Source organism: Panthera uncia (assembly GCF_023721935.1).
Source record: "Panthera uncia isolate 11264 chromosome A1 unlocalized genomic scaffold, Puncia_PCG_1.0 HiC_scaffold_17, whole genome shotgun sequence".
Lineage (NCBI taxonomy): Eukaryota > Metazoa > Chordata > Mammalia > Carnivora > Felidae > Panthera > Panthera uncia.
In genome coordinates this window covers 100,429,098-100,561,070 of record NW_026057577.1, presented here as the reverse complement: position 1 = coordinate 100,561,070, position 131,973 = coordinate 100,429,098, and the positions used below count along the sequence as shown (strand labels likewise).

Genomic DNA, 131,973 nt, shown 5'->3' with positions numbered 1-131,973 from the left:
GGCTCTGTGCTGACAGCTCAGAGCCTGGAGCCTGCTTCAGATTCTGTGTCTCCCTCTCTTTGCCCCTCCCCTGCTCATGTTCTGTCTCTCTTTCTCTCCCCAAAATAAATAAACATTAAAAAAAGAAAAAAAAAGAGAAAAAAATAAAAATCTCCTTTTTTAAAAAATCTTTATTTATTTTTGAAAGAGAGAGAGAGCACAAGCATGGAGAGGCAGAGAGAGACGAAGACAGAAAACCCAAGCAGGCTCCATGCTGTCAGTGCAGAGCCCAATGTTGGGCTCGAAGTCACAATCCATGAGATTGTGACCTGAGCCAAAATCATGAGTCAGACACTTAACTGTCTGAGCCACACAGGCACCCCTACCAAAGGATTTAATTTTAATTTTAAGAATTAATTAATTTTAAAAATTAGAAAGTTTTAATATTAAAATTAATTTTTAAATTAAAAAATTTTAATTTGAAAATTAAAATCTTTTAAAAAATGAAATCAATCATTTAAAAGCTGGTTGACCTTTCAACTGAACAACAACAACAAAAAGAATGAAATTAAACTGATTTGAAGAATGCCATAAATTATCATTATAATTATTTGCTGTTATTTTTATTTGTCCTTATTTTCCCCTGTGGTTTAAAATCCTCTTGTATGGGGTACTTGATTCTAGAGCCAGTAACAGGGAGTTCAAACTGTATACAGCTTCAGGCCTGTCTGCCCCACCAGTCCTATCCACTAACATTGCCACACTCAATGGCACTCTTGTGACTCCAGAGTCTAAAAGAAAATCCCTGGGAGGCCCATAATTAGCAATGAGAGACATTAGCCTGGGAAAAGTCTGCTTTACTGTGTCATGATTGCCTAGAACATCTGAGAATCATTACAAGGTAATTCACAGCATTGATCAAGTGCTTACATGGTGTGCCATGGTAAGTATATGTTGAGAATGCTTGTAATTTTCAGACCATAGTTTTGGTATTAAAAAAAAAAAATCATATGCTGTGATTTTGAAAGAATGGCCAACTTGGCATTCTTAGCATTTATGCATTGTTATTACAAATGTAAATGGACTCATTTCTGGAGCATGCTTTATAAGATTCAACTTTTAGATTTTAGCAGATACTCATTGAACACATACCATGTTCCTGGTTCTCTTCTAGGTGCTGGATAAAGTGCACTGAAAATCAAGCAAGCAAATGCCCTGTTGTCATGGAGAACTGATGTTTTTATGTGATGGCAAGAGCATTCCAAGGAGATGAAGATAAAAGTGGAGATGCCCTTTGAGGCTCAGACTGCAGAACTCACACATCTGTACATTCTATTGGACAAAGCAAATTCAAGGTCAGTCCAAATTCAACTATGGGGACATAGACTCTTCCTCAGAATGTGGCTTGTCTAGTACCCTGAGCATTGAGGTACTTTGAGTTTCCCAGGAGACAGAAGGAGACTGAGATTGAGATAATAAAGCCAAACTTTTTTTTTTTTTAATGCAAGAACATAGACATCGACCCTGTGAATGTCATGCTGTAATTGAGGGAGATAAATCTATTCGGAGGAACTATAGATACTCCTTCCACGCCACTACCCTCAAAATGCTATTGGAACCATAGGTTGCTGAATGTTAGAACTGAAAAGATCCATCTATACCACACGTATCATCCTGTATTTTATTGATGAGATTGATTGATGAGAAAATAAGTCCTAGAGAAATGAAGTGAATTTCCTAACGTCACAGTTGATAGAACCAAGATTCCTGACTCTGGACTCTATGCTTTCTGTATTACAACATAATGCTTCTCAAGTTTTAGAGAAGCCCATAAAAACTGTCGCTTTTTAAACTGCCATCATGTCACTCAGAAACTGCATGCAATCGTGCTTAAGAGTTCAGTTTCTTAAATCAGATTGCCTGGGTTTAATATTTGCTCTGCCATGGACTGTATAACCAGTCTGTGTGTTATTAAAGGCAAATAATTGAACCTCCCTAAACTTTAATCTTCTGTTGTGGAACACTGCAATGGTAATAGTTCCTGCCTTGTGGTTTTTTTAGGAAGATCAACCAATGTCACACAGCACAGTTCCTGATAAAAATTATGCCTTTTGATAAGGATACTACTTATTTTATCCATAAAATTTTAAAATTAAAGTGAAATTAACATATAGTGAAATGCTTAGGTTTTAAGTGTGAATTTCATAAATTTTATCAGTAGATAAACCTGTCTACTAACCTTCCTAATCAAGATATAGAATATTTCCTTTATCCCAGAAATCTCTCCTGTGCCTCAATTAGCACTTATTATAGTCAAACTTTGTTCTGATTTTAGTCATATAGACTTATTTTGCTGACTCTGAAGATCATATAACTGGAATGTTTATTTATTTATTTATTTATTTATTTATTTATTTAGTCCTGGCTTCTTTTGCTTAACATATTTTTGAGACTCAACTATGTTACTGAATGTATATATGTATGTGTGTATATATATTTTATTTATTTATTTTTATTTTTTTGGGAAGGGAGAGAGAGAGTACAAGCAGGGGAAGGGCAAAGGGAGAAGGAGAGAGTCTTAAGCAGGCTCCATCCTTAGTGCAGAGCCTGATGCAGGGCTCAGTCTCATGACCCTGAGATCATGACCTGAGCTGAAATCAAGAGTAGGGCACTCAACCAATTGAGCCACCCAGGAGTCCCTGTGTGTATGTGTGTGTGTGTGGGTGTATGTATGTATGTATGGATAGATAGATAGATAGATAGATAGATATAGATACGTGTTTATACATATGTGCATGTGAGTAAGTGGCTTTTAACATTATTGCTAAGAAATTTTTTTTCCATTTTTTAAATATGGCATGGAATCTGATTATTCATTCTTCTGTTGATTATATTTAGATTGTTCCACATCTAATAAATCTTCAACACAATTCTTGTATAGGGCTTTTGGGGGGACATACATTTTTATTTTTATTTGATAAAATATCTTGATGTAGAATCACTTGGTCATATGGTAAGCAGAAGTTTACCATATGTAAGAAACTGCTAAAATTGTTGTACCATTTTACATTTTCACCAGAAAAAGAATGAGTTTTGGTTGCTCTCCACCTTCTAAAATTTTGGCATTGCCGGTTTTGTTAATATGAAAAAAATCATTGTGGTTTCAATTCATATTTGGTTAATGAGTACTGACAATGAGAAACTTTTCATGTCTCATTAGATACACATACAATTTTTTCATTAAATGCCTATTCAAGTATTTTGACCATTTTTATTAGGTTATTTGTATTTTCATTCATAAGATGTAGAATTTCTTTTTTTTTTTTAACGTTTTCATCTTTTGAGACAGATTGAGAGAGAGAGAGGTTGAGAGAGAAAGAGAGAGAGAGAGAGAGAGAGAGAGATTGGATGAGAGAGCAAGCAGGAGAGGGGAAAGAGATGGAAACACAGAATCTGAAACAGGCTCCAGGCTTTGGGCTAGCAGGACAGAGCTCAAAGTGGGGGGTGGGGGTGACTTGAACTCAACCCATGAGATCATGACTTCAGCTAATGTCAGCTGTTTACCAGATTGAGCCACCCAGGTGCCCCAGATTTCTTTCTTTTTTTTTTTTTTTCTAAATGTTTATTTATTTAATTTAAGAGAGACAGCACAAGCAGGGGAGTGGCAGGCAGAAAGAAAGAGAGGATCCTGAGCTTGCTCCGTGCCATCAGCACAGAGCCCCACATGGGACTGTATCTCATGAGCAGTGAGATCATGGCCTGAGCTGAAATCAGGAGTTGGACACTTAACCAACTGAGCCACCCAGGTGCCCCAAGATGTAGGATTTCTTTATGTATACTGGATACAAGCTCTTTGTTGGATATTTTCATTGGGAATATTTTCTCCCTGTATGTGACTTGACTTTTCTTTTTCTTTCTTTCTTTTTATTTTTTTCTAGTGGAATCTTTAGATAAACAGAAAATTTGATTTTTATGAAGTTCAACTTATCAATGTCATATGTTTAATAATTTTTATACCTTCTCTAAGAAATTTTTCCTACCCCAAAGTCATGAAGATAGTCTTTCTAAAGACCATAATTTTTAGCTTTTGCAAGTATGATAGAATAAAAGGCAAAGATTATTTGAAAAAAAAACTTATCCATCTGGAGGCAACCTGGCTGGCACAGTCAATAGACCATGACTCTTAATCTCAAGGTCATTAGGTTTAAGCCCTATGATGGGTGTGGAGCCCTACTTAAAAAATAATAATTATAAGATAAAATTTACCCATTTTTCCAACATTATTGGTTCAAAATATTAATCCGTCCCCTTTAAAATGGCTTATCTTTGTTGAAAGTCAAATGAATATGTATATGTAGAACTCATTAATTGATTCTTTTTGCTAGCTACTGAAGCCAGAAGCTTAGATAATTAATTTTAATTTTTCTTCTTTTCTATATATATACAATTACAAATTTTCTCCATATCCTGCTTTAGCTCCACAAAACAAATTTTGATATGTTGTATTTTCATGTGTTTTGAAGCAAATGTGGTTTCCTCTTTGCTCTATGAATTATTTAGACATATATTGTTCAATTGTCACAGTTTTTGGAACTTTTCTATTATTGTTTTCCAATTGAATTCTTTTGTTGTAAGAGAATATATGCTATAAGCTTTCAAAATTTTGAAATTTACTGAGGTTGTTTAATGAATATTTCATAGTTATGCACATTGGTTAATTTACTCTATAATTATTGAGCATACTGTTGGATAATTGTGAAGTCAGAAGACTTTTAATATTGCCAACTAGGACTGTGGGATAGATCTATTTCTCCTGTCAGTCATTGCTTCATTTTATTTTTAGCTCTATTATCAGGTGTGTAAAATTTTCTAATTTTTATGTCTTCTTTATGAATCCATCTTTTTGTCATTATAATAAATAGCACTTTATATCTTCTAATACTCCTTGTATTTATATCTATTTTCAGCCAGCATTTTGCTATTTGTATTCTCCTTATCTTGTTATTTCCTCCCCATTCTGTAATTTTCTGCCTTCTTTTGCACTCATGAATTATTTTTTAGTATTTGGTTTTAATTTCTCTAATGATTTTTAGCTATATCCTTTTGTAGTATTTCCAGGGGTGCTTTAAGGGTTGCCGTATTCATCTTTAACCTATCAGTCTATTTATAGTTGCTATTATGTCACTTCATGAAATGGAAGAAACTTGGAACAGTGTAATTTACTTAACCCCATCTCTGAGATACTTTGTGCTATTATACACATATGTGTTATTAACTCCAGAATGAACTGTTATAATATTTGCATTAAAATTCTGGTCTCTTGGGGTGCCTGGATGGCTCAGTCAGTTAAGCAACCAACTCTTGGTTTCAGCTCAGGTCATGATCTCACCATTCGTGAGTATGAGCCCTGCATTGGGCTTCACAGTCAGTGCCTGGGACTTTTTCTCCCTCTCTCTTTCTCTGCCCCTCCCCAGTGTGCACAAGTACTCTCTCTGAAAATAAATAAAAATAAACAAAAAGAAAGAAAGAAAAAGGTCTCTTTTACATGAAACACAATAAGGTATGTGTTTTTTTTTTTTTCTCACATATTAACCATTTTCAACGCTCTTCACTTGTGTAGATCTGGGTTTCTATATGGTATCACTTTCCCTCAGCCTGAAGAATTTACTTTATTAATGCTGTCGCAGCTCTGCTGGTGACAAATTCTCTCACCTTTCATTTATTTGAAAATGTCTTTTTTTTTATGGGGGGTTCACTTTTGAAGGATCCATTTACTGGATATAGAATTCTATATATACTTTTTTTTCAGCACTTTAAAGATGTCACCCACTGTTTCCTGCCCCAAACTGTTTTGATCAGTCAACCATCATTGCAGTGTTAACCTCTAGCAATTAAAGTGTTTCACTGTTCTCTGAATATTTTCAAAATATTCATTTAATCTTTAGATTTTATATGTGTGATTATAAAGTTCCCAGGGGTACTTTTCATTATGTTTACTCTGCTTGGAGTCCACTGAGCTTCTTGGATCTATAATAAATTTTTTATTACCAATTTTGGGAAATCTTTTGGCTATTACTACTTTAAATATGTTTCTGCTTTACTTTCTTCTCCTTCTACGATAGCTTATTAGGAGGCTTGAGACTGTCACACAGATTTTAGTAGCTCTTTTAAATTTTTTTCAATATTTTTTTCTGTGATTTTTATGTCAGATAATTTTTATTGATCTATTTTTAATTCTACTGATTATTGCTTCCATTCTGCAATTGTCAATCTGTTATTAAAACCCATACCTTTCAGGTATTATACATTTTGGTCTAGAATTTTCTATTTTTTAAAGTAGTTTCTATTTCTTTGCTGAGAGTCCCTCCTGTACACTCACTGACCACATAACTATCATGATAAAATTAGTTGACTGAATATCCCTTATTTGCAAATTACATCTCAGGTTTTGTTTATATTGAATGCTATTTTTAAAAAATATGTGTCCTATTATCCTGTATGTATAAGACTTAGAATGTCTTTATTTTTTTATCATGAATCAAACAATTTTACTATGTATCAATACAATTTCTATGTTATCAACATTCTGATTTTTAATAGTCCTCTGAAGAATGTTGATTTTTGTTTTATTAGGAGTTAAATTATTGACAAATGGCCTTCATCTTGGGCAGGATTAGTTCTATATTGTTTTCAGGTTAGTTTCAGTTTTGTCCTTAGGCTTAGAACAAATCCTGTTCCTACAGCAGAGAAGGGTCATGGTCCTTCTAAGGTTTTTAAGAAAAGTGTGATGTATTTATTATGATCCTCTAACTTGGTGGATTGAAATTCCAAACTCAGTCTCTCCTGCACTGAGTGGCAGCTGAAATACTGGCTTAGCTTTTTAAGTCTTTCTGTTTTTAACTTTTTTCCAGGATTTTTGGTGTCTTTCACCCCAAAACAAACATGTAAGGGAAGTTTGCTTACAGATTTTGACTCTTACTTCTCTGTGATTTTTTTTTTTCTGTGATTTCCCCCTCAGCTTGAGCAGCTCATGCATCCCCATGTCCTTCTTTGGAAACTCAAACTAATAAGATTGCTGCCTTCTGATTCTAGCCATCCTTTCTGGGGTTGAGGGTTTTCCTGGAATGTGGGACCTCCCATGCTCAAATCAGGCAAATTGGTGGCTAATAGGGACAAGTTGGTCATCCTTTAACCGCCCTCTGTGGACAAGCCACATAATTGTACATCTCATCCAATTCAGTTTCATCTTTCTGTGGTCAGATGTTCAACACTTTCTGCTTGCTTTGGTAACTTTCTAGTACTTTACACAGTTTGTTTAATATTTTGTCCACTACTTACAATTTTTAGCATGCAGGATGGCTAGCCAATTTCTACATTACCAGGACTAGAACTGCAGTAATATACTTTGATTTCCCAAGTGTTAAGAGATTTGCTATCAACAACCAAACTGGTCCAACTTTTGACCTCATAATTCACTTTTGATAATAATAATAATAATAATAATAATGTCAAGTTATTAGTAAAAATAAAACTTTATTCAGAAAAAGTTAAACTGCAAAAAGAATCTCAAACATATTGACAATGGCTTGCTTAGATGACAGAATCAGGTAGTAGTTTTTTTTTTTGTTTTATAACAATTTTAAAATTTTAATATAAATGCATATTTGCATAGGTATACATATATTATTTACAATGAAAGTATAAGCATCATAATTACCAAATAATGGTTATTTAAATATGTGTTATAAACATATTTTCTTAAAAATGGGCAAGAATAAATGTAACTAAAAGGTAATTAAAAAATAAATTAGTGGATAAGGTGTCTTCCAAATACCAGTGAATATAATATGTATTGCAAATCTTAGAAAATATATTAAAATAATTTTCTTCAGAGTACTCACCAGACAGGAAAGGTCCTGAGAGGCAAACTGAAGCCTAGCCAGGAATAGGACAGGTAAAATTGTATACAAATGCTATAAAAAATTTTAAAAAAGTAAAATTTCACAGATTCTTTTAATATGCTGAAAGGTGTTCCGTTATTAAAATAGATTAGAATTTACAGAGACTGTTATGATACTGATAAGGGATCAATATATGAATTACTACTTTGGGAATATGATAGCATTCATTCTCTCAGGTTAATATGCTTGTCACTAAACTCAGGAGAAAAAAACCTTAAGATGCAAAATTGGAAATATAGAAGACAGAATTGTCACATCAATTTTTCATGTGCTATAAACAATATTTGCAAGCTAATGGCCTACATATGTTTGGTGTGGCTTCCTTTGTGTTTTAAAAATGGGAACATTTCTCATAATTTTATTTCCATTTCCTCTGGCAACTCTAACTAGAACAGAGCAGTGGCAACTCCATTCAGAAGGGGTGTGAACACTTCAATGTGTATCATTTCCAACCCTTAAGTTATTCAGAAACACAGCCCTTTTCTTTCATTTATCTTATTGGCTTGGTTTTGGTAGGCATCTAGCCTTAGCCTACAAAGATACAGTAGGATATCTTCATTAAAAACAGAGATACAGCTGGGGCGCCTGGGTGGCTCAGTAAGTTAAGTGTCCCACTTTGGCTCAGGTCATGATCTCATAGTTCCTGGGCTCGAACCTGGTTCCCACTTTAGTCTCTGTGTTGACAGCTTAGAGCCTGGAGCCTGCTTGGGATTCTGTGTCTCCCTGTCTCTCTATACCTCCCTTGCTCATGCTCTATCTCTCTCTCTCTCTCTCTCTCAAAAACAAATAAACATCAAAAATTAAAACAAAACAAAGATACAACTATTAACAACCTAGCATCTTTTTGTAAATAAATGTAAACATAAAGAGGGCCAAAGTTCTTCACAGTATAGCAAGGAACAAGAAAATTACAAAGACAGAGATTTATAATTTTTCTCCCTCTATTTTAATAACAATAGAAAGAAGTCACTTGCCTGCTTCCTGTGACTATTGTTTTGACTGGATTCTGTTTAAATGTCATAAAATGAGGCAGATTTTTAAGGCCTTTAGGATTCCAGGTGTGTCTGTTAGACCCTTTTTGCTTCATTGTCAGAATGAATTTCCTCAACTTCTATCAATTCTCTCTGCTTTCCTTGGGCAGAGTTTAGTGTTGTGGTTGGAATATTCTATTCCTCTGCCTCCTGGACTCCTTACTCAAGTTCCCCACCTGGAAGACTTTCTGTAGAAAAGCCACTGGTTTTGAAATGACTCCCTGCTATATGGCAACAAGGCATCTTATTAGTCCTCTTCACCTGTATCTGTTCATAAACATCTTTGCTGTGGTCTGGACTCTACTGGAAACTTGAAACAATTTTCACTTTCTTCTTATGATGAGTAATGGGGTTTCCTCTGTGGCAGATGAACTAGGATGGCACAGAGGGATATCTCCCATGTATCAGTATCCATGGTAACATTCTAAGCAAGAAGGAAGCATGCTAACACGACTCATCCACCCCAGAAATTTTCAGGATTGTCACCAAGCAGAACAACAACAACAAAAAAGGCAATTCCCACACAGTGAATAGAAATCTCCTTATATTATTAAATGTCCTCTTGACCTTTCCCCTTTGACCAACTCTCTTCAAAAAGCAGCCACTATTTTGTGGTCTATATTCTTTACTTAAACAACTATCTCAGTGTAATTATTTTCATCCTTCAAGTGTTTGTGTCTTTACATTTTCACTGGGGAAGGGGAACAAAAAAGGGAGGAGTGAATCCTGGGGAGCATAGAATTTTTTCTTGTCTTTTAATTCTATCAATGTTTTCTCCCTTCATTCAAATGGAAAATTCACCAAATCTGTTTCCCTACAGGGAGATTTAGAGAGAAACGGTCATTCCTCCCCCATCCCCCACTTCTGCCCCTCCTCCTCCTCCTACAGTGTAACCGTGACTTCTAAGACTTCACGATTTTAATAAGGATTCTTGGCAGATCTGATGAGACAAACCTTCTGTCACTGGTGATATAGTTTAGGGGCTTGCTAAAGCATCTCTCGTTCCCATGAAAGTCAGTCTTTGCATGCTTGTGTGTGCAGTAAGGAGTTTAAAAGCGCTGGGAAGACACCACGCATGTGTTAATTCGTGCTGCAGCAGCGTGCATCACTTCCACTTTGACCTCATAGTTAATCTGCGTGATAGTTAATTGCGCAGAGACTCTTTGATTTTTTTTAAAATTTCTTTTAAACACACACACACACACACACACACACACACACACACACAGCCTTAGCCCTGCCTGCCCTCACTAAAAGAAAAAAATCAAAACAGCAAACAAATAATCCTAAAACGATGGACCGGGGGAGTATGTGTAAGTGTCAGGGGCAGGAGTATGTGTAGAGTGTGCGCGCATCTCTCTCCCTTATTTGTCTCGGTGTGCGTCTCTCCCTGTACCCTCCCCCTGCCTCAAATACATTATTCCCCTAGTCTTGGAAGCCGCTCCCAGAGCTGACGCTTTGATGGTATCTGCAAGCGTTTGTGTTGATCTTATTTCTGCCCCCTGAATATTAATTCCCAGAGCTGATGGCAACACAGCATCTCAGTGAAGGGACCTACTAGAGGCAGGTGGGGGGAGCCACCATCAGATCATAAGCATAATAATAATACAAAGGGGAGGGATCCTTTTGCACCCAAGAGGCTAGAGGCAGAGGAGGAAAAAAAGCGATGAGTCCGACAAATATATGGAGCACAGGAAGCTCAGACTACTCGACTCCTGTATTTTCACAGAAAATGACGGTGTGGATTCTGCTCCTGCTATCGCTCTACCCCGGGTAAGATGTGCTGTTTTCAGCGTTGTTTTGTTCCGGAGACGTGGGGGAGGGGGAGGGATGTGGAAATCGGGAGACCACCCAGATTTTAAACACTGTTCTGGGATATAGGGTTATAAATGAGGGGAATGTGAAAATAGGGGGGCAGAAAAGAGAGGGAGAAAAGAGGAAGGTCACTTTCATTTATTTCTTAATTTTTTTGATTTTATTTGTTTTGTTTTAGAGTAGAAAAGCTAACGTCATGAAGACTTTGTATTTGGGGAGTAGCATTTTGATAATATTGCAATCTGATATGGAGGTGGGCTGAACTGATACATGCCAGCAATTGAGGCCATGTTGGAGGCATTTTGGGTGGGGGGTCTAGAGCAGAAAACTGCAAATGGGATCCTGGATCACACCCAGGAGATGTATGTATGTGGCAGGGAGGGGTTCTGTTCCTGTACACCAAAGTATTGCTTGCTCCTGCACCTGGACATTCTTAAGATCAGTCAGCCAGATTTTCTATTCAGTCCCATTGACCTAGCAGCAGATTCCCTGATGGGCAGACATGGTTCAGCACCAGGGACAGCAGTCCCAGTTAGGGCCAAAAGGAAAAGAAGCTTATCTAATCCCATAGGACATCTCTAATTCTATACAGGACATCCCTATAGTGCAGACAGAAGGCCAAGGGAGCCAGAGAGCACTAAAAACCTCTGGGGGTGGTGGTGGTGGGACTATTCTGATTTCTCTACACCCTCCAGGAGGTGGGAGGAGGACTGGGGCATGGGGTGGATAATGTAGTTGATGAATTTATAGAGGATATATGGCTAGAAAAGAGGTGGTCTTGCTGCAGTGTTGAAAAATAAGCTGAACGAAGTAAATGTTAAGCCAAAATTGTGAAGTTATGCATTGATACCTTAAAGCCTTGCTGCACTAAATGGAAAATGGGTAAGGGGAAGATGAATTCCTAAAAACGCTGAGCAATTATATGCTCTGAAGTGCTTTGCACCCAAATTTTCCTGAACTTCATTGCACCAAAAGTATCAGGAGAATATTCTTCCACCTATAGATCATCATTTATCTACACACCTGAATAGCCCCTGGACCTCACGTACACATACCCTCAGGATTTCTAGCCAGAGCCAAAGTCAAGTTAGAAGTCCACTACTTACATTTCTTGCTTTCCTCTATACTGTCATTTTGAAGTAAAGCTCTGGAAGAATTACTCTTATCTTCCTCCACCTAGCACCCCACAAAAAGAAGAGAAGAAAACTGGCTATAGAAGAAATCAAGTCATTGCCCTAAGGTTTTTGTGGGAGTTGATACTCTTGTGTAGTAGTTGTGGCAAAAGAAGACAAAAGGCATGAGAGTTAAACTTTTATTTTATTTTATCAAAATTTTCTTGTTAACTTCTCTGGTCCTCCATTCTCTAGGGTAGGTATTGGCAGATAAATATTTCTGATAAAGAAGAGACACAGGGAAAACAAGGAGTGAAAGCCTTTTTTTTTTGGAGTTTTTAAGCAGAGACAGGTTCTGCTTAATTCTTTCAGCACTTTTCATACCTTTGTTCTTTACTATAAAAATAGAATGTGTTTTCATTAAGAGTATAAGATTAGGTAGCTTTCTCAGAAGTGTATACTACCTTTCACTGGAAATTGTTCTATGCAATACATTTGAGTGGAATCCTGGAAAATCATTTTTTCTATTTAAAAATTATGCATATATATTTCTGTTCAGTGTTTTGTGTAGCTCTTAATTTGTCTCAGGAATTAAAGAGATGATAGTTGCTTATGGATAGAATATCATTCTCATATTGTTACCATTTATGAAACCTGTGGATTGAAATCTAGACAGGACATAGGGAAATATGTCTTTCCTTCCTCTTCATGTCTATCTTAGTAAACAATTTTATAACTAAATCAATGAAGATATTCTTATTTATCTCCAATAGCCTTATTTTAATGAAAAATATATAATTTTATTATTTTTCATAATAGTATCATATTTAACATGCCTTTTTGTTGCCACAGCTCTGACTTTTCCAATATTATATAAAAAGTAAAACTTTAGTGATACATTTTAATTTTCAATTCTTTGCTTAGTAGATGAGCTTTTTAGATAGCTCTAAATAATGTAAATAATGTGTAATGTAAACTCTCCAATAGGAGGATTTGCATATTTTCTCAGTAATGAGAGGGAATGGAGTCATTGCAGTTTAGTGCAGAGAATGTGATCAGAGTTTTAGTTTGCTGCAATCTCATAAAAAAAAAAAAAAGCCATTTGAGTGGCTGAATAGGGCCGTATGGAAATAGAAGCTTTGATGTCTAAAGCTGATTCTAAAGGAGGACAAAAAAGCATCTGGGAAAATGTAGGATCTTAGGAGCCAATTTAAAAGACGTTTGGGGGGTAAATAGTGGCAGTAGAACCACCTAGAAAGTTGAAGGGAACTTTAAGAAACAAATATTTAATTGACTTTTTCATTTATATACATGCAAAGAATAAGTTTTTACCCCTTATTAAATTGACTAAATTTATTACGCTGTGTTTATACCAAAGGAAAACAAAGAGGATATAAAGCATTGGGATGAGGATGTTAGCACTTAATATCTCTTCTTGTGTGGGAAATATTAGTTTCTGAAACTCAGAGTTATGTAAACTGTCCTGTATCTTGTTTATAGTGCTGTCATAAGAATCACCTAAAAAACTTACCAAAATGGAGATTCCTGAACCCTACACTGAAAGATTCTCAATCTTTATTTCTGGGATGGATCTCAGGAATATTCACTTTCAATAAGTACCCTAGACCCACATTGAAAAAAAGTGGTATTTACTTTGCTGATTTCTAGAAGTTTATTTATCACCATATTTAATATTTACAAGTGCTTTGATTAATGCTATTTTATTACTCAACTGAGCATAATGAGTCAATTCATATACAGAATTTTTCATTTGTAACATTGGGCATATTATATAAACCACAAAGGATAAGGAATATCTAGAAATAATTTTAGTAAACCCAACTCATGTGTGAGTAAACATTGGCTGAAAAAATAAAATATGCATACATGTGTGAATGTGTGTGTAATTATATTCACAAACTACATACACTCCATGTACAACTTTTCATACATACAGGTTTTAAAACAAATTTTACAATTTTATAAACTCTTTCAATGTAACTACATTTCACCTCAGAGTAAAGATACCCTAACAAGAAAAAAGAAATAGAAATTTTAATGTAATAGAAACTTTTTAGAATAAATAGGAATAAGTGTTAAAAGCAAATATATTTTTATATCTATCAGAATAAAATAAGATTTTTATAACATAATTTTTTTCAAGGATAGATTGAATAGACATGAATTTGATTAACTTTTTGATATTAAATGTAACCCTTACCTTGAAGTTTGAGCACTGAATTTTATTTCATTTATTAATTTATTTTTTTATTTTTTTGAGTTTATTTTGAAAGAGATAGAACATGAACAGAGGAGGGACAGACAGAGAGAGAGAGAGAAAGAAGGAGGGAGAGAATCCCAAGCAGGCTCTACGCTGTCAGCACAGAGCCTGACTTGGGGCTTGAACCTATACAGACCTTGAGATCATGAGTTGAAACCAAGAGTTGGATGATTAACTGACTGAGCCACTCAGGTGCCCCACACTGAATTATAAAAGAAGAAAACTGAGTTCAAGACTTGTAAATATTTTCTGTTCTTAGCTGTTCCCTGAACAGAAATGCTTCAGGTGACTCTTAAGGTGAGCTGCTGAAGATTTTGACCCATAACCAATTTTTTCATAGTTTTAACTTTAACAGGCTATGATCCTGCTTGTAGAGAGGATCTTGTGATTCTTCACTATAACCCTGTTTGTTAACAGAATTCATCTCTAGCTACAACCTTATTCTTTCCTATATTTCTAAATCCTCCACTTGGTTTTATTTAGAAGAAAAATAATTTCCTCAGCATAGTTAATTGCTTAGTTGTAGGTGTAAAATTTCAAACAGTCTACCCTGGGGCAAACATGTACCTGGAAAAAAAAGAAAAAAGAAAAATATGATCACCCAGTATTTCTCAAAATCCAGCTGCCCATCACCATCTACACAAAATATTTGACTTATAGGCAGGAATTTAAGAATTGGCTTTTAATTTAAATAGTTACATAAATGTCTGTCTGATATCTTAGACTTCATTTAGAATAATCTCCTCAAAATATTTGAACTACAGAATACTTAATGATATAGGTCTCTGTTCTATACACTTGAAATTTGCTTCCATGTCAAAAAATTTTCAAGTTGGGAGTGCCTGGGTGGCTCAGTTGGTTAAACATCCGACTTTTGATTTCAGCTCAGGTCATGATCTCACAGTTCATGAGTTCAAGCCCCACATTGGTCTCAGTGCTGGTAGCATGGAGCCTGTTTGGAATTCTCTCTTTCTCTCTGTCTCTCGCTCTCAGTCTCCCTGCTCCTCCCCACTTGCACTGTCTCTGTCTCTCTGAAAATATATAGACTTAAAATTTTTTAATGTTTTTACTTATTTTTGAAGGAGAGAGAGAGACAGAGCATGAGTGGGGGAGGAGCAGAGAGAGAGGGAGACATAGAATTTTAAGCAGGCTCCAGGCTCTAAGCTGTCAGCACAGAGCCCGACTTGGGGCTTGAACTCACGAACTGTGAGATCATGACCTGAGCTGAAGTCGGACGCCCAACTGACTGAGCCACCCAGGTGCCCCTGAAAATAAACAAACTTAAAAAAAAAAAGAATTTTTCAAATTGAAGGGAAATAATGCTAACTTTGGAGACTTTATCTTTGTTGTAAATATGTTAGTAGGGCTCTGGCTCCTTGTCACTGCCACAGTTTCCTAGCCATTCCAAAACGGGCTTTTCATTGTTGAAATACAAGTAGACTTTGCTGGAATGACACATACTTGTTTTTTTAAATGTTTTTTTTTAACATTTGTTTATTTTTGAGAGACAGAGAGAGACAGAGCACAAGTGGGGAGGGGCAGAGAGAGAGGGAGACACAGAATCTGAAGCAGGCTCCAGGCTCTGAGCTGTCAGCGCAGAGCCGGATGTGGGGCTCGAACTCATGAACAGCGAGATCATGACCTGAGCCGGAGTCAGACACTCAACCAACTGAGCCACCCAGGTGCCCCTGGAATGACACATACTTGTAATTGAAGGGGAACAAGTACATATTGGTCTTACTATGTAGACTTTGGTTCTACAACCAAACTTGTGTTCATGGCAGGGTTTCAATGATTACAAAGGATCTTTGCTTAAAAGTATTCTTGTTTTCCCCACTATTATTTTATTTGCTATTCATATGGTTTTCCTTATTAATGGGTGGAGAGTGTAATGCCAGTGCTACTTATTTAGCATTTACATGGCATTTTATCTATAGAGTTATACAATGATTTTTTAATGATATAGAATTATTACCATATTTTGCAATCTTATCACAATACTATAAGGATTAATATGATTTGGAGTTAAATTTTATTTTTACTCCAAGCCACTAATGTGTAACTTAAAGAAGGGTTTTTTATTTTCTTTTAAAGGATATTTATTCTCCAGAATATGGGAGAAATGAATAGCAAACAACCCTCCCAGTAAAGTCAACTAGAGAGGCCTTTCATATCTCAAAACAATCCAAGTATTTTCTTACCATTAGAAAGCAAAAGGGTGGCTATACTTGTGTAGTTTGGATTATTGCCCTAAGAATGTGATTAGAGGAGTTTTAATCCTGCTGTACAACTAATATTCAAGAAGACTCAGACTAGTCCCTTAACTTCTCCATATCTCATTTCCTACAGCTTTCACAAAGAAAATATTATTTTCCTTATCAAACTCATGAGACCAGAGAAAAGAATGTGCATGCAAAAATTCTCAGAAAAAAAATAAAGCCCCAGTTTCTAGGTGTAAGTTCATACTCCTCTGGAAATTGAAGCTTAAGCACTTTGATATTAAGCTATCATATGCCAAAGTTAATTAAGCAGTTGCTTGTATGATTGAGGTGATTAAAATGTCAACCTTAAATATTAACATATTGAACATAGATACCCAGATATTGAAGTAGTAATATTATTTCTGCTTGAATATTTAGTTTAGTTGCTTCGATTTCGTCTTTCATTATTTTTTTCCTAAGGATTTTTGTAGATCTTTAATTTCATGTCTTCTCTTAGGAGATGATACTTAAAATTTGCCTGAACCTCCCAATAACAGATTTATTGAACTTGCTATGTACAGCCTAGAAATTGTGTTTCTCTTCAAACCTCATCTGTTGAATCTCTTTTCCTCACACCTGGACAATATCTAAGACAAATCCTATAAGTTTTCTCTTTATTTTAGAGTTTAGAATAATCTTGTTTTTAGGTATTAAACTCTCATCTAAATTGATCTTTCAACCTCCCAGTGAGTTTTGTTTTGTTTTTTCTTCTATTCTTTTGATCAGGCTTGACCTAGGATTTGGCTTGTTATGCTTGTTTTTGACTATTTTTTGTTATGCTGTTTTTGTTATGCTTGTTATGCTGTTATGTTTGTTATGCTCTTGTTATGCTGTTTTTGACTATTTTTTGAGATTGGAGTGGAAAGATAGAAGATAATTAAAGGAGGAGAAAGATCTTAATTAGTATTATCTGGGTGACAGATACCTAAATGTTCAATTATTCTTTCATGGGGAGATTGGATGGGTTCTATGAAGATACCCTCTTTCTCCTCCCCACTTTTGGGGACCTATAGCATCACATTATTCCCTGACATGAGTTATACTATATGATGGCTGATGTTGGATGACACCCCTTTAGCTCCACTCCAAAATATACCCACCCTGATTCCCTGCTAGCATCATCTCACCAGATAGACAGTTTTTAAAGACAATTCCAAGATGATTTTGTTTTGTTTTGGCATTCATTTGTTTTGGCATTCATGGGAAGGGCAGAGAGGAGAGGGAGGGAGAGAGAGAGGGAAGAAGGAAGGAGGGAAGGAGTGAGGGAGGAAGAAAATATGAACTGATAGACTTAGCAAACTCCCTGTCAGATTCTGGAAGTGAAGATCTTTCTAACTCTATTCACTATTGGGTCATTCAAACAAGCCTATTGCCTTTAGACTTCTTCAGGAAAGAATCAGGCTAGTCATTTAGACTCTTCAGATTATAGAGAATAAAGGCCAAATTTACCTAAGAGTTCTCTATCCACTCTGTTTCAGAGAGCATTAAAGCAGGTATGCAATTTTCTGTTTGGGGTAGGGATAGCAATTGCCCTCCTTAGTTTTCTCTCACAGTGGACATCTATGAGTGGATTTTGTGACTTCTTTTTTAATTGTCTTGAGATAGAAGTGGAACAAGTACCTCCATGGGAGGAGGGGATATGAAATTGCACAGCTCTTTCTACTCATAGGCCAATAACCTTCTTCTGTAAGAACACCTCTGTCATTGATTCCTTACACATCTGTTATGTGGCTCCAAACTGGGAAAAGGAAAAGGAATCCATGACCTGTTTTAGCCTTCTCTAGCAAGGTCTGCCTCTTTTTGGTGCCTAACAGATTTGTATTAAATGAGATCCTAACACTTCTTGCCATTTTTTCCTCTGTTCTCGACATTGGTCGTGACAACAGGGAAAGTATATTTAATATTCTGTTCCCAGGGCGCCTGGGTGGTTCAGTCATTAAGTGTCTGGTCTGACTTGAGATCAGGTCACTATCTCACAGTTCATGGGTTTGAGCCCTGAGTCAGACTCTGTGCTGACAGCTCAGAGCCTGGAGTCTGCTTCAGATTCTGTGTCTCCCTCTCTTTCTGCCCCTCCCCTGCCTATTCTCTCTCTCTCTCTCTCTCTCTCTCTCTCTCTCTCTCTCTCAAAAATAAACATTAAAAATTTTTTTAACTAAAAACTTGTGTTACCTTTGCAATATTTCTTCCAAGTATCCACTGGCTAGTTCACCTACTTCAAGTCTTTTCTCAAATATTACTTTCCCAATGAGGCCTACACTGATTATTCAATGTAATGTTGCAAACAACCCTCAACCTTGTACTCAAAATTCCACTTATCCTCATCTATGTTTGATCCTTCCTTATACTTCAAGCCTTAAGTAATTAAGCAGATAATTTTATTATATGTTGCTTACAGGTTTATTATTTTTTACTTTTCATTTTCTGCCTCCCTTAGCTAGAAGCCAGGATTAATGAAAGCAAGGTTGCTGATTTGTCTACTGATATAACCCAGGCTTTTAGAGAAAGGCTTTGCCTCTAATAGATCTTTAATAATTCTTTTTCAATTAAATAATTAAAAATTCATTTTCTTTTCCCTGAAATTTGTCTTTTTTTATAAAAGGAAGAAAGAAAAGCCTTTTTATTTTCCTAACAGTATCTCACTCTAAATTCAGCATATGCAGCTGCCAGTAAAAACAAAAAAGCAAATAGGTCCTGTAGTGTAATGTAGTCCTTAAAGAACATAAGCTATGGAGCCACACTTAACCAGAATTCCAATTACTATCCCTACCATCACTTGATGGCTCTCAGCCACCTTCATGTAGTCTTAGTGTCTTCAAATAAAAAAAGGAAGATAATAATTTTACATAAGATTATTTTGTGTAGTAATTGATATGATATGTGTAAAGGGCTTCACACATGTTAATCATCCCTTGTATGTTGTCATTTTTGTTATTGTTTTTGTTACTTCTATAGGGTCTATTTCCTGGGGATATTCCTAGAAGCAGAAGTGTCTTCTCCACCTCTGTTAAACTCCAAATTTTAGGAGAGTGCAGAAGAGAGTTTCTTAATAAAAATTCTCTAGTTCTTTAGTCTCCTACCTTAACTTGTATAGGAAAAGAAAATAGGGGAGAGGTCCCCGAGTTTGTAGAATGCCTATGCTAATCATTGATTTTAGATCATTATTATAAACTTAATATTTCTAACAGATGTCAATTAGATGCCAATATAATAAGAAAATATATGCTAACATATGAAACTTCTTGAAGATAGCTTCCTTAATGATATGCAAAGGAGCATCTTTTTCCAGAGATAGTGTGACACCACTGTCTTTTAGTTTCTGAGCAAAATTACTCAACCCATTTTTCAGAGCAAACTCACGTTGTTGTCCAGCAAACCCTGGAGAGTAAGGAGGAAGGAGACAATCCAAGCTGATATTTTGCTATTAAGTGTCATGACTAACTCATGTTTTTCTTTGTGCCTAATAGGTATGATCATAGAATTAAACTCAACATTATCTGTTGTGTAGGGTACTATATCTGTCACCCAAAGTATCGTTCTGATTCCAGTTTTGCTATCTTAGTAATTTACCACCCAGCAAAGAGACTTTCCTTGTATCAAATATATTATTTAAATAAAGACAATTGGGATGTAGTAAAATATTCAGAATTTAGGTGTATAGTTAGATGAATTTTTTTCAAATGTATCCACTAGTATAACCATCCCTCCTACACACACACACACACACACACACACACACACACACACAGGTTTTTAATATATATTACTTTCCATCACACCTGTAGATTTTCTTGTGCTCCTTTCCAACTAGCTACCTGTCTACTCTCCCTTTCCTCCCTTCTTCTGGTAGTCTCTCTTGTGGCTTTTCTCACCATAGACTTTTTTTTTCCTGTTCTAGAACTTGATAGTGATGAAATCAACAGGTTGTACCTAGCTGCTTTTGCTAAACATAACGTTTTTGAGACATAATAATGTTGCAGATATTATGAGTTCCTTTTTATTGTTAAGAATCCATGGTATGAATTACAGCATGTTTACTGAGTCTTTTCTTGATGTATCCAATTTGAAGCAGTTTGGGCAAAGCTGGCAAGGACATTACTGTACAAGTGTTTCTTTGGACCTGTTTCCGTTTCTCTTGGGGGGATTGATGGGACACAGAATTGATTTATTTGTATATTATAAGAAATTATTGGAACAATTTTCTAATGTGTGACAGTTCAAGTTGCTGCAAGCCCTTACAACTTTAGGTATTGTCTGCCTTTGTTTTAGTTACCTATTTCTATATAAGCAGGTATCCAAAGCATATCTTACAAGGTTTCTGAGGATCAGAAATCCAGGGGTGACTTAGTTGGATGATTCTGGTTCACGATCTCTCATGAGGTTGCAATAAAGTTCTTGAACAGGGTTCCAGATATCTGCAGGTTCTGGACAATCCATTCCCAAGTTCACTCCTATATTGATAGGAAGCTCCATTTCCTTGACTGGTGGCCTTTCCATGGTGATGGAGAAGTGGAGTGAAAAGAAAGAAGAGAGAAAGAGAGAATGCACGCTCATGCGTGCAAGAGAGAACTCAAGATAGAAGCCATAGAATTTTGTAATAAAATCTTATAATTATGTACCAATACTATTGCCATGTGGTGTTAGTAACAGAGAACAATCCTGATACACAGTGGGAAAGGTTTAGGTAAAAGTGTGAATGTGTGAATACCAGGAAGATAAGGATCACTGGGGACATGTCAGAAGCTGGTAACTAAAGACTTTGGGGTTTTAACCATTATAGTGGGAGTAAAGTTGTACCTATTCAGGTTTTTTTGTTTGTTTTGATATATTTTATTATTGATTTGTAGGAGTACCTTATGAATTATAAATAAAAGTCCTTTGTCAGATATAAGTAGTGAAAATATTTTTCCAGTCTATGGGCTTATTATTTATTGATTAGATGAACAAAATGTTCAATTTTAAAGTATAATTCATCATTGTTTCTATTCTGGTTAGTGGTTTTCTATCCTATCTAAGATATTTGCCTCCCCCAAGTTTGCAAAAATATTTTCATATTTTTTTCTAGAGGCTTTGTAATTATAGATTTCTCTTTGATCCATCTCAATTTTTTATTATTTTCATTTAATATGTTAGAGGATGAGATTCATTTCCCCTATACATTTATCCAATGGTCTTAGCCCTATTTTCTGGGAAGATTTTCCTTTTCAAATTGACATTCCTTTGAACTTTGTCAAAATGTTATTGACATGTATGTTGAGTTCTGTTTCTGAAATCTGTTTTCTATTCCATTGGTCTACTTGACTATTCTTAAGTCAGTACCATATAACTTTGATCATTGTAGCCTTGTAATAAATCTTGAAATAAGGCACTGAATATGAAATATATCCTTATGTATTTTTCTTTTGCAAGATCTGATTTATCTATTTTACATCTTTTATATCCTCACATATTTTTAGTAAATTTGTCAACTTATACAAAAACAAACAAAACAAAAATGTCCTGCTGTGTCTCTTTTGAAGTGGTACTGAATGTATAGATCAAGTTAAAAATTATTGACATTTTGACAATGTTAAGTCCTACAATCCATGGGCATGGTTTATCTTTCTTTATGTTTAGGTTTTCTTAAGTTCTTCTCACTAATTATATATTTCAGTGTAGACACTGCACATTCTCCTTAAGTTTATTAAGTATTTTGTCTCATTTTAAGTTATGTTTTTAAATTATTTTCTGTTTATTATTATTATATAGAAAAGCAATATATTTTGTATATTACTTTTATATCCTCTAGTATTTGTTCTAAAAGTTATTCCAGTAGTTCTTATAGGTCCCTTATGATTTTTTATATGCAATATTGTTATCTGCAAATAAAAATAGTTTTACTTCAGAATAACTTATTTTTTAAAAATTTTTTACATTTTATTTATTTTTGAGAGAGAGACAGAGCACAAGGGGGTGGGGACTGTCAGAGAGAGAGAGAGGGAAAGAGAGAGAGAGAGAGAATCCGAATCAGGCTCCAGGCCCTGAGATGTCAGCGCAGAGCCTGACGTGGGGCTCAAACTCACAAACCATGAATGAGATCATGACCTGAGCCGAAGTCAGAGGCTTAAGCGATTGAGCCACCCAGGGCCCCCCAGAATGACTTCTTGAAATACAAATATGGTTGTTATATTGCCACATTAAATATTTGCAGTAACTCCCCTAATACCATAAGATCCAGTTGTCTTACGTAGACTTGCAGGTAATATACCATATATTTGTTATACAAAATGGAGACATTTTTATAGTGAAAGGGTATAATTATTAATAATTCTGTCAGGATCACAGGTGCCAACTGGAACTTTCCCAGGCAAACTGGGCATGTGAATACTCAATATGGTCTTTCATGATCTGATCCCTGACAACCTCTCGAGTGTCAGCTTCTGATTTTTCATCAGATACAACTTGACTCTCCCACTATATTTTACTGTTTTCTTTCAAATGCTAGTTTAATTTTCCTATCTCCTTTACACATACTACTTTCAGAGCTCTTCCCTCTCAATTTTCTTTTGAAGATTTTGAAATTCTATAATTCAGAATTTCCATCATTGAGATGTTTTAGGATTGAAGAATATTTTTAATATAAATCTCTTCTATTTCATGGTTAAAAAGGAGAGATCATAGTAAAAGATACTTAACTGAACTAATTCTTATAGTTAAAAGGATGAAAAATATCCGGTAGTGATACCTTACCTAAATGGAAAAAGAAAACTTCTTAGTCACACCACATGTCACCTCCCCCAAATATTTATATAATACAATAAACAACAAATAAAATAAACTCAATGGACAACATAATGGCCCTGTTGGCCATTAAGTACTCCTTGAAACATGTAACTTTTCAAATACCCTTGTGGTCAACAGGCCATTTACAGAGTTTCTGAGGTCCATGATAAGAGCTCCTTTTTGTAGATATGCTACCATTCCCATATACAGCTCAATTTCTCTGATGAATAAGTATGAAAGTAGACTCTGTAGAGAATCATAATAGGGAGAGAGATATTTTCTCATTAATTTTATTATTTGGACCTCAGATTCCAAGTAATCTCCTAAGCAGAATCTTAGTCGATGTTTAGGTATAAATGAAATTTATCAGAAAAATGCACATAAAGCAGAAGTTTGGAATTAGTGGTTACATACTCTGATTTAGGTGATCTGAATAGTGCCCTTCTTAATTCCTGTTTATTTTGTGAATCGCTTTTTGTTTAATCCATAGCCACTTTGTTCCTGGCACTATGCCGGATGCTGAAAAGCATTGAATGAGACAAACCAGTCCTTGCTCTTGTGGAAGTTATTTTCTAGAATAAAGATGTGCTTTTAAAAGCAAAACACTATACTATTTATTATATATTATAATTATACTTTTATAAATTTACTTATAGAAAATATTCTATTTTATATTTATTTGTTTCACTTACTGCCTCTGATTTAAGGAAATTGTGTAACCAGGTAAACATTTCATGCTCAATCATTTTTTTCAACCCATAGGTCCATGTGATTCTGTCCACTTTCTCCTTGAAATAGGCTAACATGGGATGTCATTAGACTCTTGTTGAGCTTTAAATTGCTATGTTAAACGTGAATTTAACAAATGCAAAGCAGACCAATTTCCTCCTTCTTGTCTCCTGCTTTCCTGCCATAAATAAATATTTGTTGCATTCCCAATACTTGTTTGGCACTATACTAGGGGATGGAGATAAAACCATGAGAAAAATAGGTACCTTCTTAATTCTTTTAGACCTTACAGTTTAGGGAAAAACAGTACACAAACAAACTTCAAAGAGAGGTGAGTGTTGAAGAAATAAAAATTTGATATGATGGAGAAAAGAAAAGAATTACTTTAGGTAGAATGGTCAGGAAAGGCCATTCTGACTAATGGATAAGAAATTGAGTTTATATGAGTATTACAAAAATTATCCATGAAAAGATTGAAGTGAAGATGGTTCTTATCATAGGTAACTGCATGTGCAAGGGTCCTGAATGGAGTAAGAACTTGGTGTGATTTAGGAACTAAAAAAAAGGCCCAGATGGCTGGAGGATAGTAACTAAGAATGAAAAAGTCAGGACATAGGATTTAGGAGGCAGAAATCTACTTCCTATTACATGGAGTTGTAGCTTTAGTGAAAAAGTTGAATTATATTCCAGATAAGGGGTTTGTGTCAGGGGAAATGCCTCATATAATAACACCATCAATTTTTTTTCTTAAGGAAGAAGTGTGCTTCTATGATTTGGGGAATGGTAAGAGTTGCAATTTACCTACCAATTCTCAATTGCCTGCAATTAATGAAATTTTTTACTTTAACCTTCCTTAGAGTTATATATAGTAGCATTCTACAGTTTGTTACAGAATCTTAGTGGGATCAAGAGTTAGTTATTAATTCTGCTATTATGTCAATTATTTGAAGTGTAGTAATTATTTTGTGGCATTGTTATGAAATGATTGCACTATATTTAAATAATGTGTTTAAACAAATATATTTTATAAAGATGAATATTCTGTATCTAAGAAGTAGCAACGATAGTCTCTTATTTCCAAATTAATCAATATGACTTAAGAGCAGTTATTTGGATGACTGAATTTTAGATTTTAAGGGATTCTCCAAGAGCATTAACAAAAGTATACTTATTTCTTATCCATAAAATATGTTGCTGAACGTAATCTGTGAACAACAAAGCCATGAAAAGTAATATTCCATCTAAAAAGCTGAAAGAAATCCAAATATCATTGTACCAATTTAAAAGGAAATCACATTACCATTTCATTAATAAAATTCCTTTTTCCCCAGAAGATTTTTAAATGTTTAGACTCAATTACCTCATACTTTAGTATCTGGAAATTTCACAAATATCTCATATCAAAGAATATTTTAAAATGTTCAGTGATTTAAGTTTACAGCATAATAGCTCTTTGTTTCATTTTTAGGTTAACATCAAGCATAAATGACCTTTTTTGGTAGGGAGTTTTATGAATTGTAATACAAACATAAATTCTTGTAATTCAGTAGCAGGATACTGAATTGTTCTATTACTCCCCTTCCCAAAATAACTCCCTCCTACCACCCTTTGTAGTCAAACCATTCTCCCTCCCTTAAATCTTGACAAAAACTGGTCTTTTATTCATTAGTGTAGTTTTCTTTTGAAGAATATTATATAAGTGGCATCATCTAGTTGACTCCATATAGTGCTTTTGAGATTCATCTAAGTTATCAAGATGTCAGTAAACACACACAAAAAGAGGTTCAACTGTCATAGCCATTAAATGTAAATGTACATTACGATACCAGTATACACTTATCAGAATGGGTAGAATAAAAAAAATACTGGCAAGACTAAGGGTTGGTAAGGATGTGGAGCACCTGAAACTCTTATACATTGCTAGTGGGAATAATTGGGCAATTTTGTATAAGGTTAAACATATATACTATTACTCAGCAATCTACTATTTGTATGACAGAATTAAATATCTTACGGAATAATAACTTTAAAAATGGATTACTAGATTATTTTTTTCTGGAATGCTTACACAACATGATCATATTAAGTTTTTCCAGATGAGATGGAAGTTTCTTTTATATTGACTCGAGATTGTACTCTTGACTGAATTAATCAGGACTTTTTCATTGATAGTGATATCACCGAAATGGTAACCAGCAATTTGATCTGCTTTGACATCACTGGTGATTGTGTACCTGAGGATACTGGAAAGAATGGAAAGAATACCGTTAGGGAACACATGGAAGTATGGATTCTGTGGGAGTCTCTTTTTGTAGTTTGTGCATTAGGTTATCAGTCTCTTGAAAAAAGTAATAATACACTATCTAGAAAAGACACAAATTGACATTGTTATTCCATTAAGGCACTCTGTACATGATATGAATTCATTATCACTTAAAGCTTTTAACCTTATTTCCTGATACAGAATCTAAGTTTGTTAGTACATAAATGATGAAAACTGGACTTTCTCTGTTAAAATTTTTAATTTGCCTATGAACCAGCATGACAATTTAAAATGTGCTTAAACTGGGGCAAAGTTAGGGTGATTTCAAATTCTATTGGGATTTCTTTTTTTTTTACATTGTTTTGGAATTCTAAGAACGAAAGTAAGTATGGACTCTGTAAAATACATCTACAGAGCACTTATTCTCATTTTCAGTACAGTTTTTTGTTAACATCTACAATACTTTCATAATGATTAATACAAAGTGAATTAATGATTGAATAAAAATTTCTATGATCTGGAGTATTTATAATTCCTAGTTATGTAAATTTACATTATAATGAGATAAAAATGGATTACTTATATAACAGGGATAGGGAAATTGAGGAGGAAGAAAACTGAAAGATAAGACTTGATTAATTTTTTAACGTTTTAATTATTTTTGAGAGAGAGAGACAGAGAGAGAGAGAGAGGGAGAGAATGAGCAAAGGAGGGACAGAGAGAGAGGGAACAGAATCCATGAAGCAGGCTTCAGGCTCTGAGCTGTTAGCGCAGAGCCTGACGTGGGGCTGGATCCCATGAACCACTGGATCATGACCTGAGCTGAAGCAGACACTTAACTGACTGAGACACCCAGGTTCCACAGATTTGATTAATTTTTTAAAGTGACTAATAAAACCTTGATTTTAAGAAAATGTTTTAGGCAGCAAGAGCCAAATAATAAAACATTAAGAGTGATCTAGAAGTAACCATGGCCACAGAGAGGGTGTTGGAAATTGTATTGACTTCAACTTAAAGATACAGTACAATTTTAGAAAATAAAGAAACAAAGGAGAGAAAAAAAAATTTCCTATAATTATGCTCACTCAGATGTATGTACTCATGTTAGTAAAATTCCACATAAAAGTGAAAATTCAATCAGCCACCTGAATAAATGAGCTCCATATTTCCAAACATCTGAATATTAAAACAAAATTGGAATATTTTACTTTCTGCTCTCACAGAACAGTGTCCAAAGATAGGAATTTTCAATATATTTTGAATACATTTGAATAAACATCTGAATATATGTAGATATTGCATATAATAGAATCAGCCTTCATTTTCCTTTCTTTTCCTTTCTTTATTTTCTTTTCTTTTAAGATTTTATTTTTTAAATAATCTGTACACCCAATATGGGGCTTGAACTCATAACCCTGAAATCAAGAGTCACATGCTCTACTGACTAAGCCAACCAAGTTCCCCCATCCTTCATTTTCTTACACTAGTTTTCAGTGACCCTTAAACTAACCTAAATCTGGGACAGTTTAACCTTTGGGAGAAAGTACACAAGAGGTCCTCCTAACTACATGTGTGGCCTCCTTGCAAATATGGGAACAGTTTTTATATGTGTGACTTTTATTTTGCTGGAAGAGCAAAAGTTGTATCAGTTCTTCAAAATGTTTTATGTTCCAGAGAAAACTATCCTTCTTACTACAGAAATTAAGGTTTTGCAGCAAATGCAAAAGTACGTTCATAGAAATAACCTTAACATCAAGTTGGAGGTACTGCAGACAGAGATTAGTCATGGTCTACCATATGACAGTGTTTTTATTATTGCCTTGTGTTGTTAGTTAAGTGTTGCCTGTTTCTGACTTTTCAGGTATTTGTTTCCTCAAATAGATGACAGGTGTTTTGATATCAGCATTGAACTTTCTATTTCTTTCCATCTGCAGTTGTGCTCTGCACAAAAGAATCTCAAATACATGCTAATTAAGTGAAGGACCAAGAAATCTAAATCTATAAGGCATTATTTCCCAAATTTGGCTACCTTCATGGTTTTTGCCACATCTCAGTGACATCTGATCATTTATTTCCTTGATATCTTTCATAAAACTGGTATCTTTTTAAAGCATATTATTTTATTTAATACATTAAATAATAAAAGAAAATCTTAAAAATCATTTTTACTTTTCATAATGCAAGACAACTGCCAAGTAAATACAATGAAACCAGGGTGGTGTTAGGACATTTTAAATGTATATATTACTTTCTACTAGAAGTGCTAAGCTTGATGTTCTCCTTAGAAAGCAGATTAGTAAATTGGCAAATGTGGCTAAAGACAAATTACAAATAAACCAAGACAGTGTCCTTAATATAACTGAATATGCTAAAAGAAAATTAAAAAGGGAAAAATTTCAAATTAGGTGTTTCAGTGTCTTAATGTTATTCCTATGTGACACTTAAAGCTGCCTTGTTTACCAAGGACAGTTGTCCTAAGTTCTCGGAAATACTGATATGGGATGATCTTAATAGGACATAAATTTTGAGGATAATGCTATCCTGAATTTCCAGTGTACCCTGAAACACTATTTCTAAAAATAGAAAACTGTGTATTTCTAGAATGAAGGAGAGCAGCCCCCCTAAATTATATTGGCCGAGTTTGTCACTGCGTTGTCACAGTCCGACAATAATGCAAGTGCAATGGCTAAGTTCTGCTACCTCATAGAAAAAAAATTGTTGCATGAGATCAACATGTTATGGCCCCACTTTAGGGTACTGCCTTTTAAAGTTCCATATTAGTATATAGATTGCAAGAAGAGTTGTTTCACTTTCCCAAGATCATTCAGGTTTTGAAGCCATAGCTTTTACTCTGTGGCAAAGTTTACCCAAACAAGAATTTGAGAATATTATTATTTTTTATCACTTGGTAAAAAAAAATCACATAAAAATACTTTATAAATAAAGGGATAAATTAGGAATGTGCCAGTTTAATAATCATTATTATCTATATAAATATCAATGTTTACACCATAAGAATTCTAGTATTCATTGATATTTCTTTCTTAGCACAATTTACCATCAACACTTTATTTCTATTCTATCCAACAGCTATAGACAGTTGGTGTCTGGTTTCTAGAGTTAGCCATGGCCTTGTTTCCTTTTTAACTCTCAAAGACATCTTGAGTGTATGTTACCTGAGTTTTCACATGCAAAGAATTATAGCATTTAACAAAAAAGGTGATGGCAATTATATGATGGCATATTATATGAGCAGCTCATTTTAATATTAGCTATAATTGTTACATGTGTACATTTTTAAATAGAGTAAATTTTACCATGTGAATTTTGCCAACATTCAATTTTTAAAAATAACCCACATTCTCCTTGATTCATTCAGTATTTTGGAAACTATTCATTGTGTGTTTTGTCAAGTGGCAGGCACTTGGCAAATTTTCTGAAAATGACACTGTTGGAGACGGAAACATTTCTTGCTGTTAGGAACCTAATGTTCTACTTTTAACGCTCACACCTAAACCTAATTTTTAAATGCTTTGTTGTTGTTGTTATTGTTGTTGTGAAGCAAAAATGTATGCAGAGTACAAAAGGACTAAAGATGGCTCAATGAATCATCACAAAATCCATATAATCACCAACCACAACTGGCAATAAAATATTGTTAGCACCCTAGGAAACAGCCTCACCTCCTTCCTCATTTTCTTCTTCTTTCCCTTCCCCCAAAGAAACCATTGTTTTGACTTTGAGCTCGATATTTGAATTTTGCCTTTTATTAAATTTTTTAAAGGTTTATTTATTTTGAGAGAGAGAGAGCACTAGTAGGGGAGGGGGGAGAGAGAGAGAGGAGGCTAGAGAATCTCAAGCAGACATGGGGCTTAATCCCACGACCATGAGATCATGATCTGAGCCAAAATCAAGAGTCAGACATTTAACCAACTGAGCCACCCAGAAGTCCCTGCCTTTTATTACATTTTATATGCAGAAACAGCATGTGGGTGTGTGTATATGAGTGTATGTGTAGTATCTTTTGCTCAAATTTTGATTTTTCAGATTTCATTTTGCTGAATTTAGTAATAGTTCACCAATTTGTATTATTGTATAATATTATGTGAATATACTGTATTTTATTAATCCATTCTACTGAATTATGTTCTTATCTGTTTGGGTCATGTTTTGTTTTATGTTTATATCTATTACTAATAATGCAACTACGGATATTTCTGCACAAGTCTTTGAGTGGATATGTGCATGTGTTTCTTTTTGAAATAAATCTAGGGATGGACTTTTTGGGGGTGATTATCACTAGCAGACAATGCCAAAATGTTTTTCCACCAGTAGTGAATGAGTCCTAGTTGCTCCACAGTCTCCCACTTTTATTCAAGAACAGTTAAAACAAACCAACAAGGACGGTGAAGTGGCTAACCCAGAGAAAATGGAATTCAGGGATAATTCTAGACCTAACATTGATTTTCTTTTCTTTTCTTTTTTTTTCTGTGTACACCCCTGGACCCCAATCAATGTTGTGGTTGCCTTTTCCACATTTCCTCTCCTCACTTTATTAATTGTCCCAATTTCTCTTGGGTGTCTGTGAAGTCCTCATGCTTTTTTGTGAAGCTAATTCCATCTTGGATACTAGTGGTAGGATAGTTAGACTAAAATAATTAATATAATCCCACCCTTGGCCTTGGATCATAGTTTCATATGTGTGAATTCCTATGTATTTGGCTAGTGATGCACGAAATTAGACTTTCTGAGGACTTCCTTCTTTTTGAGAGAATTTCTGGAAGAGTTTCTCTACGTTTTCATAGATGTAAATAAAGAGGCATAGAAGTTAGGAGTTGGAGTTAGCTTCTCCTGACTGCAAAGTCAAGCTACCTTTGCGTTGAAGCTGACACCGTGGAGGATAGAAGGGTGAGATACAAAGAATCAGAGTTTTTAAATACATAGTTGTGAAGCTAACCAGGGCACCATGAAGCTTATCCTACATTAGGCTTTATGATTATATATTCCAGTGCTCCCCAATTTAGTTTGAATGTTCTGAGACTTGCCTTGAAATTTATCTTACCTAATAAAACCTCACAGACAGTTATTTGATATGGATCGTTGGTGGTTGCTAATAAAAAAAAAAACAGTTTGCATTTACACACTGGAATATATGTGTGTGATAATGGACTCAGTCAAATAAGCATATTTACCCACAGCTGTTAACCTAATTTTAAAACATTGAACCTGGTAAGAGCTAAGGAAATCATCACAAATAGGAAAATTCATTACCAGAATTGATACTTAGGGATTTGCTTCCTTGCTGTAACACTCCCCTTTTTGTATATCCGCACTTGGCTACACACACGGGCAGAGAGCATTCCCAACAGGTTATGCACAGGTTCCTTACATGTCCTTACTGGGAGGTACAGAATCACATAGGCCACTAAAGGCCCTAGGTGAAAGAGTAACTGGTGCCCCAATGCTCTTGTTTACAGAACACCACAGCATCCTGTGAGTTCCCAGTCCTCTTGGACAATACAGAGTGGAGTCCCTTCCTCCCATGATCACATTATGAGTCCCCATGTCCTTTGAGACATATATTTCACCTTCCATACCTGCTCTGACACTTTTTGCAGTGGCTGGAGGACATCATTTAAAATGAACTGGTTGATATGTATGTCTTGCTCCTGGAGTGTGCACGGCTCACCAAACTGATAAAGAGTTTGAGATGCTTGACCACATCCATGAAGTTAAATTACAAGCTCTGTTTTTTTTTTCTTTTAATGTTCATTTATTTTTGAGGGGGTGGGGAACACAATCAGGGGAGGGGGACAAAAAGAGGGAGACACAGAATTTTATTTATTTATTTTTTCAATATATGCAGTTTATTGTCAAATTGGTTTCCATAACACACAGTGCTCATCACAACAGGTGCCCTCCTCAAAACCCCTCACCCACTCTCCCCTCCCTCCCACCCCCCCATCAACTCTCAGTTAGTTCTCAGTTTTTAAGAGTCTCTTATGCTTTGGCTCTATTCCACTCTAACCTCTTTTTTTTTTCCTTCGCCTCCCCCATGGGTTTCTGTTAAGTTTCTCCGGATCCACATAAGAGTGAAACCATATGGTATCTGTCTTTCTCTGTATGGGTTATTTCACTTAGCATCACACTCTCCAGTTCCATCCACGTTGCTACAAAGGGCCATATTTCATTCTTTCTCATTGCCACGTAGTACTCCATTGTGTATATAAACCACAATTACTTTATCCATTCATCAGTTGATGGACATTTAGGCTCTTTCCATAATTTGGCTATTGTTGAGAGTGCTGCTATAAACATTGGGGTACAAGTGCCCCTATGCATCAGTACTCCTGTATCCCTTGGGTAAATTCCTAGCAGTGCTACTGCTGGGTCATAGGGTAGGTCTATTTTTAATTTTTTGAGGAACCTCCGCACTGTTTTCCAGAGTGGCTGCACCAATTTGCATTCCCACCAACAGTGCCAGAGGGTTCCCGTTTCTCCACATCCTCGCCAGCATCTATAGTCTCCTGATATGTTCATTTTGGCCACTCTGACTGGCGTGAGGTGATATCTGGGTGTGGTTTTGATTTGTATTTCCCTGATAAGGAGCGACATTGAGCATCTTTTCATGTGCCTGTTGGCCATCCGGATGTCTTCTTTAGAGAAGTGTCTATTCATGTTTTCTGCCCATTTCTTCACTGGGTTATTTGTTTTTCGGGTGTGGAGTTTGGTGAGCTCTTTATAGATTTTGGATACTAGCCCTTTGTCCGATATGTCATTTGCAAATGTCTTTTCCTATTCCATTGGTTGCCTTTTAGTTTTGTTGGTTGTTTCCTTTGCCCTGCAGAAGCTTTTTATCTTCATAAGGTCCCAGTAGTTCATTTTTGCTTTTAATTCCCCTGCCTTTGGGGATATGTCAAGTAAGAAATTGCTACGGCTGAGGTCAGAGAGGTCTTTTCCTGCTTTCTCCTCTAGGGTTTTGATGGTTTCCTGTCTCACATTCAGGTCCTTTATCCATTTTGAGTTTATTTTTGTGAATGGTGTGAGAAAGTGGTCTAGTTTAAATTTTCTGCATGTTGCTGTCCAGTTCTCCTGGCACCATTTGTTAAAGAGACTGTCTTTTTTCCATTGGATGTTCTTTCCTGCTTTGTCAAAGATGAGTTGGCCATACGTTTGTGGGTCTAGTTCTGGGGTTTCTATTCTATTCCCTTGGTCTATGTGTCTGTTTTTGTGCCAATACCATGCTGTCTTGATGATTAAAGCTTTGTAGTAGAGGCTAAAGTCTGGGATTGTGATGCCTCCTGCTTTGGTCTTCTTCTTCAAAATTACTTTGGCTATTCAGGGCCTTTTGTGGTTCCATATTAATTTTAGGATTGCTTGTTCTGGTTTCGAGAGGAATGTGGTACAATTTTGATTGGGATTGCATTGAATGTGTAGATAGCTTTGGGTAGTATTGACATTTTCACAATATTTATTCTTCCAATCCATGAGCATGGAATATTTTTCCATTTTTTATATCTTCTTCAATTTCTTTCATAAGCTTTCTATAGTTTTCAGCATACAGATCTTTTACATCTTTGGTTAGATTTTTCCCTAGGTATTTTATGCTTCTTGGTGCAATTGTGAATGGAATCAGTTTCTTTGTTTGTCTTTCTGTTGCTTCATTGTTAGTGTATAAGAATGCAACTGATTTCTGTACATTGATTTTGTATCCTGCAACTTTGCTAAGTTCATGTATCAGTTCTAGCAGACTTTTGGTGGAGTCTATCGGATTTTCCATGTATAATATCATGTCATCTGCAAAAAGTGAAAGCTTGACTTCATCTTTGCCAATTTTGATGCCTTTGATTTCCTTTTGTTGTCTGATTGCTGATGCTAGCACTTCCAACACTATGTTAAACAACAGCGGTGAGAGTGGGCATCCCTGTCGTGTTCCTGATCTCAGGGAAAAAGCTCTCAGTTTTTCCCCATTGAGGATGAGTTAGCTGTGGGCTTTTCATAAATGGCTTTTATGATGTTTAAGTATGTTCCTTCTATCCCGACTTTCTCGAGGGTTTTTATTAAGAAATGTTGATGAACTTTGTCAAAGGCCTTTTCTGCATCGATTGACAGGATCATATTGTTCTCATCTTTTCTTTTATTAATGTGATGTATCACATTGGTTGATTTGCGAATGTTGAACCAGCCCTACATCCCAGGAATGAATCCCATTTGATCATGGTGCATAATTCTTTTTATATGCTGTTGAATTCGATTTGCTAGTATCTTATTGAGAATTTTTGCATCCATATTCATCAGGGATATTGGCCTGTAGTTCTCTTTTTTTTACTGGGTCTCTGTCTGGTTTAAGAATCAAAGTAATACTGGCTTCATAGAATGAGCCTGGAAGTTTTCCTTCCCTTTCTGTTTTTTGGAATAGCTTGAGAAGGATAGGTATTATCTCTGCTTTAAACGTCTGGTAGAACTCCCCTGGGAAGCCATCTGGTCCTGGACTCTTATTTGTTGGGAGATTTTTGATGACTGATTCAATTTCTTCGCTGGTTATGGGTCTGTTCAAGCTTTCTATTTCCTCCTGATTGAAATTTGGAAGCGTTTGGGTGTTTAGGAATTTGTCCATTTCTTCCAGGTTGTCCAGTTTGTTGAGATATAATTTTTCATAGTATTCCTTGATAATTGCTTGTATCTCTGAGGGATTGGTTTTAATCATTCCATTTTCATTCATGATGTTATCTATTTGGGTCATCTCCCTTTTCTTTTTGAGAAGCCTGGCTAGAGGTTTATCAATTTTGTTTATTTTTTCAAAAAACCAGCTCTTGGTTTCGTTGATCTGCTCTACCGTTTTTTTAGATTCTATATTGTTTATTTCTGCTCTGATCTTTATTATTTCTCTTCTTCTGCTGGATTTAGGCTGCCTTTGCTGTTCTGCTTCTATTTCCTTTAGGTGTGCTGTTAGATTTTGTATTGGGGATTTTTCTTGTTTCTTGAGATCGGCCTGGATTGCAATGTATTATCCTCTCAGGACTGCCTTCGCTGCATCCCAAAGCGTTTGGATTGTTGTATTTTCATTTTCGTTTGTTTCCATATATTTTTTAATTTCTTCTCTAATTGCCTGGTTGACCCATTCATTCTTTAGTAGGGTGTTCTTTAACCTGCATGCTTTTGGAGGTTTTCCAGACTTTTTCCTGTGGTTGATTTCAAGCTTCATGGCATTGTGGTCTGAAAGTATGCATGGTATGATTTCAATTCTTGTATACTAATGACAGGCTGTTTTGTGACCCAGTATGTGATCTATCTTGGAGAATGTTCCATGTGTACTCGAGAAGAAAGTCTATTCTGTTGCTTTGGGATGCAGAGTTCTAAATATATCTGTCAAGTCCATCTGATCCAATGTATCATTCAGGGCCCTTGTTTCTTTATTGACCGTGTGTCTAGATGATCTATCCATTTCTGTAAGTGGAGTGTTAAAGTCCCCTGCAATTACCACATTCTTATCAATAAGGTTGCTTATGTTTGTGAGTAATTGTTTTATATATTTGGGGGCTCCTGTATTCGGCGCATAGACATTTATAATTGTTTGCTCTTCCTGATGGATAAACCCTGTGATTATTATATAATGCCCTTTTTCATCTCTTGTTACAGCCTGTAATTTAAAGTCTAGTTTGTCTGATATAAGTATGGCTACTCCAGCTTTCTTTTGACTTCCAGTGGCATGATAAATAGTTCTCCATCCCCTCACTCTCAATCTGAAGGTGTCCTCAGGTCTAAAATAAGTCTCTTGTAGACAGCAAATAGATGGGTCTTGTTTTTTTATCCATTCTGATACCCTATGTCTTTTGGTTGGCGCATTTAGTCCATTTACATTCAGTGTTATTATAGAAAGATATGGGTTTAGAGTCATTGTGATGTCCGTAGGTTTCATGCTTGTAGCGATGTCTCTGGTACTTTGTCTCACAGGATCCCCCTTAGGATCTCTTTTAGGGCTGGTTTAGTGGTGACGAGTTCCTTCAGGTTTTCTTTGTTTGGGAAGACCTTTATCTCTCCTTCTATTCTAAATGACAGACTTGCTGGATGAAGTATTCTTGGCTGCATATTTTTTGTGTTCATCACATTGAAGATCTCCTGCCATTCCTTTCTGGCCTGCCAAGTTTCAGTAGGGAGATTGGTCACAATTCTTATAGGTCTCCCTTTATATGTTAGAGCACGTTTATCTCTAGCTGCTTTCAGAATTTTCTCTTTATTCTTGTATTTTGCCAGTTTCACTGTGATATGTCGTGCAGAAGATCAATTCAAGTTACGTCTGAAGGGAGTTCTCTGTGCCTCTTGGATTTCAATGCCTTTTTCCTTCCCCAGATCAGCGAAGTTCTCAGCTATTATTTCTTCAAGTACACCTTCAGCAACTTTCCCTCTCTCTTCCTCCTCTGGAATACCAATTATGCGTAGATTATTTCTCTTTAGTGCATCACTTAGTTCTCTAAATTTCCCCTCATACTCCTGGATTTTTTTTCTCTCTCTTTTTCTCAGCTTCTTCTTTTTCCATAATTTTATCTTCTAGTTCACCTATTCGCTCCTCTGCCTCTTCAATCCAAGCCGTAGTTGTCTCCATTTTATTTTGCAGTTCATTGATAGCATTTTTTAGCTCCTGCTGGCTGTTCCTTAGTCCCTTGATCTCTGTAGCAAGAGATTCTCTGCTCTCCTTTATACTGTTTTCAAGCCCATTGATTAATTTTATGACTATTATTCTAAATTCACTTTCTTTTATATGGTTTAAATCATTTTTGATCAGTTCGTTAGCTGTTGTTATTTCCTGGACGTTTTTCTGAGGGGAATTCTTCTGTTTCATCATTTTGGATAGTCCCTGGAGTGGTGCGGGACTGCAGGGCACTTCCCCTGTGCTGTCTTGAAAAACTTGCATTGGTGGGCGGGGCTGCAGTGAGACCTGATGTCTGCCCCCAGCCCACTGCTGGGGCTACAGTCAGACTGGTGTGTGCCTTCTCTTCCCCTCTTCTAGGGGCGGGATTCACTGTGGGGTGGCATGGCCCATCCGGGCTACTTGCACACTGCCAGGCTTGTGGTGCTGGAGATCTGGCGTATTAACTGGGGTGGATCGGCAAGGTGCACAGGGGTGGGAGGGGCAGGCTCAGCTCACTTTTCCTTCTGTGATCTGCTTCGGGAGGGGCTCTGTGGCACGGGGAGGGAGTCAGACCCACTGGAGGGATGGATCCACAGAAGCACAGCATTGGGTGTTTGCGTGCTGCAAGCAAGTTCCCTGGCAGGAACTGGTTCCCTTTGGGATTTTGGCTGGGGGATGGGCAAGGGAGATGGCACTGGCGAGTGCCTTTGTTCCCCGCCAAGCTGAGCTCTGTCATCTGGGGCTCAACAACTCTCCCTCCCGTTGTCCTCCAGCCCTCCCGTTCTCCGAGCAGAGCTGTTAGGTTATAACCTTCCAGATGTCAAGTCCCACTTGCTGTCCGATCGCACTCTGTCTGGCCCCTCTGCTTTTTCAAGCCAGACTCGGGGGCTCTGCTTGGCCGGCGGGCCGCCCCTGCCCCGGCTCCCTCCCACCAGTCCGTGGAGCGAGTACCACCTCTCCGCCCTTCCTACCCTCTTCCGTGGGCCTCTCATCTGCGCTTGGCTCCAGAGAATCCATTCTGCTAGTCTTCTGGCGGTTTTCTGGGTTATTTAGGCAGGTGTAGGTGGAACCTAAGTGATCAGCAGGATGCGCGGTGAGCCCAGCATCCTCCTACACCACCATCTTCCCAGGATCCTCCAAGACACAGAATTTTAAACAGGCTTCAGGCTCTGAGCTGTCAGCACAGAGCCCAATGTGGGGCTTGAACTCACAAGCTGTGAGATCATGACCTGAGCCAAAGTCAGAAGTTTAACCAACTGAGCCACCCAGGTACCACCCAGGCATCTCTGCTTTTAGTCCTTGGTATGCGGAGATCAAATTGTTGGTATCTGGAATAACAAGCTTATGAAATTTGAATATTATTAACTTTGTGCTGAAGTTGCCATACTGTTATTGAGCTCAGGCATAAACGAATTTATTGTCCTAAAGGAAAATGAGTTTGAACAACTATTTATTTTGGGTGATCTTATTTTTTCATGAATGTACAGTAGCAGATTCTTTGGACCCAGTTTCTTTTTCAAAGCCTTGCAGCATAATGGTTAAATATTTTGGTTTTGGCAAACTGAAGTGACTAGTGGAAACATTGTGTTTCTTCATTGGCAAAATGGGGATAATTAAAGGAATAACACTGTTTTAAGGATTAAGTGGGAGAATGTATGTGAAGTTTTTAAAGTTATTCCTAGGACATGGTGAATATTGAAAAGTAGCTATTGTTGGTATTATTATTTACCTCAGAAAAACTGGTTAGCAAGAATATTTCTTTTCCACAAATCTTAATTAAGCATGCACTCATGGAATTTATAGTCTAGTAATGGAAACAGACAATAAGCAAATCAGAGCACAGACATTGTAACAAATGCTATGAAGCAATCATGGGACTGGCTATAGCATATGAAGGTTGGGGTGGGTGACAGTGTTAGATAAAACAATAAGGGATGACTTCTATGTAAAGGTTATTTCTGTTGAAAAGTAAGAAGGGATAAGCCATACCAAATACTGGTTTAGGAGGTGAAGAGAAGAAAAGATTGTAGGAGGAAGGAGTATATGTGTAAATGTACTGGAGATTGGCCGAGTTTCTAGAACTCATCAAACTTGGGTAACATGATGATGTAAGGAATAGCACATTTTTCTGTTCCTGATGCTTTTGGAGTGTGAGGATTCTCACTGGATTCTATGGCCTGATGAGAATGTGAGGTCGAATGGGATCTCTTTGAGAGCAGAGATTTATGTTATATAAGCGGTGGAGATTCACAAGAGGTAATGTTAACAGAGCAGAGAATACAATGCATAGGAACTTTTAATAGAAAAGATTCAAAAGGTTTTATTTTGTTGACATATATGTCTTGGGAGATTTATTTTGACATATAAAATACCCTGTATTTAACTGGTTGTACCTATAAAATAAAAATAAACCGAGATTTGTACCAACAAAATATTGAAGCTGATGTTAGGAACGAATGAAACACGAATTATTTAAAAAGAGCTCAAGCATAAAAATGAATGAGTTTTTGTATATTTTTTATTCTACTTACCTACATATGTCAGAGAAAGAAAAAATATAGATTCTGCCTTTATGATGCCAAATACCAGTGGGTTTTAAGATACCTGAATGAAATGACAGATGTTTTTATATCTCACCCAAGCGTTTGCTGTTATATTACCCTGGGAAGATACAATGACGAGATTTTTCCTCTCACAAAACTTAGATCCTTATTGAATTTCTGGAAATGTGAAATACATAGATTAAAATTTAAAATTCCATAAACTGCATGATTAATCTTTAGTGTCAAACATCTAGAATATGTACCAAAATTTGAATATTTAGCATCTTCTATATAATTGAACTTTCACTGAACATCAATCAAGTATTTGTTTTATGTTTTTCTTGAAAAAAATTTTTAATGTTTGTTTATTTTTGACAGAGAGAGAGAGAGAGACAGCATAAGTGGGGCAGGCACAGAGAGAGAGGGAGACACAGAATCCGAAGCAGGCTCTAGGCTCTGAGCTGTCAGTACAGAGCTCAACCCAGGGCTTGAACTCACAAGCCATGAGATCATGACTTGAGCTGAAGTCAGAAGCTTAACCGACTGAGTCACCCAGTTGCCCTCTTTTTTTTTTTTTTTTTTTCTAAGCCACTTTTATTTTTCTAACTAAAATCAATTTTTTTTTCTGATTATAAACATGAACTCAAAACATGTTTGTAATCATGCATAAATGCAAATAATGCATAAAACTGTAAACATGAAAATAAAAATATAATAACCTAATTTACAACATGGAGACTCAGATCTAAAGGGGGAACTGGGAATCTGTATTTTTAAGAGCCTTCCCGCCACGCTCCGCCCAGGAGTACACATCACTGGTTTAAACACAGACTGAGTTGCTCAAATTTTAATGTGCAGATGAATCGCTTGTAAATGTATTAAAGATTTTGATTCAGGAATCTCAGTGGGGCCCAAGGTTCTGCATTTGTATTAATATCTTTAGGAGATATTCATGCTGCTGGTCCAAGGTTCGTGGTCAGATGGCTTTCTCACGTTTTTTTAGAAAGCTTTTAAGGATGAGGAGCACCTGGGTCAGGTTAGGCATCTGACTTCTGTTCTGGTCATGACCTCCAGGGTTTAGGAGTTTGAGCCCCACTGTTGGGCTCTGTGCTGACAGCTCAGAGCCAGGAGCCTGTTTCGGATTCTATATCTGCCTCTCTCTGTGCCCCTCTTCTGCTTGCACGTTCTCTCTCTCCCTCTCTCTCTCTCTCTCAAAAATAAATAAACATTCAAAAAATAAAAAGCTTTCAAGGATGAAAAATTTACAACCTTTTCGGGTATTGTCTTTGACAAATTTTACTCAGATTACAAAAAATGTTTTTCAGGATGGTAAGTTCATTTAAGACTAATTTAAATATTGGTTCTCTCTCTTTATAAGATTATTTTTTAAACTAAAGTGTACAAGAACAAGTAATCGCTTCTAAACACTATTGCATTTGGATAGATGCTGTTAGCTAGAAGTTCACCTTTATGTTTGTGCTCAGTGCACTCAACGGTCAAGTGCATTTTCTTGAATCATTATCAATCTACTTCCACCCAGGCCTTCTTATGGAGTTAACAGTTCCGCAGAATGCTTTTTCTAATGATGAGACTTCATTTATTTCTAGACAGCCTACCTATAAATGAAGTCTTGACTCCTCAGAATTCTGAAGAAACAACCGATGTTGAATGAAAGAGGTGCTTTTTTCTTTTTTTAAGACAAATCTGGAAACAATCCCAGATTATGTATCAGTCCCATTAATTTAGACCTCAGCTGGGAAAACTCTAGAGAATAAAAACTTCATTTATTATAATGTAGGGGTTCATTATTTTTCTTCCTGGAAAACATCTGTTTTTAGTTCTTCTCAGCATGTGTTACATAAAAGCCTGGAAGCAGCTTCTATAGATTCAGGTTTTAGTTACATGGTTGGACCTGTGGGTATAAATCTAACAGTGGTCACTTTATAACAATAATTACAATGGACCTATTTTCAGGGCTGTGTGTCTGGTACCGTGTGAAACACTTAATAACCATTATCTTAATCTGACATAAAAATGTCAAAAAAATGCTAGAATACTAGCATTAACTCTATTTTAAAGATGATAACTTTGTGAAGTTTAGCAAGGTTAAATAACATGCCCCAGGCCATTAAATAGTAAGTGATAGAGGAAAGACATGCTAAATCTAGAAAGCAGAACTAGTACTTCCTAACTTCAAAATGTATACTCTTAACTTCTCAACTCTTTTTTTTTTTAACCTCTCTCTGGCTCAGTAGGCATCCTCAAGTATGATAAAATCTGTCACTGATACTTTTATATGAAATAATCGATTTATTTACTGTTTTGGTATCTAACAGATGATGACTCTAAATAAATTATTGGTGCAATTCTACAAAGTGGTATTCTTTCTAAGCAAGTATCCTTTGTATTTTTACTTAATGCATTTTTCCTACTTGTCTGCCAGATGATGGTAACACCAGTAACACAGCACCATCATGCTTGTGTCATTTAGTTGTTAGTATGAGGAGTTGCTATAAGTGAGCAAGCCAAATGATTTAACATTTCTTCCCTTCCCTTGAAGAAACTTGAATAGGGTGCATTTGTCTGACAGAGACAGAAAGAGACACACAGAAGGCAGGGGAAAGGAAGAGGGAGAAATTTTTTTTTAAAGACATTTTTGTATGGATGAATTAAATGGTGGTACAATTCCATAGTGATGATGTCCAATGGGCTAAGCACAGTCTTTTCTTAAAGTTGTTGAAGGGATTTGAAAATTTCTTTATCAGAGAGCTGTTATTTCTTCTTAAACTAGTAGGATTTAGGTCATAGGATTAGAGCTCTATTAGGCAGTGTTCAGCAGTGCTCTAGAGAAATGATGAATTGAGGTCCAAGAAGGATTTTCCTAGCAGAGAACTTGCCTCCGCCAGCACCAAGGCCTTTGTCTTTGAGAGCTTCTCGAAGCTTTGTCTAGCCCATCGTCCCCTATATGGGTGCTTTATGAAATTTAAATGTTGTTTAAAGTCATTATGGCAATTGAAGTGCAAGATGTAAGGCTGGCTATGTTAGGTTTTATGCAGATGTGTGGCTCAGTTTTTATAACGTTTCCTATTTATAAAGCTTTAAAGGAATGAAAGAGGAGATTACTTGCTTACTAAGTTGATCCATGCCAGTGATTACTCTTAAAACTTCATCTCCCATCCACATTCTCAAACCTGATTAATCATGCAATCAGCTTTCGTCTGCCATATGTAGTCATCTATTTACCTATACATACACACATATACATACATATATTTTATATATGTAAATTGATGAATGAGTGTAATTGAAGAAAGATGATAAATATGGTTTGTGTGTGTATGCACATATGTATGTATGTATATTCAGGGTAATGTGGCAGTGGTTTGATTTCTGATCAGATCCATTCTTTACCATATATTTACAAAAGTAAAATGAAGATAGGGATGGGACACTTTACATTTTAAGTTTGTAATTTTAAAAATTTTACCATAAACCATAGAAATAACTAACATTCACTGAATGCTGCTAAAAATGAAAATGGCAGTTGTTGCAAGGTTTACATTGGCCCTAGATCTGAAAAATGTAATTCTCTTGTGTGGGCGGCAGGGAGAGGGGAGTTGGACCTTGGGGCAAGAGGAGAAGCAAGGTCTAGGAATTCCAATATCTTTCCAAAGTCAGCCTTGACTTCTGGTCTACTTGCGGGGGGTTTCTGCCAGGTTCAGGCATTGAAATCTGAATCACAGGATATTATGTGGCTTTTTGATCACTCAAAGTAGGTAATTTCAATTATACAATTATAGTACATTAACCATTAGTATGAGTTTTCAGATCAGGAACTTTCGCTGTAATAAAGACTGGTTTAAAGTCTACAACCAACCTCCATAGTGCCAGGTTCTAAACAATCAAAGATAAATGAACCGCCCTTGCTTTCAGTGCAAGTGAGAGGAAAAAATACACATACACACACCCTGGGGGAAGAAAAAGCAGCAAGACTGAGTTCTCCTTAGTAGTTCAATTGAGAGGGGAGAGGCTTGTCTGGTGGTTTGTGGGAGTGTATCTAATTATCAGTCTCTTACTTTCATTAATAGGTTGGAGCAAGTTAACTTCGTAGAGGAGGAAGAAGTAGACATTACATCTGAATTCTTGAACTACGTTATGATCATTTAAGCATTACTTAAAATAGTTTAAGCATTCACAAAAAATTGTTTCTTCTTAATAAGTCCTTCATGAGGTTGGGCAGGTAGACAGGAAGAACATCAACTATGGAAAAGGCAAAAATATACTTACAGATGGGAAGACAGAGCATTCTGGAAAACTGGAGAGTACACTTTAATACATTTTAATTTACCTTTATGCAGTTTAATTAGCTAGACTAACCCTCAGTGAAAAATGTCATTTTCATCCATTGTAATACCTTCCTGTAATTCTGTTTCATTTCTCCTTTCTCCCCAGTGGTCTGTGAGTAAAAGTCCTCTTGGATGTAGTCTATATGTTTCCTGACCAATATTTTGTTTTCTTAGCCTCACCAGCCAAAAATCTGATGATGACTATGAAGATTATGCTTCTAACAAAACATGGGTCTTGACTCCAAAAGTTCCTGAGGGGGATGTCACTGTCATCTTAAATAACCTCCTGGAAGGATATGACAATAAACTTCGGCCTGATATAGGAGGTATATTAAAATATTTTGTGATATGGCACAGGCAGAGGCAAACACATTGGAAGAAAAAATTAGCATACTTTAATAATCAGAAATACTTAAATGATCATTATATGTTGTAAAGATGGATACAGAATGTATAAATAGCATTCAGGCTTGGAGGTGGGAGGGCATTGATAAATGCAAAATGAAGAAAGATGATCTTCAAGTGAGGCCTGAGAACTAGAAATTCAAAATTTCCTAGATATCTTAGACAAAGGCTGTAGAAGAAATGTGACAATTGATTTATGAAGTAATATCAAAATGTTATATGTTGTATGTATATATAATATCAAAATGTTATGAAGTAATATCAAAATAATAGTAGAAGAAAGGATATATTAGTTACGTACTTCTGTGAAATAAAATATCACAACTCTCAGTAGCATATAATAATAAGCATTTATTTAACATTTTGCCAGGGGTGGTCTAATCTAAGCTAAGCCAGGTTAGGGCTGCTCATTTAAGAAAGCTGTATTCTCATTCTACTCCTGGGAGCAGCAGACTAGCCAGGAGTATCTTTATCATGAAAAAAACACAAAGAATGAGACAGAAAGTAGAAGCTCATAAGGCTTAATGCTTGGGATTAGAACTTGTGTACTCACTTATCTGTGTAGTATTAACCAACACAAGTCAGATGGTCAAGCCTCAAGTTCAGAGGCAGAGAAGTAGCCTCACTGGAGTAAATGCAGGGGCATAGATGCAGGGACTACTGAAGAATTCAATCCAACACAGAAAATTAGGGCATGGCACTTTCAGGGAAAGTGGATAAAGATGAGAGAAAATGTACTTGTTGACTTGAAGTACAGGATGATATTATGAATCCTTGTTCATTAACTGTTAAATGAAAATGGAGCACATCCATTTGGTCATGGATGAAATACTTCATGAGTTTTAATATCATTCATCTTTGACAAATAGGTGTGTATTGAGTTTCCATATGGTTTCCTCATATTATTTGATGAGTCACACGATTGAATAAGTCATTTAGGAAGATTGATTTTGTGTTGGCTGAAGCGTATGAGAATTAAGTGGTCATGAAAGGAATCAACAGAGGGAAATATTTTAAAAGAAACTTACAATATTTGTTGCACTAAATGTCTACTTCGTGTTTCTAATGCTTAGTTTTTCTAGATCACTAAGTAGTTATTTTTTCTACATGGGTCAAGTCAGATTATGATGCCCAAAAGATTCTGGGGCTTGAAGAAAAATGGTAAAATTCAGGATATGTAGAGAAGGCTAAAGAAAATCTAAGCAGTGTTTTATTTGTTCATCTTAATGTAATTTTAAAAGTTAATCAGTTTCAAAACTCTAATATGTTTAGTTACTGCATTTACGTGCTTAAAAGGAGATTTTTTGAAAGTAAACAGTTATTTAAATGTAATAAATTAGTCACCGACACTAAATTAGTTGTGAATAAATCACTTCTAATGTGGCAAAATAAATCTTTTTCTAGAATAACACAGACTAAAACATTAAAATGTTTAATTCACATATCTTTATCATTCTCTTTAAAGTGAAACCAACGTTAATTCACACAGACATGTATGTGAACAGCATCGGTCCAGTGAATGCTATTAATATGGTAAGTTTCTAATGGTTTGTCAATTTTATTAACATATTAGAGAGGAGATGTGGTATCATAAACATAGCAAAGAATATGCTAACAAAAAATCCATAAGGGAGAGATAGTCATTCAGATTTTTTTATTGTAATATGAAGATAATTATTTTTTATAATTTGTTATGAGACTTAAATGTGATCATATGTGTACAAATTAATTTTTGTAAATATGTTATACTTTTAAAATTCAACAATCATTGCTTACTTGGTAAGTATTCGTTAATACAAAATAAAATACAGTTTTCCACTAGTTTTTGGAAAATGATGGGGTAGAGAGGACAGAGTTTGCTTCATACTGGAATTATTTGTCAAAGAAAATAGTGCATTAGATATAATGATAAAAGTAGCTTTATTATTATTAGATTCTTTCTGCCCAAATCTGACATAAGAAACTAGATTGGAGTCTAGAATAGAATAGAGTAGAACATGCTATAACATAATACCTAACCTAACATAACATAATATTAGTGATACTATAATTTTGAAATGGTGTTTATCAAGCTAGCAATAAGGACACTCTATTGAGTCAGAGAGATGAGAAACTTTAAGTGTTCTCATGTACAGTGATGGTAAAGTATATCACCTGCATACTCCAAGCAAGTAAGTTCGTTTGTTTAACAATGAAATACCAACAGTTTTCTTCCTTATAAATAAAATTTTCAGCATGTTTAGCATTCTAATGCAAAATGTAAATATCTAAGAAGCTATATGGGTAGTTTATTTAAACATAGAACTTTTAACTTCAGGAGTACTAGTCCCCAGAATTGTAATTGTTATCCCAGGATCGCATTTTATGAAATGCTGGTTCAGTGAAAAAAAAAAAATTGTATTTTTGTGGGATTTATTTATTTATTTATTTATTTATTTATTTATTTTTGCTTCTTGCCAAAATGTAGTTTAGAATTATTTAATTACTTTATCTACTGGTTCGTCAGTAATTAGTTGATAAAGAATTTCATAAGATAGGTTCCTTCCTTACTACTTACAGACAACAAATATGGAACAAAGTGTTATGTGGCTTCCGCCAGTGGAAATGTAGTCAGCTACAGTGAGACACCTCAGCAGGAGGTGCAAAGAAATCGCACAGAGCGATGCAAGTGAGGCAAAGGAAGAAGATTTTAGTCTGATCCTGACAGGCTATGTATTTTTGGGTAACCTTCCTGTTTGATGTGTGTTCTTCATTATAAAGTGGTGGTTGGTTGATGGTATCAGACAGGAAATGTGGATGATTCCCAACACTCAGCTCTCATATTCTAAGAACACTGAGTTTTTTCTCATTTATAGGCATCAGTGAAATTGTTATAAAATAATGTTAAATAATATCTAAATATGACAAACCAGAACTTGGGTGTTCAGATTCCAGGTCTAATGGTCTGAATTCACATCAAACTTACTTCTCTTTAAGTACAGTCAATCATTGCCAATTTAGTGATGTATACTTGAGCATAGTCATTATAGAATCATGTCTCATCACAGCACTTTGTGAATGTGCTTTGTGATGGAGTTAGCACATTAGTAAAAATTATTTTTTAATTGGTTAGTTTCCTCGTTATTAGTGAAAAGGACAACTATAATAGTAAAAATATTTTAAAAGTTACCTTGCATTTGGTTTTTGCTATCTGCCAGACCAAAACCATTTTATGTGAATTCTCCTTTTCCATCTTCACACTACCTAACAAGGCAGGTTCTTAAAGATCCCAATTTTATTTTGAGGCAACTGAGCCGTTCTCCAGAGCTCCAGTTGAGGACTGTTTTGAGTATCATGGACTTTGTTCACTCTTTAGCAGTGATTCTGAACGTAGGTGATTGTTTTCCTCAAGATACATGTGGCAATGTCTGAAGATATTTTTAGCTATCACAATATGCAGGGGGTTGCATTGGGGGTGGTGGTGGTGGTGTTACTGGCATCTAGTGGGTAGAGGCTAAGAATGCTACTACTAAGCATTCGAACATACACAACACAGCCCCCACAACAAAGAATTAGCTGGCCCAAAGTAACGTGAGAAACTGCTGTACAGACACTGAATGCAAATGACTATATTACAACTATGATCTTTTGCTAGAATTCATCTAAACAGGTCTATTTTTTTATCAATTTGTCTATAAAAGATGGATGTATCTCCTTAGCAAAGCTTTTGCCTTCTTTAAATTAATTAAAACCAGAGTACGTTTGCTTTATGTTGGTAATGAGAATACAAATGATAAATACAAACAAATGTTCTACATTACAATTCTGTGTTTAAAATGTTCTATTTTTTTTTTAAAAAAAAACAGGAATATACAATTGACATATTTTTTGCTCAAACGTGGTATGACAGACGTCTGAAATTTAACAGCACCATTAAAGTCCTCCGATTGAATAGCAACATGGTAGGGAAAATCTGGATTCCAGACACTTTCTTCAGAAACTCCAAGAAAGCTGATGCACACTGGATAACCACCCCTAATAGGATGCTGAGAATTTGGAATGATGGTCGAGTGCTCTACACTTTAAGGTATTCTTTTGAAAAAGAAAAAGAGTAATCTCTGGGAATAAAACAAAGATCACCGACACTCTCTTGAAACAAGAGGAATGAAAGAAATTTCAAACCTACATCAGGGTGTGCATGTTTGATCAAAACAGTATGTGGTAGTACAAAATTTGTATTTCTTTCTGTTTTCAATATGCTTTGCAAAGTCATAGGTAGAACTTATTTCTTTGACTAATGTAAGAACTCTTTTCTCACACGGACATGAAATGTCCCTTGACTTCATAAGGTTACCTGATCTTTGTGCCTGCCTTGGCTTTTGCATGTGTGTCCTGCTACTTTAAAATAAGGAGACTGAAACACAGTTACCATTGGAATCACCAGTTGTTATGCTTGGAAATGTCTCTGTTTCCAAGGAAACCATTGCTAAAGGAGAAATTTTGGTGTGGAGATCTCCTGTACCTCCTTTTCTTTTCTGCACAATAGCAAGTAACTACAATGAGTTCTATCTGCCAGCACCCACTCCCCACTACACTGATAGGCTATTTGACTTAATTTATTGGCTATTTTGGGAATAGACTTCTTTAGGGATAAGTTGAAGGAGGTATCTTTTATTTTCAGAACTTAAATATGAAATAACTTTTGGGAGATTTTCTACTTAAATTCCTGTATGCCATTATCTTAGCACTTTATTTTATCTATCTATCTATCTATCTATCTATCTATTTATTTATTTATTTACTTACTGATTTACTTATTTATTTATTATTTTAAAAATGTTTGTTTTTGAGAGAGTGCAAACGGGGCAGGGGCAGAGAGGGGGAACAGAGGATCTGAAGCCGACTCTGCCCTGACAGCAATGAGACCAATGTGGGGCTCAAACTCACAAACTGCAAGATCATGACCTGAGCTGAATTTGGACACTCAAGCTACTGAACCATTCAGGCGCCCCTTATACTTACATGCATTTAAAATGTTTTTATGTTGAGGTTTCAAATGGGTGAAAGTATATTATTAAACATCATAATAGGTAAGTAAATAAACTTAAGAACCAGACAGATCTGACTTTGGTTCTTAGCTCTATTTGACTATCAATATGAATTAGGGCAGCTCACCAGAATTTCTATGTATATGACTTAAGGGCAGCTATCTGGTTGCAGGGGTCTTGGTGCTAGAAGGTATATCTCAAAGCTTTATTAGTAAGTTTAATGTTTTTACTTGGTTACATTTTTATTTAGAGGAATTAGGTAGGAATTGATGGACATTATTGGAAATAAGGCACCACCACCCTCATGACACATTCCCCCACCCAAGATCAGTAACTAGGAAAAATGGCCACAATTACAAAAGAAATTCATTGCATATAGTTTGTATTCATCATGGGTTTCATTAAATGAGAGATAAGGTAATGATTGAAATTAGAATCTAGTGGAAATCAAAGTTTGATAAATCAGAGCTCAGTCTGGCTTTTGCAAAATTGAGTCACTCACACTATCTCAAGTCCCTTTATTGTCCTCATAACTATAGTCATTTTTCAACTTGTAGTAACTTGTAGAATCTCTATCCAATATTTAATTATGGAAGTCACTTCAAAAATCCCACTTGGAAGATTCAAAGTTTGAATGAGTTGTGAATCTATAGAGATGATTTTATTCTTGTAGCCAATCTATACGTTATGAATATTTGTGCACAGATTATATATGTGTGTATCTATTTTTGTATCTGCAATCTTTCTAAAGGTGTTTTCAATTTTAATAATTCCAGTTGAACTTGAAAATAATAAAATATCAAATTAATTATAATTTCACTTACAAATAAAACTAACCTTTTCTTTGGAAGAGCATATAATTTTTGAATGACAATGATTAAAACCTTCATGTTTAGAGACAAATAATCTTGGGTTCAAATCTCAACTGTGCTGCTAGTTTTGTGACTGAACAAGTTAAAGTACATTAAAGCGATAATAACATTTATTAAATGAGAGAAAAATTTATCATACCCAGTGTCACATAGATGATTAAAGGCTGAATAATTATTACGTATATTTTAAGATCAGTAGTTGCTCTATTATACCATAGAAAAATGAAATCTCCCCAATTAATAATTATGCTGAGTTATAAAATCTTTTAAAATAAATTAATATTTATAAAATAATACTTTTATTATTTCAAGATTATTCTATGTACTTTGTAAGAAATATAGCTAACAAATAAGAAATCTTAAAAATAATCAACCTACTGCCATTACAATTTTAGAGTATATTCCTACTTGTCCAAAGATGGTCAAAATATCTGGGACTCCATTAAACTTCTCCATCCTAGAGTCCTAGCCTATATCGAGATCCAGAAAATCTGTAACTTTAATAAACACCCCAGATGCAAACTAATTGAGGTTCACTGGCAAACATTTTTCAAACATATCTGTATATGTGTATTTAACATTTCTTGTTTGCTATTAAGTATTCTTCTACTCTGTAACATCCTGTCTAATGGCTTCATAGTGTTCCATTATAAGAATGCATAATACTCCATTGTGAAATATAAGTATGTTAAAACTCACATATAGTAATTTAAATCTAACAGCTACCAAGTACTTACAAACAGAAGGTTCTGCTTTAATTAGCAGATAAGATCTGAGAATTATCAGCATTCATTTACATGCAAACAGTAAATGAGCTTAAGTTCCTAAAACAATTTGTTCTGTTAAGTTAAATATATTCACCAAGCAATCTCATGTGTGCAATTAATTTGCCAAAAAAATTACGTGGTCATAAATTTTGGAAAAAATGGAATTGAAGCCAGTGAGATCCTATTGTTTGTTCTGTGAAAAGGAATGGACTACATTAAGTCTTAAGTCATTTTCTCCTGGACTTGGTGGGTTTCTTCAGGGAGAATCACCTTGAATTATCAATAGGAATATGAGATATATTCTCCAGGAACAAAGATTAAGAATAGTCATTAAAAATTGTATTCATGTACATTCTTAAAACTGTGTCTAAACTCTTTCTATTTGTGTTTCATATCCTTCTGTTTAGGTTGACAATTGATGCAGAGTGCCAATTGCAGTTGCACAATTTTCCAATGGACGAACATTCCTGCCCCTTGGAGTTTTCCAGCTGTAAGTAATCTCATTCTGTATTCTATATCCTCTCTCACCAACAGTTTCCTAATTGCAATGCCAACTAATTGGGATACTCCTAGAGAATGCAGAAACAAGCAATGTTGTTGACTTTGAAGACTTTGACAGTTACTTTCATCATAATACCAGCTTAACCCTATTAGAGTGATTCCTGCAAAAAAGGATCTATTTTATTAGAATTTACAAGTAGCTTTCACTGGGGCATAAATTTCTAATAAATTCGTAGTGGTTGCCTGGAGATACTTTTCTTTTCTTTTTTTTTAATTTGTGTTTATTTTTGAGAGAGAGAGAGTGCACATATAGGGGAGGGGTAGAGAAAGAGGGAAACACAGAATCCAAAGCAGGCTCCAGGCTCTGAGGTGTCAGCGCAGAACCCAATGTGGGGCTCAAACCCACAGGCCCCACATCATTACCTGACCTGAAGTCCAAGGCCTAACCTACTGAGCCACCCACACACCCCACCCAGAGACTTTTCTCAAGAAGGATTGTAAAGCCAGGCCTGAACTCAATGGAAAGGTATAATGGTAGGTTTTACATCCTTCTTCCTGGCTCCCACCTATTGGCTCAGAAGAAGAGAGTAGCAGCATCTTTGCTATTTATTTTCTCCCTTACCCAGCAGGAGGTACATAGATTTAACAGTGTCATCTGCTTATTTCAATTTCAGTATATGCGTTAGAGATAGCAAAATTGAAAATTACCCACTTCATCTGGAGTTTGAATAATATCTAGAACTAGTTATCTACCAGTGAGTAAAAGACTAATTTTTGGTGTCTTTTGGGTCTAGTCCAAATCCCAACTCCATCACTATAGATTTGAGCAAATTATTAAATCTTGCAGTGAATCCACAATCTCAGGTGCCCAGCAGAGACTTTGAGATGTGCCCTCCCACAATATTGTTTTGTTGATGTAATATATGTAAAATGCTTGATATGCTACCTCACACACAATAGGATTCAGTAAAAAGCTCTATTATTTTTATTAATTATTATTATTATCAGGCAATAGACTATATAGCAAAATGATCTGTGATGATTCTAATACAAATTAAGCTTCATAGATAATTTCCTGTCTGAACCAAACCCAAGCTTCAGTGTCCCCCAGATGTTTGCCTCACTAATTGTTCAGGTCCACGTTAGGTTGCTCACCTCTTTCTTATTTTTGGTCTGACAACTATGCATACTAGGCAGAATGAAAAACTTATTATGAATTTTAAGTTTATATTTCTATAAGTAGAATTTCCCAGGCAGGGAGTGACAGAGACCCATACAAACCAACTAAATAATAATAGCTGTCCTTTCAAAAAGAAAAAAAAAAACAAACAATGATGAAAGCAGCAATCATCTGTTCATCATTACATAAATTCCAGAAGGAACTAGAGGAAAAATATCACTATGTATCATATCTATTTAGAAAAGTTCCCATTAAATTGGGGCACCTGGGTGGCTCAGTCAGTTAGGTGTCTGACTTTGGCTCAAGTCATGATCTCATGGGTTCATGAGTTTGAGTCCCACATCTGGCTCTGTGCTGACAGCTCAGAGCCTGGAGTCTGTTTCAGATTCTCCCTGTCTCTCTGCCCCTCTGCAACTCATGCTCTGCTTCTCTTTCTCTCAAAAATAAAATAAAACATTAAAAAATTAAAAAAAGAAAATTTCCCATTATAAATCTTATTTCATATGTTTTACTTTATCCAAGAATGGAATATTTTTAAGTAAAATCCTCCCCAAGCTTTAGGAGATGAGACTTCTTTTCTATTATTTTTTCAACTGGGACTACTCTTCTGAGTCAGATAAAATCTAGAGCTGGTGATTTCTGTGTCTTTAGGTCACTGATTGACACTTGTCTTCTGAACCCAAACACAACTTAATGTTTCTTACTGCTATCAAAAAAGTTAAATCATCAACATGTTCTCCATAGGGAGTTCCCTAACATTACTATTCTTTTTCTTGGTTCAACACATCCTGTCCCCTACCCCTTCTCCATACCAGTCTGGGGATCATGCTTTCTTTTTTCTTTCATCTTAGTTAATAAGCACACAACACACGCCTAGTTGGACCAAAAGAAAAGAAAAAGGGAACACGTTAGGGATCCTATTCCAGGTAGTCAATCAGCCTCCATAATTAAGACTTATATAGATTATTAGTTCATAAATAGTTGAGATGATGTCTAGTTTTATTTATCATCTATGTATCATTTATCTATCTATCATCTATCTATCTGTTTTTACTTGAGTTTATGCTTTTCTTTTAGATTTTATTTTTATGTGATCTCTACACACATGGGGCTTTAACTTCTAACCCTGAGATCAAGAGTTGCATGATCTAGTGACTGAACCAGCCAGGCACCCCTACAGAGTTTATTCTATAATTTACTTCATAATGTTTATCCACTCAACAATTATGCATTGGGCATCAGTTTCATGAAATACGTACTGCCATCATCTCCATAAACAAATACTTGAGGGAAAAAAAACAAAGAAATTTGTCTAGGGTATTATGGCTAGCAAATGGTACTGATAATCTCTACATAATCAGTGCAATACCTCTCTCATGAAGGCTTTCTGTTCTCTTGGCTGAACATAATTAACTTCCTCAGAATCTACATAGTGCTCATTGGCATCTTCCCCTTGGCATTTCTACTTACTACTTTTTTTTTTTAAGTTTATTTAGTTTGGGAGGGGAGGGGCAGAGAGAGTGGGAAAGAGAGAGAATGCCAACCTGGCTTCACACTGTCAGTACAGAACCCAATGTGGGCTCAAACTCATGAACCGGGTGATCATGACCTGAACCAAAATCAAGAGTTGGATGCTTAATGGACTGAGCCACCCAGGCGTCCCACTACTTACTACTGTTAATTGTAGATTTCTGCGTGTATTAAAATGAAGTCCCAACAAATTGAGAGAGAGAGAATAATGTAAATAGTTGAAGTTATTTTTCTCAGTCATCTTCCACTCTAAGGGCATACCCTGGAGAGGCATTTGAGTCTCTTCTTCCATTATTTTCTGTTTCTGCATGACTCTCAAAACCTTGCCTTGTTTACTCCTCATCATCATAAAATAATATCTTGCATATGTGCTATTTATCATATATTGGATACTTTTTATATCTTACCTCAGACAATGTAAAGCATGCGTATAGTATATACGAAACCATGTATAGCATATCTTCTATGCAAATTAAGTTATTTTCAAGGGTAATCTTGACCTTATGACTTTTTAACTTCTTGTTGGGATAAGATGTCAATGTATTTATTTCCTCTATTGTGATGCTCTTTAGTTCAAGATCCTTTTCTAACTTAAAACACCATTTCTCTCATACTTACCTCAGTGTCTTGTTCATGGAAGGTGGTTGCTACATACATTCATTTATAAATAATTTTAAATATGTGCTTTTCCATCTTATGGCAGATGGCTATCCACGTGAAGAAATTGTCTACCAATGGAAGCGTAGTTCTGTTGAAGTAGGTGACACAAGATCGTGGAGGCTTTATCAATTTTCATTTGTTGGACTGAGAAATACCACTGAAGTAGTGAAGACAACTTCTGGTAAGATGCTCTTGAAAGGAATTTTGAGTGACCCCTTCCAGAGTTAATATTCTGATATAAATAATTCACAGACTTTTCAATACCTGTCTACAAATGATATGTGGAACATTAAGTGAAGTGTTTTAATTTACCAGAGAAAATTATAATTGGTATTCTAGCATAATAGATAAATATAAATGGATTCTATCAGTTTGAAGCAAAATGGATTAAAATTGGATTAGTAACTTATTTGCTTAATTTCTTTAAGCAAAAATGACTAGCAATTATTTTAAAAGCAGACAATATTTATTAGGTGTAGGTGTAATGTTTCTTTTAGGAAATAAGTTTTATGGTATATTAAAATAGCAGCATTTAAAGTAATCACACAGGGAAAATTAACTTTCTGCAAATACAGAAATGTGATCATAATGGATATGGACTGATTCCGCATTCACTAATTTAATATTTTGAACTGGCTCTATCATGGATAAGGGACAAGCCTCGTTTCAAACCCCAACTGCATCAGTTACTAGCTATAGATATTGAGAAAATTACTGAATTTCTCAGGGATTAAATCTGCCAGATAACTAATGTGGACAAAAAACCTGTTTCACAGGCATACTGTGTGTATAAAGGAAAAAACAAAAAACAAAAAACAAAAAAACAAAAAAGAAGAGTGCTTAAATGATACCTGGAACTTAGCGAGCATTCAATAAATAGTAGCTTTTACTAATACAAGTGCGTGTGGGACCTAACATGGTCAGGAGCTCAGATTTCTTAAGAGAAACTCAAAATCTTTATTTTTACAACAAGTATCATGGATTTTAATGGCATTAATTGAATTTATTTGAAAACCCATGTGGTATAATTTAAACCTATTTCAGAGACCATATCTGTCTCCTGGGTGGCCAGTATAAACCCTCTGCAATGTTGAGTACATACTCCAAGCAAATTATTCCAGCTACTCCTTTTAAAATTAAGTGAGTTAGATATGTCCCAGTTTCAAATATAAATGATGGGTTCTCAGATTAATGTCTATTAAGACATGTATTTTGATATATATTCCTGTGAGTTGAACTGTTTTCTGTTGATTTATTTGCACAAACCTGAGTTTTTTTCCTGAAATTCATAGAATATACTTTTGTGTTGACTAATTTGGAATAAGGTCTTGGTCTGCTATACATAGAGAAGCAAGTTAAGGACCCATGCAAAAATAGAAATTTAAGATTATATCTTCGTAACCATCATTCTCCAAATCAAAGTACTATCTGGTCTTAACACTATTATCAACAGTGTTTGCAGATTTCTCCAACTCTCTTAATTTGCGAAAAGAATATAAAAGAAGGTCAAAGAAATGCTTGAGTATATTTTTGAAAAGTGGCCTTCTGTTCCCTTATTCACTGCAAATCCTGAACATCAAGTACTAGAACAGTCTTTTATTTGGTCCCTAAAAAAGATTTAGGATTGCCTTAGAACTGGCTTTCCATCTGTGAAAGGAAGAACATGTGTAAAAATAATTTCTAAGTCTGCATGCTTCCAGAATGAGAAATTGGGCATTAAATTGTGTTGTATATTCATATTTCTGTAATTGCTCCAGCACCCTAAAACAGAACCCCAAAACTGATGACTAGCCAGTCTTTTTAGTCATTTGAGCCCAGAGGGGCATTAAAACCAAATGGTGGTAAGGGAAGTGTTGGCTTTATATCATAGGGCCTAAATCATTCCCTCCCCAATATTTCATCTTGAGAATGATCTAGAGTATTTACTGTCTATTATGAGATATTTCCAGAAGAAAATGACCTACTTACTTAAAGCATGGCAAGAAATATTACCAAGGTGTCACGAAGCTATTAATCTTACTAGGGAAATCAAAGCAAGACTGCATTGATATCAGATTAGTTACTGAGTAGCATGATTTAATTGATTGCATCATTTGTGAATTTTAATACAGTGGTTAGCCTCCCTGTTGGTCTTGTTGTTCACTCCCTGCTCTTGTTGGTTTGTATTTTGTGTGCAGCGCCATCTTAGTTGTATTTGTGAAGAGAAAGGACTGAATGGAAACTTAACACCAATGCTGAGAGGCAGCCTGATTCTCATGACAGTTGATTTTGTAATGACTCGAAGTTTCTGCATGACCTTTTGTTTGATTTCTGATGCCATTCTTACCTTCAAAGCAGAGCTTTACAACTAGTTAATATCTACAAGGAAGTTATAAAAACAGCTTTCTTGGGAAATTATCAGATCAAATTTATACTCCTTTTAAATTTATACTCCTTTTAAATACATTATTACAATGTGATTTTCTCCTAGACTTACCATAAATGTATATGAGTTTAAGAAGCCTTGGTCAAAACTGGGTGAGAATATCGCCTAATATCTGACCTAGCTTACTGCAAGGCTTTCTAACCTTCATTCATTCAAGCCCACCTCTCATGACTTTATTATATTCAGGTGGTGACTATACTGCTGATTCCTTAGTATTTTTTTCTTTAAATTGATTCATTATTGTTTTTAGTAAAATGAATTTTTAAAAAGAAAGTTCATATTAGGGCCATAATGAAAAAGCAGAAGCATTTGACACAATAGAAGTTGATGCAAAAATACAATGAAAAGCAAACAAATGTTCTTAAATTTTAAGTGCATATATTAGTGTTCTGCAGACTGAGTATATTGAAAATGAGGGAAGGAAAGATATTTGAGAAATGGGAAATTGCAGCTGGCACCAAAGTAAAACATTTCATTGATGTAAACAGAAGAGTAGAAGGACCATTTCTCAGGAAAGAATCTTCTCACCATGTAATTCAATGTCATCAGTGACAACCTTTGCTCACACCACCTGAACCTTCTTAATTTCCCACCAGTCACATCTGTATCATACTTGAGAATAATATTGCCTTGGTGGTAGATGGATATGACTTGAAGAACATCTTTAGTTCACAGTCAATATATCAAAACAGATTCTGCATCCATGATTTTTCCTCCAAACCATGATGTCTTTATAATTGCTCTGCATCTGGGAATAGCACCATCATTGTCTCAGTGAGCCAGGCGTGAACAGTTAGAGTCATGTCTCTACCTCCCACCTCTAATGAATCACAAAGGCACTTATGCCTCTAAAGCATCTTGTGTAACTGTCCTCTTTTCTGTTGCCAATGCCCCTGTCCTAGTTCAGGATTTGTCTGTTCCCATCTGGACTGTGTTGGTAGCCTATTAAGTTATGTCCCTGCTGTCAGTCTCTCTCTTCCACAGTCTATCTTTTACACATTAATCATAAAAGCTAGCGCTTACTGAGCACTAACTACATGTACTGTAGCAAACTTTTAATCCAAACAACCTAGTTGAATTCTCATAGCCATGGTCCTATTTCCTACACATCACACCCAAGGTATCACTGTGGATGAGGAAACAGACTTCTAGAGGCTCATTTACTGCAGGGATCAGTTACAAAACCTGGGCTATGAGTTCAAGTGATTTGCTCCTAGACTTGTGGTCTTAATTATTATGCTATTTTATTCCCACTGTGGTCTAATGGATCTTCTGAAAACACAACTTTCACCATGTTTCAAGAATTTAGTAGGTCAATTAAGCACAAGCTTTTGTTCTCAGAAACTTTCCAACATTGTTTTCTATAATTTCCCACCTTGTGACAGAACTAATCCAACTATATTTTTCTGAATATAAATAGCCAATCCTATACACACACTGAATCTTAATTTTTCTTCTCTGAATGGCTTCGCAAATCCTTTCTACCTTCTTTATGACTTTAAGGCTTAAAAGCATAGCATCTCCTCAACGAGGTCTTTACTACCTTTCATCAAAACAACTTGGAGCAATTTTTAAATGTGTACTCTTGGAGTCAGGCAGCTCAAGTTTGAATGTTAACTTGTATAAATTATTTAATATATTTAAGCTCAGTATCACCAATATTTCAGGGTTGTTCTGAGGATTAAGTAATACACTCAATTAAAAATGCTTAAAACTTTCTCTGACACACAGAAAAGACTCTGTAATAGAAGACATTCTTATTAATAATTATCATCATCGTCATCATTCCATTAGCTCTCCCTCAGAGCATTTTCACCCACTTTATGAAGACATAATTTCTGCTTTGTGTTGCTTAAGGCACTTTTTTCCCTACTAATTTTATTTATTTATTTATTTATTTATTTATTTATTTATTTAGATTTAAATTCTAGTTAGTTAACATACAGTGGCAATATTGGTTTCAGGAGTTAGAATTCAGTGATTCATCACTTACATACAACACCCAGTGCTCACCACAAGTGCCCTTTTTGATACCCCTCAGTCATCTGGCCCCTCCCCCACCCCCTCTGTCTCATGGTTTGTTTCCCTCTCTTCTTTTCCCCCCTCCCCTTCCCATGTGTTCATCTGTTTTGTTTCTTAAATTCCACATCTGGGTGAAATCATATGGTATTTGTCTTTCTCTGAGTGGCTTTTCTCGCTTAGCATAATACACTCTAGCTCCATCTCCATCAGTGCAAATGGCAAGATTTCATTATTTTGGATGGCTGAGTAATATCCCATTGTGTGTGTGTGTGTGTGTGTGTGTGTGTGTGTATATATATATATATATATATATACACATATACACAACATCTTCTTTATTCATCCATCAGTCAATGGACATTTGGGCTCTCTCCATAGTTTGGCTATTGTTCATAATGCTGCTATAAACATTGGGGTTCATGTACCCCCTTTGAGTCTGTTTTTTTTAATCCTTTGAGTAAATACCTAATAGTGCAATTGCTGGATCATAGGGCTTAGGCACTTTTTATTTACCCCTTTCTGCCCCCTCATTCCAATAAATCACAAATTTCACAAAATTCACTTCTTTTAATCATCTTTGTACCCATGATGTTATTAGTATAGTGGCTTGCCTAGAGTTGTTGATGAGTAGCAATTGTAGAATTGATTGTTTATGACAATTATATTGATAAACCTGCAAAATTTCTCTCAATTTAATAAGCAGTGCAGAATTCTATTATGTATATTCTCATTACTCATTGTTTACTCTGAAGTAGAAGACTTTGTTCTTTCTGGTCATGTTGCCATTACCAGTTCACCAAATTATCTACATGATTTTTAGTATCAGGCAGAACTTTTTTCCTTCATGTTCTTATCCTGATGTGTGGGCTACAAAAGTGGGCAAATAAGTTTCTTAGGAGAATCTGTGATCCAAGTGCCATCATTCTGAATCACAAAGAATGTATCACATTCTTCCCATGTTAGAATACCATGAAAGCTTCCATATTTTCTTTAGGATGCAAACTTCAGTGTTTCATGAAAATCCTCATAAATTTTTTGGTGAACCCATGAACATTAGATATTATTTACTTTTTTGTCTTTAATTCACCATTTTGGTTAGGATTCCATGTGCTTATTGTATTTTCCTAATTTCTATTATAAGAAATACATAAATATTAAAATAAAAAGTCCCTGTATCACTAAGTTTACCTTACTTTCCAACAGTACCGGTCAGACTACAATTTTAGAAATACCAGCTCTGTGGATAGAGTCCATGTTCATTGCTTCATTTCTAAAATATTTAAAATTTACCCTATACTTTCAAAGCTTGACCACTATTCTTCCCCCATACCCTTAACCCCCTGAGGTGTTCTGTATAGGTAGTACGTACTTCATGTCTTTGTGTCCTATATTCCTTATTTAATACCAAGCTCAAATCCAACCTTCTCTACCTGTATCAGCCTATATGTATTGGTCAAATAATTATCCAAGTAGAAAAAAAAAAAGAAAAGCTCCCACCTTCCACGATGTGTTTTAATTTAGATGTCTTTGGCAAACCAGGGAGACACTTTTGAAAACTTTACTCATAATGGAGGTGAACTATTTTAAGGGAAAGAAAAGGGGGAAAAAAGATACAAGTTAACAGTATTTTTTTTTCTGAAGAGGTTGAAATAAACAAAAAAATTCAGAAACCTAGTTGGTAGGAGAGAAACAACTGTGCATTCATCTCACAGTCTCCTGTGACTTTGGGTCACAGTAAGCTGTGAGTTCATTTTAGTCAAAAATATACTTTCAAACTAGTTGAAGAAATGTAATGTCTTAAAATAAATCCATGGAAAACTTCATAGTAATTGAGTTTTATTTTATTTTTAAGCTTTGATTTAGAAAAAAAAATTAAGTTTGGTTTCAATAGAAGAAAACATAAGAATAACGTAAAGAGAGCTGGGCCAGGAATAGCCATCTCTGGGATGAAAGTTCCTTGCTTATAATAAGATGAATGCATTTTACTAGATGCTTCTTTGAAATCCTTGTTCTTAGACCTATCCAAAACCTCTGACGTCACCACAGTTACACTATAGATCTCCTAATGTAGGAATGCCTTTTTGTTTATAAATTAAGTTTTCCTAGAATGTTCTCCATCAAGTTTTCAATAGGTTTTCAAAGCAAGTCAAATGCAGAAACAAACTCCTTTAGATTTTTAATTTAAGGGGAATAACAGTCCCATGCATGTATTTGTTTTTAGTGACATATGATGGTATATATGTTAACCCAAAATTTTATGTTTTTCTTTCTTTCAGTTGTAACCCTGCAGTATTTATATATTACATTTTAAAAAGTTCCACATCCGAATTTTAAATTCCAAGGTTGCTCTGACCTTGCCTAGTGGGGAGACAGGGCTTGAGAGATAGAGAGAGGTTGCATAGGAAGTCATATGAAATCTAAGGAAAATTGTTTGGCTTCAAGGTGATACACTTTATTTATGCTTACATTCCACTGGCAAGAATATTGTATGTTCCCGTGATGATGAAATGAGTCTGGGAAATGTAGCTCAGTTGTGTGCTAAGAAGGAACAATGGGTTTTATGGTTTCTAGCATCTGTGCAACATGGTGTGCTATCATATTATTTCTCACAACAAGCCTCTAAGAAATACATTTTTTTGCTATTTGACACATGAAACAACTTAAGTTTAGAGGGGCTAAATAATTTATTCAAGGATATTCAATAAAGCAGAGTTATTTATCCAGATACCAAATTTTTATCCCATTGCCTCTCATAAATATATTAGGCAAAGAGACGAATTAATTAAAAGAAAAAGTTAATTCTTAAGCTTGAAAATAGGTAATATTACACAAGCAATGCAATGAAGTCATACAATAGCCCTATATATATGCATCAAAAAAATGTTAACTTATAAGAATAGGAATTATATTTGTATATAGCAATAACAAGTGAGAAACAATTTAGCAATGATAGCCTTTCATTTTTCAGAAGCATGTTTACTGCCTATGAGCTAATACTATTCACTTGCTTAGTGGACCAATTGGTCACTATCTAAATATGGTTTTAATTAAGAGACTGTCAGATCCAGTGTATTTGCTATTTGTTCTTATAAGAAAGGAAACCTAATAAAGGGTTTGTATGACTACTATTTACAGTAATTTTGGGGATTAATACTTTATTGTGACAGTCTGTGAGAACTAACCAGGTCAAGACATTAATTTTTATCCAAGTCTTTGGTGTTTCCTAATTCAATCGAAAATCCTACTTTGCCATATTTAAAAGACACATTCATCCATGTGACTGATATGACTACTAGAGCCCTCCTGTCGAGCTGCTGCCCCAAATAAATGTAAAATATTAAATAAGTATGAAAATATAAAATGGGAGATATACTGAGTCTACAGACATCATGCTCTCCACACAAACTCATTAATGATTCCTTTCACTCTGTTGGATGCAATTGACTAATTTCCTCTTCTTATTTTTGCACTTTCAGAAAATAATGCTATTCAAGCATTATAGATATGCAAATTTAAGCATATCAGAGACTGAAAAGGGAAGCAAACAGCAATGAGGAAATTTTTTTTAATATTTCACTTTTTTTTTCCCAAAAAGAGTTTATTAAGAAGGTCACAACACATTGCAGTGCTAAACAGCTCAGAAAAGAATTTGCTGGACATATAAGCAGTGGCTGACCAGAATTTGTTTACCATGTTCACCTACCTCTCATGTAATCTATCTAATTCAGAAAAGCAAGAACAGTCTATTCCCGAAGGGCAGAAATAGGTCAGAAAGTGAAAGGAAAAGATAATTGACAAATATCTTAAACATGACTAAATTATTTTTTTTATATATCGATATCTCCACTGTTTAAGAAATTGACAGTGCTTCTCATTAACAGGTGAGTCACATCATAAATGTTTGATTTTTCATATTTCTCTTCCAATTTATCTTCCCCAAAATTAGCTTTTCCTTGCTATGAATTATCTATCAGAATAATGACAAAAAGAATACTAAAAATAGCATTTTCTTAAAATTACAGTTGTTCTTCCATCCCCAACACCAATTGAATTGATTTGCCCTTAAATGCTTCTCTATCAGCTCTATAAGAACATTGAAGTACAATAAATAAGTGGCTTTGTTTAGAAGATAAAGCTTCAGTCAAGAACGCTGAGTTTACTGGAATAGTTTCCAAACATGATTTCTAGTATGTTTAGGCTCACATGACTTAAAGCACTAAGCACCTGGAATTTCATTGGTAAGTGTTGAAGAGCTACATAACATATAAGACAATGTGTAATTCATGAGCTGTGTAATAGCTCCTTGTTAACCAGACAGTGCAATCATGGACATCAATTATAACCACCTAATGATTATACTTTCTTAGCTAGTGATTTCTTGCTCGCAGTATCAGTACTGAGAGTGGAAAGAGATGGATAGAGAAAGGTAAAATTTTAGGGCTAAATCTTGAAGATCAAGCCCAATTGTAATTTTACTTACAGGGAAATTACTCCAAAGAGGTAGAGTCATTGGTTGTAACTTGGTAGCCACTTGTCCAACTCCAGCTTAGAGCATGAATCATTAGACATGGATGAGTTTCATTTAATTTTAGTCAGTATTGAACAATTGAAAATTTTCATGTGAAAATCTTGAACATATTTACATCTTAAACATCTGGGTCTTCATTTTCATCTGAACATGATTGAGTAGAGTTGGATTGTGACATTTCTGAAAAGGTGAGGTGCATCATTACCAGTTTACCAAAGTCCCTGTTGTATTTTTGGGGCTTTGGGTCTTTTTTCTGTTACTGTTTCCTTATTTTGAAAACTAAGTGCATCTGTATCTCTGTGGAAAACTGGGGAAAATGAAAGATAATCCCCAAATGAGCACTTATGTATGCCTGGAAATGAAGTTTTTGTTTGTTTGTTTGTTTGTTGCTGTTGTTTTTACTTTTAATAGGCAAAAAGAAATGAACATGGAAACTATTATTCAGCCAATGTTTACTTGAGAATAGACAGTGATTTGCAGGGAAGTGCCAGAACCTATCCAATCTACATTTCACTTGCTTTTTTATATTCTACAGCTGGATTTGTCATAAATATATAGTATATGCAGTGCAAATAAATTTTAAGTTTATTTAGTTTATCTCTATAATCCACTTTCCTGGCAGATGGATTTTAAATAAAATCCTGGGTGGCTCAGTTGGTTAAGTGTCTGACTTTTGAATTCAGCTCAGGTCGTGATCTTGTGGCTCGTAGGATAAAGCTCCACATTGGACTCTTCTCTGACAGTGTAGAGCCTGTTTGTGCACTCTGAACACACACACTCTCTCTCTCTTTCTCTCTCAAAAATAAATAAATAAACTTAAATATATTTGTATATAAATAAACATAAAGTGGTGCAGTTACATAGATGGACATCTGTGCATCTAGTCTTGTCTGTATTTGTCTTTTTCAGCTCACATCTAAGCAGATAAAAGCTTGGTTGCGATTTTCCTGAACATTACTGAGTAGCAGCCTTGCATAGCCAATTGACACTTTTTCCTGTTGTACTTTCTTGAAGATTGATACAATTATTGTTCTGCAATAAAGCTCTGTTCTTTATTATCCCAGATGAAATGAGACAGCTGGATATAGAGCAAAAAAAAAACAAAAACAAAAACAAAAAAAACCTGATTCCTATGTAAGAGTTGTCTTTGAGGTTGTACTATCATATTGTTGAATGACCTTGAACAGTCATATTTTGTTTTGGCCCTCAATTTCTCTGTCTCAAAAAAACAAACAAACAAACAAAAAACCCAGACTATATTGAATTTGAAGCTTCTTTCACCTCTAAGATGCTGTGTTATATTTCCTGATATTTGGCAGTTTTGTTATAAAGCAATCTTCTGGTGGGCATTTATGTCCCCACAAGTCCCTAGTATAAACTTCCTAATGTTTTCTTATTCCATGAAACTTAGAAATTAACAGATCTATTTTATCTATCATGTATAGAGAACTTCAGTGGTAACCATAGGGGCAAGAGGCCCAGAGTGTTGCCATCGAGATGGTTGGTAAGTTAGTTTAGGTCTGAAAAAATGAATTTGGCATGGGAAAAATAGGCCCACAGTGGGTGTGGGGAGAGAGGGTGGATGTGAACTACCTTTATTCTGAATGAGAAATTAGGAGAGGGCAAAGGTAAGACAGTGGCTTTGGCATGGCTTTCAGAGAGGAGAAAGAAGAGACACTTGGTATCCTACAACAAAAAGAACACTTGCCCTCAAGTGTGCATAGTATGACCATAATATATTATTTTTAAGAGCTTAATTGTATAAATTTGGCTAATGGATATTGTGGTGAGAATTGGTGATCCCTTAAAATAGTATTGATCTACTACTTCTAAAATAATATGATGTACTAGCATTTGTAAGCTCTCTCTATATAAATCACCTCATTAACTTTTCACAGTATTTCTATAATGTGATGTTCATTTTCCAGGTGAGATGATTATGTATAACCAATCTTGTAGAAAAGTATCCAATGAGGACAAAGACCTTGTCCAAATCATAGAGTAGGTCACTAAACAGACAGCTTCCTGTCCAGCTTTCATCTGTGCATCTGTGTATGGCAGAATTGGACTATATTGGTCAGTTTAAGCTAGATTATGCTATGGTAGCAATAGCCCTCAAATATCAGTGATTTAAAGCTGAAAAAAAATATATTCCATTCTTTGGCATACTATTCTATTGGCTGAGGGGGCAATAGAAGAATAAAATGATTCTTAAACTTCCTGCTTTGATAAACATAAGTGATTTGGCTCATATTCTTTTGCCAAAGCAAGTCACATAGTCAAGCCTGTTGCCCATGGGGTAGAATGCATGCTTCTCTTACACAAAGGGTCACTGGGCAAGGCCTTTGTAGGGAAAGACTTGGTAGAAAGAGATAACAAATATTTGGACTGCCAAGTCATAACCAAAATTTACCATTATTATAATCCTTTCTGCTGTACATGGCCCATCGCCTGGCCAGGTGAGCAGGTGTAGCTTGAGATGATATGGCAGGGAAAAAACCCACTAGCAAGGGGGAGGAATGATGAACTCTCAAAGAAAATAGAAACCAGTTTTTAAAATGTCTCTGATTCTGAGAATTATTCTCTTTAAAAGAGACTGTTTTGGTCAAGCTTGCTTATTTTGTCAATGACCCAGCCATGATTTCCTATTTATGTAAAATTGGCTTCAGAAAGAGCAGATGAAAAGATACAATATTAACATGGAAATGATTGTAGGGTGATATGAACTGTCACATTTTATAAACATGGGCAGGATTTTCCCTGCTATACTTCTGGGACAGCTTTATTAATTACATTGAAAAACAAGTCCGTAAATATTGGTCCCATACTAAATCAAATTTTACAGATATTAGGCAGTGTAACTTCTAAGAAACAATAAACTAGCATCATCCTCTTGTCACTAGGAGGAAGTAATTGAACATGATTTAATAAAGAATGGTCACAAAATAATGAAAAGGTCAGGCTGTCTTGATTGCTGTTATTTTGTCATGATAAAAAATCTGTAGTAGTCTTGTATAAGAAAAAAGTATAAATACAGTAGTTTCAAGTAAAATTGGAATCATTTTATTTAATCTTAACAATAAAGCTATAATTTTAACACTTTCCTTTACAAACATTCTTAAAATTAATTCTGTCCCTCTATTCTATAGGTGAAGCACATGAAGTATAGGATAACAATAATTAAAACATTTTTGCGTGGCTAGTTATCAGTACAATTACAACTAATCAACAAGAATCTGTGTCCCCAAGTCACTGTTCCCTGGCCATTTATCTAAAATGAAGCTAATATAAAATGGAATTTTCATTTCACTGGCTGACGCCAAATAAGTGAGTAATAGGAGATATTTTGGTCCTAAAGATCTGCTCCTATTAATCTACGCACAGATGAGTAGTGTTGATAATGAGGGGGTGGTAGTGGTGATGAGGATGATGATGAGAATGTTCAAGCCAGGTTTTATTGGGCATTTCCTGTATGCCAGGCTCAGTGCTAAGGATTTTACAAGGTTTATTAAATATATACCTGCAACAGCTTTAGAAGGCTGACCTTATTTTCATTTCTATGATCACGTAGCTAGGAAGTGGCAGAGACAGGGTTTGAACTTGTGCTCTGAGACTGACCCATAGCATTTTTTGGGGGGGGGTCTCATTTGTAGAAAATAGCAATTTCCTTTTTATTAAGGAAAAAAGCTATTCACATCAACAGGTGTGTGTGTGTGTGTGTGTGTGTGTGTGTGTGTAGTATACAATAAAGGGCACATGCTTTCAAGGTACCTCATGCCCCGGCATACCATAACAACCTAATATGTTCCACTATTCAAGTTGATGGCAACGTTTAGAATGTTGATAATTGGATATATCAAATTAGAGTCAGTTTTTCTTTACAAAGATAGGAATGAGGAAGTAACAGGAGCATCTTGAACAAGGCTAGTTAAAATGCTTTCTATTACTAGAAGTATTTTCTATGACTCAAAACTCTATACAAAATGACATGTATACTATATTAGTAAAACATGACTTTAAGTAAAAGTTGAAAGGAAAGAATACTTGGCTAAGGGTGATATGAGCTCGCCTTAAGTCCTAGCTGACTTTATTAATAGGTTTATATATCCGATCAAGTCATTTAACCTGTCAGACCTCACTTTGTTTATCTGTAAAATGGAAGAATTATAATTGCCCTACAAGAGTTGGTATGAGTATCTGAAAATGCCTAGAAAATTGTGAATAGCTTCGGAAATAGAGGACAACATGATCATAATATAATTGTATTTTCCCCTCTTTCTCATTCCTTTCCCTAACCTTTGAAATTCACATATTTCTGCATGATGATTTCAGGCATATTTAATGACTGAGAAAAGAAAAGTGATTTATAATTTATTGAAAGGTCATAGAAGATAGTTATTGATGCAATGATTCACTTCTGCTTGCTTTTGTAACCTTAAATTTAGACTAAAAAAAGAAAGAAGGCTGAATTTTGTCCAAAAAGGGCAGATGTGTGTGTGGGAGTGCTCTTTTAATAGCTGTCCCATAAAGTGACTTTGGAAAGATTTAGGAAATGGATGTTAAGTGGACTTGTTGATTTGATTGGCCATGACCAGATTGGGGTCTCTAACACACACACACACACACACACACACACTCAAACTCACACACAAACACACGCACGCTAAATGTGTCAGAGAAATTCATTATTTTCCATTCCACAGTACCAGTAATATTCAATGCTGCAGTTATGTAATAAAGACAAAAACATGTAAGTCAAAGAGACTCCAGAATTGCCTACTCAAAGTGTCCTTATTTCTCATATTAAAAAGAAAGTCCATGGAAGTGACATGGCCAGCCTAAGGTCTCCCAACTAGTTTCATAGGAAATGAAGCATCTAATAATTGGCTTCCAGATTTCATTCCAACAGACTCTCTCAAGTCTCTCTGTTAAGTTCTATAACTCAAATGTTTATGGGAAGGTCCTTTCCCATGTATCAGATATTGTGGTAAAATAAAATGAAGAAAAATAAAAACCAAAGAGAAAGAATGACTGAGTTAAGAAGATGACCTATTTCTATTTCTATGTTGGCAGAAGATGTTGCATTCAGTGCTGTCTGAGAAATAAGTCATATGTGGCTTAGCAGTGCTGATAGCATAAGTCTACATTATTAGTTAGAATCTTATGGAGTGGTGACAGAAAAACTAGAATAAGAGTTTTAAAACCCAGGTTCCACTCACAGTCTGCATCTAACTTGCTGCATTACCTTGATCAAATCCTTTTATCCCTTTGTGTTTTAGTTTCTGTCAGTAAGATGTGCATGGCATTAGCGGGAGTCCTTTCTCATAGAGGTGTGGGGAGAATCAAATGAGATAATGGATGTGAAAATGCTTTATAACATGTTGGGAGTGCAGCACATATCCAAAGCATCATTGTCATCACTTTAACAATTACCTATAAGGCTTCCTCTAGATCTGAAGTTCCAGAGTCATGTCATAAAGCTAAGGCCTAAAGATGTATATATCTTTGTGCCAGTAAGGAAGCTGAGAAATGAAAAACAAAACAAAACAAAACAAAACAAACCCGAATCATTGAATCATTGATCTCAGCCCCAGATGGGGTAAGGCTGGGAGTGTGACTCAATTCTTGCCTTTCAGTCCTGGGTCCCTGGGATCAGATTTTGTCATCAGGACTTGATGAGGATGACAAGCTGGTCAAAATCAAGGGTATTATTAAAGCAACAGGTTGTTTTGTTTTGTTTTTGTTTTTGTTTTTGCTACTCTCTGGGGGAACCTGATATTAAAAGATCAAGGCTAAATGTACAAATGAAAGGAAAATGAAAGTTATACTCAGTGGAAGGCACAGGAAAATGGAATTTGGATTAATGCATTTTCACCTAAAGTCAATAAAAGCCTGCTCGTTTGACAATCTTTAAGTCATTGTGGGTTTGTGAGAGAGTCAAGCAGGCTAAACTCAATGCTTTCACTTTTCTTGAGATCAAAAGTTAAACTTTTATTTATTTGTTTGTTTGTTTATTTAAAATTTTTTTTTAAGAAAGAGTGGGGAGGGGCAGGGGAGAGAGAGAGAGAAAGAGAGAGAGAGAGAGAGAGAGAGAGAGAGAGAGAGAGAATGAGAATGAGAAGCTTAAGCAGTCTCCATGCCCAGTGCAGATCCAGATGCAGGGCTTGATGTCACCATCCTAGGATCATGACCTGAGCCAAAATCAAGAGTTAGATACAACTGACTGAGCCACCCAGGAGCCCCAAAAGTTAGACTCTTATATGGAGAATATAGGATGGGAAACATTTTGCAATTAAAATTCATGTAGGGATTTAGAAACATATTTTAAGAAAATTATCTTTTCCTTTCAAAATATTCAATGTGTTCTCATGATTGCAAGTGTGGGTGCAAGAATAAGGACAAGAGTCAGCATTAGTGCCAGTCTCCATTCTGTCTGGGACTAAGAAAAAGAGATGCTTATTTCTTCTTAAGAACGAGTATCCTCACTGAACATTTCTTTAGGAATAAATGCTGCTTAATTTAAGACATCACAGTTATTCAGTGGGACAATTAATAACATGATTTATTTATTGAAAACATACTATGTACAACAAACTGCCCCTGGTAATTTCTATAAAACTTCTTTCTTAATCCCCATAAAAACCTCCAAGTAGATATGATCAACTACCCTCCTTTCAGAGATAAGAGAACTGTAACTCAAGGAAATTAGGTAACTTGTCCAAGCCCTCCCAAGCAGTAAGAGAAATAGAGGATTTGAAATCAGATTGAACAGGTCACATATCCCAGGTTCTTAAACATTCTACTTAGTAGAATTCCTTAGGAGGATGTTTTTGGTGAGGGACAGGGGATGAAGAGGAAGAGGGAAAATAATTCTGTAGTTAAAATTTACTTGAGAAATCACTGGAAATTGAGACCAGCATGGCCAGAACACTTGCTAGAGATGTTAGTAGATTTTGCCAAAGGCAGGTTCAACATTGTGCTTCATTTCTCTCTGGTATTCCCTCACCCTCTGTTAAATAATTAAAAGAAAAAATGGTCAAGGTCACCTGCCATGTCCCTGAATGGGTCAGCTTTTTTATTTCTTAAATGCTATGTACTGGTGAATTTCACCAACTCTAAGAATAGTCAGAAAGTCAGTGTAGATGAGGGATTCATGAAAATTAGTGGGTAAACCCGCTCAAAACATACTGCATAGAAAGATGGTTTCTCCACTCTTTTGTTTTAACTGGCCCAGGATTTTCAATCCTTTACGGAAACTGTACCTTTTTAGGAAATGTTTAAAAAATCTAAAAAAGATTTTTTTTTGCTATTGGAATGATTGATCCCTACTACCAGTGTTATTTAATTCTTCACCGCATGCAGTGGGTAAATTAGTACAGCCACTTAAAAATTTTTTTAATCTTTATTTTTGAGAGAGAGAGAGAGAGATGGAGCGTGAGCAGAGGAGAGGCAGAGAGAGAGGGAGACACAGAAACCGAAGCAGGCTCCAGGTTCTGAGCTGTCAGCACAGCTGATGGAGGGCTCAAACTCACAAAAGTGAGTTCATGACCTGAGCCGAAGTTGGATGCTTAACCGACTGAGCCACCCAGGCGCCCCAGTACAGCCCCTTTACAGATGGAAAAATCGATGCTCAGAAAGGATAAGTACCTTACCCAAGGTCATACAGCTAGTGAGCAGAAGAGCTGGGATTCAGACTCAGTTGAGACCACAAAGCCTCCCTCTGTATATCTATGCAATGCTGCTGAACTCTACCAAGAGTGGCTGAAAGCTCTGACCTCTTTGAGGTCACCTAAGCTCCGTTTATTGCTTATTTATGCAGGACCTCCTATGTTCTAAGCATCATTAATAGGGTTCAAGACAATAAATTAACCATAGTCCTTGCCCTTGAGCAGCCCACAGTCCAATGGATTGACAATGACCTGCATCTAACTGAATTTTAAATAACTTTTACATGAATCTCTATGTGACAAGACTGATGAAGTATCACACACAAAAACCCATACTTTTCACTAAACCAGAGCATGTTAATGCATACATGCTTCAATAGCATGCCATCCTCACTCTTTTTTCCCCCTGAATGAAGAAACTATTGTTCTAAAAACATCTCAAGTTCTTAAAATACATTAGTATACATTTGCAACATAATTTGAAAGTACAAGTATGCTCATTATCTTGTTTAAGAGACATTGTAGTTCTTAATTGTGACTGCTCTAGGGGCTTCATTTAGTGAGTTGCCTACTTCCATCCACCCCTCATTCTGGCAGTTGGGATGCTTGCCCCTGTACCTATGATGCTCAATGCCTCCCAGACAGAAGCTGGTGGGAGAGGTGTCTGCAGAAACCAACTGCCAGTCCAGCACTCTGAGAACCAATTTGGGGAGCATTTGCTAACATACCAGCCAGTATGGCATTTCTATACCTATGCTGGCTTAATGATGAGTAAAATTCTGAACGTTTTCTAGTTGATTTCCCTTTCATTCAATTTTTGGCCCATGTAAGTACCAGGCATGAGCCTTGTGTCCAGAAAAATCTGATCTGTCTGTAGTTCCAGATTTGATAGTCATTTAATGTTTCATCCAACCTTTCAATCCATGCTCAGTCCCTCAGGAATCCATTTTGTAATAGGTCATAGCAAGAAGGGTATCAGGAGGAAAAAAAAAAAAGAGTACCAAGTTCTCTTTGAGACCTATAGCTCTAGCATTGCAATTTCATGTCTAAACATGACATTATATCTACTAGAATTCTCTGTATAGTGGTGATAGTGGGAAATTACAGTCAGCACTCCAGCCTGTAGGTTTGAAAGGAGAGTACATTGACCTTCTTCAGAAAATTAATCCAGACATGGCAAAGATACAGGGAAACTCTTGTTCTCTTTGTAGTATGATAGGAATGTAACAAAAGGTATGGCTTCTTTCTTACTACAACATCCGACCAAAGTGACTAAGAGCTATGTGGTGATGTGGGAGTCTCAATGGTCAAATAATACTGTAAAGATTCTAATATTTCAAAAGGCAGGCATCTAGGAAGACACTGATTTAACTTAGAATTATTAACTTCCAGCTGGCCCTGGTTCTTTAAACAAGCATTGGGAAAATATGGGTTCAATAGTAGGAAAAGTTGAGGTTTAAACCACAAACCCACAACTGGTCAGTTTAGTGAGTCACTCATGTGGTCTATTTTAAATGGCCATTTCTTTGTAAAATGGAAAAAACAGTATTTACTTCAAAGTTTAGTTGGATTAAATGGATAATATACAGGGCAAAATATAGTTTGGTGTTTTGTATTTTATTTAACAGAACACTATCTTCAATCCATTCTAGAATTGGATTATTTTCTTAGGAAAATATCTACAGATAAGAAATCAGGATACACTTATGAGCATTATCATACACAGCTCAAGTGCAAGTTTCTACCCCAAGGAAGTGAAACTGTTGAGCAATTTATGAGTAACCTCTGTGAGTGTCAGTGACAACATGAAAGGTGGAGTGGAGGTGAGTGTGGGCTAAAGAGGAATAAAACTGTTTATCCAACTGGTCATTTGTAAACTCTGTTGAAAGCAATAGCATGAATGATAAAATATAAATGTATAAGCTAAGAAATAGAAGACAGGAATCTTGTAAAAGAAATTCTGAAGGGTCCAATTTCAAAAGTTGCTCATTTGTGTCTTTGTCTTAACATTCTTAATCACTTTATGTACATATATTGAATTCTTAGACTTCAAGCCCAATCTGTTCATTAGAAATGGAGAAGTTGAGGCCTAATGAACACTGGGTTAAATTGTGACAGAGCTAGGGTTAAAACACCATGCTTTTATTGTTGTATCTAGTGTTTTATTCACTACAGGAACCACATCACTTGATGATACCTGCACCATAAATGTACAGACTTAAAATATTTTATGAGTTTATTCTTTGCTTTCCCATCTGCAGTTCATGATCTTATATTTTAAGCCTCATTTCCAGTAGTGGCATTACAGGCCCCACCAATGAAACTGAGAAAAAATCCTGAAATTTTATTATGGGGTCTGTGAAATTCCATGAGATGGAAATGACCTGTTAATGACTGACATTTTATTATCTCTTAAAATATAAATCATATAAGCCAAATAACAATTAAATAGATATTTCTAGACAACATATACCACCTAAAACTTTGCTTACTATGGCTTTTACACCTGCAACAATATTCTGCTTTTTTATGAATGCTTTTTATTGAAGTATAGTTGACATAAAATATTAGTTTTAGGCGTATAACACAGTGATTTGACAATTATATACATTATGAAATACTCACCATATGAAGTGTAGTTACCATCCATCACCATGTTAAATTATTACAATATTATTAACTATATACCCTATGCTGTACTTTTCATCCCTGTGGCTTATTTATTCTATAACTAGAAGTTTATGCCTCTTAATCCCCTTCACCTGTTTTGCCCATCCTCCCACAATCACCAGTTTGTTCTCTGTATTTATGAGTCTATTTCTGTTTTTTGTTCACTTTTAAACATTTATTTATTGAAAGAGAGAGAGAGAGAGGAGGGGTAGAGAGAGAGGGAGAGAGGGAATCCCAAATATGCTTCGTGCTGTCAGCACAGAACCCAATGCGGGGCTTGATCTCATGAACTGTAAGATCATGACCTAAGCCAGAGTCAAGAGTTGGACACTTAACCAACTGAGCCACCCAGATGCCCCTGTTTTGTTTTTTATATTGCATATATAGCAAAATATTATGGTATTTGTTTGGCTTGTTTCACTTAGTATAATGCCTTCTAGGTCCATCCATGTTTTTGTGAATGGCAAGATTTTATTCTTCTTATGGATGAGTAATATTCCACCAAGCCTGTGTGCCTGTACTCGTGTGTGTGTGTGTGTGTGTGTGTACCACATCTTTATCAATTCATCTGTTGATGGACTCTTAGGTTGCTTCCATATCTTGGCTATTGTAAATAATGCTGCAATAAACTTAGGGGTGTATGTATCTTTACAAATGAGTGTTTTTGTTTTCTTCAGGTAAATACCAGTAGTGGAATTACTGGGTCATATGGTAATTCTATTTTTAGTTTTCTGCAGAAACTTCATACTGTTTTTCATAGTGGCTGCACCAATTTATACGCCCACCAATAGTGCACGAGGTTCGCTTTTCTCTACATCCTCCCCAACACTTGTTATTTCTTATCTTTTTGATACTAGCCATTCTGACTGGTGTGAGGTGTTATCTCATAGTGATTTTGATTTATACTTTCCTGATAATTAGTGATGTTGAACATCCTTTCATGTGTTTCTTGACTATCTGTGTATCTTTGGAAAAGTGCTTATATTGCCTGCCCGTTTTTAATAGGATTATTTGTGGGGTTTCCTTGGTGTTGAGTTCTATGAGTTTAAAAAATATATATTTTCCATATTAACCCCTTATTGGATATATCATTTGGAAATTGCTTCTTCCATTCAGTAAGTTTTAGTTTTGTTGATGGCTCCTTTGCTATGAAAAATCTTTTTAGTTTGATATAGTCCCAATAGTTTATTTTACCTTTTGTTTCCCTTGTCTAAGGTTAATGTCCAAGAGATTATGGTCTATGTTATCTTTAGGAATTTTATGGTTTCAGATCTTATATTTAGGTTTTTATTCCATTTTGAGTTTATTTTTATGTATGGTATAAGAAGGATCCAGTTTCAATCTTTTGCATCTACCTGTCCAGTTGTCCTTGCACCACTTACTGAAGAGGATCCTTTCCACATTGTATATTCTTCCCTCCTTTGTTGCAGATTAATTGACCATATATGTGTAGATTTATTTCTGGGCTCCTTTATTCTGTTCGATTGATCCTTGTGTCTATCTCTGGGCCAATGTAATTATTAAAGAATAAAGCACATAGAGTAAAGTGCAAAAACAATGTTTTCAGCTTAATGAATTTTTACAAAACAAACACACTCATGTTTTCACCACCCAAATAAAAATATAGAATAATACTAACACCACAGAAGCCTTCCTAATACACCTTCTTGGTAATACCTACCTACCACTACCTCAATCCCTATTCTGGTTTTTTATTTTCTGAGCTATGTTTTTTATCAGGTTTTGAAATTTACATGACGTTTTATCAGTTTGATGTTTACATGAATGGTATAATATGGTATGCAAACTTTTTCATCTAGTATCTTAGATTCAATACATTCTTCCATGTTCTGAGCAGCAATAAATCATTTCATTGATATGTAATATGCAATTTCATTAATATACCACAACTTATTTTATGCATGATGAACATTTTGATTGTTTTACTTTTGACTACTATAAATAACATTGCTATAAGCATTGATATGCATATCTTTTGGTGCATTTATGCATTACTTTTGGATATATAACCAAGAGTGAAATTTCTGGGCCATAAAGAAAGCAGATGTTCAGCTTTTGTAGAAACTGCTAGTTTCCCAAGTGATTCTATCACTTTACACTTTCGGTATAAGTTTTAGATACTCTACATTCTAGCCAAGTCTTGGGATTTCCATGAAAAGTTACTGTTTTAAGTTTTAATTTTAATTTTTAGCCAATCTGATGGATGAATGGTGGCATCACTTTGTAGATTCAACTTCGATTTCCATAATGGCTTCTGAAATACGCTTATTGGTCATTTGCTTATTTCTCCTTGCAAAGTGCCTGCTCAAGACTATCCAACTTTTTTGTCTTTGTTTTTCTTACTTGTTTGTGGGAATTCTTGAATATATGGATACAAGGCTTTTGACAGATAGATATATGTCTTCTCCCATTCTCTGACTTGCCATTTAATTTCTCCGTGATGCTTTCTCATCAATAGTAGTTCTTAACTTTAATGTAACACAATTTTATTCTTATGGTTAACTGCATTTGTGTCATGTTGAAGATCTCTCTGCCTATCCCAATGTCAAGAAGAAATTTTTCTATGTTCTAGAATTTACATTTTATTGTTAGACCTTTCATATTTACATCCATGATCCATCTGGAATTGTTTTTGTGTAAGGTGTCATGTAGCAATCAAGCAACATACTTAACCAAATGTATATTCAATGATGTTATCAGCATTTTTTTTTAAAAGACTGTCTTTTCCAGATGCAGGTTAGTGGCAATTGTATAATGGGTTAAGTGACCATATATATGTTTCTTAGAGTAAATGTAGTATGATTTTCTACCTTTGTGCCAGTGTCACATTGTCTGAATGACTCTAGTTTGTAAACATCTTGTTACCTAATCTAATTATCTAATAATTCCTCAGATTGATTTTTTTGGTTACCATATAGAAAAAATATCATTATGTTTTTCTATAAATTTTAAAGCAATATTATCAACTTTAAAAATACCTGAAGTTATAATTGATGCTGTATTGATTCTATAAATCTTTTATGGACAGCTGGCATCTTTATAGTATCAACCTTCTATGAACAAAGTATATGTCTCCTTTTATTTAGATCTTCTTAATCTGTTACTTAATCATACCTTTTGTGTGGATGTCTGTGTGTGTGCATGTGCATGCATGCATGTATAAGTCCTGCACGTTTTTCATTACACATCATAAAAAGCACATTATAAGACAAATAGAAAAAGCCCAAGAAGGAGAAAGAAAAGAAGGGAGAAGAGGAGGAGAACAAGAAGGAAGGACAAGAATAATAAGAAAAACAAAAGCAAAAACAAAAAGAGCAAGAAAAAAGAACACATACAAATAAACTCAGACCAATGTTGCTCATGAACTTGGAGGTAAAATTGTAATGAAGGTGTTGACACATCTACTCCAGTGTTATTTAAGAAGAATATTATTTCATGACCAAGTCAAGTTTATTCTTAGAATGCAGAACTGACTTAATATTATAAAATCAATAATTACATGCTAAGTTTATCACAGTCCTAAAATAAAAAAGGATATATATATGATTCTATCTCTGGATGCAAAAACATTCATTTAGAAGACTTAACGTTAATAATAAAAATTACTAGTAAACTAAGAATAAAAAGGAATGTCCCCAATACAATAAACAGCATTTAAAAAAGAAAAGAAAAAAAAAAAAAAAACTAAGGCAAACATTCAGAGGTGAAATATTGAAAGATTCTCTCCGGAATAAAAACTCAGTAAAATCACTAAATCAATGCCAACAGAAAAATCACTATTATTTCTCTATATTAGAAATAATAATTAGAAACTCAACTGAAAGCTTAGGTTGTTTTCCAGATTCCCCTTTCTGGTCTGTCCTGGAACTCCATTTTTTTACTGTCCTAGCAACATGAAAGTGCTGAATCAACAAATATAAATGACTGTAGTTTTCTTTTTTCTAGAATTTTGAGAGAGGTCCTGGATGCCTCCTTTGTTACCTGATGCCTTGAAACTATGTGCTTTCATTTCTTGTCAAAAAACTTTATCCATTTTATTTTTAAAAATATATTTATACTTTTGTCTCATCGGGAGGTTTGGAGTGATATAGGTTCTTTTTTTACAGTTTAAAATGGACATCTGTACGATTATTTTTTTCTTGGTCTTACCATTACTAACATCCTTTAAAAGTTTATTTTTGATTTTTTAGTCAATTGTAGTTAAGTCAAAATTACCTTTGAATAAAAATTTGTCTTCAATTTTTGATGCTTTTAATCCCTAACTTTATTATTTTTCATACATTTCCCTTATAATTTTTGTTGGTGTTCATTAAGGTAGGAACATTGTCTCTCGGTCTGTGTTTTATACCCTCACATAGAATCTGCCATATATTCTCAATAAATCTTTCTGAAAAATTGACTTACTCTCTGATTCTACAGTGCATATTCATTTTATATCTTAGTATCTCTAAAATTAAGACACCTTTTATTTTTAAAAAAATTTTTTTAACATTTATTTTTGAGACAGAGAGAGACAGAGCATGAATGGGGGAGGGTCAGAGAGAGGGAGACACAGAATCTGAAACAGGCTCCAGGCTCAGAGCTATCAGCACACAGCCCAATGCAGGGCTTGAACTCACAGACCGGGAGATCATGACCTGAGCCGAAGTCGGCTGCTTAACCGACTGAGCCACCCAGGCGCCCCTAAGACACCTTTTAAAATCTATGTTATTTTGCAATACCTGTAAGATAAGTAGATTCTGATACATACAGCCAAGAAACCACCAATATTAACATTTAATATTAATTAAAGCACTTTAGAACATATTAAACATGATAATCATTAGATATTTGAGAAAAAGTAATTATGAGGAACTGAATTATTAGTATTCTGCAGATGACAAACTGAGATTTGGAGAAGTTAAGAAGCTTGCCTCGTGTCACTTAGTATGTGGCAAAGCCAAGACTTGAAAACAGGCCCTTCTGACTCCAAAGAATGTACTTAAATAATCATTGTGTTAACTCTTTCATTTGTGTGTAAAACATTTAAAATAACTCCCACTAGAGGGGCACCATCTTTAAATTATAAATCAGCACAAAATCTATGAGGAAAGTCAATCCCTTATGTTCACATATCAAACCAGGGCAGTAAGTAACAAGTCGAGATTAGGACAGTAAATTAGAGTTAAAGCAATGCTCAGTATAGGCTTAGAGATGCAAAATAAACCAGAACAGGCTCCCTAGAAGATTGCATGCTTGAATGGGGTTTTAATGTGAGATTTTGTTAGGCTGAGGAGTGAGGAGAAGCATTTAACCAAGAATAAGAGCTCAGATGTATGAAGGACCAAGCTTATTCAAACAATTGTGAATGTTGAGTGTTTAAGGAATCCAATTAGTAACATGACATTTTTGCCTCTCCTGTTCTAAAACAATTGAAAAAGTAAACAAGTAAATGGAAAGCGACCAAAGTGTTTTCTTCATTACTGGCAAAGCTGATCTTGTTTGTTTGTTTGTTTAAAGTTTATTTATTTATTTTGAGAAAGAGAGTGCATGCAGTGGAAGGTCAGAGAGAGAGGGAGAGAATTTGATTTTGAAAAATCTCACATATACCTATGTGAGCGTGAGCTTGACAATACTAAACCCCAGAACTAGAATTACCCATCCAGAAGAACTAAGATTACCCATACCTGGATAACGAGTGAAACAGGTTGTCCTTTAGGCACTCACTGCCAAGAAGGAGGAACAGGAAGGCACTGAGCAATGACTGTCCAGCTTCTTCTTTTTTTTTTTTTTTTTTATTTATTTTTGGGACAGAGAGAGACAGAGCATGAACGGGGGAGGGGCAGAGAGAGAGGGAGACACAGAATCGAAAACAGGCTCCAGGCTCTGAGCCGTCAGCCCAGAGCCTGACGCGGGGCTCGAACTCAAGGACCGTGAGATCGTGACCTGGCTGAAGTTGGACGCTTAACCGACTGCGCCACCCAGGCGCCCCTGTCCAGCTTCTTCTAAAGCTCACCACTCACCTAAACAATTCCATCTTCCCTGGGATGGATTTAAATTCTATAGAGTGGATAGTAGTGTTATTCTAATGAAGTTCTTTCACAGGGTGGAAAACATTGGGAGTGGAGATGAAGCATACTTTCAACTTGGTCTAACTTGAAAATCTATACATAAAAATCACAAAAATTGACTCCCTTTCTTAATTTTCTACTTGGCACATAATGCTAGAGATCCAGCCCTTCATTCCTAGCTTGCCTTAAATATTTCCAAAAGCCATGAAACAGAACTGAAATACTGCCATACAAAATAGCTCAAGGGATCTCATAAGTCATCCAGAAAGAGCATTTTTTAAGTGCCTTTAAAATGCCTTTAAATAAGGTACACTGTTCTCAGTTCCTTTTGGAATAGAGGGACATGTTTGCACCTAAGCATATTGAAAAACTGAATGCCAGACAGGGTTTCTCAGATCGCATCATGGTATCTTTCCAAGTGTACCTCCTATGTGTTCAGTAGTTCAAATAATTAAGTCTGAAAACAAAAGGCCTTGGGATAAATATTCTATATCCTAAGATTTTCACTTTCTGGTAGAGAAACAACTAGAAAAATTTATGGCCTAGATACATATGTTTTAATTCCTAGAATTTATATTTATTTGTTTCCAGTTGAATCTTTGGGCCAACTATGTTTGGTGCTAGAGTCCTTTTAAATTCTCTGGATATTCAATATTATCTCACTATTTCCTCATGTATCCTGTCTAGCATTAATTTTTGTTTTTATGAATAATTTTAAATTTTGTTAGGAGAGTAAAATAATAGGCATTTGGGTTCTACTGACCAAACCATTTCCAACCAAGGTTGTGGGTAACATGGGCACTAAGGAGGCCTCATTGTAACATAGTAGTTATACTTTAAGGTCTGATATATAAGGTTTATTGGGGTCCTATACACCATTTTGGAGTTAAGATTCTCAGATTTCTAGATACTACTTGTTAATTACTGCGAAGTTCCTAAGGCAAAAGGATTCTTGGGCTGTCTCAGGAACATCAAGAAGATCAGCGAGACTAGAAATAGACATCTAGTACAAGGAATTTTACTTTAACCAAGGTGGTGGTTTTCACAGATGCATGTGATGAATGGCAACAAAGTTGAGTGAGTATAAGGGGATGGTGTAATGATCAAAGAATTTACAAAGAGTAAGGGAGGAGAGGATACTGAGGAGACAAGGGAGAATAAAAAGCTTATAGAAACTATGGATTGAAGGTCCCTGTTGGGTCAAAAGATTTTGGAGACCAGAGTACCAGAGAAAGTTAACTAGAAACAAGAGATTTTAGTCACATAGTAGGATTCAAAAAGTAGAGATTATGGAATAGTTGCAGTTAATTTTTAAAAAGTGGTGTTGCAGAGGTGCCTGAGTGACTCAGTCAGTTGAGCATCTGACTTCGGCTGAGGTCATGATCTCACAGTTCATGGGTTTGAACCCCACATCGGGTTCTGTGCTGACAGCTCAGAGCCTGGAGCCTGCTTCAGATTCTGTGTCTCCCTCTCTGTCCCTTCCCTGCTCTCTCTCTCTTTCTCTCAAAAATAAACATTAAAAAAATTAAAAAAAAAAAATAAAGTGGTGTTGCAGTGCCACACAAGTGGGTGAATAAAGTGGCACTGAGGTCACTGTCATTATATCAGCAGACTAGAGGAATTTAAGGAACTCAAAGAGTTTTATAAAGATCATACAGTGATCTTTGACAACTCAGAATTTACATAAAGGATGTCAGAGAGTGCGATAGTGAGCCAAGAGTTAAAAATCTTTAATAAGTGGGAAATGATCTGAGCATATTGATTAGATATGGAACACTCAAGATGGCTACTGCTGGGAGTGTTGTTGAGGGTATGGCTAGGGAGAAGTTATCTGTGTCTCTTCCTTCAACCTTACAGATGAGGAAAGGCATTCTGGAAAATTGTGTTTATGCCAGTATGTGATCCTGGCCTCTCCCCAACTGATCCGTGACAATTGGAAAAGGCTAGGGAAATCACAGTCTTACACTACTATGTGGATTCACTCTTGACCTCAGTTGTGGGTGAATGAGCTTATACCAAGTGTGAGACTCTACCTGAAAGCTTTAAATAGAGTTGAAACTTTAGAAGAAGGCAAACGTTATCATGAGGTTTCCCTATTCACTGTGATAATGTGGCAGAAGGCTTAGGGAATGCTGGGCATTGCTCTCAGGTCGAATTCCAAATTCCTTAGCATAATATATGTAAGCCTCAATATCTGCTTCTCCAAGCATTCTCTCTCTGCCTTCTTCACTCAATCCTGAAGCTCTACCTGATACCCACAGAACTGTTTGTAGTTTCCCAAATATTTCAGGCTCTCACATGCCTCAGGGAATTTGCACTTGCTGTTTTCTTCTACATAGCATTTTCTTGGATTCTTCACCTGACAACTCTTTCTGTCCTTCATGATTCAGCTGAGATGAAGCAACCCCTGACAATGTTTACACCTCTCTTCCTTCATTCTGTTCTTTTGTGGCACTTGTAACAGTGTTATGGATTACCTGTTTACTTCTCATTGTACATGAGTGGCACTTTGTGAGCTGAGAAGTTCTCATTCACCCATGTATTTTCAGTTCCTCCCACTGGGAGTGGCTTATAGCAGATGATCAATAAACATTGGTTACTATAAATATATTTAATTTCCAATAGTAATAAATATTCCTTAACTTTTTAAAACTTACAATTCCAAAATTTCAGAGGTAATTCCCAGGCATCATTACCTCTGCAAACCTATCATTATTAGAATTCAACAGTCGCACTATTAAGAGATGATAAGAGAGGAAAACAAGTAAGTACAAACACATAAGTAATAGAAATTTAAGAGACCATGATTGCCTGAAGCTCCATGATTCATGTTAAGGATTGTTTTTAGCAAAGTTATCAAATCTCCACACACTGACAAAGAGTGTGTTTTGAACATAAATGTCATTTTTCTTCACAGGAAAATCTTCACTATTGCATACACCTTAGATATTTGGAGTAAATGGATTTTCCTTCAAAATTAAAACTGTGCTCAAAAAAATTAAGATTATTCTAGGTTCGTATTAGAATGTTTTAGTCTGTATTTTCTCTCTAATCATCTATGTAATCTGTTTAGGATTTACAACTAAATCTAAGATTTGTATAAGATACTAGAATTGGGACTATTCTTATTCATCATGTAATCCAACCATCACTGGAAGCTCATATCTCCAGATGTGAGCAGTACTAAGTTTTGACTTTATGGTGGTTTAGGCTGTCAGCCTTCTCAGTTTAGTTTCAGTGGCTCTGGATATGAGGCTGGACTCATGAATCCCAGAGATCCCAATTTTGAAAATCTTGTCAACTGAGTTAAAGCATTGTGTCTACAGGAATCCCCTATAAAATGCAATGCTGCTAGGAAAGATAATCATTTAGACCCCTGGTCTATCATATTGTCTTCCTTTCTACCAGATAAGTCAAAAGGGAGGGCATGTGACACAGAAAAGAGTTGAGTGTAGATGTGAAGAAACGTGTTCCATGGAGTTAAGCAACTTACCTTAAGTTGTATATCTATTAAGAACTAGAGTTAAGGTGTATATCCAGAGTTGATCTCAAAGCCCACACTGTTTTCATTGCATAAACTTGACTAGAATGTAGAGGTTGCTCAAGGCAAGCAGGTCAGACAAGGTCCTGTATGAAGTAGGGCAGGGGGCAGAAAGGAGATCTTTGGCCACACAGGACAGAGAGCATCAGGAGGAAAAGACCAGAGAAATGGAAAACATAATATACAATTTCAGCCTTTATCATGTTTTTTCTTAGATCCTCAGAATTAACCAAAAAAAGGGAAAACCATGTTTTCTTGTAACTACTGGTCCAACCTTCTGAATGCTCTTCCTTTCCTGGGGATTAGAGAACATGGCTACATGCCAAGCCATGTTATCTCTCCTGCTTAGCTATCCCGAGTTCTCTTCCCTGGCTGAGATACAGGTGAGGAGGTGGATTGATTTCAGCTCAGATTTTCATCTTGGTCATTCAACCTACATTCTGCAAGTGGCATTATTTTACTTCTGCAGGCAGAGAGACAGTCAGTCCCTCCCTGGAGGACAGTTGACTAAGTGTGGAGAGACTGTTGGCATCCTTCCCCTTGTCTGGGTTTGTTTTACATAACGGCATGCCACAGCTCTTCAAGGAACAATGCTAGAAACTGCACCGGTTTCCCTTCCTGTGACATGTAATGAGGAAACGTAAGTACTTGCAAAATGCTGTTGCTCCAAGCTCAGCTCCCAGCAGGCAGATAATCAATTTTCTCCAATGCTAAGTTCCTTTCTCTTCTCTCCTCTCCCTCTTACGCCACATTACACATAGTAACCTATGACAGAGGATCACTGATAGCTTCCAGTTCTCTGGGAGGAAGGTTAAGGAGTGAGGGCTTCCCTCTCTTCATTTCTAAGATGCAGCTATTGAACAAGTTGATATCTAGAATTGCATATTTCTATCGTTTTGGTTATTGTGTTATTTTGTCAGTGCATGCAGCAAAAAAATATATGCAACACTTTTAATGGAAATTCAGCATGGAAATTGAGAATCAGCCTCCTGGAATTCCATATTTTAGATCTGATGCTAACTAATTGTGTGGTCCTGGATGTATCATTTTAACCCTGAGCTTCACTTACAGCTGGATTAGATGATCCTTGAGATGTCTTCTAATTCTAAAGTCTAAGCTACATGCATTCTCTTTTTCTATTAGTACATCTTTCACTTAACTCTAAAGCAATAGTTGTTTAAAGGAATTACTCTAGAACTAGGAACAAAGAGAATCTGTCTGTATTCTATTCTTTATCAGTGTCTTTTCTTAACAAGAACAATGGTCAAACTCTATAGAGGAGCCATGAGGGGTTGCAGGGAATGTTTATGTCACCACATTTTTTATGTCTTTCTCCAAAGATGAGCTATAGAAGAAGGATACCCTTTGAACCCTGTGGTAAGCTGTTCTTTTCTTTCAGAGATTTCAATTTGGTAACAGCCAAAAATAAGTAAAAGAATAGCCCTAAAATGCCTAAAATATGGTAAAAATGTAGTCCTCAAAAAGTTTTCACTTTGTCTCAGTATTGCCCAATAATTAAAAGCCTTTTATAAAAGACTTCCCTACTAAAAATGTTCTAGGTTCATTGCATAGTGAGGTCAAAGGGCAGTAGGGGTCTTTGGGCAGTTAGTGAGCCCCCCTGCCATCTGCATATCCACTCCTGGCAACTGGGGTCTCTCTCAGTGCAGGTCTTTGGTAGTTCATTTTGGCCAAAGTCATTTTAGGATTGCTATTCTATATCAAAATTTTAGGGTGCTCATAAAATATGGAACAGTTTTTAAATTCAAACACTGTCTCAGTTATGCCACTGGGAAATCAAGGCTCTAATTCACTTCAGACATATCCTGCACCGGGTTCTACTTCATTTTTAATTTCAGATTTGAAAGTTAAATGTCAACAGTTCCTTTAAAAGTAACCATTGTTTTTTGAAAACACATCTGCCCCTGTTTCATTTCAAGCAATGTTTTCTTCAGCTTTTGTAGAGATGGCTCTAACTAAGCTTTGAGCACTGTGTGTGTATGTGTGTACAGGACACTGAATTCTTCACACTCATTTTGGATTTCTCACGTGGATTATTTTAGTCATCAAAACAATCAAATCAACCTTGATTGAATGACTGTTAGGGCATGATGTTTCCTATTTTCAGACTGTTCTAGTTCCTTGTACTTGATTATTCTGCTCCCATGATGAGCCCTGGTATATCAGATTTAGCTTTTCTTTTCCCTTATTAGGAACTGTGTTAATAGTGGCTGCCTCACGTAATTTCTAAATTGGGCACATCACCTTGTGTTGTATTTTTATGATCTTACATGAAAAGAATCTATATTGGAAGTAAAACCTACCCCAATAATTTTTGGCCTTGAGTCTGCATTAAATGGTAGAATTCATGTTCATGCAAAGAATGGCTGGGGATGTCTGCCTTCCTTACTTTATGTTTAGTCAGCACTGATCTCAGATAATTCTTTATTCAAGTACATTAAAGTCAATCAATCTGTAATGAAATAGTTATAAAAATAGATGTATATGTCTACTAAGTATAGTTTAATACTTTATTTTGCTAAAATGCCTTAGTATAATATATTTGATAAAATTTAGTATGCCTGAGAAGTTTAACCAGTTTTTCTTATTTGTTTTACTTGGCCAATTTTTATCTGTTTTTTGAGGGTCTAAGTTTTTTCTGTGCCTATAGGTGTTGTTGTTTTTGTTTGTTTAACAAAACTTTTCCGCTTCTAACTTGCCTGGTATTTATCTCTTAAGAAGAATCGGAGAAATATTTGCCATTGATATTGATGTGTAATACAGATGTCTTATTCCAGCAGGCTGGTTCCTATTCCCTCTCTCTTCATTGTATGACTACTATAAGAGTCTGTCTTCCATAATTCAGTTTATTTGAGATACACATTGTAGTGTACCCTTAGTAACTAATGAAATTAAAATCTTATAGCTTGAAAACAAGATGAGCTGCATGTAAGCTTGGTGAATTTGACATTGTGGCAGATTGCAGATTGTTCACCAAAACATACATGGCAAACAATAAAAGAGAGAGAGATCTTCTCTTTTTGCAGAGTGGAAGTCTTAAAACATGGCCAGGAGTATCTTCCCTACCAATATGAAGATTAAATATAGTAATATTTAATTTAAAGCAGCTATTTTCAATTCTTTAATATCCTATAGCTTGAAAACTAGGTTTTGTGAATTGTTCCAATTACTTCTTCGTGCCATCAAATCTAATATGTTGTCAAAGAATTGGTTGGGCCAAAGGAGCTATAGATTAGTGTTAATAAATTCTACAAATCACACATCCTTTAGAAACTGATTGAAAACAAAGAGTGGCATTTTTTTCTTCCTTCCAAGAAGGTTATAGAAGGGAAGCAAGGGACTTCAATTTGCCATTATTTAAATACCAGATTCCAAATAGGCTACAATTTTATGAATGTCAACATCAAATCCTCCTTGAGAGATCTCTTGGGATCAGCTGACAAGAAGTTCTTGCCTCAATGCTGAGAGAACAATATTTCTTGGCAAATAACAGCTCTCTACAATTAATATTTTTTCCTTCTTATTTGCAAACCATAAAAATGGTTACTCCACAGAAAGAATTGTTTAACTCTGAAGTTTATTTAGGAACTCAAGCATGGGAAAGGAGAGAGAACATCTAATTAAATGTTTAATGCATAAAACCATACTTCAATTTTACAACTCACAATTTAGTTATTCAAATGACAGTATTAATGAAAATAAGAAAGCTCTCGGAGGTAAATTGAGAGACCTAGCTTCTGGTGAAAGTTCTGTGGTGTGACCTTTGGCAAGCTCTGGTATTCCTCAGAGATTTACTTTCTCATCTGGAAAATGAAGGAACTGGCCTGATCTCTAAATTCTCTTTCAGCTTTGACACCCTAGGATCAAATCCAAATTCTAATTCGGCAATGAAAGTAGTGAAAACCCTCTATATAATGAGGCCAAAGACACTTTCAGTTTTTCGTGAGCAGAGCATTACACCATTGTTCTTGATGCTAATTAGACATGGAATACCATCTGTGAAAATAAAACAAGTGCCAACTCAAAAAAAAAAAAAAAAAAGAAAAGACTTGGAGGGCCTTTAATAATCTCTTATATCAATCCTGCAATAGCAGAAGCCAAATATGAGGCAGATACCTACATACATTGGTTCACATAATTTCTCTCCTAGAACATTTGCTCCCAGAAGCCCATTTTGCTCAAAAACACAATTCTTTATCTTCCCTGTGGACAGAGAATGCTGAGCATCAACCCCCTAATCTAGACTATCCTTCATAAAGTGAAAGAGACACAACATTCCATGTGGCAAACAGGTCGATGCTAGAATTCATTCTCTGACATACGAAGCAAAAAGCCTTGAGATGTGAATCAGTATAATCAGAAAATGGATGTGGTTGCATGCTTTTCTCAACTCTTTATATTACTTCCTTTTATTAATCAAGTCACAACAAGGGCTTTTTGGTGGATAAAAGGAGATGACTCTGTCTCATGGTTGAGTAGAAGACACATGTCATCTCATCAGCCCTGGGGTGGAGTCTTGAGTAGATAGTGTCAGGTATTGAGTACAAGGCCTGCTGACCCCTACTAGGGGCATTCTTATATCCTGGCTACACTGTGGCTTCTTAAGTTGTTATGTCTGCAATGGAGTCTTTTCAGGGGAAGGAAGATGATAGATTGTTCTGCTCTCTTGTCTTTGACTCCAAGGCCATTACAGTGCAAGAAAAGAGGTTCTGTCAGATGTACAGCTATACAATTCTTACATTTAAAATCAGAGAAGGAAGGAATGAGACTAAGATTTGACTTCCTGATGGTGGAGAAAATTGAATGTTTACTGTAGATACAAATCAAAACCAACAGCTCTGATCTAAACTAGTTTTTCAAGGTCATAAGACCCTCTCAGTTCAGTGAAAACATTAGGAAAAGGAAAAAAAAAAAAAAACAGTAATAAAGGTCAGTAACATTTATTAAGACCTAGGATGCCTCAGTCCCTGTTCCAAACACTCTACAGCAATCATTCCCCTTAACCTTCACTAGAATTCTAGTAGGTACGGATGACTATTATCCCTATTTTTCCATGTGCTAAAGCTGAGACCAGACAAGTTAAGAAACCTGCTTAAGGTTGTCGAGCAAATTAATGCCAAACTAAGAAATAGCCAGTTTTTATTTTACTTTTTGTCAAATATTTCTTCATTTTTCATAGATTTTAGAACTCCTGTTGGTGAAATTTGAATATATGTTTCAATATGTAGCTTTAAACATCCCTAATAATAAATTTAATATTAAAAGAATAATTAACATTTTATGTAGGGTCTCCACAAGATTCATTATCTAACTGATTTAGTTTTATCTTATAAAAAAGACAAAAAAAAAAAAAAGAAAGGAAAATGGATTCACCCAAGATCACACAACAAGATCATAAACAGGCAGGAATTAGAGCATAGGTCTGCTGACTTTGAGTCTAATGCTTTCCCTACCAAAATAAAGCTTCCTTTCTCAGAGAAGTTGAGTGTTTTAGAACTCTATGTAGTTTTATATGATTTACAGAGTTTTAAAAACTATATTAGTAATGATTTTTACCAGACATCCTAAAAGTTATCTTGAATATCACAAAATGTAAAACTTCCAGGGTGAGAGAATTCCAGTGGAGGATGGGGGTGGGAAGCTTTAAAATTGACTGCTTGGGCATTGAACAAAGAGCAAGTGAGGTCAAGTTTTTAAGCTTACAGTTTTGCAGAGTATCCCCAGGAGTGATTTGACATCTTGGGGAACATTTTGTGATTTGACCTTTTGCAACCATTGCCTGCAGTTGCCTGAATTTGGATGTTCTTTTTCCAGCTGCTTTCAAAGCTGTTTTAGAAAGCTTGGTGTTCTGATAACATTAGGTTTCTCAACTGCTGTGGAGTCTTTTCTTTAAGAAAATGTCAGTGCCTGGGTTAGATTAATCAGGTCTGGCTTCAAACACAAAATTATGCCGGGCCCATCAAATGAATAAAAACAAGAAATTACAATATTTCTACTGACATGGTTATTTCTCCAGAACAGTTTTCTGGGTTTGAATTAAAGTCATTAACAACCTTTTGCTCTTTGCCTCCTGATTTTGAAACCATTTGTGGCATACATCTATAAATCCAACAGATAGAATTCTAATATCATCTTTATTGCTGGTAGCATTGATTTGGAAGATACATTTGTAATCACAGTCAGGATTCTTACTAATTTATCATGCATATCTAACTTTTGGCATCACCCAACTCAGAGGAGAAGTTGGTGTACAAGACCAATTACTCGCTTAGAATAGCTGGCTGAGAACAATTCAGTACCTAAAGTAGGGACTGAGTAGGACAAACTTCTAGATTAGCCTCTAAAAATTAGTCCTTGGCTTGACTCAGGAGACCTTACCAAATGGAGAACAGATGCAAGAAATTATTAGATCTATCCAGTAAGGAAACACCTAAGTGGGCATGTGTCTCAATTTTGCCTATCAGACAACAGAACGAATGAAGCAGAAGAAAGAGTGGAATCTTTACTTTCCAGTATTTTCCAAAAGTGTGGAAATTCCTGTTTAATAGGTGAGGGAAAATAGAGGAAACTGGCTGCCCGTGGCTAAAGACTCCATTCTTCATGAACAGACCTGTGGACCATGCCTTTCATATTGGGAAATCTTGTTTCTTTCTGCAGGTCACAAGTAGAATTTCTGTACTTTTCCTCTGTGAAGTGCAGTCTCATCATGTACATGTCAGGATGGAAAAATATAACATATTGACCCATTTGCTGTGGCCCTGGGATCACAACTGTGACAAATCAGTTATAACCTCTAATTACAAGGAGCATGAAGTCCTTCCTCATCGAGCACTTACCTGTGGTTGGCTGGAAGTAAACAACTGCTGCTTTTCTTAGGATTTCTCAAATATCCAGTGATACCTCTATTAAGCCAGTTTAATTTTCTTGTTCAAGTTGACAGATTTAACTATGCTATGGTGTGTGCTTCTTATGGGTATCTCTCTCCTGAGCCACTGACAATATTTCCAGTCAGCAACTTAGAGCCATGAGAGCTGAGTGGAATATGAATTCAAATTTTAAAATCTCCCCTACAATGGGACTTCTCAAAGAGAGAAATTAGGAGATCTGGTGGTGTCACAGTACATACATAAAAGGATATTTTGTCACCTTTGACTACCAAGCTATTGATATATAACTAGTCCATACTTCAGTTACATATTGAACAGTGAATCATTGAACAGATGATTTTTATGACACAAATCTGTGAACTATGTTCAAATGATGATATTAATGATTTTCATGGACACACTGATGTTCATACAAACAAGAACAAGACTGAACGCTTTACTATTATTCCTGATGGTTGCAGGTAGCCTTTTAACAAAGGATAAAAAATATATAGATATCACCTCAGGAGGAAGCTCACTTACCAATGCCATAGAGATTATTTTGCAAAACAACTGTATCATCGTCTCTGAATTTTACAAAGCACTTTTTCTACAATTAGCAAATGTGGTTTTCACAACAGCCTTAGCAATAGGTATGATTATCTCTATTTTACTGGGAGAATGTAAACAACTTGCCCTTGTCTCTGAACCTTGTTAATGTCATTAGTAGTAACTTGAATTCTGGAACTGTATTCAGTATATTTCCTGCTACTACAACCTACTCTGAATTTACATAAAACATGTTTTAGTATCTAGTCAGAAGTTTGTAGGAGTTAGATTCAATTATGCTGAGAAATTGCATTCTTTTTGGATGGATCAAAGTGGCAAACACATTCATTTGTATCTTCAGCTTTAGACTTCTGAGCCAGAGTTGTTTTATTTATATAAATCCCGAGGTGAATTTATTTGCTACATTGTTGGAATTTGACAATGGACCCAAAACAATGAATTGTATTACAAAAGGTCACACTGAGCTAAGAAATTGTGGTGGCTTCTTCAGAGGGTGAGAAAGAGAAGTGATTTACACTAGTAAAGAGAATTTTCTAGGACAGAAATACAGAGAACTGAGTTATTAGCAAACACTTAGGTTCACTGCACGAATCTAGAGAAAACCACTCATCTCTGGAATCTTTACAAATATTAAGCTTCCTTCTATGTGAAGCTATTCTCCAGGAGGAAATCTCTAGTATGGTTAAGTTTCCATTCTCCTAAAAGTAATTTGCCTATCATAAAAGGTTCAAGAGCAAACGAAAAGAATTTTTCTCTTTGTGGTTTGAGCCCCCAGTTATCCAAACCAGCTTTCCGTATTAACTATATTCAATAATTGCTTGACTTTCTATTTGTGTGTTTGCATTTTGCTTTTTTTCCATGATCCTAGCCATTGGCTCAAAATAAACAGGCTGTGGGGCACCTGGGTGACTCAGTCAGTTAAGTATCTGACTTCGGCTCAGGTCATGATCTCACAGCTTGTGAGTTTGAGCTCCGTGTCAGGCTCTGTGCTGACAGCTCACAGCCTGGAGCCTCCTTCAGATTCCATGTCTCCCTTGCTCTCTGCCCCACCCCTGCTCACACTCTGTCTCTCTCTCAAAAATGAAGCTTTTTTTTTTTAAATGAACAAGCTGTTTACTATAAAAATAGTGTTGCTTTGGGAGGCAGAAGTTTGGAGTCTGCCACAAGATAGCTCTGTGTTCTTAGATAAAACACCAAACTTCTTTGATGGATCTCAACTGCCCCTCTGTCTTTAAGAGGATAGAATAGGTTGAGATAGATAAATTCTCAGACCCTTTCTCACCAGTTCTCTTTTGGAGTACTATTTCCTCCATGCTTGTATGTGCCAGAATGGTGTTAATAATATTACATAGATTATGCTAGTTTGTACTAATAAATTACATTAATGGGCTCTTTATTATGTGCCATGAATTATACCACTTTACATACATTCACTGGTTTCAGGTTCAAAATAACCCTATGAGGTGAGTTTTCTTAGTATCCCTACTTAACACGTAAGGAACTTGAGACTCAGAGAGTTAAGGCACTTTCCCCAAATCGCACAACCAGTTAGTGACAGGACTAGGACTTTTGAACCAAGCCAGTCTGACATCACAGTCCTTAGAGCAGATGTTTTTGATGTACCCTCCTTCCCATCTTCTCTGAGCTGGTGTATCCATCCTCCAGGTGTTGTAAGGGGTGACTGCTGACAGCTCACCACTGTTCCTTCTCTCCAGAATTGCCTTTGACCAAGACAGAACCATCTCAACAAGGAGATTAAGACCATTACACTTTAGCCTGCAGAGTACACGTGGCTGCTGCTCTTGCCTCCAGGTGGCACTAACTCTGTGGTGTACTTGGTTCCAGAATCTCCTAGAAGCTTTCCTCCTTAGGGTGAAGCAAATCAATGCTTAGCAGTTTTTCCCACTGCCAGTTCTTGCTTCCTTCTCTCACTCCCCTTCTTCTGAAAGCTTAAACCCACAAGTAACTCAACCCAGCAGGAATTCTTGACTCCACCTCTGATTCTAGGGAATATAACTTGAAGCAGATGTCTTCAGAATCCTATCCTCTCTTTGCTCAGTGGAGAAGTCAGAGGGAGACTTTAAAAGATAGATTTAGCCTAGAAAAAAATTTAAAAATTATAAATTATACTTTAATTTTCCATTTTAATTTTTCAAATTGTTATTATTTTTCCATATATGAGTTTAAAGAAATAATAGATGGAATAAAAATGGCGACGTTTTGAAATGAAAACACACTATTAGACTTAATGGAGAAGACTGATTGATCTGTTTCAGCAGCCAAGCCCCTTTGTTTTCTTCTCTCATTAATTGAATCTGGCTGAGAAACTCAAATCACCAATTGATTTTTTAATAAGCGTAATGCAGTCACTCTGATATAACTGATTTCCTATCCCTTTTTTCTTCTTGGCAAGTGGTTAAGATTGCTAACAGTTCACTGTGACCTTATATTCACATCTCCAGGGATTAAGTTCGGCAAGGTGTCCACTAAAAATATTTCCAGAAGCAATAATTTCTAAAGTGAAAGCCTAATATTTTTAAAGCTCAAGGTGATCTCTGCCTTGTTCTTAAATGTTTTTGATATAGAGCTCACCCAAGATTTTCTGCATGACTTTCTAAGCTAAAACATTTATTCATTTAACAAATAATTGTTGAACTCATTCTGTGTACCAGGCACTGTACTAGATGCTGTGACTAAAATAGATGGATAGGTATGGCTATTTCCCTCGTGGAACTCATGAACTAATTATAGATTGTAATCCAACATTCACACCAATCATAGACTTTGAATTGTGATCAGTTCTCTAATAGTAATACCTACTGTGAGGTTTTACTGAAGACATTAGATCTATTGATTTCTTTGATGATGGGATAAATTAATGGACATCTGAAGGCAGAATGGAGTTAATTAAATAAAATAGGGATATTAGAATTTTAGCCAAGACAATCAGCATATGAAAAGATCCGAAGGCAAGAAGTAGCAGGGCCATTTAAGGAATCACAAGAACCCCAGTTGGAGTGCGGGGAATACTATTTAAGATGAGGTTAGAGGCTAGAGTCAGGGGAAAGACCATACAAAGTCTTAAAGGGCAAGTTAAAGGATTTTAGTGTGTACCGATATCATTGGATCCTTATTGAAGGGTTTAGAGGAATGTATATGTGTGTGACATGATCAAAGGAGCAGGGGGTATTCCAGAAATTGGAGGTAACAGGGAAATGAAGACATAAGAATGAGCAATACCCCTTGGCAGAGTAGAAAGTAAATCAGGTTGGGTGGGCATTAAATGGAGAGATGATAAATGGTGTGAGATACAGCTGGGATCGTTCAGTATGGATCAAGGTAAAATGGACCAGAAGCATATGTTAAGCAGTATGGATTGTATACTGAGAAACATGAAGGGAATGGCATGAGCAGAAATGCATTTTAGAAAGATTGGTCTAAACTAGCACTGTCCAACTGAGTTTTCCAAGATGAAGTAGCTTTTCTAAAATCTGTACTACCGCAATATAGTACTTACAAACTGTGTATAGTTACTGAGCATTTGAAATGCCCTTGATGAACTGGAGGAATAGATTTTTGAATTTTGTTTAATTCTATATTTTACTTAAGGTAACTACCATCTTAGCACAAGTCTAGTCATAGTACAGAGCACGTGTGTATGGTAGTGTGGTGGTGTTGGGACATTGGGAAATTGGAATGAGGAAAAGGAACAAGGAGATGAGCTAGGAATCTGAGAGAGACAGAGGAGGTCAGATCTTCCTGACAGAAAGATCATAGAAGTGTAAAATGAAAAAGATTTAATTTACTTTGTCTAGGGCTTAAAGAACATGAAGGAAACAGTGAGGTTTAGGTTAAATTCAGATTATAGACAGCCTCTCATGCCAGACTAAGGGGTCTGGACTGTGAGGAGGAACATGGATCTCTTTAAGGCTCTCAAAGATTGGAATATTTATGCAGAAATTTCAGAAATGTTTCTTTCCAGAAACTTAATTACGGTACTGAGCACCTGACTGGCTCAATCAGTTGAACATCCAACTCTTGATTTGGGCTCAGGTCATGATCTCACGGATGATGGGATGGAGTCCCATGTGGGGCTCCACACTGACAGCACAGAGCCTGCTTGGGATTATCTCTCTCTTTCTCTCTCTGACCCTCCCCCACAGGAAGGTGCACTCTTGCAAAATAAATAAATAAACTTAAAAAAAAACATGGCATGTTATCATGTATATGTTTTGATAGACCCTTTGCCATTGAGTAGTGATGCCATATCCCTAGGTCTTTCTTAGCCTGAGGAGTCTTTGATGGCAAGGATTACAGTTTAGTCGTGTTTCCCTTCCCCTGACTTCACAGGATCTAGTTACTGAAAGAATGTTGAATGTAATTCCAGAAAAGTTAATAGGACTCTGAGCATCATTGGGAATGGTGGGCAGGTGATGGACACAGAAACACATGGGAACAGCTTGTATAGAAGTTATCAGCCATTTACCATTTAAATTTTGAAGTCATTACTTCCCCATAATACTCTAGAGTCCATAAGCTCAGGGACTGTGATTCTGCCCAAGGTATGCTACTCATTCTTTTGAGCACACAACAAACCTGGAGAAAAACTTCATGCCACTTGAAAGGCAATATTTACAAAGCATTTTTTGGGGAAAAAGTATTTATTCTAGGTATCTTGAAGTTAAATATGTTTTTGAAAAAGCTATTTCCATATTACCTTTCAAAAAGTGAAGTATACCCCCACCTAGAGTGTGCAGCTCTTTGTTTACATGTTGTCTGTACTGTAAATTATTTGTCCCCCAATGTAATAGGCTGAAAATGAAATACTTTCACTTGGCCTTTCACTGATCACTACCAAAGTTGAGACTCTTCATTTATCCATTCATTTGCCATTCATTTTGTTTAACCTAGTTAAAAATTTGGGTTTCTTTTCTCAATGATTAATGGGAATTGTTTATGTATCAGTGATATTAGCCTTTGACTTCTTATTTTGGAGATAGATTATTCGGTTGTGGTATTTTGCCTTTTAAAATTGCCTAAAGCATTCTTTAAAAAATTTTTTTTAAGTTGTCATCTGTCTGTCTGTCTATCTAGGTAAGTAAACTCTCTCCCCAACCTGGGACTAACTCACATCCCCAAGATTGAGAGTCACATTGCTCTACCAACTGAGTCAGCCAAGCACCCCTAAACCATTCTTTATAATATGGGAGTTGTACCTTTTAAAAAAAATTTTTAATGTTTTGTTTTAGTTTTGACACAGAGAGAGAGAGACAGAGCATGAGCGGGGAAGGGGCAGATGGAGAGGGAGACACAGAATCTGACTCTGGGCTGTCAGCACAGAGCCCCATGCACAGCTTGAACCCACCAACTGTGAGATCAGGACCTGAGTCAAAGTCAGATGCTTAACCAACTGAGCCACCCAGGTGCCCCATGAGTTCTTTTACATGCTAAAGATGTAAATTTTTTTCCATTATGCTTTTTATGTTTTATGCCTTTTTACAGTAAGATTATAAAGATATTCTCTTATAGTTTTGCCTTGTGTAGGATTTATATCTCTTGTAGTTTTCCTTGTGTAGGATCACGCTTGGATCTTCAGTCCATTTTAAATTTATTTTTGTGAGGTGATTTACAGATCTAATTTAAAAACAAACTCCCCAAAGGAAAATGTGGCCAATCAACTCTCCTGCTTTCCTATGGCCAAAAGCAACCTCAGAGAAGGATACCACAGATTCAAGTATTTAATAAGGGGTGATAAAATTAGATCTAATGCATTGTCTCAATACATGTCTCTATCTTAATTATAGTCAAAAGAAAATTATCTTTTCCCCATTTAATCTATTTAATTTAGAATAACTTGTGAGATTCCATTGGTCTTAATCTCCATATTCCCTAATAGAATGCTCTATGCATAGCAGTGATTCAAAAATGTTTGTTGATTTAAATAAAGAAGAGACTATGAAAAAAAATGTAAAGAAAAGCATAGTACTAATAATGCCTTCAAGTCAATCTAGTAGAATAATATATACTCTATTCAATGATATTTAAGTGGAATAAGAGTCATGAGTGAGGAACAAAGTGAAGTATTTGTTTTACTCACCGTCCTGACAAAGTATTGATGATGTTGAGATAATATACGCAAATCATTCAGCCCCAGTGTCTGTACACAGTAGGTCCTTGTTACTATATGGTAGGTAACCAGAAAATACTTGTTTTCATTATTTCAGATGTTCATTGGGGTGGAAGACTTTTCTACTGTGGAATCTTTAAGTTTTTAGGAAATAGTTTTATATATGAAATAAAATACTAAACACCCTAATAAACGCTGAATTTTAAAGGTTTAATATGATTAACAACATAGCTTAAAAAAATGAAATTCATTGTTAATTGACATTGATGGTCTCTTCATAAAACCAGACATAAGAAGCTTATAAAACAATAAAGAAAGAATGGACCTTAGTGGGTGTCATTCAAATTCTTTCCTCTCTTTTCAGTTATAGCTTGTGTCTATTATATGCTGAATTAGGACACAAACAGGGACTAAACTAATTTATAAAATGCTATGACCTTAAATATCATATGTTAGAATAAATCAATAGATGAAATATATTTGAAGTGGGTGAAATAACCACTTTTGACTTGGTTGGCATTTAAACCTTTTGGGCTTAGGAATCACTGATGTGGCACTTTCAGAGGATTTGATTTTATAGGCTTCTTGGCCCAGAGTTTTTAAAAATACAAAAAGGGATGTGGCCTTAGAGATAAGACAGGCATCAGGCTGTCACTGTGAAGCTGCTTTGCTTTTAAATGGCCTGTTCCCAAGTTTGAATTCATAATCTAGTGGTGGAAAAGCTTTGGATTTTCTGGCAAAGATGAAAGATGCTCAGAAGCTATTACCTTAAAATAGAAATTGATAGATAAATAAGCTATGGAAGTTTAGATTCTGACCTGAAAGGAAGTGGAGAATTGAATTAGATAATTATCTTGTTAACTTCAGACAAAATTAAAGTTCACCTTTAAAAGAGTCAGATCATTAATGCCAAAGTATAGATTCTCATTCACTTACATGATACGAAGTAAAACGAAGTTACTAATATTGTGTAGATTTATTTAAAATATTTTAATTTGTAAAGTCTCACTTAAACACGTGTTTAAAATGTGCAGAAAACTCTCAAGGACTCTGAAAATAGGGAGAAAAAGTGCCACTGAATATTAATTATTTAAAAAGAAAACCTTGCCTTGTTTTTCCTATCTAGCATATGAGAACTTGAATTTGCCTTTGGTATTCTGATCAAAGAAACAGGAAAGAAAAAGACAGACATTCCTAGGGATAATCTCAAATGAAATGTTTTTACTCCACGATCATAGCCCGTGTCTGTTATATTCTAAATTAGAAGAAAAGCAGAGACCAAACTAATTTATGAAATGCCATGACTTTACAGAGCTTAAGTTCAGATAAATCGACAGAGAGAAGCATAAACTAATCAAGACCTACTTACTATCAGTGAGAAATTCCTACCTTTATGTCTTCAGGAATAGTTGCTAAATAATGGCTACTCATTGATCTCTGAGAGGGAACTTGTGGTCAAATGGAAGCTGAATTTCCCAGTTAGTGTCTGGGTCACTGTCACTGACTTAACCAAGCCTGACTTGGACAAATGACAGTACATTAATCCACCAAAAGGCAGTGTTAGGAGGTTTCATAACGCCACTTAGGAAACTGCAGGATTAGAGGAAAGTCATTACTCCTTGGAGGAGTAACCAAGGGGGTTTCCTGTCTCATCAGCTTGGAAGGGTGTGGAATGACACTTGCAAGTGGGAAGGAAGACCTGGACTGAGGAGTCATAACTCATTCTGCTAAGTCAGTCATCTCTGCCTGAGGCTTCTAAAGTACTTGATTTTCAAATTGAATCTAAATCTCCTAAATAAGTAGAGAAACATAGGCACAAAGCCAAATAATTAAACCAAAACACAGGATTTGTATTTTGTTCTTTATGTATTCTATGACAAATTATAATTTAGTAAAGAAAAGAAACAAGATTTGAGAAGTGGTCTCAGGTTCATCTCCCATTGCAAGAGCAGACATAGTCTTTGAAACTAATATTCTCTAAGAGTGTAAAGAAAATATAAATGTATAGTAACTGAAATGTGTCTCCATAGCATATTATCTAGTTAAAAAATGTAATTCCCTAAAATTTCACTTGGAATCATACAAAATGCAAGACATGATTCTTTCTTTTGATCATTCATTCAACAAATGTTACTGAATACCTATTTGGAGTCAATTAGGATGCTAGGTACTGATAGTGCAACGGTATGCTAAAAGAGACACTGTGAACTCGTGCAATAAATTCTAATAGGACACATATTTATAAAAATAGCCACACATATGAATGAGAAACTAAGAATTGCAGTGTTATGAAGGAAAGCCATAAGATTCAATGAAACATGAGAAAAATGTCTCAGCATAGAAATTTGGTTATAAACCGGGTAAAATAGGTACTTACTGGTGTCAGTCACCAGCATATTGTTCTGTGGCTTGCATAGAGAAAGGTCCTGAGAATAAGAGGACATTGTTACAAATCTTAGGGTTCATTATAGGCACTGTTTCCTTCCCTACCCAGGAAGCAAAAAGTTTTATATTGTATATATTTAAGTAGGCATCCAAGGCACCATCAAAAAACACCTCAAAGAAAGAAATATTATCAATATGCTCGAAAGGTTTCCTTTCATCTAGTGGTCACATTACTTATGAAAGGATCAGAAGTCAGTTTAATCTGTTTTTTTTTTAACCCAAATGGGCAAAAGATAGTTTTCAACATACCCCTTGTACAGAACTCTCAAATGTGTGAACATGAGAATTCAATATATGCTTATTTTCAAATGCTTTGCAGTTTTTTACTGAAGTATAATCGACATAAAATAACCTACTGGCTTTAGGTATACCTCATGGTGATTCGGTATTTTTATACATTACAAAACGATCTCCATGATACATCTAGTTAACATCTGTTACCATATAAAATTATTACAATATTATTGGCTATATCCTTACGGCTTATGTTTTATAACTAGAAGTTTGTAACTCTTAATCACCTTTACCTATTTCACCTACACCCAACCCCTCCCCACTCTGGTAATCAGTTTCTGTTTCTGAATCTGTTTCTGTTCTGTTTTTAGTTTGCACGTATAAGTGAAATTTGTCTTTTTCTATTTTACTTAGCATCATACCCTCTAGGTTCATCCATGCTACTACAAATGGCAAGATTTAATTTTTTATGGTGTAGTAATATTCCATTGTACATATATTACATCTTCATCAGTTTATCTATGGATGGACACTTAGGTTGCTTCTATATCTTCGCTATTGTAAATAATGCGGCAATGAATATAGAAATGAATATTTCTCCTCAAATTGGTGTTTTTGTTTTCTTTTGGTAAACAGCCAAAAGTAGAATTGTTAGATTGTATGGTATTTCTATTATTGATTTTTTGAGGAACCTCCATACTGCTTCCCATATTGGCTGCACCAAATTATTTTCTCAGCAACAGCACACAAGGGTGGTTGACTTTTCTCCACATCCTTTCCAATAACTTGCTATTTTTTTCTTGTCTTTTTGATAATAGCAAATCTGCAGGTATGAAGTGATATATCACTGAGGTTTTGATTTGCATTTCCCTGATGATTAGTGATGTTGAACATCTTTTCTTGTGCCTCTTGGCATTTGTAGGTCTTCTTTGGAAAAAATGTCTTAAGTACCACCCATTTTTTTCATTGGATTTTTTATATTAAGTTATGTAAATGCTTTATATATTTTGGATATTAACCTCTTATCAAATATATCACTTGCAAATATCTTCTTCCATTCAGTAGGTTGTCTTTTCATTTTGCTGATGCTTTCTTTCACCACTGAAAAGCTTTTCAGTTTGAAGTAATCTTGTTTATTTTAGCTTTTGTTGTGCTTGCCTGAGACTGGTCCAAAAATATGTTTAAGACTGATGTTGAAGAGCTTACTGCTTATGTTTTCTTCTAGGATTTTTGTGGTTTCAGGTCTTACATTCAAGTTTTTAACCCATTTTGAATTTATTTTTGCATATAGTGTAAGGCATTCATCCAGTGTCATTCGTTTGCATGTAGCTCCAATTTTTCCAAAACTATTCATTGGAGACTCATTGTACATTTTTGCCTCCTTTGTCATTGACTAATTGACCATATCAGCATGGGTTTATTGCTAGGCTTCCTATTCCAAATGCTTTTCAGTTTTGATAAGGGTTTGCATGGTGCTATCTTTGTTCTGTTCCAGGAGATTATGTGGTCATGTCTGTCTACTTTGACCTGAGCAGAAGAATGGGATACTTCACCATCCAGACCTACATCCCCTGCACACTCATCGTTGTCCTATCCTGGGTATCTTTCTGGATCAATAAGGACGCTGTTCCAGCCAGGACTTCTTTAGGTGAGACACATTCCTTTGTGTTTTAGTGTTTCAAGTACCCAATATCAATAATCTTCATTCCCCTAAGTTGATTTGCTTTTACCTCAGTCAGCAATTACATAGAAATGCTGTTATGTTATGCTGTGTTATGTCATGTTATGTCATGTTGAGAGAGAGGCAGAGAGATAGAGAGAGACAGCGAGCAGGAGATGGAGAGAAGGAATCTTAAGCAGACTCCTCAGTGCAGAGCCTGACACAGGGCCCAATCTCATGACCCTGATATCATGATCCGAGTGAAATCAAGTATCAGACACCCAACTGAGATACCTAGGTGCCCCTACTATTTCATTTTGAAGAAAACTAGCATTAAAAAAAGTGTTTAAAAGTTTTCTAGTTCTAGTTTTCCTTAATTACCTTCATTTGCTTTCTTTGGCAAATTTTCTTAATAAATTTCAATTAACTAGGAAAAAAATCAAACTTCTAATTTCAACAGATTTTTGTTTTGGTCTCTGGGCAGCTATATTTTGGAGCTGCTCACACAAGCTCATAAGAGCTCATTGTGTTTATTATTTCCAAACGTTGTATTGAGAGATGTCACATTGGTAGACTGAAGTCAGCCAAGGTGAGAGTATTAACATCATGGAAATAGGCAAACACTAAAAATCAGGACTGCCTTTTTTTCCCCAGTAAATTGTCACACATTTACCAGTGCATAACTGATGTCTATTAATTCCAACATCCACAATTATTATGACATTTGAAGACATATACACAGCCATTGGCTCTGTGTAGAAGAACACATTTAAAATGCCATTTTTGAAAAAATACCTGTAACATTTTTGGAACACCACCATTCACCCCCCACCACACACACACACACACACACACACATACTTTTAAGATTATTTGAGGTTGCTTGATGTATTGTATATGTGATATTACCTTGGATTTTCATACATCTTTCCTCATGTGAGGAAGAAGGTTCACATAGATTATTACAAAGCCACAGACTCACAGGGACATTACAGTCTAGGTCCATGAATGATATTTTCATACTACATAAAATCCCTTAGATAACTAAGAATAGAGCTGTCGAAAGATGAATTATAAAATCACAATCCTCTTTCATCAGCTCTGTGAAAACTAGAACCACATCTCTTGCTCAGTCTTTGGCTAGAGAGTCAATACAATTGCAATAGTCAGGAGCTTGGGTTTTAAAATCCAATAAATCTGGATTTCAACCCACATGTATAATATAACCTTGAAAATGCTCTTTAATTTGTATAAATCACAGTTTCTTCAAATGGAGAACATATATCATTTTCTGTACCTAACTTGTAGGGTTTTATTAGGTTACATAAAGTTTTCTATGTAACACATATGAAATATAGTAAGGCCTTAGAAATGTTAGCAACTACAGGTGACCCTTGAATAATGTGAGGATTAAGGGCTTTGACTCCACCTGTGCAAAAATCAATGGATAACTTCTAACTCTCCCAAAACTTAAGTACTAATAGCCTATTGTTGACTGGAAGTCTTACCACTAACACACACATTGTATGCTACATGATCTATGTACTGTATGATCTTATAGTAAAGTAAGGTAGAGAAAAGCAAATGCTAAGAAAATCGTAAGGAAGAGAAAATACAGTACTGTGCTGTTTTTATTGAAAAAAATCTGAATAGAGTGGACCCATGTAGTTCAAGGGTCAACTAGATAGTCATTTTCAGACAAAATGACCTGTACCAGGTTATTAAAACTGAGGGCAAAAGATATTATGGGAAGAAGACATCATTTGCATGTTTATCCTCTTCTAAACCTAATTTATTTTCCCATCTGTTTCAAAATAATTTTATTTTGATTTTTCTGTTATATGGAGTACTTTATTACAAGTCCTATTCAAAAGTTATGAGATCTTGTCTGATACTTTAAGCTGAAACAAATCCAAAATATGTTGAGACTATTACTTTAGGACCATTATGTCACTGTGATTAGAATGCATTGCATTACATGCTCACATGTCTGTCTCTCACAACAGAATGTAAATGTTTTTTTCATTCCCAGTATAGTGCCTGGTGCATAGCTGGTACCTCAGTGATTATTCAAGTAATGTATGCTCTTAAGAATGGATGGAACAAATGCATTAATGCATTTCAATCTACCTCTATCAAAGATATTTTAAGGAAAAGCTTTTAAATCAATCTCTTCTCTTGAAATTCAGACTTCCACTGGTCAAAACCCCTCTTAAGACCATTTGGTCATTCATTTCGACCACCCATTAAGTGAATGCTCATTGGCAAAGCACCATGGTAGGAGAAGGGATCTAGGTGAGTGAGCTAAGGAATGAGGGAGAGGCCCCTGAACAAATAGCAGGTAGGTGTTCCTATTTGTTAATCTTTGACTACAAGTCCTGCATGTTTAATATAGCACCTGTGCCCTTTCTGCTCTTTACAAGTGCATATAGAAGTTGAAATGACAATAAAAATTATTATCACATATTTTAGGGGTAAGCAGAGGGCTGCAATGTTAAATGACATTAACAAAGTCACGGGACCAGCAGATAGTACATCTATCTGCACCTTGGATAATGGGACTTATATTTGCTCTGTGTGTGAGGCCTTGTTGAAGGCTGTAGTGGGGAAAGGTGGGCCAGCTGAACTGACACAATTTCTCTGCATTAACTTTGCTGTCTTCTCCTGATGTAGAACTTCTTAAATTTAACTGTGCATTTAAATCACCAGAGTGCCATTAAAAGTACAGCTGCCTCAGTCCAATCACAGGACATGTCGATTTCATTTTTGAAATCATGGCCTGGGTGTCAGGATTAAAAAGCAATTTTGCAGGTGATTCAAATGTGTGATCATATTACCTTTTCCAGTGTTTATAACCTAGAGTTAAACCAGATGACTCTAAACCCCTGTGGATCATAAGTTTCTTGCTGCAGAATAGTGATAGGCAAGTTGTTTAGTAAGTGAGATAAATATACCTGTGTGGCTCAGATTCTGGCTGCTTTCTGAGCTCAGACCACAAGGGCATGGGGGGAGCAGTTATTTTGGAGCTTGTACACTTGAATGTAGTTTGGTATGCAGGCGGTAGCTGGTAAACCTTAATCATGATTTAATGACGATGGATGGAATGGTAAAAATACCAGTTGGTATTTTTCACCTAAGTAACCTGAGCTACTTAAGTACCTATTTTTCACCTAAGTAATGTGAGGTGACATGTCTGAGAGCTTACTTGATGCCAAGACTGGAGGAATTGATAAAACTTGTGGATATTTTTCATCCATCCCAGGTAAGAGAAGTCTAATTCTTTGCTTGGCAAAACTGTGCTTAAAAACCACCCCCAGCTATCTTGTTGGTTGGTAAATGAGTTAAAACTACACTTGTCTGCCACTCATTGTTCTCTTTCCTGAGGCTCCCAGCAGAAACTTGAAAATATCATGGAACAGTTTCCTTAAGGTTCTTCTTTTAAATGGCTGTGATGAACTTCCAAGTAGCCTAAATAACACTTTCTCAACTTGCTTGATAAGTGTTTAACTTACATGTCAGATCTGTCAGATTTTCTGAAGTGAATTTATCTATGGTATCTACTATAAATACTGACATTTTCATTCCTCCATAGGTCAAGTGTGGCTTGAGGCCTGAATGTGAAGGGAAGGTCAGGTCCCAATTTAGTTTTTAAATTCTCCTCCCCCAAATATCAACTGTAATTAAGTAGTCAAGAACTTCTACATGAATTAATGCATAGACAACTAAAGTGAAGCTTTTTCAGTTTGAGAAGCAGACTATTCTTCTCTAAAAAAAATATCTTACATTTACTGATATCTTACTAGGAATTGACAGTTAATGAACATTACTTAATCTTCATGAGAATACTGTGGGGTCTGCCCCTCTCCACACCATCCCAGTTTGTAGAGGAGAAATTTGGCCATTGCTGAAGTTCTACCATGGCAATATGGAAGACCCACAGTCCACATCATCCCAGATTAGGAATATACACTAGCTTCCAAGTGTCTGGGGCTTCATGCTGCATATTAGATACATATTTGTAGAGAACGAAAGAATATAACAATGTGGGTCAGAACATAGCATTTTATTTTATTTATTTATTTTTTTTTTGAGAGCGAGACTGAGCGAGCATGAGTGGGGAGGGGCAGAGAGAAGAGTGAGACACAGAATTCAAAGCAGACTCCAGACTTTGAGCTGTCAGCACAAAGCCTGACACAGGACTCAAACCCATGGACCACGAGATCATGATCTGAGCCGAACTCAGATGCTTAACCTACTGAGCCACCCAGGTGCCCCAGAGCATTGTGCTTTAAATCAGATTCCACAGGCTTGCATCTCATCTCATCTCTGTCACTTACTACCTTGGACAAATTTCTTATTTTTTCGGTGCTTTTTTTCACCTGCAAAAAAAAGGGATAACAGTGATAATCCTCATTGTGAGGATAATACATCAAGTGCCTGACACAGTACCTGGCCAAAGAAGGAGATCCATAAATGTTAGCTGCTTTTATGTGCAGTTAAAACTCTCTCCTCCAAGTCATCAATATGAAATCCTATTTTCAAATGTAGGGTAACTGTCTCTGTCCTTTCATGTATACACTATTCATTGATTGCTTCATTTATGAACTCAAAAGATATTGAGTCCAAGAACTACACTTGTCCATAAAATTACAAAGGACATTAAGATAGAGGTCTTTTCTGTTGTCTCAGAGTATACAGACTAGGAAGGGAGATGGGTTATTCCATAATAATAATATAGGAAAGAGGATAGGATTTATAACTGCAGTTCCCTGATCGTTCCTCCCTCTCTGTGAAAGGCTACTCTTTTCTGTGAAGTGATTTCAGCCAGCACAGATCTTTCCCCTCTTGAGAATTTCATAACAGAAAATCAGAGGAAACTTGATTTTAACTAAGACATAATGGCCCAAGAGAGCCACACGTTTCTCGTGACTTATTTATTCTATAACTGGAAGTTTGTACTTCTTAATCCCCTTCACCTATTTTGCCTATATCCCTCCCCACCTCCCCTCTGACAAACACCAGTTTGTTCTCATGAGTCTGTTTTTATTCTTGTTGTTGTTTGCTCATTTGTACATTTGTCTTTAGATTTCACATATAAGTGAAATCATATGGCATTTGTCTTTGCCTGATTTATTTCACTAAGCATAATACCCTCTAGGGTCATACATGTTGTCACAAAAGGAAAGATTTTATTTTTCTTGTAGCTGAGGAATAGTCCATGGTGTGTACATACCATGTTATCTTTATCCATCCATCTATCAGTGGATACTTGGGTTTCTTCCATGTCTTGGCTATTCTAAATGCCACCGCAATAACCATAAGGGTGCACATATCTTTTTGAATTAGGGTTTTCATTTTTTTTCAGGTAAATGCCCAGAAGTGGAATTACTGGATAATGTAGTACTTCTATTTTTAGTTTTTTGAAGAACTTCCATACTGTTTTCCAGAGTGGCTACACCAATTTACATCTTTAACAACAGTGTGCAATGGTTCCTTTTCCTCCACATCCCTGCCAAGACTGTTATTTCTTGTCTTTTTGATACTAGCCATTCTGACAGGTGTGAGGTAATATCTTACTGTAATTTTGATTTCCATTCCCCTAATAACTAGTGATGCTGAGCATATTTTCATGAGTATCTCGGCCATTTCTGTGAGTCATCTTTGGAAAAATGCCTGTTCACATCATCTGATAATTTTAATTGGATTCTTTACTTTTTTAGTGTTGAGTTGTAGGAGTTCTTAATATATTTTGGATATTAACCCCTTATCAGAGATACCATTTGCAAATATCTTCTTCCATTCTGTAGGTTGCCTTTTTGTTTTCTTGATGGTTTCCTTTGCTATGCCAAAGGTTTTTAGTTTGATATAGTCCCAATTGTTTATTGTTTCTTTTGTTTTCCCTGCCTGGAGAGACATATTCAGAAAAAAATATTGCAAGGCTGAGGTCCATGAGTTTACCAGCTATGTTTTCTTTTAGGAGTTTTATGGGTTCAGGTCTTACATTAGATCTTTCATCCATTTTGAGTCTATTTTCGTAGATGATGCGGGAAAGTGATCCAGTTGCATTATTTTTCACATAGCTGTCCAGTTTTCCCAACACCATTTATCAAAGAGATTTTCTTTTTCTCATTGCATATTCTTGCCTCTTTTCCTGTAGATTAATTGGCCATATATGCATGGATTCATTTCTGGGCTCTTTTCTTCTGATCCATTTGCCTATGTGTCTGTTTTTGTGCCAGTACCATACTCTTGACTACTACAGCTTCATGGTATTGTTTCAAATCTGGGATTGTGATACCTCCAACTTTGCCTTTCATCAAGATTGCTTTGGCTATGAAAGATGTTGTCTGGCTCCACACAAACTGTAGGATTGGGAAAAACGCTTTTGTTACTTTGACAGAAATTGCACTGAATCTGTAGATTGCTTTGGGTAATAGGGACATTTTAACAATATTAGATCTTCCAAATCATGAGCATGTTCTATCCACTTATTTGTGCTGTCTTCAATTTATAATCATTTTCAGAGTCAGGTCTTTCACTTCCTTGGTTAAATTTATTCCTAAGTATTTTATTATTTTTGATGCAATTAAAAGGATTTGTGGTGGAGTCTTTAGGGTTTTTTGTATGTAGTATCATACCATCTGCAAATAGTTAACAGTTTTACCTATTCCTTACCAACTCAGATACCATTTATTTCTTTTTCTTTTTTTAAAAATTTTTTTAATCTTTTTTTTTTTAATGTTTATTTTTGAGAGAGAGAAAGAGAGCATGAGCAGGGGAGGGGCAGAGAGAGAGGAAGGCACAGAATCTGAAGCAGACTCCAGGCTCTAGGCTGTCAGCACAGAGCCCAACACGGGGCTCAAACTCACGGACTGTGAGATCATGACCTGAGCTGAAGTCAGATGCTTAACCGACTAAGCCACCCAGGTGCCCCCATTTCTTTCTTTTTCTTCTCTGATTGCTATAGCTAGGACTTCTGATACTATGTTAAATAAACGTGGTGAGAGTGGACATCCTTGTCTTATTCTTCAGCTTTTCACCATTATGGTGTTGGCTGTGGGTGTTTCATATATGGCCTTTATTATGTTGAGGTACATTCCTTCTATACACATTTGGTTGAGAGTTTTTATCATGAATGGATGTTGAATTTTGTCAAATGCCTTTCTGCATCTATTGAGATGATATGATTTTTTAAAATGATTTTTATCTTTCATTTTGTTAATGTAGTGCATCACATTGATTGATTTGCACATACTGAACCATCCTCACATCCCTGGAATAAATATCACTTAATAGTATTGAATGATCCTTTTAATGTATTGTTAAACTCAGTCTGCTAACATTTTGTTGAGAATTTTTGCATCTATATTTATCAGGAATATTGGTCTGCAATTTTCTTTCTCTCTCTCTTTTGTAGTGTCTTTTCTGGTTTTGTTATGAGGGTAATGCTGGCCTTATAAAATGAATTTGGAGCATTCTCTTCTCTTCCATTTTTTGAATAGTTTGAGAGGAATAGGCATGAAGTCATCTTCAAGTGTTTGGTAGAATTCATCTGTGAAGCATCTAGTCTCAGACTTTTGTTTCGAGTTTTTTTGAATACCAAATCAATTTCATTACTAGTAATTAGCCTGTTCATTTTTCAAATTAAAAAAAAAACTAATGTTTATTTTTGAGAGAGGGAGAGAGAGTGTGAGCTGGGGAGGGGCAGAGAGAGAGGGAGACACAGAATCTGAAGCAGGCTCCAGGCTCTGAGCTATCAGCACAGAGCCTGACACAGGGCTCAAACTCACGAACTGTGAGATCATGATGTGAGCCAAAGTCGGATGCTTGATCAACTGAGCCACCCAGGTGCCCCATTAGCCTGCTCATTTTTTTTTTAATTTTTTTTTTTAACGTTTTATTTATTTTTGAGACAGAGAGAGACATAGCATGAACGGGGGAGGGGCAGAGAGAGAGGGAGACACAGAATCGGATAGCCTGCTCATTTTTTAAAAAATCTCGTCCTGAGTCAGTCTTAGATGATTGTAAATTTCTAGGAATTTATCCATTTCTTCTAGGCTATCCATTTTTTTGGCACACATTTTTCAAAATAGTCCGTTATTTTTTATATTTCTGTCTTATCAGTTATAACTTCTCTTTCAGTTCTGACTTTGAGTCCTTTTTTTTCTTGATTAGTCTTACTAAAGATTTCTCAATTTTATCTTTTAAAAGAACAAGTTTTAGTTTCTTTTCCTTTTTAGTCTCTATTTCATTTATTTCTACTCTGATCTTTATCATTTCCTTCCTTCTACTAACCTTAGGCTTCATTCTTCTGTTTCTAATTCCTTGAGGTGTAAAGATAGATTTGAGATTTTTACTTGAGATTTTTCTTGTTTCTTGATGTAGGCCTGTATTGCTATAAACTTCCCTCACAGAACTGCTTTTGCTGTCTCCCAAAGATTCTGAACCATATTATTTCTATTTTCATTTGTCTCTAGGTATTTTTTCATTTCCTCTTTGATTTCTTTCTTGACTCATTTGTTCTTTAGCAGTAGGCTTTGTGTTTCTTCCAGTTCTTTTCTTATAACTGATTTCTACTTCATTTTTTTATAAAGTATTTTTTTAAGTTTGTTTATTTTTGAGAAAGAGAGAACTAGCAGGGGAGCGAGAGAGAGAGAGAGACAGAGAAAGAGAGAGAGTGGGACAGAGGATCCAAGCAGGCTTTGTGCTGACAGCTGAGAGTTTCATGCAGGGCTCAAATTCACAAACCGTGAGATCATGACCTGAGCCCAAGTTGGATGCTTAACAACAGAGCCACCCAGGTGTCCCAATCTCTACTTTCATATAATTGTGCTTCTTAAATTTATTAAGACTTGTTTTGTGGTACAATGTGTGTTCTATCCTTAGAGAATGTTCCATGTGCACTTGAAAAGGATGTGTATTCTGCTGTTTTGGGATGGATTTTTCTGTGTATATCTATTAAGTCCATTTGGTCTAATATGTCATTTAAAGCCACTGTTCCTCTAACGATTTTCCATCTGAATGATCTATCCATTGATGTAAATGGGCTTTTAAAGTCCCCTATTATTATTGTATTACTGACAATTTCTCCCCTTTATGTCTGTTAATATTTATATGTTTAGGTGCTCCTATGTTGGGTGTGTGTAGATATTTACAAGTGTTAAGCCCTCTTGTTGCATTGGTCTTTTTATTATATGTAATGCCCTTCTTTGTCTTGTTACAGCCTTTGCCTTAAAGTCTATTTTGTCTGAAAAAAAAGTATTGCCATCCCAGTTTTTCCTACTTTCCTTTTCATGAAATATCTTTTTCTATCCCTTCACTTTCAGTCTGTATGTGTCTTTAGGTCTGAAGTGAGTCTCTTTTAGGCAGCATAAAGATGGGTCTTGTTTTTTGGTTTTTTTTTAATACATTCAGTCACTCTGTCTTTTGATTGAAGCATTTAGTCCATTTACATTTAAAGTAATTATCAGTAGGTATGTATTTATTGCCATTTTTAATTATTGTCTTCTCATTGTTTTATAGTTTTGTTTTGTTTTAATTTTGTTTTAGGGACGCCTGTGTGGCTCTGTTGGTTAAGCATCTTACTTTGGCTCAGGTCATGATCTCATGGCTTGTGAATTTGGGCTCCACGTTGGGCTCTGTGCTGATACCCGGAAGCCTGGAGCCTGCTTTGGATTGTGTGTGTGTCTTTCTCTCTGCCATCACCCACTCTCTCTCTCTCAAAAATAAACATTAAAAAAAATTTAAGTAATAATATTTTTAAATATTTATTTTTGAGAGAGACAGAGCATGAGCAGGGGAGGGACAGAGAGAGGGAGACACAGAATCCAAAAAAGGCTCCAGGCTCTGAGCTGTCAGTACAGAGCTAGACATAGTGCTTGAACCCATGAACTGTGAGATCATGACCTGCGCTGAAGTCAGATGCTTACCAACTGAGGCACCCAGGTGCCCCTATACTTCTATCTTCTTTTGCTCTCTTCCCTCATAGTTTGATGACCTTCTTTAGTGTTATGTTTCAATTATTTTCTCTTTATTTTTTGAGGGTGCATCTATTTTAAGTTTTTAGTTTGTGATTACCATGAGGTCCATATATAACATCCTAAGTATATAGTAGTCTGTATTAAGTTGGTGGCTGCTTAAGTCCAAATACATTCTGAAACACTACATTTTTACTCTCCATGTTTATGTATATGATGTCATATTTAACATCTTTTTATTTTATGTATTCCTTGACTAATTTTTGTAGATATAGCTGATTATACTAATTTTGCATTTTAACCTTCATACTAGCTCAATGATTAATTTGCTAACTTTAATGTATATTTGCTTTTGCCATTGAGATTTTTCTTTCTTTCATAATTTTCCTCTAGGTATAGCCTTTTATTTTCCACTTAAGAAGTTCCTTTTACATTTCCTGTAAGGCCAGTTTAGTGGTGATGAAATCCTGTAACTTTCATTTGTCTAGGAAACTCTCTTTCCTTCTACATAATAGCCTTTTCTGGTGGAGTATTGTTGTTTATAGGTTTGTTTTTCCTTTCAGCACTTTGAGTATCATGCTACTCCCTTCTGGCCTGCAAAGTCTCAGCTGAAAAAATTAGCTGATGACTTTAGAGGGTTTTGCCTGTTAGGTAACTGTTTGCCCTGCTCTTGCTGTTTTCTTATCTTAAATTCTGCCATTTTAATTATGTGTCATGGTGTGGACCTCCTTGGATTTGCTTGGGACTTCCTGGACCTGGATGTCATTTTTCTTTCCCAGATGAGGGAAGTTTTTAGCTGTCATTTCTTCAAATAAGTTTCTATTCCCTTCTTTCTCTCTTCTCCTCTGGGACCTCTATAATGCAAATGTTAGTATGCTTGTGTTGTCTCAGAGATCCCTTAACCTATTCTCATTTTTTCAAATTCCTTTTTCTTTTTGCTGTTCAGCTTGGGTGCTTTCCATTACCCTGTCTCCCAACTCACTCATCCGTTCTTCTGCATCCTCAAATCTTCTGTTGATTCCTTCTAGTGCATTTTTAATTCCAGATATTATATGCTCTGACTAGTTCATTATATTTTCTATTTTTTTGTTGTTCTCATTGTGTTCACTCACCCACCTCTCAAGTCATGTGACCATTACTTTGAACTCTTTTCCAGGGATTTTGCTTATCTCCATTTTGTTTAGCTCTTTTTCTGTGGTTTTGTCTTTCTTTTTTTTTTTTTTTGTTTGGAACATATTCCTCTGTCCCCTCATTTTGTGTAATTCTCTGTGTTTGTTTTTATGTATCAGGTAGGTCAGCTATATCTGATCTTGAAATTAGTGGCTTTATGGTGAAGGCATCCCGTGGTGCCCCACAGCATAATATACCTTTGTTTCCAGAGCCAGGTGCCCCAGAGATATCCCCTGTCTGTGCATCTTCCTGTTGTGGCTGTACTGCTGTGGGCACATTGGTGGGTGGGGTCTGCCCCTCACACAGCTAGCAGAGAGGCCTATTTATAGGGGCAATAGACTCTTTGAGGGGTCACTGGCCCCAACTTAGGCTACCTGGCTGGTTATGTCAGGACAGCAGTCACTTTGGAGGGGTGCCTGCTGAGGAGGGTGGATTATGTGGGATGGACCTATTGAGGAATGAGGGGGTGGTGCAAGTGCTGCTCACAAAGAAGAGAATTTCAGAAATGGTCCTTGCAAGCATCCAGACATCTAGGCTGAAGCATGCCAAGAAAAATGGCGCCTGTCAGTACCTCTTTTCCTGGAGAAAGCTTCTGCAGATTTCTGACCCTCTGGAACTATTTGAAAATCAGTCATAAATATCCTTTTCAAACTGGTTCTTCTGTGTTTGAAAAGTTGGCACTTTTCTTACTGCTTCTTCAGTGCTGGCTCTTTAAAAGTCAAGACTTGGTGTCCTATAACCTTCTGGCTCTCCTGGAGTTAAGCCATGCTGATTTTTTAAAAAAATGTTTATTTACTTTTATTTCGAGAGAGAGTGTTCACAAGTGGGGCAGGAGCAGAGAGAGAGAAATCCCAAGTAGGCTATATGCTCAGCATGGAGCCCAACATGGGTCTCTTATCTCACAATTGTGAGATCATGACCTGAGCCAAAATCAAGAGTCAGACACTTAACTGACTGAGCCACCCAGCTGCCCCAAGCCCTGCTGATTTTTAAAACCAGACATAGTGACTCATCTCAAGTGTAGGAGCCCAGGGCTGGGGGGCCCAGTATGGGGCTTGATCCCATTGTTCCTCCATGCTTCTGATATCCCTCCTACTTGTTGGTAGCTGCAGCAGTTAAGTTCCTCAACATATCTCTGTTCCTCTTACCCTTCTTGATGTAGCCTTTTTATTACTTTAGCTGTTAGAGAAGATCTGTTCTGCCAATCTTCAGGTCATTTTCAGAGTGAGTTGCAATATAGGTAGTTGTTACACTTTGGTATATCTGTGAGGTTGGTGAACTCATGATTCTTCTATTCCACCATCTTCTTTCTATATCATAGCCTTTAAAAAACTCATTAATCAGAACGTGTCACTTAGCACATCTCCTCTATTTAACAGCATTTAATGGATTCCCTTGTATTTTAAATGAAATGAAAACTCCTTTGCATGCTATGCATGATACAACTTCTGTTATCCCAGTATCACCTTGACACCCCTGCCTCTCCCCAGATGCTAGGTATTCTATTTTTTTTTTAAAAAGACATAGTGTCCCTTCCTCAATATCTTCCTTTTACTCTGCAATTAGCTAAAAGTTGGTGTCTTCTAACTTTTTAAGCTCCTCAATTATCACCTCTTCAAAGATGCCTTTCCTTAGCCTTCCATCGAACTAGGTTTTCAACACCTATGCTGTTATCCATGGCATGAACCATAATTTGTAATTATACTTTTCTTTGCTCACTAGATTTATAGTGTTCTTTGTCACTAAAATGTAAGGTACATAAGCTCAGGGAACATGTTCATCTTATTTTTCAGCATATACTCAGTGCTTGTCATAGTAACTGATACATGGTAGGCAGGCAATAAATATTTGTGGGCAGAGCGAATGGATTACACCTGTGCCTCCTTTCCCTTATTGAGGTTGCTTTTCAGCAGTCACAAAATAAATTTTGTTTCAGTAGTGACTCAGTTACCCAACTTGCTGATAAGGTCACATGGTCTGTCTTACTGTACCTTTCTTCAGGTATCACCACTGTCCTGACAATGACCACCCTCAGCACTATTGCCCGGAAGTCACTCCCCAAGGTCTCCTATGTCACAGCAATGGATCTCTTTGTATCTGTTTGCTTCATCTTTGTCTTCTCTGCTTTGGTGGAGTATGGCACCCTGCATTATTTTGTCAGCAACCGGAAACCAAGCAAGGATAAAGACAAAAAGAAGAAAAACCCTGTATGTATCATTTCCCATTGGGATCATGGAGATTTTTATGTAGAAGTCCACCTGGTTTTGTTTTTGTTGGGTCTTAGTCTGTCTGCAGACTAAACCTCAGTGATTTGGGTTCCAAAATGAAAACAGAATGTATGAGTTTGGCTAGGACATAAGAATTCATTTTGGTCATTAGTTATTTGGGAGAGACCTGATTCATGAAGGAAGACTCCCACTCTTCATTTCATGGGAATTATAAATATTCTGACACCTGCATTTATTTTCTATTGATTGTCACCTTTCTGCTCCTTACAATAACATTCTTAAGTTATTGTTATTTTAAAATAACATTTTCATTCAAGGCTTTCCACTAGGAAGCCATAATGTTCTTGAAACTTCAAAGATCACATTTTTGCAAGTAATTGTCTCTGTGCATGTTACCACCAGAGTACTACTATTGGTTTCAAACAAAAATGTATATCATTTTGTTTTTAAATGAAATGATACTCTATTGTTTGGGCAAGTTACTTAGCCTCTGAGTGTCTTTGTTTACTCATATACAAAATATGTATTTTTTTATAATAATTACCTCAAAGGGCTACTGTGACAATGAAGGTAAAAAGCATTACATGGTACCTTACAAATGGAAGTCCTTACCTTTAATAGTTGATGATGATGATGGTTGATGTTGATGATTTATACACTAACCGACAAGGATTGATTTCAATGATTTGGAAAAAGGTAGGATGACTTCACCTTGCCATCAAACTTTAAATAAAAAGGCACAGATAAACAAGCCTAAAGCAATTATCTTTTAATATGGATGTTGAAGAGAGCAAGTATACCCATTTATGCACCTGAATGTGGCCGGCTGGCTCATAGGAAGCCCTGTGGAAGTTAAGGTCCATTCCCTTCTAAGTCAGGGGCAAAGGAAGTCACCCTAGCCTCCTCAGTTTATAGCCCTTCCTTGTCGGCTGTAAGGGCCATGAGGGCCTTGATAGTGGCTAGTTATCTGGCCCACCAACTTAGGGGGAACTAAATTATAATGAGGAAATATAGCTGATTCTAGGTTGTATCCTGATGGATCTCCAGGAAACCTGGTGAGATTCTACAAATGGCATATATTTACTTGAATGTAACAATTTGCAACAGGTAAAGAAAAAAATCATCATTATTCTTGGTAATTAAAACAGAAATGCTTATCCTTAATTTCCCAACTATTCACTATGCTTTATGCAGTCCTTTCCTTCCCTTTCTGTTTTGCTTGTCTTTGCATTTTTTCTAACCTTATTTTATTTTTGTTGTTGTATTTTTAAAATTATTATTTCTCCCTATTCTTCACTTTCCATTATTTTTCCCAAGAATAAAGTTCTATACCATTCAGCATTATTACCTTCCAGCATTAATAAGGATGTGAGGGTGTGCTTTTAAACAAGTGTCCTTCGGAAAAAGCCTTTATGCCCTAACAGCTATATGATTGCAGAGGAGATTAAAGAAACTGAAAAAAAATTAAATTATCTGAGAATTTCATGGACTTCCCTATTTTAAGACAATCAAGTGATTTATCAAAACAGGAAAGAGACCAAGCTGTGAAGGAAAAGCTGAAACCTTATTTTTCCATTTAATATACTCTTTGGTTCATTCTATTAAGACTTACCTATTAAGGCTTCTTTGACAATAATTAGAAAATAAAAATCACAATACTTCTATGCAGGGAAGCCAGGCTATGGAAAGCTTCCTCACAAGTGGACAACACTGGCTTTTATAGTTAAGTAATTGTGGATTAATTTATTAAAATCCCCAAATTCCATTTTCCAATGTTAGGCATATACTTTATTCCAAGTTCAGAATTGTCCTTCTGTGTTTATAATTTCAGTTCATTTTACTTACTATGTTTTTAAAATGTATTTTTAATTTGTCTTATTTTGTCTTTTCTTTTTTCCTTCTTTTAATTAAAAAAAAAATGCAATTCTCTTTTCTGTCTACAAACCTAAAGCTTCTTCGGATGTTTTCCTTCAAGGTATAATGTTTTTGGAATGAAAATTCACTGCATGCAACTGCTGAATTTAATTATTAACGCTTACATGGTGTTTCGACTTCTTTTGTTTTTTAGTGAGTAGACCTTTAAGCATTCTACTAAAGATAAGGGCTTTGAGATGAAGAAAGCTTTATAGATTTCCAGAGTTGAGTCATCAACCCTACACTAATTCACAGAAGTGTTGACCCTATATGAAGCTCAAAAGCTGCAAACTCTATGAGATGTCCTTAGAAAAGAGGGCCTCTTTAAACATCAAAACCAAAACTTATCCTCTCTTCCCAGATAAAAATAGGATCCAATTTCACTGACAGCACCTAACATATATACTATATATGTTCTTAAAATGTAACTCTGTAAATCTGAATTCAAAATAAGATTTGTTTTTTGTTAAGTAAATTTAATAATCTCCATTGGTCTGAACCCTACCTGTCAGTTTTATAAAAATAATACTCTGTGAAATACTTTAAGTTAAAATATCCATCCCTTTCCTCTAGAATAATCCAGGGGCCTTTTGGCTCTATCATGCAATACTGCAATGATATTTCTTTTCCCAGTTGAATTCTGATAATTTTCTCAGAGACACTGGGATTTGTGTTTATAATATCCAAAACAAACTCCTCCAAATTAAATTAATCATTGAGATTTATAGTTATTTCATAATTAATATGATAGCAAAGATCAAATTATCATTCAGTTTATTGATATTAGTTTCTTCTCAAATGCTAAAAAGGTGGTAGCATTTTTTTTTTCTGAATGTTGACTCACATATAGGTAAACATTGCTGATGTTCTAAAGCTTCTAGATGGTAAATGTTAGACAAAGCACTATATGTCTTTAAAACATAAGCCATACCATTTGTGGCCTATACTTAGGAAACTCCTCCATTTGTATATATTTTAACATTTTCTTTTAATAGCATTTAGTACATTATACTTTGCTCAGTGTAATGGGGTTTACCATTTGCCTATAGGTAAGCATGACACAAAATTTGAGTTCAAAATTAATGCATTTTATTTCTCTGTTCTACTCACATGCAACACCATTAAATGCCTTCATGTAACCAACCTCACATCTAATATTTACTAGACTAAGATTCCATGTAGTTGTTTGATTTAAATCTTTAAACTTTGAGTTCTTTTGGTGTTCAATCTTCTTGCTATAGCTATTAGCTTGATGGTATTATTTTCAGCTGCACTGCTTAAGCTCAAAATTTGAAATCTGCAAATGTGCTATCCTTCTAAGTTCAATTTTACCATTGTAGATCACGACGTCATAGCAATTTCCTGAGTACTCATTTTCAGATTCATCATTCACATTGGTGACATTGTGGAGACTTAATCTAGGATTTATCAAGTATATCTAATTCTTCTTCCCTACCCTTGTCTCAGGCTCCTACCATTGATATCCGCCCAAGATCAGCAACCATTCAAATGAACAATGCCACTCACCTTCAAGAGAGAGATGAAGAATATGGGTATGAGTGTCTCGATGGCAAGGACTGTGCCAGTTTTTTCTGCTGTTTTGAAGATTGCCGAACAGGAGCTTGGAGACATGGGAGGATACATATCCGTATCGCCAAAATGGACTCATATGCACGGATCTTCTTCCCCACTGCCTTCTGCTTGTTCAATCTGGTTTATTGGGTTTCCTACCTTTACCTGTGAAAGAGGTATGGGTTTTATTGATGTGGGTCTTATTCACTAAATCTCATGGAGAGGAGATGTCCTTTCTAAAGTCCACTTAAATAATCCCCTGTGTGGTTTATGATAATTTGAATTTGTTTCTATGTTCTAACCTGCTAAATTGTATTAATGTCATATTGTTTGCGCCCAACTCTCCTGTGGTAAGTGTAATTTGAACTCTAATGTTTGCTGTGTTTCAAACCTGCAAGGCAGAGTGAAATTAGAGCAAGAACACTGAAATCAACAAGATACCTTTCGGCTACAACAACTGAAATAGTGAAAGCCATGACTGTTTACAGTGGTGGTGTCCTTAATCAATTCAAAATACAATTAGATGCAAAATGTCCAAAACTGTACCCTATGTTCATTTGGGGGCAGGTTGTGGTAAATTTGATCCCAGTAGAATATCTCCCTCATTTGAGAAAAATCACAAGTCACTTTAAATATAAGAGCCTAGACTAGAAATCTATTACACCTCTATCCCAAGATAGGAAGAAATTTTCCTCCACATCACATGTACAATGATGTAAATATTTCAATAACGTAGAATGCTTCAAGTTTAATGCATGCATCTCTTTAGAGCCAAAATAAATGGAATGAAGTTAACATCACAAAGCATTGTCTTTTATTCTGTGTCTTTGGGCAATAAAAGAATCATGAATGTAATGATAAGGGTTTGGGTTTGGAATTGGAGGGAGGAATTTTCTCTACCTTCTCCCTCACGCATGAAGATTCAAACAGCTTTTTTTTTTTTTCTTTTCCTTGTAGGACATATTAGAACACTTTAAGTAAAATATAGACTGAATAACTGACATTTGCCACTTCTAAATATGCCCAATTTCATAGAGTATAAAGTAATTGTATGTGCTTGCCGCTATTTTTTCTTCCTTTTAGGTTGATAGATTATAACAGAACTTATTCTCCATCTCAAGATCTGCTTCTAGTGATTGTGAGTGCCTTGTGGGCAGAATCCTTGTCATTTCCTCTTTGGGTCCTCAGCACCTTATATAGTGCCTGGCACATAGTTGGTGCTCAACAGATAGGGTTTGAAGTAAATTGGCTTCATATGCTTCTGTGAATCTCTCTGAGCTGGCCTGGAACCAGTGACTCATCTTTTGAACATAGGCATGGTCAAGTGATACTTGATCTTGTGAAAATGAACAAAAGGATCCAAAGAACTTTGCCTAAAATAAATTTTTGATAATGAACAATAATAGCCAAAGTTCATACTCCTTTTCAAATAATACTTAAGTCATATGTTTATGCAAAAAAAAAAATGAGTCTACTAGGGCATAATTAGAGTTTGTATATTTTTTTCCAGGTTTGGGGATGAGTTAGCTTTGACCCATCCACAATTCCACTTGAAGACATAGGACAGGCAAGAGCAGGATTCATACCTGACTAGTGTTCAGAATGTTGTTTTCTATGGTCTGTAAAAAAAAAAAAAAAAAAAAAAATGCACTGAAAATTAACTTCTAAAAATAAAACAAGAAATGAATGACTTACATGGAGGTTAAACCTATGACTGTGGCTTCTTTCAACTAAATGATAATCACATGAAGTGGTTGTCCCAGACTTCAAACATGATGAGTTGAGCTCCACCTTTAAGTACTCATCCTGAATCCCCTTTTTTCTAAAATAACACCCTTTGTCAGTTCTTCTTTATAGCAACCATTTCTTAAAGTCAGAATTCAATCATAGCCAGTATAACTTGATAGATAATCTAAAAATAGTAGAAAAGAAAGAGTGGCTTTGTTATAAAGCTATGTGAAGTACTCATTGAGTCATCTGGATGAATCTTGAAACACATTTAGCTGCCAATTTTACAAATCTTTAATATATCAGTACTCTCATATATAACCTCAAAGACATGTAAATAGAATTAATTATTTTCATGTTTTGAATTGTTAACAATTTAATGTTGACTCTTTAGGAGAGTTGGCAAATTTTCAATGGTGAGAAACACATTATTGTCAACTTGAAATGTATTCTGTAATGGGGACACGCAAAAAAAAAAAAAAACTAGCTTTCCAATGTATGCATAGTACTGGCAGTATGAATATATGTTATATATAATCTTAATTATTAGCTGCTCCCCATCTGTGTATTTCAAAACCTTTTCACAAAGGGAATTGCCTAATATGTGGACTTTTCCAATAAAAATGCTGCATTCTAACTGATGGTGGCATGTCAGTGGTCTGGTTGGACTTGTTTGTCGTGAAGACCGTGACTTCTCTCCAGTAGCATTCCCCAATGCCGCTTTCCTTTTATGTGAGCTTTATTTGTGAGCAGTGTGATCATATTATGCATGGTGATACTCCTCACTTCGAAGAAATTAAGAGATATATTTGAGGTGTGAAATGGAAATGGAAGGAAGTAATAACATCAAGTAAGTAAAGCTCAAGCCTTCTGTACCTCCAAACCTGCGGTGTGGTTAAGAATACAGACACTGGTGTCAAACATAATTGGGATCCCGACTCTACCATTTGCCTGTTGTTAGACAGTTATTAATTCATCCTTTATAATCCTCCATTTTATCAGCTAAAAGGTATAATAATGCCACCTCATGTAGTGACACTCAACAAATGATCAAAATGTCTTCCTTCACTTCCAGGGCCTCCGATATTCTGCCACCATGATCCTCCCACCTCCATCATATAAGCTGTCTTTAAAAATATCCAACAATACTCACATACGTCTTAATGTGACTCTGCAGCATGAGGTTTCATTTTTAAAGAGTATTTGTATTGCAAACATTCCTTTAAACTGTAAAAATCTGAGAGTCTCTTATTGAAGAAATCTTACAGATTACTTTTAAGGCCAAAGAACCTTTCCCTGTACCCCCAAACTTAAAAACATAGGGAGATATGCTCCAGAGACAGTGTCATATTTTATTGAAGTCCTCTGAAATTCTCAAAAGAAAGTAGCATAATCCTTTACAAGCACAGCTGCCCTAACCTTCCTCTGCCTGCATCCAATTTAGACATCTTTCTCACCTTCTAGACATGTTTAAAAAACAATTTCACTTAGGTCTTGTTTTCTGTCTAACTCAATGCCTTTATATTTAGCTGAGTGCGTATTCATTGTATGGCCTTCAGCCCCCTTTTTAAGTCTCATATTATTCTGACTAGTAGCAACAATTTTTGTCTGTGATGAAGGTCAAATTAAATTAACCAAATGATGCAGTCGTTGGGGATTGTGTCAAAAATTGCTGTCTGTATGCTTTGTCACTATGAATTTTTGTCAAATGTGTAGGAGAAAGGATGACCTAGACCAAAAGCTCTGCTATGTTTTTTAGTGCTGGTTGAATTGCCAAAGGTCACACAGCCAGTTAATGGCAAACCTGGGAGAGGCATCTGACCATTGCTCTTTCTACTGGGTCATAGAGCATTTCAGGATTTGGAAGTTAAATTCTATAATACTTTATCTTTCTGTTAATACTTGAGGATCCGCCAAACTTGAGGATGCCTTTCTTTGATCTTGACCTCGCTTTGAATATTTTATCACAATGAGACAGAAGTTTTAGAATATGTAGTATAAGAGATAATGTGATAAATTTTGCATTTCTTTTATTCTCTTTCTAATGTAATGATCAAACAATATTCGGTGTTACCTGCTGCTTTCAGAATGCTGTTTGAAAGAAGACATCTCCAGTTATCTGAAAAATTTCAGACCCAGAGTTGGCCTTTGTCCCTTAGGGCTTGAGACAATAGACAACTAAAGATTTTCCTATGGCTCCTTGGTATAGGCTCATTATTTCTATTATATCAAGAAAGTGCTACAACTGCTTTATTGTTACCAGTTCTGACAGTAAAAATCATAGGCCAATTATAAATCCAGTTGTAACTTTCTTCTGCCATTTGGGATATAAACATTTTCCCTTTTTATTTTTAGAGCAAAATGGAAAAGCAGAGGCTGTTTCAGTTTACCTAGATTCAAATCCAGGCCCTCTCAAGACCTATTATTCCTGAATAGGGGATAATAATGGCTTATAACTAATAATTTTATTGTAAGGAGTAACTGAGTTAATACCAAAGAAGGACTGCATGTTAATTTCCTCAGCACAGAAAAGAAAGGGCATGATATCTTAGTCTATCTTGCTTAAGAATATGGATTATCATTTGTGAAGTTAATTACTACATATTCCCACTTTGTTGGAATAATAAACATAGATAATAAACAATACATATCTTTACTGACATGCAATACTTGGGAAATTCATGTATATAAAGAATAGAGCCAAGTACTAATAATTACTCCCAAGTGGAACAGTGTATCATTTTAATTACCATAGATGATACATATAAAGACACAAGTGTAGCTATCTTTTAAAAAGTAAAAAAGATTTCCCTTAAAAACATGGAAATGTGTAATGGGATTTCTAAATAAACTTAAGTGACATTATCAACAAAGGTGTAGTTCCATCTTAATATAGTACATTTTTATAAGTCAATAAATTATTTTGTAGCTAATTTATAAAACCCTTAAAGAAATCAACATGAGGCCTCAATCATAACTGAGTACTCTTGCCATTAAAAGAAAAACAAAATGTCACTGGGCCTGGGATAGAGAATTCAAGTCACATCTGGGGATGTTCCTAACTATTCTTATCTTGGGAGACTCAGTCTCATATGTAAATGAAGGTAATTGGTCTCTTCTGACTGATGTTAATTCTATCACACCTCTGCTAATGTTACTGATATCATCTAACATTCAGACCCTCCTAAACTCTGTCATATCTTCCACACAGTTGTCTTGACTCATTTGTCCTATTTCCTCCTTGAGTCTTTTCCAAAACAGTGACACATTGCTGGAATGCCTTTCTCTGTTCACTTTCTGAAGAGTTGCTAATTAAAGATTCTACCTAGTCCATGGAGACTTTCCAGTCTGACTAAAGTATGATAGGCTATTTTCTTTTATTTCTTTCAGTATTTGATGGGATTTTTGAGTAGCCTTATCCTAATGTTTACCTCAGCTAAGTACTTATATTTATTTAATCCTCTTAGTAAACAAATTTTTTTTTTTTTAGTTTTTTAAACCTTTATTTATTTATTTATTTTTTATTTTTTTTTATTTTTTTATTTTTTATTTTTTAATATATGAAATTTACTGTCAAATTGGTTTCCATACAACACCCAGTGCTCATCCCAAAAGGTGCCCTCCTCAATACCCATCACCCCCCTGCCCTCCCTCCCACCCTGCCCTCCCTCCCACCCCCCATCAACCCTCAATTTGTTCTCAGTTTTTAACAGTCTCTTATGCTTTGGCTCTCTCCCACTCTAACCTCTTTTTTTTTTTTTTTTTTTCCTTCCCCTCCCCCATGGGTTTCTGTTATGTTTCTCAGGATCCACATAAGAGTGAAACCATATGGTATCTGTCTTTCTCTGTATGGCTTATTTCACTTAGCATCACACTCTCCAGTTCCATCCATGTTGCTACAAAAGGCCATATTTCATTTTTTCTCATTGCCACGTAGTATTCCATTGTGTATATAAACCACAATTTCTTTATCCATTCATCAGTTGATGGACATTTAGGCTCTTTCCATAATTTGGCTATTGTTGAGAGTGCCGCTATAAACATTGGGGTACAGGTGCCCCTATGCATCAGTACTCCTGTATCCCTTGGATAAATTCCTAGCAGTGCTATTGCTGGGTCATAGGGTAGGTCTATTTTTAATTTTCTGAGGAACCTCCACACCGCTTTCCAGAGCGGCTGCACCAATTTGCATTCCCACCAACAGTGCAAGAGGGTTCCTGTTTCTCCACATCCTCTCCAGCATCTATAGTCTCCTGATTTCTTCATTTTGGCCACTCTGACTGGCGTGAGGTGGTATCTGAGTGTGGTTTTGATTTGTATTTCCCTGATAAGGAGCGACGTTGAACATCTTTTCATGTGCCTGTTGGCCATCCGGATGTCTTCTTTAGAGAAGTGTCTATTCATGTTTTCTGCCCATTTCTTCACTGGGTTATTTGTTTTTTGGGTGGGGAGTTTGATGAGCTCTTTATAGATTTTGGATACTAGCCCTTTGTCCGATGTGTCATTTGCAAATATCTTTTCCCATTCCGTTGGTTGCCTTTTAGTTTTGTTGGTTGTTTCCTTTGCTGTGCAGAAGCTTTTTATCTTCATAAGGTCCCAGTAATTCACTTTTGCTTTTAATTCCCTTGCCTTTGGGGATGTGCCGAGTAAGAGATTGCTACGGCTGAGGTCAGAGAGGTCTTTTCCTGCTTTCTCCTCTAAGGTTTTGATGGTTTCCTGTCTCACATTCAGGTCCTTTATCCATTTTGAGTTTATTTTTGTGAATGGTGTGAGAAAGTGGTCTAGTTTCAACCTTCTGCATGTTGCTGTCCAGTTCTCCCAGCACCATTTGTTAAAGAGACTGTCTTTTTTCCATTGGATGTTCTTTCCTGCTTTGTCAAAGATGAGTTGGCCATACGTTTGTGGGTCTAGTTCTGGGGTTTCTATTCTATTCCATTGGTCTATGTGTCTGTTTTTATGCCAATACCATGCTGACTTGATGATGACAGCTTTGTAGTAGAGGCTAAAGTCTGGGATTGTGATGCCTCCTGCTTTGGTCTTCTTCTTCAAAATTACTTTGGCTATTCGGGGCCTTTTGTGGTTCCATATGAATTTTAGGATTGCTTGTTCTAGTTTCGAGAAGAATGCTGGTGCAATTTTGATTGGGATTGCATTGAATGTGTAGATAGCTTTGGGTAGTATTGACATTTTGACAATATTTATTCTTCCAATCCATGAGCAGGGAATGTCTTTCCATTTCTTTATATCTTCTTCAATTACCTGCATAAGCTTTCTATAGTTTTCAGCATACAGATCTTTTACGTCTTTGGTTAGATTTATTCCTAGGTATTTTATGCTTCTTGGTGCAATTGTGAATGGGATCAGTTTCTTCATTTGTCTTTCTGTTGCTTCATTGTTAGTGTATAAGAATGCAACTGATTTCTGCACATTGATTTTGTATCCTGCAACTTTGCTGAATTCATGTATCAGTTCTAGCAGACTTTTGGTGGAGTCTATCGGATTTTCCATGTATAATATCATGTCATCTGCAAAAAGCGAAAGCTTGACTTCATCTTTGCCAATTTTGATGCCTTTGATTTCCTTTTGTTGTCTGATTGCTGATGCTAGAACTTCCAGCACTATATTAAACAATAGCGGTGACAGTGGGCATCCCTGTCGTGTTCCTGATCTCAGGGAAAAAGCTCTCAGTTTTTCCCCGTTGAGGATGATGTTAGCTGTGGGCTTTTCATAAATGGCCTTTATGATCTTTAAGTATGTTCCTTCTATCCCGACTTTCTCGAGGGTTTTTATTAAGAAATGTTGATGAACTTTGTCAAAGGCCTTTTCTGCATCGATTGACAGGATCATATTGTTCTTATCTTTTTTTTTGTTAATGTGATGTATCACGTTGATCGATTTGCGAATGTTGAACCAGCCCTGCATCCCAGGAATGAATCCCACTCGATCATGGTGAATAATTCTTTTTATATGCTGTTGAATTCGATTTGCTAGTATCTTATTAAGAATTTTTGCATCCATATTCATCAGGGATATTGGCCTGTAGTTCTCTTTTTTTACTGGGTCTCTGTCTGGTTTAGGAATCAAAGTAATACTGGCTTCATAGAATGAGTCTGGAAGTTTTCCTTCCCTTTCTATTTCTTGGAATAGCTTGAGAAGGATAGGTATTATCTCTGCTTTAAATGTCTGGTAGAACTCCCCTGGGAAGCCATCTGGTCCTGGACTCTTATTTGTTGGGAGATTTTTGATAACCGATTCAATTTCTTCGCTGGTTATGGGTCTGTTCAAGCTTTCTATTTCCTCCTGATTGAGTTTTGGAAGAGTGTGGGTGTTTAGAAATTTGTCCATTTCTTCCAGGTTGTCCAATTTGCTGGCATATAATTTTTCATAGTATTCCCTGATAATTGTTTGTATCTCTGAGGGATTGGTTGTAATCATTCCATTTTCATTCATGATTTTATCTATTTGGGTCATCTCCCTTTTCTTTTTGAGAAGCCTGGCTAGAGGTTTGTCAATTTTGTTTATTTTTTCAAAAAACCAACTCTTGGTTTCGTTGATCTGCTCTACCGTTTTTTTAGATTCTATATTGTTTATTTCTGCTCTGATCTTTATTATTTCTCTTCTTCTGCTGGGTTTAGGCTGCCTTTGCTGTTCTGCTTCTATTTCCTTTAGGTGTGCTGTTAGATTTTGTATTTGGGATTTTTCTTGTTTCTTGAGATAGGCCTGGATTGCAATGTATTTTCCTCTCAGGACTGCCTTCGCTGCATCCCAAAGCGTTTGGATTGTTGTATTTTCATTTTCGTTTGTTTCCATGTATATTTTAATTTCTTCTCTAATTGCCTGGTTGACCCACTCATTCGTTAGTAGGGTGTTCTTTAACCTCCATGCTTTTGGAGGTTTTCCAGACTTTTTCCTGTGGTTGATTTCAAGCTTCATAGCATTGTGGTCTGAAAGTATGCATGGTATAATTTCAATTCTTGTAAACTTATGAAGGGCTGTTTTGTGACCCAGTATATGATCTATCTTGGAGAATGTTCCATGTGCACTCGAGAAGAAAGTATATTCTGTTGCTTTGGGATGCAGAGTTCTAAATATATCTGTCAAGTCCATCTGATCCAATGTATCATTCAGGGCCCTTGTTTCTTTATTGACTGTGTGTCTAGATGATCTATCCATTTCTGTAAGTGGGGTGTTAAAGTCCCCTGCAATGACCACATTCTTATCAATAAGGTTGCTTATGTTTATGAGTAATTGTTTTATATATCTGGGGGCTCGGGTATTTGGCGCATAGACATTTATAATAGTTAGCTCTTCCTGGTGGATAGACCCTGTGATTATTATATAATGCCCTTCTTCATCTCGTTACAGCCTTTAATTTAAAGTCTAGTTTGTCTGATATAAGTATGGCTACTCCAGCTTTCTTTTGGCTTCCAGGAGCATGATAAATAGTTCTCCATCCCCTCACTCTCAATCTAAAGGTGTCCTCAGATCTAAAATGAGTCTCTTGTAGACAGCAAATAGATGGGTCTTGTTTTTTTATCCATTCTGATACCCTATGTCTTTTAGTTGGCGCATTTAATCCATTTACATTCAGTGTTATTATAGAAAGATATGGGTTTAGAGTCATTGTGATGTCTGTATGTTTTATGCTTGTAGTGATGTCTCTGGTACTTTGTCTCACAGGATCCCCCTTAGGATCTCTTGTAGGGCTGGTTTCGTGGTGACAAATTCCTTCAGTTTTTGTTTGTTTGGGAAGACCTTTATCTCTCCTTCTATTCTAAATGACAGACTTGCTGGATAAAGGATTCTCGGCTGCATATTTTTTCTGTTTAGCACACTGTAGATATCGTGCCAAGCCTTTCTGGCCTGCCAAGTTTCAAAGGAGAGATCAGTCACGAGTCTTATAGGTCTCCCTTTATAAGTGAGGGCACGTTTATCCCTTGCTGCTTTCAGAATTTTCTCTTTATCCTTGTATTTTGCCAGTTTCACTATGATATGTCGTGCAGAAGATCAATTCAAGTTACGTCTGAAGGGAGTTCTCTGTGCCTCTTGGATTTCAATGCCTTTTTCCTTCCCCAGTTCAGGGAAGTTCTCAGCTATAATTTGTTCAAGTACCCCTTCAGCACCTTTCCCTCTCTCTTCCTCCTCTGGGATACCAATTATGCGTATATTATTTTTTTTTAGTGTATCACTTAGTTCTCTAATTTTCCCCTCATACTCCTGGATTTTTTTATCTCTCTTTCTTTCAGCTTCCTCTTTCTCCATAACTTTATCTTCTAGTTCACCTATTCTCTCCTCTGCCTCTTCAAGCCGAGCCATCATGGATTCCATTTTGTTTTGCATTTCGTTTAAAGCGTTTTTCAACTCCTCGTGACTGTTCCTTAGTCCCTCGATCTTTGTGGCAAGAGATTCTCTGCTGTCCTGTATACTGTTTTCAAGCCCAGCGATTAATTTTATGACTATTATTCTAAATTCACATTCTGTTATATTATTTAAATCCTTTTTGATCAGTTCATTAGCTGTTGTTATTTCCTGGAGATTCTTCTGAGGGGAATTCTTCCGTTTGGTCATTTTGGAGAGTCCCTTACGTGGTGAGGACCTGCAGTGCACTTCCCCTGTGCTGTGGTGTATAACTGGAGTTAGTGGGCGGGGCCGCAGTCCGACCCGATGTCTGCCCCCAGCCCACCGCTGGGGCCACAGTCAGACTGGTGTGTGCCTTCTCTTCCCCTCTCCTAGGGGCGGGATTCACTGTGGGGTGGCGTGTCCCGTCTGGGCTACTTGCACACTGCCAGGCTTGTGTTGCTGGGGATCTGGCGTATTAGCTGGGGTGGGTAGGCAGGGTGCACGGGGGGTGGAGGGGCAGGCTTAGCTCGCTTCTCCTTAGGTGATCCACTCCAGGAGGAGCCCTGTGGCGGCGGGAGGGAGTCAGATCCGCTGCCGGAGGTTTGGCTCCGCAGAAGCACAGAGTTGGGTGTTTGCGCGGAGCGAGCAAGTTCCCTGGCAGGAACTGGTTCCCTTTGGGATTTTGGCTGGGGGATGGGCGGGGGAGATGGCGCTGGCGCCTTTGTTCCCCGCCAAGCTGAGCTCTGCCGTCCGGGGGCTCAGCAGCTCTCCCTCCCTTTGTCCTCCAGCCTTCCCGCTTTCCGAGCAGAGCTGTTAACTTATGACCTCCCAGACGCTAAGTCGTGCTTGCTGTCGGAACACAGTCTGTCCGGCCCCTCCGCTTTTGCCAGCCAGACTCGGGGGCTCTGCTTGGCCGGCAAGCCGCCCCTCCGCCCCGGCTCCCTCCCGCCAGTCCGTGGAGCGCGCACCGCTTCGCCGCCCTTCCTACCCTCTTCCGTGGGCCTCTAGTCTGCGCTTGACTCCGGAGACTCCCTTCTGCTAATCCTCTGGCGGTTTTCTGGGTTCTTTAGGCAGGTGTAGGTGGAATCTAAGTGATCGGCAGGACGCGTTGTGAGCCCCGCGTCCTCCTACGCCGCCATCTTCCGGAACCTTCAGTAAACAAATTTTAAATGAACAATTCTGTAACAAGAATCTGATATAAATAATTCAGCAAAATTTGCATCTTAAACCAGGTTGTTTATCTTCTATCTCCCTGCTCTATGAGTTTGCCTCTTATTTTTTTCTGTCACTTGTATTTTTTATTGGTCTGAAAATAAGTCCCTCATCAAAGAAGTTTTGATTAAGCATCTGTAAAATCAACTTAATATAAAGCTTTCAGTAAACACATATCAAGAGCCTCACATAGGGCACTGTAAGTATAGGAAGAAATAAATTTTAAGGCATTCTCTGCTTCAAAATGCCCTTAATATGATAGAGAAGTCAGATAAGAATATAAGTAACTAAAATGGAGCTGCACTAAATAGTTGTAGGTAGAGGAAATTACTATTCTAACTGGGTGAAACTAGAAAAGATTTTCTCTGTAATACAAAGCATTCCACCATATGTAAGGAAGGCTCATTACTGCTTTAGAACTTTCTCTCTGAACACTAATGAAAGCCTTGTAGAAGTTTTGAAAAAATATGAAAAACTAAAAAAAAAAAAAAAAAAAATTATCCTAATCCACTAGCAAGAGTTAACCACTAAAATCATCATTTATTTTTTTCCTTTATATAGTGAGACACTAGCTAGCTAGCTAGTTAACTATATAATAGAGGTATAAACATGGATACAAACAGAAGGATAGGTATAGATATAGATCTGTTTTGTAGCCTGATTTTTTCACACAGTTATGCATGTATTTATGTACATATATAACAAACAGTTTCTGGTATTCTATTTTTATATCAGATAGCAATACCATAATTTATTTAGCCAGTCCGTATTCTGAAAATTTATGTTATTTCTTAACATAATTTCTGAAAATTTTATTGTTATACACAATGATACAATGAATATCTATATTTATCTCAGGCACTGAGATATAGGCATTTAACAGCGTCTTAGCAGAAATCAAGATGGCACACTCAAAGGGGATAAATGAAAAATTAATGAAATTATTCACAAAGGTCCACCAATAAAAGGATGATGTAGTATCATGGGAAAGCCATTATCATCTGAGTTTCCTATTGCCATTACATCAAATTACCACAAATTTAGTTATCTAGAACAGCACAAATTCATGATCATACCTCAAAGTTTGTAGTCTCGCTGGCTAACCTAAAGGTGTTCTCTGGGCCAAGTTCCTTTCGGAGGCGCTAAGAGAGAACTGGTTCTTTGCTTTTTTCAGGTTCTAAAGGCTTCCTGCATTTCTTGGCTGATGGCCCTTTTCCATCTTCAAAGCCAGCAATTATATCAGTCCAATTTCTGATTCCTTCATCATAACTCTAGCTCCAACCTCCTGCTTCCCACGTATAAAGGCGATTGTGATTACACTGGGCCCACCTACATAATCCAGGATAACCCACTCATCTCCATACTCTAAGCTTAATCACATCTTCAAAGTCCTTTTTAATAAGTAAGGCCTCATATTCACAAATTTCAGGGATTAGAACATCAACATGTTGGGGACACCATTATTCTGCCTACCACACCACTCTAAGTCCTGAAAGTACAAGAGGAAGGAGCAGTATTGGAACCTAGAAAATGCCATAGAACAGAAGCTACCAACAGGAGCTGTGGCTTTAGATAGATGATATAGCTACTGCCAAACAGTGGCCAGGCAGGGAGGGAGGGTGAGAACAAGTACCCAGAATTCTCTCCTCTCCTACCTAAAGCATCTCGTTGGTCAAACCAAATGGAAACTAGAGAGCATGGAAAACCAGCTAGTGTGGACTAGAGAGATTAGCCTCGTGGGGTATACCTCATGGTGAGAAAGCCTGGAGAACAGGTCTAGAGAAATTGATAGAAATTACCCGATAAATCTCTCCAAAAATTAGTACATGTGGTGCATGACAAAGCCTCTTTATTTGCACAACAGTCATCATAACTCTGATTATGAAGGTTAAATTTAGGGGGTGCTTGGGTGGCTCAGTGGCTCAGTCGGTTAAGCATTCAACTTTGGCTCAGGTCATGATCTCATGGTTGGTAAGTTCAAGCCCTGCGTTGGGATCTGTGCTGACAGCTCAGAGCCTGGAGCCTGCTTCAGATTCTGTGTCTCCCTCTCTCTCTGCCCCTTCCCCCACTCATACACTGTCTCTCTCTCTCTCAAAAATAAATAAACATTTAAAAAATTTAAAGGTTAAATATAGGTCTTTTCAGTTGATGCCTAGTCTATGAAAAAAGTAGTCTTTAAAAGGAATTTTATTGGGGTACTAAAAACTGATATATTTTATACCGTGTATTCTGTTCAACATGAACAACTTTCCAATTGGCTTTATAACAGGTAAATGCCTTCAGGAAACTGCTTTTGGAGAGTTAATATAGGCTAATAGCCATGGCCCTCAGGTGAG

General features: G+C 36.1%; 1 protein-coding gene across 6 annotated transcripts; it reads left to right on the top strand.

Moving 5' to 3' along the window:
- Nucleotides 1–10,637: 10,637 nt before the first annotated feature.
- On the top strand, nucleotides 10,638–119,161 carry GABRG2 (gamma-aminobutyric acid type A receptor subunit gamma2). 6 transcript variants are annotated; one of them, XM_049647831.1, is made up of 13 exons: nucleotides 10,638–10,744; nucleotides 43,885–44,036; nucleotides 45,581–45,648; nucleotides 47,961–48,181; nucleotides 51,189–51,271; nucleotides 54,696–54,833; nucleotides 56,155–56,157; nucleotides 86,512–86,545; nucleotides 88,299–88,300; nucleotides 101,332–101,484; nucleotides 114,645–114,850; nucleotides 116,823–116,846; nucleotides 118,253–119,161. In XM_049647831.1, exons 1-13 carry the CDS (start codon nucleotides 10,638–10,640, stop codon nucleotides 118,526–118,528), a joined length of 1,467 nt encoding a protein of 488 aa, XP_049503788.1. In that variant the 3' UTR covers nucleotides 118,529–119,161. The 6 variants fall into 6 exon arrangements, with proteins under 6 accessions (XP_049503788.1, XP_049503787.1, XP_049503786.1 ...); XM_049647830.1 differs by lacking the exons at nucleotides 56,155–56,157; nucleotides 86,512–86,545; nucleotides 88,299–88,300 and having other exon boundaries at nucleotides 43,894–44,036; XM_049647829.1 differs by lacking the exons at nucleotides 56,155–56,157; nucleotides 86,512–86,545; nucleotides 88,299–88,300 and having other exon boundaries at nucleotides 101,335–101,484.
- The last annotated feature ends 12,812 nt before the right edge of the window (nucleotides 119,162–131,973 follow it).

Bases quoted from the DNA above. Each gene is read 5' to 3' on its own strand.
- GABRG2 (XM_049647831.1), top strand. From the start codon at position 10,638: ATGAGTCCGACAAATATATGGAGCACAGGAAGCTCAGACTACTCGACT. The intron at 45,649-47,960 runs GTAAGTTTCTAA...AAAAAAAAACAG, and splicing joins CAGTGAATGCTATTAATATG to GAATATACAATTGACATATT. The intron at 48,182-51,188 runs GTATTCTTTTGA...CCTTCTGTTTAG, and splicing joins CGAGTGCTCTACACTTTAAG to GTTGACAATTGATGCAGAGT.